The sequence below is a fragment of the Lemur catta genome, chromosome 10, assembly GCF_020740605.2.
Source record: "Lemur catta isolate mLemCat1 chromosome 10, mLemCat1.pri, whole genome shotgun sequence".
Taxonomy (NCBI): domain Eukaryota; kingdom Metazoa; phylum Chordata; class Mammalia; order Primates; family Lemuridae; genus Lemur; species Lemur catta.
The window spans coordinates 67,298,325-67,441,735 of NC_059137.1; the positions used below are offsets into that span (position 1 = coordinate 67,298,325).

At 39.4% G+C, this 143,411-nt stretch overlaps 1 protein-coding gene across 4 annotated transcripts; it reads right to left on the reverse strand.

The window, feature by feature from the left end:
- Positions 1–23,992: 23,992 nt before the first annotated feature.
- CEMIP2 (cell migration inducing hyaluronidase 2) lies at positions 23,993–92,102 on the reverse strand. Of its 4 annotated transcripts, none has more exons than XM_045563442.1 (24): positions 92,022–92,102; positions 74,881–75,223; positions 71,795–71,935; positions 70,621–71,182; positions 66,890–67,059; positions 63,801–63,989; positions 61,877–62,046; positions 60,366–60,575; positions 59,762–59,967; positions 59,571–59,640; positions 56,345–56,473; positions 53,809–53,897; positions 50,052–50,183; positions 48,896–48,931; positions 47,961–48,116; positions 45,390–45,567; positions 42,637–42,852; positions 39,157–39,362; positions 36,007–36,189; positions 33,523–33,742; positions 31,973–32,071; positions 28,758–28,912; positions 26,298–26,401; positions 23,993–26,009 (listed from the first exon to the last, which is right to left on the reverse strand). In XM_045563442.1, exons 2-24 carry the CDS (start codon positions 75,209–75,211, stop codon positions 25,813–25,815), a joined length of 4,149 nt encoding a protein of 1,382 aa, XP_045419398.1. In that variant the 5' UTR covers positions 75,212–75,223; positions 92,022–92,102; the 3' UTR covers positions 23,993–25,812. The 4 variants fall into 4 exon arrangements, with proteins under 4 accessions (XP_045419398.1, XP_045419397.1, XP_045419399.1 ...); XM_045563441.1 differs by lacking the exon at positions 92,022–92,102 and adding an exon at positions 90,972–91,486; XM_045563443.1 differs by lacking the exon at positions 92,022–92,102 and adding an exon at positions 90,169–90,655.
- Between the last annotated feature and the right edge of the window lie 51,309 nt (positions 92,103–143,411).

A 143,411-nucleotide genomic window follows, 5' to 3' on the forward strand; every position in this document is an offset into this window, starting at 1 on the left:
TGCATTTGTTGAACTATCCTTGCATCCCTGGGATGAAACTCAGTTGATTATCTTTTTGATGTACTACTGAACTCGGTTTGTTAGTATTACTATTTTGTTGAGGATTTTTGCATCTATGTTCATAAGGGATATTGGTCTGTAGTTTTGGTTTTTTTTTTGTTGTTGTTATTGTGTTCTTTCCTGGCTTTAATATCAGGGTGATACTGGCTTTATGGAATGAGTTACACAGTCTCCAAGCAGTTCCATGATCAGCACGGAGTCCTATGGTGGTGGAGGGGGAGCCCCTCACAGCTCACATCGCAGTGTCCACATGGGGAGCATGGGGCCCTGAGGCTCTCTCCTTTATAAATTCCCCATGCATAGGGAACTCCCCCAGGTATCTTCCAGTCTTGGCAAATGGAACTCCCTGTCCCCATCTCCTTCATGCTGAGTGTCTCCCATCAGTTCTCTGATTATTTACAATGCAGTCTCCAAGAGGGTCCATCTGTAGGTGAGTATCTGCTCACAGTTTTCGATCCTCTCCTAGAGAGCAGCATGTGCAGGCTGCTTCTAGTCCATCATCTAGGTGAAGAACTCCTGCCTAAATTTTTGATTGTGAGCTCGTGAAGTTTCTTTCTTCCCTGGGTACAAAACTTCATAGAAGTGATAGCCCTAAGGAACTTTCCAGAGTCTTTTTTTAACCAAAGGAACCTCACTCAATCCCCTAGTTTCAAGGAGCTCCTGCCTTTCAGACCAACAAGGCCCCAGAATCAACCCCCAATCATAGCTTTGTGGTTTTGTTATGTTCCTGATACATGGAGATGTTATTTTTTTATTGATATACCTAGTACTTTTATCTTCTCTTTTTATGCTGCTATGTTCGGACCAAAGGTGGCACCTCAAAGAATAAATTTATAATGTCTCCCTGATGCACAGGTCTGACAAGAAATCTGCTTTGTTTTTAGGGCTCAGGAGGGTATACAGAATGATGAAGACTTCCAGTCTCCAGTCTGACATGTAAGGAGCTTGGAAGATATCAATCCATCCTAACAACAAATAAAAAGCTGAACAAATCAAAAATCATTACTAGACTGGGCACAGCTCAGAAATTCTTTCATTAGCTGTGCCCAGTCTAGTAATGAGCCCATCAAAGGCATTCTTCATTTCTGTTACAATGCTCTCCATGTCTAGCATTTTTTTGATTCTTAGAATAACCATCTCTCTGCTTACATTACACATCTGTCTTTGCATGATTTCTACTTTTTTAATTAAAGCCCTTACAATATTAGAATATGTCAATGGATACTTCCAAATCTGAAGAGTAAAGAAAAAAAATACTGAAAAAAAAGGAAAAGAATGTCCAAGAACTATGAGACAACTACAAAAGATTTAATATACATGTAATGAGAATACCAGAAGCAAAATGATGTATAGAATCAAGTTTGCATATATAACCAATTAAATCTCATCTTCTAAGCAGTTGTCTTGGAAGATAAAACAGTTACCTTCACTGTAATTCTTTGTGAAGTTTCTTTATAAGCCACCAAGGAAAGCATCCTTGAAGTCACCCTTCCTATTCAGCAATAGATAGCCCATATAGACTATCATTCTAAAGTACTTTGAGTAAGGTCTAAACAAGTGGTTGGCAAATTCTTGGCACATATGCCATGGTTGATCTAGGTAATTAATTTCTGTATTCTTTTCCACTGTACCTGGCAGTATCTCATGACTCTTCTCAACACTATCCACTAGGTAGTCACTTTTAATTTTCTGGAGTTAGAGTACAAAATAAATCCTGTTTACCAACATTTCCTAAGGTGTTTTCTGTGGCAACTTCCTTCTATAAAACATCAGAAGGAAAAAAAAAAAGAATAATAATGGGGTCAAATGAATTTGAAAACACTAATTCAAAATTATACAATTTTTTTAACTGTCAGACTTCATAATATACATTATAAATCTCTATTTTCTAAACTAGCTTATACAGCAAGAATTCCCTGGAATATACTCTGACAAATATCATTTTAGAAATATTCATGGATACCTTGCTTACAGGAAAGTAGAAAAGTTTGGCAGAGTGCACATAATGTTTTTAGGTTAATGCTGTAGAACAGGGGTCTGCAAATTTTCTCCATCAAAGCCAGATGGCAAGTATTTGGGGCTTTGCAAGCCATAAAGTCTCTCTCACAACTACTCATCTCTGTTATTGTTGCACAAAAGTAGCCATCATAAATACTGGGTGTGGCTGTGTTCCAATAAAACTTTATTTACAAAAAGAGGCCTATGGGCTGTAGTTTGCCAACCCTACTAAAAGAATATAAAGAATAATGATAATGCTTTGCCATAAAACACATTTTCATTCACCAAACACTAATGGAGTAGCTACTATGTATTTTTTGGTTCCATAAATATTATTGAATGCATGAATTCAGTAGTCCTCGTTTACCCTTGGGGGATACATTCCAAGACCCCCAATGAATGCCTGAAACTGTGGATAGTATTGAGCCCTAAATATACTATGTATTTTCCATCTGATAACCAAGATGGCTATTAAATGACTAATGGGCAGGTAGCATATATAGCATGGACATACTGCACAAAGGGATGATTCACAGCCCTTGCAGGATGGAGGACATCCTCTACGGGATGGAGTGGGTTGATGTGAGATTTTATCATGCTACTCAAAAGGACGTGCAATTTAAAACTTATGAATTGTTTATTTTTGGAATTTTCCATTTAATATTTTTAAACCAAGGGTGATCACGGGTAGTTGAAACCCCAGAAAGTGAAACCAAAGATAAAGGAGGACTACTGTAGATAAATCCATGTGTGGAGGAGGCCATGGTGTTTAAGGCATAGACACTGTGCAAAGTCCTAGAACCTTTACAGTTCACATTTACTCTTGGTTTTTCCCTTGATTTTTGTAAAATTGGTATATTTTGTATCACCATTCCGCAGGGGAGGAAACTGAGGCTCGAACTTGCTTTGGTGGCTGTGCCAGAGATGGCATCTAAGAATGGAGGATGCACAGGCACACTTCCGGTATGGCATTGCTAAGTCACTATTGTTCTGTGTATCAACTTGACATTACCCCAATGTATGGTGCAGGTCCTACAAATATTAAACCACAATGAAAACATCAGGAAAAATTAACTAATTAGCTGTAGCTAATGCAATTCTGCAATGCTTATGTGTTCCAGGATGGGATAGATCCTTGAGTTGTTCCAAGAGACTGATTGCATCTTTTTCCACATCCAGCTCACTAGTCCTTTCACTGAACTTAAAACCTGGCCAGTAGCAAGGAAAGATAGAGACACCCTCTGTTTTTTTTTTTTTTCTTTTTTCAGTGTTTTGTTTTGAAATCCTAATGGAAAAGCTTTATTTAGATCTGGCTAGCCTTTATCCTGAGAAACTTTCCAAACAAAAGCTTCACGCCTTGGGGTTTTTCCAGGTCCTGTTGATTCCTGTAAATTGAGTTGACCCCAGGCATGTTCGGGCTTTGTTCAAATCCCCACCAGCCTCCACTTGGTGCCTATTTCCCATGTCAGCTGTTTACACTACAGCATTCTGATATCTGCTACCCATGGATAGGCTGTGCTCTTTCCTAGGAGAAGAGAACCCCAAGAAGATGACAAGCATTTAGCATATGACAACTGCAGAAGCAGGGCAGAGAAGCTATTTAGAATGAAAGGGAGATCGGTGCCTCAGTTTACTTTCTCAAGATCTGTTCCATCATCCTTTCTAACGGTAACCTTTTTCAATAAGCACTAGGAGTTAGCCTGTTTCTGACAAAAGAAACCACTGAAGCCCCCCATAGCACAATACACCAAGCTGCTGATGTGAAACAATTAGCATTGTAGCCAGACATGAGGCTCTGATTCACAAAAAGGGCTGTGTTCCTTGGAATTCCTTGGGCTTGGCTGCCCTGCTGGCCACAGACCCAACCACCGGAATGTTTAATAGAGCAAATGTTGCTCTCTGCCTAAACCATTTGTTTTTCTTCCTAGAATTCCTATGGAAATTTTCCTATGAAACACATCTGAGAGCCAGTATGAACAAAGAGACTCCTTTTAAACAATTGTCTCCCACTCCCCGACTCCTAACCATCTCAGATGAAAGCAAAATAGTTCTGGGATTGCACTGGCAAAAGTTGGGCCTCATAAGGGCTTAAAAGTGGGGGCCATTCTTCCATTGGTTCAAATGTCTGATCTAAATGAAAGCAAATTGCTGGGCTACCCCTTCAGCTGGCGTCATCCAGTAAAGCCGGTTCTCCAGCAAAAGTAGCGCTACAACACCCCCCAACAGGGCTTGTTATTACTCATAAACATCTGGAGATTGAACTCACCCCAGAGCTCTGAAGAATGGGAAGTCCAAACATTCGTTACTTCTACAAAACACACCAACCTTGACCTAACAAGGGACAAAAACAAAACAAAGCAAAATGAAATGAAAAGAGATAGGTGTGACTGACAGAAGACAGAATGCAGAGACAAGGAGAAGGTTTGTTCTTGGGAACGTGTAACATCTAATAAAGAACACCTGACTGGCATTTAAAACCATGTCTTCTTCTAAGCACAATTTTTTACTTCATAAAAACTCCAGTTTGTGGCTGAACCTGGGTTTGTTTTTTCCTACCACATCAAAGAATAATACGCCGAAGCATAGCTCATTTGCCACCTGTGACTTGCATGAACTAGTTGTTCAATCTGTGAACGCAGCATTCTGGAACGAGACATTTTCTGAGATCCTCTGGCATTACAGTTTTACGAATGACTTTGAACTTCAGAATCTCAGAAAGTGATATCTTTTCCCTTTCCTAAGAATTAAGGAAAAGAACTCACAGAAATTAAAGCAGACCCAGTTCCACCTATAAACAAAACATACCTACTATTGTCTGATGATGATACATACACCAGTTTGAGTTATTTGCAGGCAAAATAGACAAGACTTTATCTTTCCCCCTCCCCAGAGTACTGGTGTCTTGGGCATTCCACACTTCCTTCAGGGCATAGCAAAGAATATAAGGAATGTTAAAACTCACATCAATACTAATACAGTATCTGTTAACAACGCTAATTAGAAGTTAGGTAGCAAATAGCTTGGTTATAATTAAGGTTGAAATTTATCTGTGAATCTCTGTTACTACATTTCTATAAAATTTAATTTCCATATTTCAGCAACAGCAAGACACTTTTTTTTTCACATTTAACATCTCTGAAATTGGAATGCCAATTTTATGAGCCAGGGGGTTGCATTTTCAATGCCTGTCATGGAGGCAGCATCGTGATAGAGTTGCCATTGCTGATGTATGCACTGCATTGGTCATGGCTGTTCAAAGGAATGTCGTCATCTCTGCTGGATTATGTACAACCCAGTTGCTATGGTTTGAATGTCCTCCAAAACTCAAGCTGAAACTTAATCCCCAATGTAGCTGTATTGACAGGTGGGGCCTTTAAGAGGTGACTGGACCCTGAGGGCTCTGCCCCCATGAATGGATTAATCCAGGGGTGGGGAACCTGCAGCCTTAAGGTCACATGTGGCCTTCTGGGTCCTTAAGTGTGGCCTATTGACTGAATCGAAATTTTACAGAATAAATCCTTTTATTTTTATTAATACATTTTTGTTCATCTTTTATATTTTTATCTAATTTTTAAAAATGAAATTATTTAAAACACCAAAGAATATTGAGTACATGTGATGTTTGTTTTTCCATTCTTGAGATACAGAGGGAAGTAAAACTCAGTGGAAATCAACCAGGCAGGAGGGAGGAAGAGGACAGGGGCAAAAACCTACCTAATGGATACAATGAACAACTATTTGAATGATGGGCACATCTATAGCCGGGACTTAAGCATTACAAAAGTGACCATGTAACCTAAAACATTTGTACCCCCTTAATATTTTAAAATAAAAAAAAATCAAAGAATAAAATAAGTTTCAAGGAAATAATCCTCCCAGATTAACTGGCACAATTAGAACATTAGTAACCCATAAGGGCTAAATTGTCAGCTGCTATGCTCCCTGGCCTGACTGGCACCACTACTGCACTAGGCTGGTTGTCGAGAGTTTGTGGGGGTCAAGTACACCAGTCTATTATCAGCTTTTGACAACAGTGCACTGTGTTTCTGTTTGAAGTGGCACAGCTCAACAGTATTTTTTAATTCTGTCTGCTTAACAGCTCATCATGTGAAAGAAGACCAAGAGAACACTGAAGGAAGAAAACATTTTTTAATGAGGTTGGGAATTGCAATATTATCTCGTTTCTGCTAAAGATAAGATGATTTGCTTGCTTTGTGATACTGCAGTATCAACGTTAAAGAAATTCAATGCTCATCAGCATCATAACACCCATAAGGACCATAAATATTTTAAATTAGAGGGAGACGCACAAACGGTTGTATTGCAGAAATTAAAATGTGAAAAGCAAAAGCAAAGACAATTTTTTTAAGCAACAATAAGACCTGGAAAATGCCACTGAAGCAACTTATAAAGTAGCTTATATACTTAGGGAAAAAGGGAAGCCATTCAGTGATGCAGAAATTGTGGAAGAATGTGTTGTCGAAGTTGTAGGATGTTTAGACCCCAATAACGTTTCAAAGTACAAACAACTGCCTCTTTCAAATAGAACCATAACTAAACGGCAGCGTGAATTAGCCTTCAACTTAACAGAACAGCTTCATGTACCACTTCAAAAGGAAAATATATATTATTCAATCACTTTGGATGAATCAACTGATACTACTGACTCAGTGCAGAGTTTATACTTCATTCAGGTCATTACAGAAGATTTTCTTTGCCAAGAAGAGTTACTTGCTTTGAGCACTCTTGTGAACAGAACATGGGAATAGATATCTTCAACAACTTTCAAGATAAATGTCATGAAGTTCGACTGAATTTACTGAGTATATGTATAGACAGTGCACCTTCCATGACAGGAAAATGTGATGGGTTTATTGCACAGATAAAAAATAGTATTAACAGATCCAGATGCTCTAATTTATTTTCATTGTCTCTTATATCAGCAAAATCTCTGTGCTAAAGCTACTATTTTAAGTGGCACTTTGCAGTAAGTTTTAAGTATTGTTAACTATATTCATGCAAATGCAACATGGTATCGTCAGTTTTGTAACGTGCTAAAAGTAAACTATGAGGTATTCAGTGTGGATTTGCTGTATCATTGGAAAGTGCTTTGGCTACTGTAGGGACAGGGGTTAGTCAAAATTTTCTCTCTGTGAGAACAGATCGTTAAATTTTATGAAGAACAGAATCAGCAATGTGAATTATTGAAAGATTTCTATAGGAATGCAGCATTTCTGTGTGATATCATGTCAAATCAAAATGACTTGAATATTTCTTTGCAAGATAAAACTAAGTCTATATGTGATATGTGGCAAAACATCCAAGCATTTCAGAAAAGCTATCTTTTTTCAAAACACTTCTTCAAAAGGAAATTTCAGATGAACACTTTCCTCAGTTAGCAAAGGTCATTGATGAGCAGGATGATATATGTGAATTATTTGAAAAATGCACAGCCATTATAGACCTATTAACTGGAGAATACAATGAAAGTTTCACTGACTTTGAGAATCATAATATCACATTCAAATTAGCATTTCGGCCTCACCTAGTTGATATCACCAAGGTACCTAAAGAACTACAGATGAAATTGATTGAGCTCTCAGTAGATGGCATTTTAAAGTCATTGTTTGATGCTAAGAAAGATCAAATTGAAACATGGAAAAATGCAGTAGAATACCCACACCTTAAGCAACATGCCTGAAAAATGCTTTCTTGCTTTTCAACCACTTATTGCTGCGAATCTACATTCTCCTACCTAACCCAAATCAAGATGCCCTTAAGGTCACAAATGACTGATACCCATCTAGAGGATCACCTGAAACTGTGGATCTCCATGCTGCAACCAAATATTCAAATGCTTTCCAACAAAAAGCAGACAAAACAAAGTCATTAAAAGTTTAGTTAACTACAAAATTAATAGTTTTCATTTTTTGAAATTATTAAGTACATAGTGGTTAAGTTTCTACAAAATAATGTACATTTTTAAGTATATCCAATTGAACTTTCTTGAATGCAGCCTTATTTGATTACAGGTAAATTAATGTGTCCTTTCAACATGAAAGTGTTCCCCACCCCTGGATTAATCCATTCATGGATTCATGGATTCATGGATTTCATGGGAGTAGAACTGGTTGCTTTATAAGAAGAGGAAGAGAGAACTGAGATAGCATGTTAGCACACTCAGCACCCCCACCATGTGATACCCTGCACCACCACAAGACTCTTCAGACAGCCCCCACCAGATATAGCCCATCCACCTTGGACTTCTCAGCCTTCGGAACTGCAAGAAATAAATTCCTTTTTTTTACACATTACCCAGTTTCAGGCATTCTGTTAGACTCAATAGAAAACAGATTAGTACACTGGTACTACAGAGTTTAATTTAACTGCTATTTAAATGTTTTCAAAAATATTTCACTATGATTTGACATTTACATAAAAAGCTTTGAGAATGTAGAAAGGTGCAGAACAAAGCATAGGAGTATAAATTTGATATGCATGAAACAGTCTATTGTGTATGTAGAAAGACACAGAACCTGAGCAGAAAATACTTATTGTAGGAGGGGAAGAATGACTATGCTTCCATATTTTCTTATAAAAAAAGAGCCTCTACTTTATAGGAACTAAGAAATAAGATGTTCACAAGTAGATGATGTCATACTTTGTTACTGAGGTGTGTGCACAATGATTGCCTACGATAAGGCAAGGAATGCAACTGAAGGTGGGATCAATTTCCAAACCACTTGCAATAGCTGGGGGACATTTCAAAGCAGTAAGAGGCTGCTGTGACCAACTCATATGGAGTTGGCTTTTTTTTTTTCCTTCTCTTTCTTAGTAGTACATAAAATAATGGTGAGTCTTGAAATTGATGGAATCTTAAGGTTGATGGACTATATCTTCATCATGATTAACTGAATATCAAGTAGACCTTGAAAAGAATTTGAAGCAGGCTCATGCCTATAATCCAAGCACTCTAGGGGGCCAAGTTGGGAAGATCACTTGAGCTCAGGAGTTCAAGACCAGCCAGAGCAAAAGTGAGACCTGGTCTTAACAAAAAATAGAAAAATTAGCCAGGCATGGTGGCACACGCCTGTAGTCCCAGCTACTCAGGAGGCTGAGGCAAGAGGATCGCTTGAGTCTAGGAGTTCAAGGTTGCAGTGAGCTGTGATGACACCACTGCATTCTACCCAGGGCAACAGAGTGAGACCCCGTCTCAACAAAATAAAAAATAAAAAAGAGTTTGAAGCAATATGTGGTGTTTTACTCAAGACTCATACACAGAAACTCACCCTCTTCATGACTTCTAGTCCTTCAAACTTTCCAGGTCAAAAAGACCACTTACTGCTCCTCCCAGCTAACTTCACATCCATTCCTGCTCAGCCTAGGCCCCCAAAGTTAGTCATTTCACCGTGTTCTTACCAATACCTTAAAGACTAGTTCTTTTGCCATGATTTCCTGTCTTGGTAAATGGCTTCTGCATGTACCTAGTTACCCAACCTCAAAAAGAAAACCTTCTGGTTCATATTAGATGCTCAATAAATGCCTGGTTTTTTTTTTAAATCATATTCTTCCTCCCTGATTCCCCAGTTCCCTCCTCTGCACCTACCCACCCTCAGTTTTTCCACAGAGCTCAAATATTCAGCTCTCGCCAGCATCAATTACATTCCCACTCAAAGTTCCCTGTTTTCAAAACCTTTGCTTCCACCCTGATTTCCTCTCTGGCAATTTGGTAACAACTTCTAGAAGATATAATTTATATACTGCTTCTGTTCTCAACTGTTTACTCAAGCTGCCTTTTCTGTGAATAAATCACAGAGGGGAAAATCCATAATGAAATCTGAGTACCTCTCTTTAGTCCTAATTCTGCTGAATGTCTCAGCAACATTCAATACCAGTTAAAACTTCTTCCTTCCTGAAATTCTCTCCTTTTTGTCTTCTGAAATGCCATTTTTTCTTGGCTTTCTTCTAATAGGTCTGAAAATTTTCTTAACTGGCCTTTCTGGAATCTTTGCCTCTATTCAGTCCTTTAAAGTAAAGTGTTCCACTCCGTATTCATTTCTGTATTATTTCATCCCAAATCTATAATTCCAGCTCTAGCCTGGGCTTCAAACAACATTTTGAATAGTCTCCTAGAAATCCCCATCTAGGCAACTTACAAAGACCTCAGTCTACTATATTGCAAACTAAAATAAACTCCTCTCTATTCTGACTGTTCTTCCATTCTGATACTTAGTTAAGAATGCAATTGTCTACATACCAATATAAGTGAGAAATCTCAGCATCATCTTCCACTCTTCCCTCTTCTTCAACTCCAACAGTAACTGTCACCCAGTCCTATCACATCTAACCTTATAGAGTCTCTTAATCTGAATCCTTCTTATTCTTTTTTATTTTCATCCATTTCTAAAAATGTTTAACGAACCCATTCTCTTGGGGATGGTTCTCTAAGGGGCCAATTGTATACTTTCCCTCCTTCTAAATTTAAAACTGAAAGGTATACCCATTCTTTGGATATATAGAAATAAGAGAATGTCACTTAGGTCTGCAAACCAAAGGAGGCTCCCCACCACTATACACACAAACACAGCCCCACACATACACACACAGCCCAACTCTGTCAATGATAAATCAGAACGTGTCTCAAAGTTTCTGCCCAGACATGGTGCACATCACTTTCACTTATTAGCACTGGTTAAAGTCAGTCATGTGTAATGGGTACAATGCACATTATCTGGGTGATGGACACACTTATTACTTTGACTCAAACTGTACAGAACTAATTCATGTAACCAAAATGTTTGTACCCCTGTAATATTCTGAAATCTAAAAAAAGTCATGTGGCCATACTTAATTTCAAAGGCAAACAGAGAAGTACAATCCCAATATGGGCTTAGATGTGTGAAGAACAGGAAATATTCAGTGGATAGCTCTAATAACTACCCCTATCATTCTAACATTTCAATGTCTCCAGTGGGTATACCTTGCTCACAGATTAAAACATACACTTCTCAGCATAGAGTTCCGGGCTCTATATGGTGATCCTAGTGTCTATTTTCAGCTTAATTTCTCCTTCTTTGTGGTCACCAATGCTCCGGCTACACTAAATTTGACTACTTAAAATTCTCTGCCCTGCCATTCCCTCTCTAGCCTCCAGGAATTTGTTCACACTGTTCCCTCCACTAGGAACAACGTTTGCCCTCACTCATTTTCCATGTTTTTTCTTAAAAGTCGTTCCCTCCCTGAAGTCTTTTTCTTAGGCAGGATTAATCCCTCCATCCGTGATCACATTTTGTTTTTACGTGACTCCTTCCTTCGCTAATTTATCTTCTCAAGAAGCAAACCGTGTGCCAGCCACTGTGCTGCAGTAAAGAAAAGGGCATAGCCACAGTCCTTGGAGGTTTATTGCCTAGTGGGGGAGAGAGAAACATAACAGGCAATTAGAGTACAGAAGTTCACGTGCCACTAGGAGAGAAGCGCGGGGTGCTATTGGAGCCCAGCAGCCAAGAAGAGGTGCGGGAAGGAGAAAGATCCAGGTGGAGAAAAACATGTATGAAGGCACAGAGGAGAGAACTTGTAATGAGTTCAGGGAACTGAAAATACGTACTTAAATGCAGGGGAAATATGTGGCATATGCTATAAAGCAAATTGAAGACTGAACCACATATCTTGAATTGGAGAACAAGACAATCCTATTTCCTACTTGCATGATTCATCAGAATAACTGGTTCCTTAATTTGGCCTCATTGATGTGTTAGTTTCTGAGAGGGACATTCCTCTTGGCCTTGGAAGGCTGCCTCCTATTACTGTGTTGTCCTTTTTTCCCCTCTGTATTTTGTTGCTTAATATTCTATTAGCATTCTACTAATATTAGTATTTTTTGACATTGTCATATTAACTTTGATTAATATACCATTTTGTCTGCTTTTATTTTTAATCATTCCATCATTTTAAGGTATGTTTATAAACAGCACATAATTATATTTTACTTTCTAATCCAAACAGAAATTATGAGAGTCAATATTAGAAAAATGAGTTTAACCTGTACTTTTTGTAATTAATGATACGTGTGCATTGATTTCGACCATCTTACTTTATATTTTATTTTTGGCTATTCTTTCTTATTGTTTCTCTTTTTTTCTTTTTGCTGTCTTTCATTAAATAAATCAATTTCTTAAGCTTCTTTCTTTTCACTTCCCACTTTAGAAGTTATGCATTTTGTGTTTAGTTTTAGCATACATCCTTACATTTATAATATGCTGACAAAGTAAAAGTTAATCAGTATGTCTTTTCTCTGCTGAAAAAGACAAAGACCTTAGCACACAGTAATTTCCTCCAAACTTCCTCTGCCTCATGACTTCCAAGTTATTGTGGAGTATTTTATTTCCAGCTTCATTTGAAATGCAAAACACAAAGACAATTATCCTTGTCATTTTATAGGAATTACTTTTTAAAATTTTGTTCTGTATTTTACTGCTTCCTTTGTTTGTCATTGCTTCTTGTACTTTATACCTTCACTCTGCAATCATTTTTCTTCTTACTGAAGTGTAGTCTCCATAGCTGTTTAGCATACCATCGTCAGACTTGGGTATCTGGAGTCCCTGACTTGTAACCCAGGACTTTAGAGGGAGGGTCCTTCTGGCTCTCCATCCACAATGTCCATTGCCAAGAGCCAAGGAATCCACACATCCACCAACCCCAAGAGCCAAGAAGACACACCCACCTGGGCATGCACCTTTTGTCCTCTTCTGGACCATGTTCCAAAGATCCAGGGCCCTGCGACTTCCTGCCCAAATGACAAATCTACACTGCAGTCTTTCAGTGTAGATTTCTGGTCCACATGGAACTTGATTTCCTGCTCACTGACACTAGTTCCTTTCTAGTTTGCAACATGTACACATTTTCTTTTATTCATTTTGAGATCAGTTTTGTGTGGTAATATAAAAATATGGTATCTAATAATTCTTTATGTTTTGATCAGAAGTGTTGGTAGGAAGAGAGGGAAGTAGATTTTGTATGTGCAAAATTGACTGCCTTAATCTTAATTTTACATGTAAGTTAAAATTTAAGTGAAATAAAATTAATGAATTACATTAATTTTAAAATTTAAATTAAATTAGAATTATTTAATTATACATTAAATAAATCCTCTAACTGTGGCTCAATCACACGGTGGACTAGGTATGATTAGCTCTATGATCTGGGTCAAATCACTTTATTTTTTTTGTGCTCCAATTTCTCCTTTTAAAAAGGCAATTGGCATGGGTTGCACATAGCGACTTCCTTCCAAAGGGTACAGCATGGAAAAGTGGAGAGAGGGCAAAAGAGCAACTTTACAGTTGAGAAACCTCACAAATACTATCGCAAACAGGTGATCAAGTTTAACAACAAAAATGACAAGCCATGTTAATAACATGTGCACTTGATACAATGTGATGAGAATGGTACTTTTTGCAATCTTCCTCACCAGAACCCAGTCTAAACATGAGAAAAATATCAGACAGACTCCCAGAAGGAATATTCTGTAAGATACCTGACTGGTCTCTTCAACACTGTCAAGGTCCATCAAAAACAGAGAAAAGTCTGAGAAACTGCTGCCATTTAGAAGAGCCTGAGAACACATGACTAATAAATTCAGTGTGATATTCCAGATAAGATCATAGAACAGATAAAGGATGCTTTTTTAAGAACAGAAAATCTGAATGATATATAAAGTTTAATTATTATATCAGCATTAGTTCATTAATTATTACAAATGAACCATACTAATGTAAGATGTTAATAATAGAAACTAGGTATGGGGTATTTGGGAACTCTCTGTAGTATCTTCACAATTTTTCTATGAATCTAAAACTTTTCTAAATAAAAGTCCATTAAAAGTTTTGTTTAAAGGAAGCAATTGGAGGAGATAATTTCTAGAAGCATTTTTAGTTCCAATGTTCTGAGATCTAAAAATAATGAATCTATACGTATAGTAAATACAGAAACAAAATCTCTTCTTAGAAATAGGAATTTGGATCATGCAACGTCAAGAGTGTGTATCCATAAATATCATGTTATCATTTCATATATATTAGTATTCATTTATAACTTGTCTACACAGCATATTTTCCAAATGTATTCATATTGATAGACAGAGACATAATTCATTTATTGTAGCTGGATTATAATAGTCTAATGTATGAGTATACTATGATGTATTTATGCAGTCCTGCAATGACAGGTATTCATGCTGTTTCCAATTTTTCACCAATATAAACATAGCAATGAATATCTCTGAACACGTTTACTGTACACATAAGAATTTTACAGGTATATGTATAATTAGTGTAGCACATATACAAAGCTTTTAGATACTGCCAACTTCACCAACTTACTTTCCAGCCAACAATGTTTCCCACAGTTTCATTTTTCCTACATATTCACTAACCCTTTGAATGGTATCTCATTTTTTAAATGCATTTCCCTTGACTGCTAACAAAGCTGAACATCTTTTCATATGTGTATTTGCCATTCAGATTTTCTATCCTGTAAGTTGAATATGATTATCATTTGCCCATTTTTCCCTTAGTTTGCTTTTATTTTCCTTAATGATTTACAGAACTTCTTTATATATTCTTGATACTAATCCTTTATTGGTTATACTTGTTACAAATATCTTATCCAAGTTTGTGGTGTGATTCTTGGCTTTGCTTATTGTATCTTTTATCATACAAAAGTATGCAACTGTGCTATGGTCTGAATGTTTGTGTTTCCCCAAAATTCATAGGGTGAAATGTAAACATCAATGTGATGGTGTTAGGAGGAGAGACCTTTGGGAGTTGAGGACGCAGCAAGAAGTCTCCATCTCTGAATCAGGAAACAGGCCCTCACCTGACAACAAATCTACAGCACCTTGGACTTCCCAGTCTCCAGAACTATGAGAAATAAAATTTTGTTTACAAGCTACCCAGTCAATGGTAATTTTTTATAGCAGCCTAAACATACTAAGACAAAAATGGGTACCAAGAAGTGGGGGTGTTGCTGTAACAAATACCTAAAATTGGGGGCCGGGCGCGGTGGCTCACGCCTGTAATCCTAGCACTCTGGGAGGCCGAGGCGGGTGGATTGCCCGAGGTCAGGAGTTCGAGACCAGCCTGAACAAGAGCGAGACCCCGTCTCTACTAAAAATAGAAAGAAATTATCTGGCCAACTAAAAATCTATATAGAAAAAATTAGCCGGGCATAGTGGTGCATGCCTGTAGTCCCAGCTACTCGGGAGGCTGAGGCAGTAGGATCGCGTAAGCCGAGAAGTCTGAGGTTGCTGTGAGCTAGGCTGATGCCACGGCACACTCATTCTAGCCTGGGCAACAAAGTGAGACTGTCTCAAAAAAAAGAAAACAAAAAAAAATACCTAAAATTGGGGAAGTGGCTTTGGAACTGAGTAATGGGTAGAGGCTGGAAGAGTTTTGAGGTGCACGCTAGAAAAAACACCTACATTGCCATGAATGGACCATAATAGGTAATTCTGATGGTGGCTCAGAAAACAAGGAGAGCTGTAGAGAAAGCCTGAAACTTCTTAGAGAATACCTATGGACAGAATGTTGGTAGAAATATGGATAGTAAAGGCTATTCAGATGAGGTATCAGATGGAAATGAGGAACATGTTATTGGAAACTGGAGGAAAGGTGACCCTTGTCATGGAGTGGCAAAGAACTTGGCTGAACTGTGTTTATGGCCTAGTGTTTTTGTGGAAGGTAGAATTTGTAAATGATGTGAAATGGTATATTTGGCAGAAGAAATTTCTAAGCAAAGTGTTGAAGATGCAGCTTGAATTGTTTTGAATGCTTATAGCAAAATGTGAGGAGAAGTGATTTGAAGACAAAATTTTTAATCAATAGGAAAGCAAAACTTAAAAATTCTCTGCCTGTGCATATTATAAAAACTGAGAAAGTATGTTTGAGAGACAACACCAAGGGTGTGGCCAAGTGATCCTTTGATAAGGAAATTGGTGTAGATTGGCCAGGTACTCTTCATCAAGACTATAGAAGGAATGAATGACCCTGAAGGCACTTTGGGGATCAAGGCTGACACTCCCATCACAGGCCCAAAGTGCAAGGGCCTGGATGACATAGCAGTTTCAAAGGAGTCACTGGTACCCAGGGGACCTTGGCACTCTCTGCCTGGCACTGCTGCAAGGTTCTGCTTCCTGTACTCTGTCACCACACTCCCTGGCTACTCCAGGTGTGGCTCTGGTGGCCCTGGTTCAATGCGCACAGCCCCCAGTAGGGCTGTAAGGGTGTGGCTCCCTCTACCTAAATTTCAAAAGATGCCCTGGAAAACCTGCAGCCCAGGCAGAAAACAGCCATGGAGCAAGGTCACTACAGAGAGCCTGCACTAGCACAATGCCTAGTAGAGCCATGAGGGCGTGGCCATGCCAGGACCAACAGTTAGAGCCACTGGCAGGCAATCCCAGCTGGGGAGAGCTGCAGGCTCAAGACACAGGCACAGAGCCACCATGCAGGTAGGGTCACCAGAGAAATGCCATGGGGGTAAGGCTGCTCAAAGCCATGAGAACAGGGCCACCACCCCAGTGGGTCTGGAAAGTAGAAAGTCCACCCCACTGGGGTGGTTTTGCTCAGGATCCATTACCCCTTTCTTCTTTCCTATTTCTCCCCATTGGAATGGGAATGTCTATCCTATTCCTGTCCCACCATTGTATTTTGGAAGCACATAACGTGTTTGCTATCACAGGCTCACAGCTGGAGAGTCTTTTGTCCTAGAATGAGTCATACTTTCAGCCTCATTCATATCTGATTGAGACTTTGGATTTAACTCTAAAGTTCATGCTGGAACACGTTAAGACTTTGGGGCTATTCAGATGAAATGAATGTATTTTTTAAGTGAGGACTCGAATTTTGGTGGGCCAGGGGAGGCATGATATGGTCTGGATGTTTGTGTCCCCCAAAATTCATATATTGAAACCCAATGTGATGGTGTTAGGAGGTGGGGTCTTTGGGGGTGATTAGGTTATAAGGGTGGAGTCCTCATGAGTGGGATTAGTGCCCTTATAAAAGAGGCCCCAGAGAGCTGCTTTGTCCCTTCCATAATGTGAGGACACAGTGAGAAGGACCCATTTATGAACCAGAAAACAGGCCCCCACCAGAATCTTTCAGAGCCTTTATTTTAGGCTTTCCAATCTCTATTTTTTTTTAATGGAATTGTTGTTGCTAGGACTTCCCAATCTCTAAAACTGTGAGAAATAAATTTCTATTGTTTATAAATGACCCAATCTATTGTATTTTGTTATGGTAGCCAGAATGGACTAAGACAAATTATAATCTAGTAGAATTTTTCTATTTTCTTTATGATTTGTGTTTTTTAATGTATTGGCAATAACCTTCTCTATTTCAATGTCAAAATGGTATTTTCCTATACTTTTTCCTAATAGTTTTATAGTTCTACTTTTCACACTTAAATATTTAATTGATATAAATTTTATTCTTCTTAATGATGTGGAGGTAGGGATCTAGTCATATTTTTTTTTCCATGTGGAAAACCAGTTATTCTCAATTTATTTATTGAATAATTTATCCTTTACTCACTGATTTGTAATGCCATCTTTGTTACAAGTCTATTTCCGGGTTTTGTGATTCGTTCTACTGATTAGGTTGCTTATTTAAATGCAGATTTATGGGTTTCAACCTGAGATTCTAATGTAATTCATCTAGAATGGAGTCCATGAAACTGCAATTTCAACAGTAAACCCATGAAACTGATGGAAATGGCCCATAAACCTCAGTTTAAGAAACATAGTCCTGGGCTTTGGTAGACAAGAGAGAATGCCAGAGTCCATAAGACAATAGTGTTTAACACAGGGATTCCTCCCCTTTATAACCTATTCTCTTTCCATGTGGTATCTGAAACTTTCACATCCACTATTAAACAGCCCATCTTACCCCAGCTAGACTGGCAAAAGTCTAACCACAGAGGCTAAACCCTCACTCCCTTTAAACTTATAAACCCACACTAAGCAGATGAGTATATCTAAGTAGCCAGCTTCCCCCTGGTAATTAATAGTAGACTTTACCCTTGAAGCAGGACTCTTTCTACCACACACAACAGTGTAACATTATTTTTGTAGCCCTCAACAAGATAGTATTAGTACCACAAATAAACTCTCTCTCTCACACACACACACAAAATAACAAGGAGGGCAAAATTTGTTTAGAAAAGTATTCTCTCACTAAAGCAAACTCAGAAATTCAATGATCAGATACACTCCACTGGCTCTGACGTGCTAATTTAAGGGTAGAAATAGTTAATAGCAAAAGTAAAAGAAAACAAGGGTAGAGCCATTCTTCTTTCTCCTTATTACTTCCCATGTCATTATCTGTAAGTCTCTAATTGGCTACCTTTAGGCTTCTTATTAATCACTTGTCTTCTGTAAGCAGACAAAGTTAAAGACCAAATAAAATTAAGAGCTTCTTGTGTTATTTCAGTCAACTAAATAGCCATAATATAGGTGCTGAATTGATAATTTAGAAGTTGACTATCCAAAATATCCAACAATTAACCTTGTTAATGGACTTTAAATCCAATTATTTTAGATAATATTACAGTAAAAAAAAACCCTGAAATCAATAAATTAACTCATTTCAAGGAATTTGAAACAAAAAATCAGAAAATATAGATCATCAATATGACAAAAATCACCCCTTCCCCCCACCAAAATAATTTTGTGCTTGTAATTGACCCTCTTCCTGTGACTAAACCTCCACAGGAAGCCCCTAATCCTTATGATTCCTAACCTTGTTTCTGTATCATCTATCCACTTGGGTCCTTGCTTAACCCTGCTGGCATGTGTTTTCAATATAGGGCTACAACAAAGAAAAGCTGTAATTACCAAATCTCTTTCTTTCAGCTATTGAAATAGGTGATTTACAGAAATGCAAGACGCTACAAACAAAGAACTTTCCAGCGCATACAGAGCACAGGTTCCAGGAAGATGTTGGGATAAATACGCTTTCTTGTGGCCAAGACCCTGGGCCTGGAATCCGAGTGGATTTTGTTTCAGAGCCCGGTATTGTTACTCATTCAGTCTCTGTGTTCTGTGAACACTGTTTAAGTGAGAGGAAAACCACAGTATTATCCACAGTATTCCTGAAGATGATCAGAAGAGATTCCATTCAAATATCAGTACTTATATCCTGTAGATGGTATTGACTCCATTATCCAGGAACTGGTTCTCCAGCATGTGAATTTTCCAGATTTGTAACTTCCTCTACACCTAAATGACATCAGCCTTATAGGTCAGTGTACTGGAGGGCAAAAGTGCTTTGAAAACCAACCAGATCTGCTAAATAAACAAAAATTCCAGGTACACATTACTTTGAGCACTACAGGTACCATGGGCAGAACTTAAAGTGGTATTGCTGCCCAAGAGTAAATTTGCTTTAGACATAAGGACTTTGAATTAGTTTAGCAAGAGCTAAGGATCCTGAGGGTTGGACAGAGAACATGCAAGCAAAGGTGGTAAGTTACAAAGGAGATCTGGAATGTGGTCTTCCCAGTATGACAAGGGCCCCAACAGTGGATCTGGGGGGCGGGTGGCGGGAGGTGTCACTAGAAAGAAACGGGACAGAGAAACATGGGAAGCCTTGTTGCCAAAGGCACTCATTTTCTAAGTCCTTTAACTCAGCTTCAGCTTGTTATATAAACCTTAGCTTTGAAACATTTCACTCCATGTTAGCATTTTTTCCTACTTGATAGGAAGGAAGAGAGACAATGTGGGTGGTTAAAAAACTGAGAGATAGTTAGAAATGAGCTGTTTCTATTCCCTGTTAGTTTATGGTTAAAAGGGATTGGAAGAGACACACTATTCGTTGAACTGAAGTTTCCCCTTACAAGAATGAAGAGCAGAAAACTACACAGAACAGCTGCAGAACAGGGTGCAGCCACATGTTTTCATTCCAGAGGGGTTTTTTTGCGTTTCGTAGCTCTAGTCCACACACAGCTGGGTTTGCTGCGTTACAGTGCTGGTGCAATGAGGGCATAAATGCAAACCTCCTGCGGATGCTCCAACCAATTCACCAAACAACTTTTGCCTGGCCTGAGGTCCTCTTTTCCAGATACAAAAAAACTGAGTACGAGAGTTGTGTTGAAACTAAGGCAGGGGTTTTGCATAGGCTATTATCAATGGTTGCCAAACCTGGAATTATCTCAGAATCTTATTTGAAAATATACAGATTCCCTAATCCTTAACCCTTAAAAAACTACTAAATTTGAATTCACATGTCTGGAAACGTAGGTTACTTTTTTTTTAAATAAACCATCAGGTGTTTGTGATAACCAGCTGTGTTTGGGAGTCATGACTGTTCTCATTTAATGCCGCCTATAATTTCACAAAAGTATTAACAGTCCCATTTTATAGATGACAAAGCTGAGGATCAAAAGGAGTAGGAAGCTGCTCCAGCAAGCCCACTAGTACAGAGCCTAAGCTGGCATCAAACCTAGGTGGGTCGCCAAAACATCTACTGTACCTACAACAAATGACTGTATCAGGTGCTTCTCCCAGACTCCAATCCACTAACTGCTCCATAAGAACTGTGTTCCTTAGAAAGCTGACAACAAGCATACTTTTGAAGGAGGCAACAAGTTTTGTCATGACCCTTCCCGTCAGAACCCTCTCCTCCTCCCACCCATATTGGGAGCTAATGATGCTCCGGCTCCTTGCCTCCTGAAACTTGCAAATCCTTCATTCTCCCACGTTAGAAACCTACCTTCCCTCAGAAACCGGGTGTTGGTGATCAATGTGGGCTGGTGGAAGAACGTGAACCTCCCTTGCTCAACTTCTCTAGCAAGGCTCAATTTCATTATCCCCCAAGTCCACTCAACCACCTCCAACCCTCCATAAAGTTCATGTATTAAAAAGGCTTTTGCTTACAAAGCAAACAACTTGTATGAAATAATTCATTCTACCTTTTAAAAAATATGCATCTACAATTACCAGAGCTTGAACGAATGTGAAATAACTACAGTGGATACAGTGTCATCAAAAAGCAAAGAAACCTACGTTTTTGTTAGTCTGTGCAGCCTGTGGCCAAACGCACATTTTTCCTTAAAGTCCTTAAAATAATAATACTAATAAAGAACTTGTAGAAAACAAAGGATGGCTGGGATTTCAGAGTAGGAATGATTGTAGCCAAAGGAATGACTGTAACAGTGAGAATTTTAAATATGATGCAGAGAGAACTTAATCATGGGCTCAAACCTCTGTGCCAGTAACAGCCACACCCTCTGCTGTGCATTAAATCTGCCCTCCATTAGTTTTTTAAAGTTCTGGGGAAGACAACGTAGCTGGAATCATCAGGGTTAAAAAAAAAACAACACAACACTGTGAATTTGTTCAGATGTGTTCTCTACTGAAGGGAGAGGGGGAGAAGGGGCTCGCTGCATGTTACGGGGTTTTCAAACTTTAGCGTTCATAAGAAACACCTGGAGAGCCTGTTCTACAATGATATTCCCAGCTCCAACTCCCAGAGATGCCCATTCTCTGGTCTGAGCTGGGGCTTGGGCTTATGCATTTTCACCAAGCACCTTAGGTGATTCTGATGCAGATTTTTTTCCTTAACTTGCTATTTTAAAAATTCTCAAAATGCAAAGAAGCTCCAAGAACAGGACAATGAACACTGGTATACCCATCACCGAGATCAAGGGTTGGTAAACTTTTTCAGTCAAGGGCCAAACAGTAAATAATTTCGGCTCTGCAGGCCTTATAGCCCCAGTGGCAATTACCCAACCCTGCCACTGCAGCACGCGAACACCCATAGTTAATGCACGTGAGCAAGTGAGCTTGGCTGGGTTCCAACGAGATTTTTTTATGGACACTGAAATTTAAATTTCATAGACTTTTCACCTCATAAAATTATTCTTCTTTTAGCTTTTTCCAACATGTTATATTCAAAAACATAAAAACCATCGTTAGCTCCAAATTGTAGGCAGAGAGCCTATAGGTCATAGGTTGTCAACCAGGATTAATCAGTTGTGACCATGAAGCCAAAGCTTTTCTGAGGATGAACTTTAAACTTACCGCTTTTCATATGTCGATTCATCATTTTGTGCATCTTAGAAAAATTAAAAACACATTTACGAAGATGTTTTCTGACCCACCTTTTGTTGTATTTTCAGATAAAACATTTTCCCGGCTCGCTATGGCTGGTATTTTTGGATGCCTGTGAGGCACGGTTGCTCATTTAGAAACCACAGTTCAGCCAGTCATTCTCTAATTGTACTACATAAAAAGCGTGTGTGCCCTCATCCCCATCACCAGAACCTAATTAAACATCCTTTTATCAGCTTCTCCTACTGAGGATAAATAAGGGTAAAAAAACCCTCTCTCTTCCAAATGACTCAAGTAGTCCTGCAAGAATTGAACAGCATTTTGTCATTTGTGAGCGAGGAAGCAGGAATGGCTTCGCTTACATTTTTTTTTCTCCCTGACCTTTTGTTGAAAATTAGCTCCAACCCAGACTGGCTGCTCACATTTCCAGCAGATGGGGTTAGAACCAAGTAAGACTAACAACAGTAATAATACAAATCTGTTACCCTATTAAAAGTCTTCACCTCCAGGGGAATTTCTCAAGTTATTAAACATTGTTTAATAAAGTATCTGAAAGCCAAACAAGAATTCTGGAGGTCAACGCCAACTCTGCATCACAAAAATCCACAAACATTGTCATGATGGAATCTATGTACTGTACTCACCTACTAGGAGCAACTGAAAAAAAAAAAAAAAAAACCATTTGCATTAACTAAGTGCATTCCTTCCTATTGAAATGCCTTTCCACTGGACTCATCCAAACATTATCTCATCTCTGAAGGAATGAAAACCTACAGTCCTTATCTGAAGCATTCAGCCTTTATCCATCTCCTCAATGCCCTCCCTTCCTTAAGACAAAGGAACCCACTTAATGGCAGGAGGATGCATTCTCTCCTGTTGAAGTTAGACAACAGGAGTCATAAATTCCCCCTTCCCAACCTCGCAGTCTAAACATCAGCTTAGTGGCTGCTTTGCAGTCACAGTTCATGAGACGGTGCGTCTGCCTTTCATCTTCTCGCAAGCACTCTCTTCCAGCTTCTGGACATGATATATGGCACGCTGACTCAGGTGCGGACGCGGGGGTCCCTCAGCAAAGACCTGAACCCCAGTCTGCCGACATAGGAGAGACCCTCTGGGTTTCTCATCAGCTGACTGATTTGTGGACGGCCACGTTTCTGGAGCCCAACCAATCGCCTCACCTGATGGAAAATGCTTATGAACTTGTAAATCACCTTTGAATATATTTTCTTGGTAGAAACAGAACAGATTGCTAGCTCCCAATTGCCTGAACTGTGTATACCGGCTTATGGGACCAGCTGAATGATTTGAGAGGATTAAAGACTAAGAACGTTAGTTAAAAAGTTCTACTAAAAAGAGACAGTATTGACATGCTTTGTTTAGGGCTGGGAGTTCTGTGAGCAATCTAGGGATCTCAAATAAAAATAAATGCAATTTTGTTTTAGTCACAAAAAATTATAGACTGAAGTTGAACAGTAGGCCTATTATACTAGCACAGTGGTTCTGAAACCTGGCGGCATGTTAGAATCACCCAGGGAGCTTTAAAAAAAATTCCAATGCCCAGGCTGCACCCCACACCAATTAAATCGGAATCTGGGGGGAAGGGAGTGGGGTCCAGGCCTCCATATTTTTTAAAGCTCCCAGGTGATTCCAACGTGCAGCCAAGGTTGAGAACGTCTGCATTAGAGAATATGGTCCCTGCCCTTTTGAAGCTTGGTCTTACAAAATCTACTTGGTGGACAGTTTCTCTTCCTCATTTCTGCCAATAACTTCTTTACAGCTGGAACCTGCAATTTAAAAATTTATACATAGAGCTATAAATTCACATCCACACATATATAAAATCCATGCACACATATTTTTATTTATTTAACTTAGGCCCTGATAATTAGTATATAAAACAGAAAAACCAAGCGCCTTGGTAACTTACATATCCTCTCCAAATCTTTAAACAATCAAACTCTAAAAAACACACATAAAAGATATTTAAGTCATAAAACACACACACAAACAAACTTTAATCACCTTCAGGAACCATGATCCAATAATATATTTCATAGGTCAGATCTCATTCGTCAATATACAAAAAAAAAAAATAACCAAAAAACCAAACTTTGATTAAGACACGTGCCCTGAGCAAGAGCACTTACAGTTAGAAAGGTTTACCGGTAGCACTTTGAGGTAGCATATTTGTAAAGTAAAAGAAGTCACAGAGCTGCTCTGCAGTTTCTCCCAGACACAAAGGTACAGGCCATCATCAGCCTCTGCCCTTAGCAGAGCAAAGTGGATTTGTCTACACTCATTGCCAATGCCAGCCCAAACACACCCTACCACCTCCCGTAGGCCATCCCTCCGCTATACTTCATGCACTGTGGGTTTAGAAAAACGTAAAGATAGTTTGATGTTTCTTTCCTCTTGGTGTGGCAGCATTCCAGGATATGGAGGCCAATCTCCTTTTGCCATGTGCAATTTTCACCGGCAGGAGACACACGTGCCCAGAGGAAAAGGAAATTGGGCATCATGGCACCCTTCTCAATTAGTTTTAACAATTTAATTAAGAGTGATTCACTCCTTTAAAGCTACAAAGAGGTTCATGTTTGAACCTCAATGATTCTGGCCCTTAGAAGGCTCTCCTTTCTTCCTTCTCTGGGTACAATCCTTTTGGAGTATCATTAAGCTTTCTGGGATTTTCCTGGCAGGATGGTGAACAGAAAAGCTTAAAAAATATCCACACACACAAAAATGATAACAAAAACCCAGGTGCAAGAGCAACACCAAGAACAGACTTCCTTTGTGCAAGTTAAAACAACACAAGTTTACAGTTCAGGAAAATGGCCTGCTTCTTTTTTTAAAAAAAAAAAGTCAGTTTTCAGCTCAGCTCTGCATTTGAAACACAAATGTACAGTCAAAACAGGCTAAGGATTAAAGCTGCAAAAATGGTCCCAAAAGCCCCAGACCTTTGGTGCAGGTCAATTTTTTGCCCAATGATCACGGATTAAAGGAATTTCTAATCCCTTATGAGCACTTTTGTCCCAATATACTTCCTGTCTATAAGTTGAACCCTTAGAAGTAATCAATATACAAATGAATAAAAATAGCACATGTCCAGGCAAAAAAGGGCATGAGCTGGGCCTGAGATGCCACTTAAAATTCTTGTCATTCAGCATCATAAAAAATCCTCAAAGGCTGCCCAGAAACAGGGCCCCAGGCGTCGCTGAGCATGCCAGCCACCAAGTCAACTGCTGCACAACACAACTGCGCGTGAGACTTCAAGTATCCAAGGTGCTACAATAGCTGGTTCTCTAAAGGCTTCAGGCTGACTGTCAGAAACCCCCACCCCAACATGCCGCATTGTACAAACAGTAAAACACCACTTGTGGTCACTACAAAACACTGGGGTGGAAGGGGAGGAATAAGAGAACTGCTCTCTGAACAGGCCAGCCTTACAAATACAAATAATTTCTCTAACATTTTGTACAACTAGAAGGTGCATGAGCTGGTATTCAAGCAATGACTTTATACTCTTTCTTTTCTCCCCTTTCTGTATCAAACAGGAAAATGGTTCCATTGGGTTAACAGTGTCATCTTAAAATGCCATAAATTAAATAAGTTAGTTCACATTTTTTTTTTCTTCCCAGCACTTAAGTTACAGTTAGTCTCTAATGTGCTTTTGAAGCTAGCTTTAACAGTTCCAAGTCTCTTCTGCGAACAGTGCCTGCTCTGGGACAACCATATTCGTCCAGCTGCAAAGGTAGGAATTGTTCAAGCACCCCAAGGCCCTGTCCAGCAGGACTGGTAAATAGCTTAGTCCACGACAGCTTCAAGGTTCCGCTGAATCCCACAAATATGGTACTCCCTAAAAAAATAATGCAGAGGTGAGCAAAACAAAGGCAGCTATTTAAAAAACCCTACACTTCCTTACATCAGCAAATGAACTCTTACCCACCCACCTCTTGCCCCAAATAACAAACCACATCCCAACACACTTCCTCTAACCCTGTCTCCTTATTTAGAAATTGTCTTAATGATACCCACTCCAGAAACACAAGGCCATGAAAATGGTCTGGTAGCTAAATTCCACCAGAAAAAGTCATATGTTGTTGGCCCCCGAAGAACCTCATAGAATAATAATATAAATACAAACCTTTGTTATAAAGATGAGCTGGTTTGGCTAATCCCAGAGGTACTAATGAATCTGAAATGTTCAACTGTTTTATTTCTCCTCTTGTGCTCAACAGAACAATTGACCTGTGTATTAAAGTTAGAAAATCAGTGCCAATTTCAATCATTCAGTACATTTTTATCGAGTACCTTTCTGAACGGAATACAGAAGAGAATCACTAGATAAAAGCAGAACTCAGAAAAAAGCCCAGATGCTTTTTCATCTCTGCTATTACAAGGTCCCACTCTTCTGCCCCACATGGAACTTCTCATGTTGTTATTACAAGGGAAACCAAGTCATTTGGGTAAGTTCACCTAGTGGACAGCTTGGGACACTGCTCTTTTGGAGAACAATCTAGTATAACATTGGAAGATAGTTTAACATTGGGAGATATAATATTGGAAGATAGTTTTATTTTGTTTCAGATGCTCTATTTATGTTCTATTTATTACATGAATGGATAAACACAACTCTAAGACAAAATAAAATCTGTTCTCCATGGTTTGGTTTAAATTGTCATCTTTACCACGCAGTACATTAACACACATACTCAGATCTGTTTGTGGATTCTCTATTCTCTTTTTCTGATCCCTCTCCTCTGCCAATACTATGCTGGCTTAATTACTATGACTTCATGGTTTATTTTAATATCTGATAAAACAAGCCTCTTGTGTTACTGTGATTTGTTTAAAAATGTTTTACTGCTCTCTAACATTTGTTCTTCCAGATAAACTTCAGTGTCCACTGCCAAGTACAACAGAAAAGTAACCTATTGGTTATGTTAATGGAAATGTGTTAAATGTACAATTTAGGTAGAGCGACATCTTTACAATATCAATTTTTCCATCCAGAAACAGAGAGAATCTCTCCTTTTATTCCACTCTTGTTGCATATCCTTCAGTAATGTATTTGTTTGATTAATGTGGGTCTTGACATTTCTTACGGTTAAGAGCCTTAAGTTTTATATCGGTATGGGTTCTTTGTTGCGGTCTTTCTAAAGCACTGGTGACTTAATTCAGAATCAGTGCAGAGGACTGATGACAGCCACCCTGCAGACCGGACCTTCTTCAACAGGTCGGAATTAGCCATGAGATCACTTACAGCTCACCCCGCCCCAACCCACCCAGCCCCTCCATACACGCATGTGCTCAGTCGCCCTAGAAGTCACTGCCAGTTGCCGCAGAACTTCTTAACACTTTATTAAAATACAACATACACAGTTGAATTTTTACAAACTAAACATATTTGTATAACCAGCATCCAGATCACGAAACAGCATTATCAGTATCTCAAAAGCCTTTCTTGTGTCCCCTTTCTAGAAACTACCTCATGACTTTTTAATGAGTTGGTTTTAACTCTTAAATCTCTAAGGTACTTTGCAGGACTATGATGTTGCCCTAAATACTTGTGGTGAGATTTATGTCCTGGATGGTTTTAGGGGAAGTGAGTAAGTGCATATGTTTTCAACATTAAGAAAAAAATCTTTAAATCCTCAAAGAATATTGAAGCCCCACAAGTGTTCTATCTTAAACCAGAAGATAGAACTAGACATACATATTGAATAATATACCCAAATAATCTAATGATTTCCTGGGACTTATGAGGATCTGGTTCTGTAATCTATAAAGAGCATAAGTGATCAGAAAATGATTCTAAAGCTAGACAGGCTTTTAATTTCTGGGAAGCTTATGTTCTTCCCTAATGGCTTCACTAAATGAAGGCCTGTGTATAAATCAACATCTGGGGCAAAGCCAAGGGGCAGAAAGGACTCTGAATTCATCTCCTCGCCTCCAGACAGAGTCTGGCCAGCCCAGAAAAAGGAAGGTTTCTCTCCTGTACACCTTTCTTCAGAGACCAACAAAGAAAAGCAATCAGGCTAGCACTCTTAAAAGAGAGACCAGACACTCAACCACTTAAAAATCAATTTACTCTTTTCTAGCCATTTCCAAATGACCCAGGTGATGACTTCCTCTTTCACAGTCATGGTACAGTGCTGTCCGAGAGCCCATCAGTGGGACAGTTGGCTGCAAAGGTAAACTGCCTGGAAAATTACTTCAAAATGGAAAATAAGCCTCTGAGCAAGTTGGGTGCAAAGTAGATTAATTTAATATTAAAAAGTGGGATAGAAATTTTCCAAACAATGAGATTTTCTCCTTCTAGGAACCCTCCCTATCATTTGCAAAATCTTCGAGTATCCAAGTTCTGCCATTGATAAAGCAACAGCTTGTCAATGACAAGCAACTTAGACCACACGGGCATCAATCCGAGGTAGGAAAGGAATGAAATACCTTTCACAGAGCCCTGAATGCCCACCGAGTAAAAGATCTGGTAAACAAAATATAAAATATAAACCAAAGCTCAGAGTTAACTAAATATTATCTGTTTGGAGCACTCCACGTCCTTAAGGTAGCTTGTTCCCATTACAGAACATGTTTGACCTACCTTGGAGGGATGCCTGTTTTTAAATACTCTTCCAAGCGACTGACATCAACAAGAGGGAAAAACTTTTTTTCTGTCAACCGGAATGGAACGCTGCAGGCATCAACAACGAGCAGGAGGGCACCTGCGCTTCGGAAGGCAAAGTCGGTGCCGTTGACCTGAGAATACAAAAATGTCTTCTGCTGTCATCACCATTTCAAGAACATTTCCAGGCTGACTCATCTTTCCGGCTCCTTGCCTCTGTTTTCTGAACCCATAATTCAATTTCTATTTCCAGGATTCAAACTGCATATTTCACTCACTCTTTCCCCACCAATGTTTGAAATTGTGCCTGTGTTCTATAGACTCTGCCGTAACTGATCTTTGCTGCCTGGAGAAGACGCTCTGAGCAAGGCACGGTGGCCCCCACCCAGCAAAGCTGGCTGACTCGCTCTGCAGTGCTCAAGGCCTTCATTCTTACACATACTCTCTCATCGGGGTCAAAGCTTTGGAAGTCAGTCACCAAGTGGTAGTCTCTATACTGCAGCTCAGATAGCTCACTTATTGTCACCTTAGTTCGGGGAAAAATATATATATGTATTTCATGCCTTGACCCACAGAAATTCCTTATTAGAGTTTAGGTTTAGAATATCATAGAAGTCCAGTTGCTTTATCTCCTTCACTATAAATATAGCTCTCCCCTGAAATCAAAATGGCAAAGTGGTCATTTCACTGGGATTTAAGCTACAAGGTCCTACTATATTTGGTCTCACAATTATTGTGAGCTGAATTTCCATAGTCATCCTCTTTAAAGAATGAATAGTCTGCGACCTTTTCAAGAAAAAGGAACTCCAGACATTTCCAAATATCATGAATTACTCAGCCAAAAAGGAAAAAAACAAAGAGTAGAACTAAACACTAATTAAACCCATAGGCACTGTTTCTGTTTATAAGGTATAGAATTATAAACTATGCTAAAGGCTAACAAAGAATAAATGTTCTCACCACTGCACCCATCCTTGCCTGGGGAAATTAAGATATTTAAATTTTACTTCTAATCACTACTGATCTCATTGGAATTCAAAATGGCCTTTTAGCTATGTTTAAATTGTGCTAATCCAGTGAATCATTCTGGAAGTGCTTGAGGTAAGCTTTATATGCAGAAAGACTAGATGGTATTCTTTTTATTTTTTAAAGTCTCGATACTTAAAAATTGAGATCCATTTAAGAAAAAATTATGTGACAATCCTCAACGCACTCAAACTGTCCTCATGAAAAGCAACCCCCAAAATTGTGGCTTAAAAGAAACAGAAAACTTTCCATAAAAATTAGAGCAAAGCCTGACACGGTGGCATGGACCTGTAGTCCCAGCTACCTGGGAGGATCACTTGGGCCCAGGAGCTCAAGGACAGCTTGGGCAACATAGCAAGACCCCATCTCAAAAAAACAAAAACAAAAACCACAAAAATACCCACTAAAGCAATGCCAGGTCCTAGGAAAGAATTTTCAGGTAACACGTGAAAAATATTAGAGCTATATATGACAAAACACAGTACTCTATGATTTTCTAGAGTCCCAGGGACACGATGTGCAGCAATGGAGTCAAACAATGTCTTTGGACCCTGGGGCGTAGCCTGCTTGAAATTTTTTTTTTTTTTTTTTTGGCAAAACAATCTATGTATCAATCTATCTATCTATCTACCTATCTATTATCTGGTGATCTATCTATCTATCTGGTATCTAGTGAGCTACCAGAGCAGCAAGATCCAGCATCCACCTGCTTCTCCCATGCAACCCCCACCAGACACCAGACTAGCAGGGTGAGATCAGGATCGTCGTGTAGCCAACTACATTCACATGCTGAGCTAACAAATTTCATGCCAATAAAATTACATCATAAGCATATTACAAAATGCAGGACTGCTGACAGAGGGGAATAGGTATAAACACAGACTTCAGGAATCTTTGAGTGACATTTAAGCAGAGATAGTCTTAACTCAAGGGTAGAACATTCTGGAGCCAGGTGGTGGTGATGGTTACACAACCATACGAATGTACTTCATACCACTCAACTGCACACTTAAGAATGGTTAAAATGGCAAATTTTATGTTGTATTTTACTACAATAAAAAAATCGATAAAGTAAAATTTAATTTTGTCCACATATATTTGGATTTATGATTTATGTTGCCCATCACTCAAAAAAACTAAGTTCCTAAAGAGACCACGTGAGACTGGGCACGGGCCCTGGCTGGGTCCTAGTCGGAAGGCTAGACACCTGTCACTCAAAGAGCTCTTCATATGATGGCACCCAGATCAACCGGATTTTGGACAGGCCATGTATGATGAGACCTGTTCCCAGTGGCTAACTTGGCTCTAAATTCCAGTGTTGACACCGAGACTCAAATCTATTCTTTCATTAACCCACTAAAAAACAACTAACACTTTGCATCTTCACTTTCCTCATCTGAAAAAATCGGGGAGAGGGAAACTTAAAATAAAAGGCCAGAGATTTTAAAATCGTTATTTCCCATATCTTAAACAAATTATGGTTTTCTATATCTCGATTGTCTATAGCAACTATTTTTTAGCCAAAGATGCCTTTTCTCTTATAGAAATGAAACCTGAGTCACTTGTAACGCTCTTAGTGAGTTAAAGTACTGTGAACAAATTTTAATATCAGCTTCAAAGTAATCAGTAAACACAATGTACTCAGAAAAAAAAAACTTTAATAAAAACATTTATTTGAAAACACAAATGTTTAGGAAGTATTTATAGCTCTATTGTATTGCTTGTCACCAATAATCAAAATGTGATTACAAACCAGTGACTATCATGTCAGTAGGATGAAAGATAAAAGCAAGAAGCCACAGCAGTGTACACACCTACTATGGTCTGAAGGTTTGTGTCCCCCCCAAATGCATATGTTGAAATCCTAATCTCCAAGGTGACAGTATTAGAAGGTGGGGTACTTGGGAGGTGATTAGGACATGAGGGTGAAGCCCTCATGAACAGGATAAAAGAGACCTCTTGACCCTCCTGCCATGTGAGGATGCAGCAAGAAGGCGACATCCAACCAGGGGGCGGGCCCTCACCAGACAATGCACCTGCTGGAATCTTGACCTTACACTGTCCAATCTCCAGAACTGTGAGAAATAAATTTCTGTTGTTTATAAGCTACCTAATTTATAGTATTTTGTTATAGCAGCCAAAACAGACTAAGACCAAATGGTACTTACAGAAATAACAGACGGGTCTCCACGCTGAGTTTCTGCTTTACTGGGTGACTGGAATTGCACAGGGAGGTAGCTTTTATGAGGATCACTAGTAAACACCACCTAGACAGGGAAGAAGTTCCATATTTATGTCAACTGTATTTTCCCCCTAAAGGTTCCCTCAATATAAAAACTCAGTTATAATCAAAGCCGGTGGCTGTATTTCTTTTTCTGAACTTTTTGTACATATCTCATGACCTAGAATTCCATCTTAACACAGTAAATATGTGTTCCCCATTTGCTGGAACAATCCCAGTTTCAAATAAGTGTAATCTTGTTAATCGAATCAATTCAATAAATGACTAAATAGGCTGGGGATGGTGGCTCACGTCTATAATCCCAGTATTTTGGGAGGCCAATGTGGGAGGATTGCTTGAGGCCAGGAGTTTTCAGATCTGCTTGAGCAAGAACAAGACCTTTTCTCTACAAAAAACACAAAAAATTAGCCGGGCTTGGTGGTACACACCTATAGTCCCAGCTATTTGGGAGGCTGAGGCAGGAGGATCGCTTGAGCCCAGGAGTCTGAGGTTGCAGTGAGCTATGATGATGCCACTGCACTCTACCTGGGTGGAGGGAGACCTTTTCTCAAAAATAAATAAATAAACAGATAGACAGATAAATGTGCTTTCCATTTAAATCTTTGGAAAAACTTCATGCAAAAACAGGCACAAATCTTTTTAAAAGTCCTTTTCAGAGCATTTACCCCACATTGGGGCTCAGTCATTCTAGAATTGAGAAAAGAAGGTAACAAGGACTACCCTGTTTAGAAACTTCTAGTGGCTTTGCACATGACCAAGTCTCAGCTCCTCTCCGTGACCTGCGAAGTGTTCCATGAATGGTGCCACACACACAGGCCCCATGTCTCTCTATTACACTCAACAAGGCCATCTCCTCGCTTTCCCACAAGCACTGCACCTTCCTTGCTGCCACTCTGCCTTTGCCTATGCTGTTCCCTCCCCAAGAATGCCCTTCCCTTTCCCCTCTATTCCTCCAAATTACTTCTGGTCTCCAAAACTCACCTCCTCCCCCCTCCCTCCAGGCTCTCTTCTCATTCAAACATGTTTAACTCTCACACAATTTAGCACTTAAAAGTACATTGTCCTTATAACTCAATTTTAGCAACTTCATTGCAAGAACAAATCATCATAATGATACTAAGCAGCATTCAGAAGCTGGACATTTCTTTGGTATCTCAAGTTTGGGGTCAAAAATTCATGGAATTTTCTCACTAACTCCTCACAGACATGTGTTTGGTTTCGAAATTCAAGATAAAAATTCCCCTTGAATTTCCAAGCCATCCAGGGTAAATTGATGTATCGTGGGGGAAAGTAGTTTTGTTATAAATTTGAACTAGTTTGCTTCTTGTGGGCATCACATTCTAGCATGGGCCAAAATTCAGGAGGCACCACGGAGTGTTTCTAAATCAGCAAAACAGATGTGTCAAAGAAAAGTGCTCCTATTGCAAAGAAACCCTTTGCCTTTTTCTCCCAGGCCCACTTTTCTTCCTTGTTTACCTGCCGGGTCCCACAGCCTTTACAGAGGCCAGTGAGCATGGACGGCATCCGCTTGACCGCTGCGGGCTTTCTGTAATACTGTGGGTACGCTTTGGCCATGCAGTTACTGATGTCTTTTGAGTCTGTTGCTGCCTGGATCTTGACTCTTTCGCATCCCTGAGATGAGCAGTAACTATGGCCATCCCTGTGGCTTTTGGCTTTGAGATACAAAAACAATAACCTGCACAAAACAGAAACCAATCCATTAGTTAGACTTACTGTCCAAAGCTTATAAAATTCCTCAAATCAACTCATGGCCAAAAGGGATATTTGTCCAATAAAGTAAATTTTCCTTAAAAGAAAAACAAATTACAAAACTAATAAATTTGTTTCTGTTTTCTTCCTATCCTCCCAGGGTCCTGAGTCAAATACAGTACCACTTTAGAAAATATTTTGATACCCTGATGCAGTCATTCTGGAAGACACCAAATTTGATTTCTGGTTTGAATTAGTTCAATAGGTATTTTGGGAGGATGGAATTTGGTCTGGCTCAAAAATTCCTTGGAAAACTTTATACTTGAGTTTAAGATTCGGTAAATTGATGTGGTTCATTTTGTTGTTGTTCATAAACCGTTTTGGTTTAAGGCACTAAACTGGAATGATAAAAACAGCAACTCTGACTTGTTTGGCTAAGGCCAAGCTATGTGGTCTCAAATCAATTCCTGTGATGCTTACCAAGAGCAGATGGGTCTGGGGTCCTTCTGTCTCTATTTAGGCCAAAATCAGGCAAAATGAACAGTTCCACCCATTTCTGAATAATCTTCCCACTGCTAAGATGAAAAGTCTAACTTCTAGGCAGCACTTCAACGTCTGTCAGAAAACCCAGTCCTTCTAAACCAAAGGAAGTCAAGATTCTAAACGACTTGATCAAATGTCACCGATTACTAGAGATGAAGAATTCACATTTTATAATGAGATCAGTGAACAATGCAAAGTTGCAATTATGAGGTAAAAATCAGCCATTGTCACAACATCCAGTAATTTCAACACATATACATAAGAAATGACAGGGACTTAATTAGGCATGGGCCTTTTGATATATAATTAAAATCATCAAAATGAATAGAATTAAAAAGAATTAGAACCTCACAGGCTGAGGGATTCTTGAAATACCCAGACCAGAAAATATTCCCTAATCTTTTTTACACATTTAATCATTAATTTTTGGCCACCAGACTGTCTTTATAAATTTGGCTATTCTGTGTATTTTTGGAGAAAGTCATCTGGGAATGTAGAAGTTCTGACATCTACAGACTAAAAGTCCAGGTAGGTTAAGTCTAATTAGAAATTGAAAATCAGAGACAATTAGGATAAAAAAACTTTTAGGCTGATCACACTGGCCACTGGGGACCTGCAGAGCAAGTGAGTTGCATCTGAGTCAAAGGATACAGGCACTCAAGGACTGAGTCCCAGCTTCCTTCCCCCAGCCAATCTCACCACCCTTCTCCCCACTTTGAATTTTCTGCCTTTCTCCAAAAGTGCCATGCCACATTCTTCCATGCCTCCATGCATTTGTGCACACCACCCTTTCTGCCTGGGACAGCTCACCCATCTCTTTTTCCATCTCCTCCTAATTGTTCCTCAAGAGTTAGCTCCAGGGTCACCCTCTTGGGATGTCACTGGTTACTCTCAGCTGAACTTCTGAGTTACCCCAAAAGGCACATTGAACATCCCACTATAGGACTTAAAGCATTTAAACCTTTCGCTCTCTGATTACTTGCTCTGCATGTCCACATCCTTCAATGGACTGTGAATTTGCAGGAGAAATGTGTCTTCTTCACATTGGTATCTTTACAGTGCCTAGACAATGGCATATAGTGGGAAGGATGGCACAAGGAGGGAGGCTGATGGAACATGCTACTTGCTGGAAGAGGACAGGAGAGAAGGCCTACCATAGCCCACAGGCTGACAGATGTAACGGGATAAAAGCAGACAAAGCCAACAGGACCCCCGGAGAACAGGATTACATAAAAAATGCAAAGATGCAGCCTAGAGAAAGTTGAAAGCAAACATGCCACAGTTACACAGGGATTTTTTTTTTTTTAAACTCAAGGTCAACTTGAAAGATAGCCTTAAGTCAGTAGGAAGAGAAAAATGAGCTTTTCACTGAAATATGAACTATATAGCACATGTAAATAATCATCTATAGAGTTGTTATAGAAAAAAGTTATTTTAATTTTCAATTGGGCCTACCGGTTCTTCCATGGACAAGGACAATTTCTCTCTATAATTGCCTTAATAAGTATATGGCAAACATCTTCACCCGCTTCCCACTGCCAACTATAATTATCAGTCATTCCAGTTTCCCTCTCAACCTCTAACAGCAATATGCAGGGAATTACCCACATCGGCTGCTTTCCTAAACAGCCACTATGCTGAAGACTAGCAATTTTACCATTAAAGAAAAGTAGCAATAATTCTCATTCCCTGGTTCCACTGAATTACCCTGTGCCGGAGTCAAAATAGAATTTCCTCTCAGACTGCTTCCTCTGCAGTTCTTCCAGTGAATGCACAGGCTCATACTCGTCGATTTTGGATAATGAACCATTATGCCGCTGCAAAAAGCCAAAGGTAACCTGAAAACTTGTGTTGGATGGATAGCAGAGGCCAACCCGAATCCAGTCATTCCTTTAAAGGAGAGACAATAAAAAAATTAATTCACACTTGAGCCACTCTCTTTTGAGTATTATAGCATATGGAAATTTTAGCCACGGTTTTGTCCTCCTTAAATTTCTGCTATGTATTACACCACTAACAATGGAAGTCTTGAACCCCAGCATACTAACGAATCATCCACCTTTATCTGTTATGTTTTTAACCATTTCTATTTTAAGGAGTTCTCATATCAAGTATTTCACACTAATGTATTTACAATAATACTACGGCCCACAAAAACTCTTGATTTCAACAATTTCAGGGAATATGAATAAAAGTTAGATAAAATGTAACATTCCAAATTGTTAACAAATTAAGTGACATGGTTGGGTATGGACATACTAAGATAGAAATACTATTAAGAATAGCCTGAGAGTCAAAGTGTCACTGGTACCCTTCTAAAGAAAACATTCTAAAGAATCTTTTTGTTCATAAATATATTTATCTCTCATAATTACATTAGAATAAATTCCTAGTAGCAAAATTGCTGGATATAAAGGTATATGACTTTTTAAAGCTTTTGAGGCATATCTTCAAATTGCCATAGTATTTTTACTTAATGTCCTTAAATATAAAATAAATCCTTTTTAAAAACCATTAAAAATATTTTCCCCTTTCTAGCATTTTCTCTTTTTTTGACCTTTTTTTATTGTGGTAAAATATACGTACCATAAAATTTACCATTTTAACCATTTTTAGCTAAATAGTCAGTGGTATTAAGCACATTCTCAAGGTCATGCAACCATCATCACTATCCATTTCCAGAACTTTTCATCATTCTACAAAATTTTTAAACAATACATAACGGGGCCTTAAAATTATTCACACAGGTTTTACCCAGTAATCCTACTAAAGAATAATTAGAAATTCAGAAAAACGATATAAAAGAAAATATGGTCTATAAGGTATTGTTTATAATAACAACAAAAAAACGCAAGACAAAAACAACTTAAATGTTTATAGAAGAAATGGGTAATTAAAAAAATTATGGTATATCCATATGCTCAGAAAACATTGAGGGGAAAGAGAGAAGAATACTAAAAATGTTTATAATGCCTCACTCTAATTAGGAAGATTATAGATTATTTCAATTTTCTATATGTTTTTCTGTATTTTCCCTATTTTGTTTAATGAATAAGTATAGCTTTTATAACTTTTAAAGTGTTATTTTCAGACATGGCACTCTGACAAAATCTATGACCTCCCTATAATTATACTAAATTCAAGGGAAAATATTGTCCATCTCTTCATCTTGCCTCTGCCCATTATGTAATTTTTATACACTTTTAGCTAATTAAACAAGTATGACTGAATTTCAAGTCCATGTGGATTTTTGAAATTTCTAGGCTCAGCCTTTTTCACTTTCAAATGTTTTGACTTGCTTAGTATTTGATGAAAAGTTATGCATGGCACTTTTACAGAACCCTGCATATCATTTCATTGTAATATCTCATCTCAAACACATAACCCTGCCCAATGTAACTTTGAGTACTGATCACCCCTGGACATTTCTTCTTCTCAGCCTGACGGTCGTTTGTTTCTTTAAGTGACTTGTTTGCAACTCACTGATATCAGACTGGGCTTTCAGAAACTTCACCCTGGACACAATGTGGATTGAAGATGTGGAGGCTGCTGCTGGGATCCAGGAAAGAGCTGAAGGTGGCCTGAGCTCAGCCACCAGCCGCGGGATGGAAAGAAGCAGGAGGTTTGAACGATATTAAGGAGCTAGAACCAACAGGGCTCAGCTACTGACACGATAGAGAGATGGGGAAAGGCAGTGTTAGGAGTGAGTACTGGCTTTTTGTCTTGGTTGACCGTGTAGGAGGGAGGCACAGAGAACAGCAGCAAGCGGTAGAGGAAAACAGTAGTGGTTCAGCTGAGAACATGTGCTGGAGCCTAACTATCTCAGAATAAGGGCATCTGCCACGATGTCCACCCACCCTTGGAAGTGACCTGCTGATGGCTACATTCCCATATGGTCTAGTCCTTCTCTGTCCATTTCAACTGGGTGTTTACGAGTCAGAGCTTAATGACCAGTCAGGTACACAGCCATTTCAATCTTTCAGTTTCATGGAGTCACATCCCTCCTTTGTAGTTCCACCTTCTGTCACCTCCCCTGATGCACCCTATGTCCGCATCACACTGAATCCATCATTCCCCAAGGAGAATGGGCCCTTTCCCAGATCTGTGCTTTTGTAACAAGACTGATCACTTCATCAGTATCACTTCCTCACTGTAGCCTGGTCCAACTCCCTTAGAATCAGTTGCTTTATCCTTTGTTCACTAAAAAATAGCTTTGGTTTATTCATTTACTTGAGTTTTTTTCCTCCCTGTCTACTGTGAGATCCAAGAGAGCAAATACTTTTCTCATTCATCTTTATACCAACTGGTGCACAGGGAACACTTGAATGAATTAATGCAAAAACAGTGGCTTGCATTCAAAGTGATATTATTAGGACAAACAGCTAAAAAATGAAGAAGGGACAAAACAATGCTTTCAGGCAGGGGTGGCAGATAGCTGGCCTTTATTCCCTAACTTTTCCACCTCTTGCCCATAGCAGATGTTACTAATCAATCACACCACAATCTTTTAATTTTCCAGGGACCCAAGTGCTCAGTTGGAACACCATATAAAACCCCTTCCCATCCCAGCTATAGGGAATTAAAGCATTCAACAGACTGTGTTAAAACCTATTGTTGAATGGCTTTCTGTACACAATAACTTGACCATAGAGAAAAAGAAATGCTTTTGAAATGACAAGGTTCCATTGGTACAATCACTTAATTCCATCCACACAAAATATACAGCCTCCCCACAAGAGAAGCTAAGTACAGGACACTGACGTTCTTTACTTGCTACCACGGAAACATACGTGATTCTTTTTCTCCGCTAAATGACTATTTGCTCAACTGTTGGAAATGACAGTAACAAATACACACTTGTTGAAGTTGACGAGGTATAGAAAAGTGGTGCGCGGCGCCGGCCCGTTCCAGTGGATGGTATAGCCCTTCTCCAGCATGACCACGGGCTGGTACTGCGGGAAGGCAGCCTTCTGGTTAATCCCCCGCAGCACCATAGGGTGGGAAGGGTACTCATCTCGAGTGATGGTCATAGAAAGATTCTGGGTGCTCGTCTGTACGTAGACCTTAAAAAAATAAAATTAAATTAAAGAATTAAAGGGAAGTAAATGAAAAGTTGAAGTCGCTAAACAGACATTTCCAGCACCAAGTCCAGCATCTCTACTCTGAAAAGAGAGATTCTGTGATCTGTGCCAGATTGAATGAGCAGCAGCCAACTGTATCCTGAGCCACGCTCGCAGCGCGGCCTGCTTAAACCAGAAATGGTAAAAACAGATCACACGTCCTGCTAGCCAAGAGCTTCATCATCTCTTCCAGGACCACAGGCCAGCTTATTCATCAGAATATAAAACTTCTGGGGCTTATATAGCTTGTCAAAGTAATCTCTCAATCTGAAGAACGCACAGACAAAAAAATTAGCAAACTAATATCCTCTGGTCAAATCTAAGAGATTTTCCTCTAAACCAACAGACGGAAAATTTATATATGTTAGAGCTTTGGCTTTCAATTTTCCATGACCTACATCAGCCCAAGAAGTCATTTTTCATCCATTCAAAAATAAAAAAAAAAAAAGTTATAAAGCGCTCTGCAGCAACTGGAAAAACACATTAAACTGGGACAAATTGAAAGCCCTGAATTTATTCCAGTGGCATCTGAGCCACTTTCCATGCCAAAACAAAACCATCTCCAAATGCATCCTCCAAAGGACAAACCTCAGAATAATTTCTTAAAACAAATCAGTATCCATAATCAAATTCTCCAGGAGTATTAAAACATTTACAGGATATTGGCATTTAATCTACAAGACTTTGGTATTTTTCTCTGTCATTTCTACAATCTTGTCTATATTGCTTCCTCAATTTTATGTCCCTTGGCCCAGAAAGTCATCTTAATTCTCATTCATGTTTAATTCCTTCAATTTAATACTCTTCTCTACTGATACCACTTAAAGATTTAAAATAAACAGGAAACATGTTTTTAAGACCACTGATTATCTTCACTTAAATATATATTTAATCATACATATAAACATACACACACATATATAAAAGGACATACATACACCATATATCCATCCCCCACCTTCTTCCCAAGGACAATTTAAGGTGCCACATGTAACCCTAATTCTCCCTACATTACTGTCTTTCTGAGTACCTTCATCCCTCAGGTCAGCAAAGTACAGATATTCCACTAAAAAATATTTACAAAGAGTTAAATAATGATTATTCTATCTTGAGATCCAGTTGCTTCTATTTTTTGTCTACAACTATATACCACATGATTTCTAAGTAACCACAAATGGCTGCAGATCTGGGCTTCTGGTCCAAATTTCAGATTCTCAGGAGAGAACTTCTGACCTGTGGTCCTACCATTCCCAGAGCCTCCTGGAAGTATTAAATGACTGATTTCTCTCTTTATCTCCAAATAGAATTACTACTCTGCTTTGTAAGGTAGAAGGATAAGATTCATATTCTCAAATACATTAGAAATCCAAAAAGTTGAATACTGAGTGAATGTTGAATAAAAATATGTAACATTGATAGTAATAACTGTAATGTATAAAACACTAAGAGCTACCATGACCATGTATTTTATAGATATATTTATAATCATTTTTAAAATATAAGACAGACAGACAGACACACACACACACACACACAAATCAATACACATGGCTAGTAAGAAATTTAACCAAAACTATAGCTACAAAAAGACTAAAAGCTTTTTGTTTTTGTTTTAATTCTAGAATTTCTATAGATTGCTAGATATTGATGGGTAAACTTAATTGGGGGAAGGTGATTCTGATTAAGAATAAAACAAATAGAAAAAAGAAATCACATTTTAAAACAAGTTCTTCTCTTCTTTGTTCTTTATTCTTCTCCATCCCTTCCTTGTCCCTTAGGCAAGTATTACATTTTATTTTATTTTATTTTATTTATTTTATTTTATTTTTTGTTCATGGGAATGAGGAATCCCACAACAAAGAAGCTAATACCCCCATTAAACAAACCAGAAACTCTCTCCAGTCTTTATCCCTCTTAAGCCCTTTGTCTAATCTATAGATAAGAATCTGAACTTTATTAAAAAAAGTTTTTAAATTTCATAGTAATGTTCTTTAATAGTCATAATTCAACATCAGAAAGAAGGGCAATGGAGAATTCTGATCTAAGAAGCTCCACCTACACAAAGCTAAGGTAGTAGAAAGAAGAACACATGCATCTAGCACCAAATCACCAAGAGGGGCTTCTTTCTTGCCTTTGGGGCTATCAGAACCCAATGCTATTTGGCAAATCCCTTGCTCTTCCTCTAATTCTCCTCTCCATGTTCTTATCATCCCCTTCCTGTACTCTTTTATCTCCCTTGACAGTCTATTATTAAATCCTACCCTTTAATTGTCTAAAACATGGGGAAAAAACCTACTCCCTTCAAAATTCTGGGGAACTGGTACCTCCTCCGTTCTGCAATCTCTCCCACCCATTCAAATATCACTACTAAAATTACCTTTGCAATTTAGAGCCCTGCTCCTCAAATAATACTAATAGCGACAGGCACCGTGCTACGTGCCAGGCCATATGCTAAATGCTTTCCATATATTCATGCATTCTATCCTCACAACAGCCTCACAGGAGAGCAACTACTATTATTCTCACTGTGCACAGGCACAGAGTAGTTAATTAACTTGCTCAGCACATATTTTAGGAAATAACAGAGCCAGGATTCAAACCCAGGCAATCTGGCTCCAAGGACTATATATATACTACCTTGCAAATTAGTTCTTTAAACACACATTAGCTTAATGTTGTCAAAGAGGTGTGTTTCCCAAACTATATCATCTTCTTCATATTTTCATGGACATTATCATGATATAATTAGAAGAATGTCCTTGGATTCTTTCCTTGTCCACTGATTCCTAATTCCCAGCTCTGTCCTTGGGAACATCTTACTCTCCATGTGACCTACTGATATTCTGTCTTCAAAGTCAGATTCCCTAATTAAGTAGAAATGATGACCCTGAAAGGAAAGGATAAAACTCCCTCTTAGGGGACACAGCGGTAGCACGGCAAGAAAACCTGAATCAGTGGGTTCTCACCCCAGCAACATCGCAACCAAGGGTAAATCATCTCACTTCCCTGGGACTCACTTTTTAACTTGTTAAATTGTTTGGGGTAGGGGAGCTTTAAGTATAATTCTATGAGTCCATGAATTTTATTTTTCTTTTTAATGAAATAATCATGCTTTGGGAAGCATCAACCACACTAAAAAGCTGAGGGGTACTCCTCCCCAAAGCAGTGCTGTCAGGCACTAGTAGGGACTCAGGCACAAGATGCTTTCTGGGCCTACCTGGGCATAGGACCCACTGCAGACCACGGCATTCCACTTGGTAACATTTACACAGCTTGGATGGCGGATCAGGTAGTTGTCCATTCTTCCCACATAGGTGTCCTTGTATCCTGTCACAGAGCCATCAACGTCATGGAATATGGAGTTCTTATCACCATCCAGCTCGCAATCTTCAAACCAGGGGCCAGGCTTTCCAAAGAAGACGTTCAGAGAGACCTGACCACAGCAAGAAACAAGGACATTACAAAATGAGGACTCTAACCATCTTAGCGCCCCCTGCAATGACCCCACTGCATATCCTCACAACCACTTCAAGGTGAAAGCAGTTCTAAGCTACAGTCCGTAGTTATTAACTACGGCACCCAGTCAATCAGAGTTGTCAACTCAATTAATGACATGGAAAGGGAAAAAAATTCCCAAACCCTTATGGAGTCTAATTGGCAAATGTTAAACTTCATCTTAATTTTTATTCTTTTTTTCACTTAAAAACTATTACCTGCCCCCAGACAAAACAAATATGTGGTAAGAGAAACCAGAAGAGCGGGCAGGGTGAGGTGGCTCATGCCTGTAATCCTAGCACTCTAGGAGGCCAAGGCGGGTGGATTGTTTCAGCTCAGGAGTTTGAGACCAGCATGAGCAAGAGGGAGATCCCATCTCTACTAAAAATAGAAAGAAATTAGCTGGACAACTAAAAGTATATATAGAAAAAATTAGCCAGGCATGGTGGCGCATGCCTGTAGTCCCAGCTACTCGGGAGGCTGAGGCAGAAGGATTGCTTGAGCCCAGGAGTTCGAGGTTGCTGTGAGCTAGGCTGACGCCATGGCACTCTAGCCCGTGCAACAGAGTGAGACTCTGTCTCAAACAAAAAAAAAAAGAGAGAAACCAGAAGAGTTGTGGGAAGAGGACTATGCAGCCAGATACATTTGCCAAAAATTATAAACTTCACACATAAGATCTGTGCATCTCCGTATGTAAATTATACCTCAATTAAATAAAAATTGTAAGTTTAGCCTCAGAGCTAGTTAATGATTTTATTTCATTCCAAATGCTTTTGTTACTTGTTCATGATTCCCCCCACCACAAGTCAAAACTGAAAGACAATTTAAGGATTGGCTTAGTATGGCTAGGTTATTGTTGAACTCACTAGAATCTGCTGAAAAGTATATGTTACTAACTCTTTCCTCAACATAGACCAAGCCTAGCTCAATTTTCATGTCAGGTAAAGTTATAGTCTTTACCAAACACATAATGTACAACTGCAAAGTTGGCTCCAGGTGACATATTTTACAGTCTTTAGCTATTTCTTATTAGCGGTAAATTACTAACACTGTTTAAGCCACACAGATACATCTCTAAAATGCTTTTCTGCACTTACCACCCAGGGATGTTTTAAAATCAACAGAACATCTAAATGATAAGCAACCCGATGGAAAACAGTGATGTGTGGGACAAGTGGCTGCAGGTTTAGTTCTATGCTTTTTCTCTTTCCTGTTTTGCCTCCTATGGTTAAATCTGAGAAAAGTTTAGAGTATATTTTCACTATATTTAGGCAGAATAAATTTTGCAAACTCTTCTCTTTATAAACTTTCCAGAGCATCCCCACCATAGAAAACTCCAGGCTAGATGAACTGCTGGACTTAAACAGCATGGATTTTCTTATGCTGTTATAACTTTAGGACTTTTGCAAGAACTGTTTTTCAGTATTAGGCCATGTCAGTGGTCACTAAACCCAATGCAGGGAGGACTGTGAGAAGGTCCATTTGGGCAGTAAGTGACCAGCCAGCCTCCACACTGCACAGGTGGTCCAAGACCCCCACTATTGATGTAGGCGGGAGCCATCTACTAGTCTGGTCCTACCCCTGCTCTGGAGCCACATGGCCTGAAAGAGAAGCAGCCAACCAAGCTGACATCCCAATTTGCATCTGTGCCTCTCTGTTCCATGCCTTGGCTGTTCTACAAAACCAGATACAGACTTCAGTAAACCTATCTCAAGCTCTATTTTTAACTGGGCAACCATAAACTTCGTGGACATGAATGAGACAACTATGAGCTATTTTCTAGGGGCGGCTGCCTGCGGGAATAGGGAGCTAGATAGTCTGACACTAATCCCTCTTGTGCCATTGCCATCCTGAAACTGGAAAGATGATCAAAGCCTGAGGGCATGTAATCAGACCGTCCTGTGCATTTCGGGCAAAGGCGATACTCGTGAAACTGCCAAGACTATTTCTGTCAGCTACTGTATTGTAAACAGTAATTTCTAAGTCTTCTTTGCAATCTTCTTAAAAACCTTCTAACAGTTTATACCAGATATAACTCAATTTGCATCATGCTGCCCCCAAATTCCTCTTTGTTCCCAACCTTTTATCATCTAGTTCCCCGTAAGAACAAGTAAAATACCAGACAAGTAAAATACCAGGCAGGACCCAAATCTCTTAGCAGAGAAACCCCACCAGCATATTATACTGAACTTTCCAAAATCATATGTCCTCTTGCTCCTGTGAAACTGTACAACTCCTGTGTTATCACTTGAAGTCATTTTCCCTTTCAAGACATGTGGTGAATGTCAGAAATACCCCAAGTCACACGGGACTTCTGTTCTTATCTCGAACTCAACAGGACAGAGTACATGGAACTAGGAGTTCCTTCTGTCTGTATTTCTCTTTCTAGTCAAAAAGAGCCAATATTTTTGAGAATGAGTCATCCCTCCTTCTCTCACCATAGTCACTACATAGGAGCTGTAAGAACACACTTACCTGTGGACCAAACTTTACGAGGGAGATGTTATTCCTGGGGGTTATCTGCCAGGAATTCTTCATGAGGAAGCCAACTGCACTGCTGTACCTATCTGGAGTCGGCACATATTTTTTGAAAGTGCTCCTGGTGAGATGAATGGGCCCATCATAAATCTGAAAGCCTCTAATTGGAAACGTCCTGTTGAAAGACAAGATTTTGTTTAATGCACATGGGCCTGTCCCCTTAATAGCACTTTACTTACTTCTTTTATAAATACTGCTGAATAGCTCATAGGCACAGAGCAAAATTCTAGGATACAGGATTCTAAGATCCGCAATTGAATAAAACATATACTGTAGTGGGAAAGACAAACAGAAAAACAAAGGCTAATTTCAGATAATAAGTGCTATGGAGACAATAAAACACAGTAATGTAATAGTTTGGGTGGGGAGAGAGATGCTATTTTGGATAGAATGAGGCCTCTCTGTAGAGGTGATTCTGTTTTCCTTGAATCAACTCAGTTCAGATCTTTTAAGTAGTAACTCATATGCTTTAGTTTTAGTTCTAAAACCCCTAGCCATAAGAACAAAAGATAAATCTGTGATTAAGCAGAGAAAACCTCCTCTCAAGCCACTAAACAATAGTAAAAAGGTGAAACAATATACTTAAAAGTACGAAAGCAATAAAAAAAAAAAGTACGAAAGCATAAGTCCTCAAGGTTTACTATGTCAAAAGGGTTAGCTAGATTGAGAATATTCATTTTCCTTTCTGTGCGAACACAAACTCCTTAGCCTACTAATCCTAAATCATTAACCATACTGAATGTACAAAACCTATAATATTCTCAATTCCTTAGGTTTCTCTCCTATTAAATTATTTCATGGCATTGCAGGGGATTTCTATAGCAACTAATTAGTTTACAATTTGACAGTACTTTGTAGCGAAAGCATATATGCTAGTGAGAAAAACAAATAAACTGCTTAAAAATCTATGCATCATGACATATTTCTAAGCATATATCTCAAAATGGTTCTGCCCCATAGAAAAGATTGTAAAGATATAATAAAACAAAAAGTGGTTCCATTCATCCATGAAAAATTTTGCTTTTGGACAACCCTCCTTAACAAAGCAATAAGCATTTTGAAATAAAACTGGAGGTCAACATGAAATAAAAAGAGTGGAATTGATTTGGCCATCATCATACTGAGCTCATACTCCAACCAATACAGCTTTTTTTTTTTTAAATCCACACATCAGGAGAGGCAATTACATCTTGATTGTGAAGAGCACAGCACTGAAGCCAACCTAACTGGGTTTGACCCCACCTCTGCTATCTTTAGTAAAATACTCATTTGGAAAACCGGTTGATGACAGCAGCTACTTCATTGGGATTTGGAGGACTAAGTGAATAGAAAGTGTTTAGCACAGGGACTAATACATCATAAGCATTTTTTTTAATTTTAATTATTATGGGTACATAATAGTTATACATCTTTGTAGTATATGTGTGATATTTTGATAAGGGCATACAATGTGAATGAATCAAATCAGGGTATTGGGGTATGTTAACTATTAAAAAAAAAACCCATAAAGTTCTTCTCCCAGTGGCTTCCCTGATCTAACGAGGAATTCTACAAAGAGTGTAGAATATAATGGTGCTAAATATTCCACTATGATAAGCACAGAGGGAGAGAAGCCAGGCATAGGTAATCCTTTGCCAAAAACTAGGAAAGCTCTGTCCCCAGCCCTCACTCTCCACATCCCCCCTTAAAAACCAACAGTCTGTTTGCCCCATTCCCCTGCCTAACCAGCTCGATGCCCAGAGACAGCATTTCCATAAGGGAGTTAATTCTTGATGAATTCTGGCTCAGGCTCAGAGGTGAGGCCTTTAGAACACTATTTGGTTTTCCTCTACCTGATTTCCTCACAAGCAAAATGAGGACAACTCCAAAATGTGTCTCGGAACTGAGGTATAGATTAATTAGTTAATAGTTCCCTCACAACTTTGAAGAAGTGCTCAGTACTATTTTAATGACTCTGTGATTACTACGACAGAAAACATGCCAATAGCCCACCCCTATCCCCCTCCAGCACCTAAAACACTGTTGATTATATGGCCGAGGTTAGGTTTCGAGTCAACGTTGCCATCAATCAACTCTCATTTCCTAGGGCTCTTTTCAGTAGGTAATTTCCTTTTTCCAGTGGCTATTTCTGAAAACCAACATCACAAATTGAGGAAAGACTGACCTAATGTCATAGTTTATGGTTTGGCAACTTTCTATAGCTCAAGAAAGAACCAACAAAAATTCACCAGCTTATATAAGGTCTTATGTAAGGAATGAGAAACAAAATAGGTTTCTTTGTTATAAAACTGGTAATGAAATCGATGAAATAATTAATAATTAATGTTCCAAAATTCTAGGAGGAAAATACACACAATAATAGTAACAGTGGTAGTAGTGGCAGTAATAAAACAGGAAAAGAGTCACAGTAGGAACCAGTCCATCCAAGATTATTACATAAATTTCCTTGAGAGTTAGATCTTCCTTTATTGCTTAAGTTTAACACTCTACTTTTAAAGTAATGCTTACCTGTTCCTAGGTAATGTCCGAGGCTTCTGATCTATTCCTCCAGTGCCTACATACTTGTTCTGACCACCCTGAAAGCCATAATTCCTGCTCTCCCCAACAAAGAGAGATTCCGATACCTCCTGGCTGGACCCTTCATCGCTTGGGAAGCTTCCATCACTGTTAAAATAAGAACAATCATTAGCCACACTTCTCTAGAAAATTTAAACTTATTCCCAAATGAAGGCAAGCTATAACATACAAGCTAAAAATTTTAAAAGCAGCCCATAGCTCTTTCGAATACATATTATCAAGTCTTCAGAAATTGCTTTTAAACCGTGAAAATACTTCATGTAAATTAATAAATGGTTTGCAAATTATATATAGACAAATGAAATGTAATTTTGCAATACCAACTTATTGCTGCAGTCTCAAACAGTATTGAAAACAAACTTGCTCTGAATACAACTAAATTACCAGCACACTTAACAATGACAACTTGAATGACTATTATCTAGAGAAAAATACATAACACAAAAAGTTTAGTTTTTGAAGACCATTGCCAAGTTAGAGCAGCTTGTAAGAAAGAAAAGATTAGTTTTTAATCTTCTTCCTTCTTTTACTCCCTTCTTTTTCCCCTACTTCTTAAGAACTTTAGTCTAAATCTCAAGTCTTTTCTTCTAAGCAAAATTTATGATGGGCACCCTTCTGTGGAATACCAGCCAAATTAACCTACTACTTGGGTATAAATTCAATTCATCAAGAAAAATGTATTTTTGGCCCTCTAGTGGTATCAGGAAGAGGATGCTAACTTTTTTTTAAATGCTAATAAATGATAAAACATTCCTGTGACTTATCCCTCCCATCAAAAAAAAAAAAAAAAGAAAGAAAATCAAGGGTTATTTTAACATCACACAGCTTTAAAATAGTCAAATAAGTATTTTTAAGCAATTACAAACCTTGCAAAGGTCAGTCCTATTCCATTATCTGCAAATCTGAAAGAGAAAAGAGAATGCGGGAAGATTTTAATTTACCATATCATGTAAGAAGAAGTAATTCTCTCAATATTTAATTATCATGAAATCCAAGGGTCTCAAGATTCACTCTCTCCAAGGCCACACAAAAGTTGCACTTCACAAGAACTGAGAGCACAGAATCCACAGTGAGGGTTCCTGGTTCAAATCTTGGCTTTGCCAATTCTTAGCTGTGTCACTTTGGGCAAGTTACTCAACCTCTCTCTCCCTCAAGTTTTCCCATCTATAAGTTGAAATAATAATAAAACCTTCTTCCTAGGATTCTTGAGCGTATTAGACATACTAAAAAATTTCAAGGGTCCGAAACCAGTGCCTGGCACATAGTAAGCAGCATATAAGTGTTAGCTAGAATTATTATTTTTATAATTATTTTTTAAAGAACTATTAGATTGTGCTATTCTTTTCACAACCTTTCAACAAGACACCCAAGTCATTTCTACAGATTCAATATATCAGTCTTTCTGGATGATAAACGTCAGAGATGATGGTGAAATGCCAAGAAGCTAATGTCAGTGCCAGGGGGGAAAAAAACACATTTTTCTAAACTACTAAAATATTGAACACCAAATCTTAACTCAACATGCATCAGACCTCTTCTAAAATTACACAAATGGAAAAAAAAAAGTGAGACGCTTACTGCCTCAAATCATGTTAAGATGTAGTAAGTCAACAGACTTATTAAGGTGGAATTATACAGCTTTTGTTTTGAATGGCAATGGAAAGAAAACTTTAAGGAGTTTCCAAGAGGAAGGAAAAAAAATCCAGGTAGTTTGGAAATCTTTATTTAGCTCTCTGACATAGACCATGCTTGTTATATAAAGTTAAATTCCCAGTTTCTGTTCAATCTCATCAAAAACTCTCATGTCACCAGACAGATTCAGTTCCAATAAAAGCACCCAAATGAGACGATTCCAAACATTTGCAGTCTGTTAACTCTAGCATACTTCTTCAGAGCATGTCCTGTCTGTTAGTAATAATAATATGATTCCAGAAACCACCACTGAACTTTCATTCTACTGGCCTTTTAAAAAAATATCCCTAAAAATAAATACAGCAGTGTCAATATATAATGAATACCCACGCTGAATTCTGAACAATAATGTCTCCTCCTCTGACCCAAGCTCCATGATCATTATTTTTAAAAGCAATGAGCCTGTCAATTACAGCAGCAACACGTGGCTTTTCAGGGTCTGCATCCTGATGAGGCCGAAATCTGGGGTTTAAATAAAAAAAGAACAAATTATTTTTAAGTAATGAAAAGGCAATGGAAATTTGCTATTTATAATTATAAGCTTAAATGTCAAGAAGTAGGATTTAAATTTGACCAAAACAAATAAAAAAAAAATCTTAAGATATAACTTAGTTATATTTCAAATATTTTTTAAATTACATTTATTTACACATTAAGTTTCCAGAGAACTGCTGTCATATCTTATTTATTTTTTTAATCAATGTATAGAATGGACACTGTAGAACATTATAAGCATGAAAATCATTTCCAAACAAAAAAAACTCAGATCAGACAATCTAGCATGTCTTCAGAAATTCTTAAGCTACATGTTACTAATAAACTTATTGAATAAATTAATCATGTATTTCAAAATACATATATGTGAACTCAAGAACAATTTGAGTTGTGTGCTGGTTAAATGTTTTAGACACAGACAAGACTCAGTTCAATATCTTAAAATTGCCTACATTTAAAATAGATTGTATTTAATTGACCCATTTATTATAAAGATTGAACTTTACCTTTTCTTTCTCTTCTCTCTAAAACACTTTTAAGGACCTTAATGAAAAGGTCAAAAAAATTGGTATCAAAAACTATCCACTATAACAACTCAAATAACCCCATAAGGCCACCTATTAAAAAAAAGAAAAGATCATGTCTATCTTAATCTTACAAAGCTGGGGAAGAAAAGACAAAAACTACACAGCATTTCTACTACCACACTTGTAGGCATGCAGTAGGTGCTCACTAAATGTATATGATGGGAGAAGTAGCTATGCACAAAGACTAGCAAGTGCAAATGTCCTTAGGCAGGAGTGAGCTCAGCATGTTCAGCAACAACAAGCAAGTTGGCTGGAGAGTAAGGAGCAAGGGAGATGGGATAGAGAGAGGTGGGCAAGTGCCAGGTAAGGATGTGGGTCTTCATTGGAAATGTGACAGACAGTCGATGGAAGCGTGGAATCAAGGACGTGATGTGATCAAATCTCTTTTTTTCTCCTTTTAACAAATCACTGGCTGCTATCTGGAGAATAGATTCTAGAAAATGGACTATAAGGAGACCAATCTAGAGGTTCTTCATGTATTTCAGACAGATGGTGGAGGTGTAGACTGGTGCAGTAGCAGTGGAGATAAAGAGTGTCATATCCATCCTTAGATTATATGACCCAAGTCACCTTACTGTAACTAGCTCTGACCTAAGGTAAAAAGTCTGACTCTAAGCCAACATCTATCCTTCTGGCATTGTAGTTACTGCCAAGTAGCTTTGCAGTCCTTACATAACATCAAGCAGATGGAAGAGTTCTGGAAAGGAGATGACACAATGCTCTAAAAGAAAGCCAAAAAAAAAAAAAAGTACTACGAAGCAACCTCTGATTCTCTGCAATAGCCCTCTCAACTTTTCTGAACTTCCTGTCCATATAAATCAATCATTGACCACTTGCTTTGATACCCTTTATTTTCATTTTCTTTCCCACTTGGTATATATAGAAAATACACTTAATTTTCCCAATTTTTTATCATCATCAATGAGCTTTCAGCACACTTCCCAACCCTTCCCTTAATCGTTCTTCTTTTTAAATGTACTAATTGGTTCTAATCTTTCACTTCTCTAGATGAAATTTTCCAATTTCAAACCAAGGGCTTTCTTGTTAAAATTTCCCATCTTTGGATTCCTGTAATTTCACATCTTGAAGAAACAAAGAAAGACTCATCTGATTAACTGTTGAGTCAACTTCCTCTTTGAAGAACAGACTAAATATCTTCTGGATCCCCCGAGCCTGATGTTAAATTCATGGGCTGGTTTATTACTCATTTATATTGGTTCTATCATTTATGTTAGTTTTATCATTTTTACTAAGGTCTGAATTGGATGAATACATGTGGGCATATTCTACACACTAGTTTATACAAAATCAAATGTATAAACAAACTGCCAAATGTCTTGCTACTTTTCTTCTGTAATCAGTTCTTTTCAATAACAACTTAGAAATGGAGTCTAGTTTCTTATCAATTTATGTATTTATAAACTGTTAGAGAAATAAATAATAGAGAGGGGAGGAAACATTACCATTTTCTTTTTTTCCTCTTCCCGCGCCCCCACCCTAGATTATCATTTTCATCATATCCCATAGACATGTCTGGTAAAGAACTTCTTAAGCCATTATGGGTAAATTGTTTTATTGTCAAGTCCAATTAAAATATCAATGGACTCAAATATGTTTACTCCTTCATTCATATATATATACACACACACACACATACACACATACCCATGGTTATACTTATATACACATATATACATACATAAATAATTTTTCAAGTCAGAGAAGAGAGCAGGTTGTTTATGTTTAAGGACTTTCCTGGCAATACTATGCAAAGTACACATTACTAGTTGTACCAATTATAATAAACTCTTTAAAACTACAAAAGCAGCCGTGACATTTTAACATATACTTCTTTACCTTGCCAGCTAATATTCTCTTCTTGGTTCATAATTTGTTGTCATCTATATATTCCTTTTTCTTCTTAAGTTTATCTCCTCTATTTTTCCATTTCATATGCTGGTCAGCTATAAGGTACCCAGTACCTTGTATTTTATTTAAATAATGTCCACAGTTTCTGGGTTTTTAAATGCTATCTGATCATTGCTTTAAATATTTCAGGCTCAACTTGACCTTTGAGGAATCCTGATGAGCAATTTTACCCACTGCACTATTCCCAGATTTCTCCTGACCTCAAGCCTTATTAATGTGTCTCAAGAATCCTGCCTTGCATTTAAGTCAGAGTCACCAACCTACAGTGTGGTACCTACTTTATTCCCTTATGAACCACTGGGTCTGGTATTCTTTTCTTAAGTATCTATCGACAAAGCCTATTAAATCTAGCACCTTAGTAGCTCCATAAACTGGCCAGTCAACTTCAAGTATAGAAAAATAATATGTACAGTTTCTACTGAATGTGACTTTAAGTTGCCTTCTTTTCCAGAAAATGTTATTTTCATTTGAGACATTTTATTTATTTTGGCTCACATACAGCATGTAGGAGAGCTTTGCTGAAATGCTGATCCAATCCCAACCACATTTTATGGTTATGAAACAGTAGCCTAGAGCCTGGCTATGAACTGAATCTGAGGCTATGAACCACTGAACCAGAACCAGCTTGATCATCACATTGGGATCTTTCCCTTTGAAATAGGCTAAACGCAATGTTCCATTTTGACCACTAAGAATAAATTTTATAGGGTTTGGGTTTCAGAGATTAGACTAAACATCTTAGTTCAACTTGTTTTTCAATGAATCATACTCCATGCCAAATTTGGCACCTTTTTCAACATATCTCTCTACTTTGTCTTTCCCTTTCTACAACTCTAATATCAATTTACAGCCGTAAAAAAGGAGAAAAGCATCAACTTCTTTGGTATTTCAAAGAGAAAAAACACAGCCGTAGTACAGGGAACTACAGAACAAATGTTTGTCCCAAGACCCTTCTACAAACTTTTAAAACTTCATTTTAAATGTGTTGCCAGAGAAAAGAACACAATGTGCTTGAGTTAGAGAGTTTTGCTTTGGCAAGATATGGTTTGAATGTGATTGTAAAGAACCAGGTCTACCTTGCACTGTTATCCAAACAGAGGTATTCCCTTGGGTCAGAAGCACTAGAGTTGGTTGTTTTGACGCCTTTGTCAATGAATAAGCCAGCCTGAAAAATACAACAATGAACTCGAATGAATATGAATCCCAAGTTACAATTACATATATAATGATTCCTAAAAATAAGTTTCAGCTTATCACTTTTACCAAAAAGGGGGAGGGAAGGAATAAACAGCTTTGGTATTATGAAAAACAGCTCCTTTCCTGGGTTTCTTTTTTGTCATTTTATTCAGTTATTCAGAAAACACTTATTCAGTGCCTACATTGTGGAAGGCACCAAACATTACATATCAATTAACAAGAAAAATACGATCCTTGCTGTTATTGGCACAAAAAACTAGTGGGAAGACACGGAATTAAATTTAAAAATTACAGTCCTGGCCGGGCACGGTGGCTCACGCCTGTAATCCTAGCACTCTGGGAGGCCGAGGTGGGTGGATCGCTCAAGGTCAGGAGTTTGAGACCAGCCTGAGCAAGAGCGAGACCCCGTCTCTACTAAAAATAGAAAGAAATTATCTGGCCAACTAAAATATATATAGAAAAAAATTAGCCGGGCGTGGTGGCGCATGCCTGTAGTCCCAACTACCCAGGAGGCTGAGGCAGTAGGATCACTTAAACCCAGGAGTTTGAGGTTGCTGTGAGCTAGGCTGATGCCACAGCACTCACTCTAGCCTGGGCAACAAAGCGAGACTCTGTCTCAAAATTAAATAAATAAATAAACAAACAAATAAATATAAAAATTACAGTCCTGTTTGATAAGCACACGATAAAGGAAGTAGACGATGCTTTGGCAGAAAAGAAGGGCACCTGAATAAGGTCTTTTCCCAGGAGAACGTAAGAAGATTCAGGGAATGTCTACTGAAAGAAGTGACCTCCTAACGCTGCACCTGGAAGGATGGAGGGGAGTCACCCAAGCAGAAGAATCGGTGGGGGGCACAGGGCAGGGGGAGGGTGGAAGCAGCTGATGAGCCAGAGAAAAGTGCTCAAGGGAATAGTTTGTACAGAAGTCTGGAGATGACGGAAAGTGTGGAACATCCCAGGGAAAAAAAAACCCTGGGTGGACTAACCAGCACATATGGCGGGAGGAAAGGTAAGGAAGGAGGCTGAAGAGGAGCCAATGTCAGATTATACAGAGATAATATGCTCTAAGGATACCAGAAATTTAACAATGGCATCATAACCAACTGCATTTTAAGAAGAAAAACACCGTTAGCTATAAGATGGGTAATGGATTGAAAGGGAGCAGTGAGCCACAAAAAAAGAGGGAGAGAGAGACAAGAAAGGAGATAGGAGATGATTTCAGTAATCTGGAAGAAAAAGATGACCTAGACTAGCAGTAACAGAAGAAAATAGAGCGAGAATTCTTTAGCAGGTAGAACTGATATCATTTAATAATTGATAAAATGTTCAGGGATGAGGAAAAGAGCAATAAAAACATACATTTTGGTTTGGGCAACTAGGTGACTGACTAGTGGTTTCCTTTGCTGAAACAAACATACAGGAATAAGTCTGGGCCTAAAAATAAAGATTTTAGTTTTGAACATGTTTTATGTATGTGTCCCTGAGACATTCAAAGGGTGGTCAGTAAAAAGCAGGATAAATGTGAACAGCCTGGACTAGATGCAGATTCAGGAATTGAAGCCACAGGGGCCAGGGAGTGTGTGTGTGTGTGTGTGTGTTTGTATTTATGAGTGATCCCAAGACAGCAGGTTTCTTTTTGAAAACTCCCAGGGTTTGATTTCCTTTGGCTATAAAGTACTCTCCTGGACAGTCATCCCCAAATTCAATAAATTAAAACCTAATTATCTACTTATATTATTTAGACTGAATATTCTTATATAGAATTGATTACTACATATCATCATGGTATATGACATCAAAAAATTAGAATGAGGTGCTTTTTATACACTTACAATTAAGAAAATTGGAGAATTTATACCTTGAAATGCTACTTTCGATAATTACTAGCCTTAATCAACTATTCAGCTCATAAAAATCATAGTTCTGTATAGGGTTTTTCCTCACATCTTCATCAAATGATTCTAATCTCTTCAAATTATAACACACTCAGGTTTTTAAAGGATCTTCTGAGTATCACAAATGGGAAGTATTGATTGAACTTTGGTGTGGGTCACCTCAGGATAAAGGATCTGGGCATTATATGCCTAAAATAAAAATAATAAAGTGTCTTGTGAGCACAAATGAACCAAATGCATTTCTCAACGGGAGTGGAGGGTAAGTGCCCAATTTCACGGAAACTAGAGCTCCCAGATGGCCTTTCAGTTACCTGATCTGTGTCATCTTAATCAAATATTTTTAAGCAATATCTCACTATTTACGTAGTTAGTATTAAATGCCTAGTAGGACACTCAGTCAGACACTGTGAATGAAGAGTAGACAATTATACTTATTAACCCCAGAAGTATATTATCTAATGTGTACATCCCTAGAAACACGTAATGATGTTAAAGATTGGAAAGAAGGTGAGGAACCTACCTTAAAATTTGAATGGACCCTGTTGTTATAAAATATACCTAATGGAGTGAGTTCTGGTTTTGCTAACAACTGCAATCCACTGGATTCCCCAGTAGGTTCCTTGTGGAATAAATACCATATTCCAGCATCCTATAAATGAAAGGGCAAGATCATTAAAAGCCTTATTTTATAAAGCCACTCTAAGAGACAGCCTCGTAAACTGCTTTGCAAGAAAGTTTAACCTTTTTCACACAAATTTTTCATTGTTTCAGGTTCAGAACTGGCTATTAAAAATGTGTACATAGTTCATGATGGGTAGCTTAAAAAAAAAATTGTGCACACATCTAGCACCCTGAAAGCAGTTACATCATTTTTTCTTTTAAAGAAAATTTAATTTTGCTTGCAGGCTTAGACAAAAGGTAGAAATAATTGGCTAACACCAAAATTTACATTCAAAACAACTTTCCCATCATTATCTACTTTAAAAAGTTATGCAGCATTAAAACCAAATAAGCTTTCTATGTGCCCAGGACAGCACGGCCATTAAGCAATATGGTTTTCTTCTGTTTACCTCCAAACCTGATCAATAGATGAGTCACTCCTATTAAACAACTGTCCGCCAACTTGCAGGGCTCACTGACTTCTTTCAAACAACTCCAATGCCCTTCCTGTCCCGAGGCAAATTTTTGCCAAAGGAAAAAAAAAAAAGAAAAAAACCACCACATGTATGAATCGGGATGCTGTCTCCGTCTGGACCCTGTCTGTTCAATTTCAGTCTTACTGACCAAAACAGGAACAGAACAGTTTCAAATTTTTTGACACTCAAAATGAGACATGAAAATGGAAATAAATGTTCGTAATTCTCATGGCAATTTTTTTAGTTTACAGTTGAATTAAAAATCAGCCCAATGTGAAGGACAACTTCACATTGTGGAACTTGGGATTAAACAGGTTGTTAAAACTTAAACGGTGTAAAAGGAGATATACAGTAAGACTATTCTCAAACATTCCGAGTCTAATGGGAACTACAGAGATAACTAAAATATAATATATGTAATAAGTACTATATTAGTTGAGACAAAGCATTGGGAGCATAGAGGAGAGACATGAATTATGGAAAGCTTATAGAGCTACACACCAAAATGAATGCAATATTTAACATTTTCCCATGATAAAAGTTTACAAAGGGGTCTTAATAAAAACAAACTACTCTTCAAAATGTTTGCTACCTCAACTCTTTTGGGAACAAAACAGACAACTCAATGGAATAAGACTTGGAGTGTCAGGAAGAAAACTCGATACCATAACCTGCAAGCCGAGGGCAGAGCGGGCCCTCCTAGGATGCAGCGGAGTTTAGGGATGTGGGGTTTGGGGAAGGTGCCAATAAGAGGGTAGCAGTTGCTTCCTGTTAAACACTGTGGTGTCCAAACAGGTAAAAGGACCTTTGTAAAAGGCAGTGGAAAGGTACAATGAAAAAAAAAACGGTTTGATTTACTTTGGGAGGAAAAACCCTGCCAAAATTCACTTTACTGGAACAGTTCTTCTAGAAAGAAAAGAAATAGCTCACAGAATGAAAACAAAGAAGAACATGCATGAAATGCTTTCTTCTTTTCTTACATGAGCCGCAGTGAGGGTATCTGGTAACCTCATCTTACATTTTTCAGACTCTGCAATTGCTTTAATCTTCAACCCCTGACTTTTAAAAAGAGCTGAAAGGAATCTTTGCCCTGCCTGTTGACTTATAACGTAACATAGATCAGACAGTGACAATGGGTAAGGCTGCAGAGCAACCTCTTGGTCATCTTTACTCAAAAACTCATTTTCTGGCCGGGCACGGTGGCTCACGCCTGTAATCCTAGCACTCTGGGAGGCCGAGGCGGGTGGATCGCTCGAGGTCAGGAGTTCGAGACCAGCCTCAGCAAGAGCGAGACCCCCATCTCTACTAAAAATAGCAAGAAATTATCTGGCCAACTAAAATATATAGAGAGAAAAAAATTAGCCGGGCATGGTGGTGCATGCCTGTAGTCCCAGCTACTCGGGAGGCTGAGGCAGTAGGATCGCTTGAGCCCAGGAGTTTGAGGTTGCTGTGAGCTAGGCTGACGCCACAGCACTCACTCTAGCCCGGGCAACAGAGCGAGACTCTGTCTCAAAAAAAATAAAAAAATAAAAAATAAAAAAAAACCTCACTTTGTAATTAGACACTCTCAGCACAAACCCCACACAGGCTCAACACATATTTTGTGGAAAAGGAATAAATGAAAACCTGAAATGATCAAATGCCCAGGTCTCTGCCCTGTCAAATAAGATCTTCAACTGACAGGGACCCCCAGGTTATGTTTTATGTTTTTAAGGAAAATAACACATGTGAGTTCAACCATCACCCAATGATGCCTAGATTCGTGTTATCTCAAAGAAATACTCTCTCCAATTAATCTTTTACTTCATCCTAGGGAAACAATGCTAGGAATTTCTTTCCCTTTTAAAATTCTAAATGCCACATTGTACAAATATGAATATTATTTCTGTAGTTTTCAGCACAGTTACAATCTTAATAGCATAATGTCTTGAAAGATTCTTTTTTAAATTATAAATTAGTTTTAAGTCACAATTATAAATGTCAATTTCTCCAAGCTTCTCTGGGAGACATTTCTACCATCCAAAAAGAGTTCATTTATCTCTCAAAAATTATTCTTGTGTGTGTCTTAAACAATTCACAGCACATATGTGAGTTCAGCTGCTTTTCCAAGGAGATGAAATTCCCAAGTGTATATAAATCTTTGCATTTAACGAAAGGATGTGCCCCTTGACCAAAGTGACAACTGTCACAGTATTCTACAAAATGATCCATTCCCATAGAGAAAAGCTAAGGCTTTCTTTGTTCATCAACACTAGAAACAAACGATCAGTTATTCAGCCACATGTGACTTAAATATGAGAAGCCAGAAAGATTATACATAATACACCAAAAATGCGCTCTGGAGATGACAGAACTCAACAGATTAGCCCACCTCTTTTCCTCCCTTTGGCACCTGTCTTATTATACTCATAGACACTAACTGGCACAAAGGATTCAAAGAAATAGAATAACAATCTCAACCATATCCTGCTGTCAACTAAGCAAGCAGTAGCAGAAAACAATGTCATGCTTGGGTTACACTGGCACACATGACGTTACATCCATAGAAATCCAGAGGATTTATAAACAAGAATAATAGAAAAGATCTGAAAACACTTTAATATTATTTACCTGTGAGCCTGCAGCTGCATTATTAATCAGATTATTATTGGGATGAGCAATCCAGAAAGTTGAAACAGCCCTGCAAGGCATTTTTGAAAGTGATTTAAACATTCTTCAGGAAAAATCCTGCCCACTAAAAACTTCCCCCAGAATATCTTCCCCAAAAGACGCATGAGTCTTTCTCTCTGCCAGTTACTCACATACAGTCGGTGGCAGGCACAGGGATGTAATTTCCAAACACTTTGTCACGGATGCTGATACACATGGAGTTGTTCCTATCAGTGGGGAGGAGAGTGCCCGGCTTGGTGAGGAGTCCCAGATTGTGGAACAAAGTATTTCTCTGTTCAACACCATCTTCCAAAAAGAAACAATGCCCTAGTGTGTCAAATCCAATGGTGTCTTTTATCTGCAGAAATACAAGTGTATAATGTCATTGGTAACAAGATTGATCGTGATTTAAGTAACAAGTGCTATTCACTGTAGCATGTTCAGTACCAAGGCAAAAAGAAGATTTAATCTTAGCAGAAGTGGCAAAATTAAATGCCAGGCTTTATTTATCTCTAAAGAGGATAATTTGCTTAGATCCCACAGGGACTAAATAAAATGAAATTTAGAAAGAGAAGAATCTGGATGTTAAAAAAGTAGGCCTCCTTCAGACAGAACAATCACAGAATTCTCAGTAAGAACAGGACAGAATAAAGCATGTGGCTAAACAGTTTACTTACATTAGAGTGAGAAGTCATGAGAATTAAGGAGCGTTAACTGTTTCATTAGCGTGCGTCGACACAACGTAAGGCCACTTACTAGCAAGCCGTTTGTCCCATGCACAGTGATGCACCTTGAGAAGCTGTGATGGATAGACAGGCCGTCCACAAATGTTGCATGTCTGTACCCTCCTCTGTAATCCACGTCTCCACACAGATGAAAATGAAGAGGATACCGCCCCAGCTGCTGCTGACCCATGTGCCTCAATTCCACATGAGAAAGATGAACTGAAGTAAAATTTTTCGTTATCTACAAGACAAGGAACCAAAACCAAACTGATACTTTTCAGACTAGGAAAGTGGCAAAAAAATATTGTTTTAATAGACAACATCTGAAGGAGAATATATATCAAAACATGTATTTCCTTTTGCAACCTATTTTCCTGAATTGCCAGGTAATAATTTAGCAAATAGTTCTTTACATAAGCAAATGCTTTAAAGAGCCATTTAAAATAGCCTTTAATTAGGAATAAAGGCAAATGTAATCAGGAAAACTGCAAAAATGATCTCTGCATAAGTGTTCTGATTTGTTCGAATATTTTAGGGCCAGGCATGGTGGCTCACACCTGTAGTGCCATCACTTTAGGAGGCCAAGGCAGGAAGACCATTTGAAGCCAGGAGTTCAAGACCAGCCTGGGCAACATAGCAAGACCCCGTCTCTACATAAAATGAAAAAAATCAGCCAGGTGCCTATTCCCAGCTACTTGAGAGGCTGAGGTAGGAGGGTCGCTTGAGCTCAGGAATTTGAATAAAAATAATAAAAAATAAAATACATAAAAATTTTTTAAAATTAAGTTAAAACATATGTAACCTTTCTTTCCAGAAATACTAGGCAATTCAAAATAAATAAAATAAACATACATAACCAAAATGCAGCCTAGAAGTCCAATAGATTAGTATATAGAATACGGCTTACCATATATAGGTGCTCAATATTTTTACAAAATAAAAATCAAGAAACATTATTACAGAAACATATTTTGTATGTGCATGCTACTGCTGTTTATCCTTTAGTAATATCATGTTTTTAAAAAAATCAATTGATTCTTTAAGAAATAACATGCATGGATACCAAAACCCTTCATTTTTGTCTCTATGTAATTCATTCTTCCTAATATTTTGATTTAACTCTTTTTTTTTTTTTTTTTTTGAGAGAGAGAGAGAGAGAGAGTCTCACTCTGTTGCCCGGGCTAGAGTGAGTGCTGTGGCGTCAGCCTAGCTCACAGCAACCTCAAACTTCTGGGCTCAAGCAATCCTCCTGCCTCAGCCTCCTGGGTACCTGGGACTACAGGCATGTGCCACCATGCCCGGGTAATGATTTAACTCTTCATGGAATAATTCTTGACTGGTTTAACTACAGGTCCAGGTCAACTAAATGAAGGTATAACTTTCTCTTTTAATTATCTAAAACCTGCTCATTGTCATTTGAGAGAAGTGAAATATGATTTCTTTTTAATATCTATATATATCTCATTCTAAAATTTGAAAGCTTTTTTAAACATGCATTTAGCAACCAAGATTTCAAATAAATCATCAAATCCTTTTGCCTACCGTAACATGTCCTCCAAAGGTATCATAATCAAAAAATTGGCACTGATTTTCTGCGTAGCAAGAGTCTTCCATTTCTCCTTGGATCACAACATTCCGGGTGAGAATTCCAACCTCAGCTCTCATGTCTACACCATCTATGATCTCACCCATGTGCAGGAACTGAGGGGTTTCTGGTTGATGTGGGCAAGGAAAAAAAGAATTTTAGAACAAAGAAAACATAAAATTTACTTTGAAAAGACATTCTGCAGTCTCTAACCCCAAGATATCATCAATAACTTACTGTCTGCTTTTATTCTCTAAATCTCAGAACCACAGAATCCCAGGATGCAGGGATTTTAAAGATTATGTAGTCCATCCCCCCACCCAATGCCTGAACCCTCACTACCAACTGTTCTGTCAATCTCGAACTGGTGCGTTGCCAGACAGCTTGCTCCTTCATGAAGTAGCTCAATCCTCCCTTGAACGGCACTAATAACCTGCCATCTGCCTAATGATCCATAATCTTTCTCTCTGGTTCCTGCCCATATGCTCTTGGCCCATTCCCCTGAGGGCATACGAAGAACTAAATGCATAGTGAGTCCATAAAACAAATAGTTTTGTATATGTTAACATCAGGGTATCAAGTGTCCATGCTTCTACTCGAAAGCTAAAGTAATCTGCATTTGGACATTAACAATACAGAAATTACCATCCTTTCTTTCCCATTTTTTACTTTAACATTACTAAGCATTCTTATAAATTCCCTCCTTTACTGGAAGTTTAGATGCACTTTAATAATGAGCTTTTCTCTGATGCTTATATAAACTCAGGAAGGAAAAATACACATAAATCATGGGAGATGAGTTCATGAAGACTCATCATGTAGACTTGTTGACAAGAGTGGGAATTTCCAAAAAGATGAATGCCAGGACAGATGGTATCATAGTTATGGGGGTTTTTTGGTTGTTGTTTTTGTTTTGCTTATGCCCTGTGTTATCAACAAGGAAAAGTACAACACTGAATACAGCACAGGGAAAGAGTGCCAAGTGAGCCAATCACTTTTTCTTTTTAAGCAGAAAATTTTTCCTTCAACTTGCAAAACCCTAACTTACCTATTACTCTAAATGACTGAAAAACCGAATGAGCACTTATTGAACAGTTACTGTAAACTCTTTTGTTTTATACTATAAATGTATAATCTTGAGTACAGAAGCAAAGAAAGCAATATGATAAGTGAAATGCATAATGAATTCCATAAGTGAAGCAATGTGCACAGGGGCTTTGCCTAGTGTCAGGCTCAAAATAAGTACCTGGTAAATGTCAGGCATTCTTCCTATACACAACCTACAATGAGAATCTTTTTGTGTGTTCTCCTTTCAAAACGTATTATTCAAGATTATGATGGGACATACAGTCTTATGAAAATAACTATTTAGTTTCATTTTAAATATTAGTGAGATTTACTTTTTGCCAAGCAAGTAAGCAGGCACTCAAAAGCCATAGGATTTTTTTTTTTTTAATTAAGAAAGACTTCTTGGCTCTTGGTAAAATGAGTAATTACCAATTATAATATACAATTAACAAAAAAATCAAGAAAGACTTCTATTAAAAAATGGATCTAGTTGATAGCTGGGTTTACTATTATCTGATAGTAGAAAAATAAGGAAAAAACTGGAAAAGACTTTGGAAAATCAAGCCATCTAGTCCACATCTTTTTTTTTAACAAAGAAACTGAAGCAAAGAAACACTGATGTGGCCTGCCACGTATCATTAACAGCAAAATATTGCTCAATAACTCTGGAATCTAGTGTTCAATGCAGTCCACCGCTACAACTTTCAATATTAATGATGATGGTGGTGGTGGTGGTGGTAACTGGGAAGAAAAAAAATTCCAGGAATCAAATCCCAATGTGTTTCCCAAGAAGTACTCTGAGCAATCTGATACCTTTGACTTTGACCTGAAAATGGCTGCACTCGGGACATGGAAGAAGAGTGAACTCCTCTGCTTGGTACATAGAATAGTCTGTGCTTGCGACCACAATTTGGTCTCCGGGTTTCCAGCTACTAACATCATCCAGCAAATGAAGCTTCACTCCATCCACAACCTCTACCCGGAAACCTGAAAGAGAAACGCCTAAAGCAAAAAAAAAAAAAAAAAAAAAAAAGTGATGCATTAACGGTAATTTTCCCTTCTAAATTCAACCCTCTCACTGATTCACAAATCAAAAGATAAGGTAACCACAATTCAGCAAACTGTTACTAATGCTAACTGTGTGTCAGCCACTCTGCAGATACAAATGATAAAAATATGAAAATATAGATCCCTGTCCTGAAAGGGAAGAATGCCCCATACATCTCTAGCCTAGCCATGATGGGACACACCATGTTACTTTAGGAAACTGTTCTTTTATCATTTTGAAGAAAGCTCTCAATCCCCAGATCTCTTGCTGTATTTCAACTCAGTGCTAAAACTGTATTACTGCCCCCAAACTATCTTAATTTGTAACAAGAACATATACTCAGGTAGAAGTTGCCAAGCACAGAACAGGACTGTAATAAATATCAATGCTTCCATTTGATCCAAGCACAGAACAAGAGACAGGATATTAGTGCACAATCTTAATATTAAGAATAAAAGTCTATCTCAGAAAATCCCTCATTTCTGTGCCTTTGCTCATGCTTTATGCTTTACCTAGAATGTCCCTCCTTTCTTCTTTACCAACCAAGATACCTTTTTATAAAGTTCAGGTGAATCTTCAAAGACATCCCAAATTTCCTTGCTGGAAACAACCTCTCTCTCTCTGGTATTCTCATGGTATTCTCTCTGGTGCTGTTCATACCTTCCTGAAGGGAGACTAGCTCACTTCCTTAGAAGTTGCAGCAGGGAAGGCAGCATAGTGCATCCATTTATGTACCCACTACTCTGTTTGTAGTACAGTTCCATGGATATCTGCTGACTAGGAGAGTATGGCCAGTATGCTCTGCTGTGTCACCTAAGGTCACATGACAGTGCCCCTGTCCAACTCAGCTCCTTTCCTGGGATGATGTAAATTATGCAATCTAGGAACTACTAATTACTGATTTCTCCTAATATCTCCTTTGCAACTCAAAGTTGGTTCCCAATTAGGCAGACAAGAACTGAAAGGAAAGCTGATCTAACTTCTCCATAACTTATATTTCTTTTACTAATACATGCAACCCAGTGTAGAAATATTTCCTGCTTCTCTAACATCCATGATATAATGTCACAAGCCAAGAGCTGATTTAATGGAAACATGTGCAGAAGAGACGGAAGCTACTTCATAACATCGATGCGGGAGGAAAAACACCACATTTCAAAGATAACTGTTTAATGAGTATCTGTAACTTCTTAACCATCCTTCTAATTATTGGCATGCTACTTTGGGGCCACTTCAAGATGCTGGCTCTAAAGGATGATGATATGACTGAAAGAACACATTTACTTAGGAGAATCAAAAGGAGGGAAATTCAGGCAAGGAACAAGGAATAGTATAAATATTCTTACAGTCTTGAGCCCACTATCCAGATAAAACCTAACATGGGCAAGTCTTGGATTCTGTTTGTTTAGACTCTGATCTACTCTGCTTTACTATTTCTACAAAGCACAAAAATAAGTACCTAAAAAATTTTCAAGTATTTTTATGTTTCTTCTATCCAGATACTACAGCCTATAATGAGAGTTTACCCAAATAATATTAATTATCAACAATAACAATAGCTAACAGTCCTTGGGGCTTCACGTGCATAACCTTTCATCAAAACAACTGTGAGAGATACCAACTTTATATTCATTAGAGATGAAGAAACCACAGGTCTCTGACTTAAACAGCTAAAAATTGGTAGAGCCCAGCACTGAATGCCAGTCTAATTCCAGAGACCAGTTTCTTAACCTCTACATATACTGCCTTCCTAAGAAGCAAAAGAAGTAGGTTAAGAACAAAGATAATAAAAAATTCATGGTGGCAACGACAATCACTAACCAAAATTTCAGATTTTTACCAAAAATGAAAAATACTTCCCCAAAAAAGGGTGGCTAAGAAACATTCATTTTCTTCCATATAAAATTTCAGTAATGCTTTTTTAAAAAGATGACTACTAGATAAATGTTTTGACTTGAAAGATCATTAGAATTTGTTTCTTTCTGTTTAAAAAAAAAGCCAGAAGATTAGAAGGGGAAGATTTGTACTGTTAAATAATTCCTCTCTTTTTCTGGTTTTAAAAGAAAATCTTTCCACTCGCTGCTGACCTGTGAGTCCCTGCCCCTTGAGGGGGCCAGGCTGTGGGGCCTGGGGGAGGGGAGTAAAAAAGAAAAGAAAAGAAAAAGGAAAATCCTGCCAAAGATTATCTCCGATTAGCACTACTGAATTGGAAGCATGAAAGGAAGTAAGTTCATTCTCCCTGCTTCCTGGAGAGAAGTTCCACCTCTTCCAGAAAGTAAGAGTCACTGAGAACAGGGGACACAAACAATATCCTATGATAGATGGCTAGAATGTACCCTCTTCCAGAAATGAGTGGTTGTCAGTAATGTGGAAATGAAGACAACATTTCCTACAAAGGAAATATTGACTCGAGGTCTGTCAGCAATTATCCTCTATCTAGAATCTTACTGAAGGCATTACCACTAATCTCCACTTACAGGACCAAATTCCGGATAAGAAATGCTTCTCACCCGCCTGTGCGTGGTGTTTTGGCAGAGGCAGGGAAGCAGCAGTCATCTTGGAGGCAGAAAGCTGGGGCTAGATTCCAGCTTCCTCATCCCTAATAGATACCACCTCCTCAGCACAAACCTAGAAGGTTGCTTTCCAGACTAGAATGATCTATCCTAGTTTGGAGACCACCCCCAATTCAACTTTGGTCTAAAAGACTAAGCACAGTAGGGAAACTATAAGTTTCAGTTTCAACTAGTTGAGAAATCTAACCAGATAGGCTGTCATTTGAACACAATACTACTTTTTTAAAATCTGTCACAATACTTACCAGTGTCTCACAAGAATATAAACTTTACTTGCCTACCTTCAATCCACTCACTATAAGCTGTCACAGAGAACTTCTGCCCATCCACGGTGTAAAATTCTCTTTGGGCAAGAGCCTTCCCGCCACTACTGTGATTTTCATAGTTTCTCACAGATTCATTGCAAGAAGTGCTTCCACCGTCAATGACACCAACTAAAGCCCAAGCTTGCCTAGAAAGAGAAAGAGCATATGCTTTCGATTATTTGTCATGGTATTGACCCAAAGCCCTGACACAGATGTTATGACAGGGTGCTCTTTGATTCTCGTATTTCATTTTTACCAATCTCTAAGCCTTTTTCCACAAGGTCACAATTCCAAACCTTGACTGAAGCAAGCAACATCATAGAAGGAAATACACCTGGTTTTTAAGTACTTGTTTGTCTAGCTCTGTAACAGGTGAAACACTGAAGACTGTGACTTCGATTAATCACTGACTTCCTTCCTCAATACACACCCATCTTACTCATTCTGGCCACAAATCCATTTATTGGCTATCTGTTAAAAGAATTTATCACCTGCTTTCTTTTAAACTATCCTCTCTACAATGTTCTCAAAAATCTAGCTGCATAATACAATTAACCTGGGAAGCTTGAGCAATCTGTCAGTGCTCAGACACCATCCCAAATGAAAGCAATTGTAATGGCTAAAGATTGGGCCCAGTATTTGCATGGTCTTAAAGTTCCCAGGTAATTTGAATGTACACCTGGCCTTGAGAACCACTGAGTTTGTTGACCAGTGGTTCCCAACCTTTAGCAAACATCAGAATCACCTGGAAATGAGATTGCTGGGCCCCACCCTCTGAGTGTCTGAGGTAGGACTAGAGAATTTGCATTTCTAACAGGTTCCCACTTGATGTTAATGCTGCTGGTCAGGGCACCACACTTTGAGAACTCCTAAATTAGAGATTAGAGGTTAGAGTAGTAATTATCAACCTTCAGTCTCCTAGGGGGTCCCATCCTTCTCCCTGATATAGTGATCTAATGGGGGCCCCAGGCCAGGATTTTTTTAAAGTCTCCAGGTGTACAAATAAGGTCGCGAACCACTGAGTTAGAGATTTCTTAACATTCTTAGAGCAAAGCTGCAGAATCACTATCCAACACATTTTAAACTTTACATACTCTATGTCTATTTGTTGAAAGCAATGTATTTGAAAATGCCATTCTTTCTGACACTAAATATCCTAAAGACTTGCTCAAGCTTGTGGCCAAAAGCAATCAAAGAAAAAGGACAATTTTTTAAAAAGCCAGAAAATTGGCCTTAAGACTCCTGGTGCAAAACATGAAAAGAAAAATGTCAACTTCCTACTCTAGAAAAAAATGCCAAATGTAATCTGTGCCAGACAGATGGCTGGATAGTCACAGATAAAAATTAACTAAAGCAAGCCTACACCCTGATAAATTCCACAGCTGCCCGTGTGCATTAGCTACTCTTTGGATGACAATGCTTTGTAGCTCTATTTATATCCCTGGATACAGCAGAAAGAATCAAATAAAGAATGTCTCAATTTATTATCTCCTATTTGAGAGGGAAGGAGAGGAAGAATATCAGAGGCTTCCTTTATTTACCAGAACTGCCTCAGCAATTAGAAAACAATGTTCTCTTTTATCGGCATTATCTCCAAAACACTCCTACTTCCCTCCTCCACTTGAGGAAAATTTCAGCACTAGAACATTATCTTCAAAGGCCTATGTGTTTATGTACATTGGAGATAATGCGGATGCAATGGAATGGTTGGCAGAGGATCACAACTCTCCTTCCTCTGTCAACTAAGAGCAATATTTAAAGGGAATTTAGAAACTGGTGGGGAGTGAAACCAAAGAAAGTCAAAATATTCACAGCCAATGATCACACAAATCTAGAAACAACAATGGCATGAAGAAAGAGAAATTGTAATCCCTGGCATTACTGGATAATGAAACAAAGCAGGTCTCTAACTTTAAAAAGACCATGCTTCTACTCCTAAGTCTATAAATTACAGAAATATATGCACATGTACATCAAGAGATGGGTAAAGGCACATTTTAGAGAAGCATTTTTTTTTTACAATAGGTCCTAACTAGAAAGCCATTCAGACGTCTACCAGCAAATAAACTGTGGTATATTGATCCAAAAGAAAATAAACAGCATTGAAAATGAACCGATACTACATGCAATGTGAATAACATTTAATAATACAGCATTGCACAAAGAAGCCAGAAACAAAGCATGATATATTGTGTGCTTCCATTTATATGAAGTTCAGAAACAGGCAAACCTAAACTTTAGTGGATCCCACAAATTCAGGAGCCTGATTACCTTTGGTGGCGAAGGAGTGATTAGGGCATAGCAGGGAGTTAGGAAGGGGCTTCTGGGCTGCTGGCAATGTCCTACTTCTTGACCTGGGTGATATTTACACAGGTATCATGCTGTGACAGATCATTAACATTCTTGTTTTCAACACTTTTTTGTGTGTACTAATTAAAAAAAAAAAGCCCTCTGAGGTTTTGCACATGGTATTCCCTCTGTCTAGAAAGCCTTCCTTCTCCACTGTCTACACAGCACACTCCTAAACTTCCTTCACACGTCTTGGTTTAGGAAAGCCTGCACCAGTTCCAGAAGCCAATTAATTTAGGGGTTCTTTCTACTTAGGCTCTCATTACATCCTGTAACTGCAGCAAGTGTTTCATTGTATGATCATGTATTTAGGTCTCTGTTTATCCACTAGATTATGCGAAAGCTCTAAGACAGTGTCCTTTCCCCTAACCATCTATGGGTATCGAGCATTTAGCATCTCCTGAATATTCCCCAGGTGAATAAAAAGCATTTCTAAAATGTTACAGACCCTTTTTCTTCACTAGTTTTTGTCTTTTTAACCTTCTCTAGACTTGTAAATAACATTCCATTCCAACAACCTACTATCAAAGGAAATAAATAATAACTAGATCAATTATTTCAGCATGTGGGTTTTGAGGTCTTCTTTCTTTTTTCACTGCAGATATTCCCCAACTTTTCTAAGAACACTCAGCAGAATTAAAACTTCTGTTTTTTTTGAATTAAATGTTGAACCAGCTACTTCTCCCCAACTCAGAACTGCATTAGGAAATCATGGTTAATTAGACTATGGCACAAGAACCGTAAATAGTAGAAATGAATTCTACCACCCAGATGAATTTCCCAGCCCTGTAACTTTTTCCTTCCTCACATATGCCAGGGCTCCACAGACCTGCGCCGATCAATTAAGCAGATTCAAATTAGCATGCAAAGGAGTCCAAAAACAGAGAGGAAAAGAAAACTCTGCATGCTCTATCCCCTTGGGCTTTTAAGATAGATTTTATACCTTAGCATGAAATTGTGCCCTAACCTTTCAACTCGTAAATTGGTGCAATTAGCCTGAGTTTCATATTATGTTCAGAAGGTAGTGAAAGGAGGCAGTAGCCTCAGAGGCAAATTGCCCTTCAACTGCCTGATTGGTTTTTAGCACCACATTTCTGTTCTGAACTTTTCACAAGCCTGACACTGCAGTTCGCAAAGGCCTTCTTAAACCAAAGCCAAGCGAAGAGCTTTCGTACCCCATGTTCTGTCCCCCAGTCCCACGTTTCAGAGCTGCCTTTGCTCCAGACAGTGGCAGCCATTCTGACACCTGAGTTCAGGCTGTGGTGTGTTGTGTTGTTCCTTTCCCCACCCTCACTCTGCTCTCATCCAGACACACACTCGAACACAGAACCGAGAAGAAAAGAACAAAGTTTGCCTACCTGTAGCCCAGCCCTTGGATCAGTTTACTTCCCAACCGGTCCTGGATCATCTCGACCGTTCCCTGCAAGAGGCTTTTGGCTGCTGAATCTCCGACAGCGATGGCAACAATCCGGCCTGGGTCCTGCAATCTCAGAAAGTCCTGAAGCCGCCGACTCTCATTGTGGTATTCGTGGGTATCAAACCTGTCACTTTCCAAAATTTTGGCCGTGTCTTGGTCAATGACCCTCACATTGAGGCCCCGGGAAAAGTTCTTTTCAAAGGTGTAGGACCCAAAGGGCAAGCCTGAGGAATGCAGGGTCCTCGCCAGCAACGTCCACGATGTCATCCGTGCCCCGTGTAACTCCAGTGTCCCGCCAGCTTCCACACCGATAAACTTTTTGCCAAATGTTGGCATACTTTCACCTTCATCTGACTTGCCATACAAGGCAATCGTCGCTTTGGATTTATAGCGGCATTTTTCTGCTCCAATATGAAGCGCCCCACCATCCTGGATAAGGATGTAACGAGTCCTTAAAGTGATATTTCTGGATCCATCTTTATCATCCCCAAATACAAGCAGTCCTGCAGGGAACAACAGCACTGTAAGCCAAGCTCTAAAACATCTTTCTGATATACAAAGAAATAGATTTTACCTTAAAGGTGGAAAAATTCACTTCTGCAATTAAATTGGAAATAAGAATTTATTAAGAGTCTGCTTAGAAAATTAAACTGGGTTTCAAAACATACTAAAGGGAAAAATGAAATGTTTGTATCTTAACACACTAAATATGCCCATGAGTATGAATTTTAATATGTTCACTTTAGAGGTAAATGATTTCTAGAAAAATAATGAAGAGTCTACAGATCTGAATCTCACTTTTGTATCTACAACGAAAGTTACCTCTCTCTTTACTCTCCATCACTTGTAACAAGGATTTAGCTCCGAGAGATCACTTCTCTAGAACTACTTCCTTGTCTATAAATCAAGGGTCTTGATGTGAGCAATACCTAAGATCCGTATAGCTCTTGCTTTCTATGGTTCTACCTTAGGAACTTTTCACAACTCCATGGCTAGAGTGACAACACATCCTAAAGGCTATTGTGTGTAAGAATAGTTGTCTACCCAAGGAACATTAAATCCACCCCACATTATAGAGCAACCTTGCAGTTCCCATAGGCAGAAACTATTACTACCTCCATCCTGAATGATTATAGAATTCACTGTGACATCTGAGGTCAGACGGAACTTATCTCCCTCCTTGATAACAACTTGTTTTGCAGAATCTTGTCCTGGATCCCAGTTCCTGAGACGGGGATTTTGATCTGGGCAATTCTCTACAAAAAAGAAAAACACAACATGGGTATCCCAACCAACCCAACAAAATGCAAGAATACCATTAGCCAAATCTAAGCGCTACCATGCAGATCTGCAAGAAATGTGCCAAAATATTTTGATTTCTTGCCATTAAGATAGAAATCCCACTTCCTCTCAACAAGCAGAGAATGTCATATCCTTTAATTTTTCAATGCATTAAAAAAAAAAAGTCACCACAAAACTAAGTTGCTAGCATCTGCTTTAGGTGAAACTTCACAAGGTAAAAATCGAGTTCATCTGAATCAACTACTCTGTAAATAAACCAACAGTAAGAGAAAAAAAATTTAAATTGTCCTGGTACTCACACTAGAGAGCTGTTTTAGGAAATAAAATATGTTCACACATACTAGTAAATCAAAAATGGAAATCTGATAAATAATGTCTTCTTGGTCTTTGTAAGTTCCTTCCTGTGCACAGTGAATCACAAAGTAGGTGATAATAGCACCTCTTTGCAGGGCAGATGCTGAGAAATATCACTGTCTTCAGCCATGTACACCTTCCTGATGAAACTGCAAGAGGCAAGTGACCAAAGACATGACTTCTCATTTTCAGAGATGAGGAAATTACAGGTTAGAGAAGCCAAAAATCACTTAGCAAACCAAGTGATATGGAAGTTCCCCCTTTCAGAAATGAGTTTTGGTGGTTTTTTTTTTAACTTTACTAGAATTAGAACTTGCCTCTTGAATAGGTGATAATGAAAACATAAAAGTATTCTGCTTTGCCACAGCTATTCAATGCATGAAACCTTTAGTATCTGCCATAATTTGGAAGTGGCGGGGAAAAACAAAAATCACACCTTCCATTTTGATCAACTAAGATCAAGTCTTTGTTGAGCATCAGTTTGTTCACTCTGTACCAGATACTATAATATTTATAAAGCATAGAATGAATGCACATTTCCTAAGAGCTTATAATTGAGCTAGGGAGGAAAAGCTACCAAGTACGAAACAATAAAATGCTGAACAATGCGGTAGTAATTCAGGTACAAACAACCTCAGGCAAAGGAGAAATGGGCTGGAATAACTGAGGCAGCTTCATGGAACAGGTGACACTAGACCTGGACCCCAAATTATGGAGAATATTTATATAAGAGGAGCATGAGGGAGAGAAAACACTAGCAATGCAAGTATCCAATGCTATCCAAGTCCATTTGGTTGCTTAGTTAGAAAAGCAAGGTGTCCGTCACCTACATTTAAGCAAAGGTAGGAACAGACAAGATATGCCTGGGAACCACATGAAGAAATTCTTGGTACACAATATGAGAAAAAGCAGAAACTGGATGCAGAACAAAGACATCATTTTATGTAGAAAAAAATTCTGATTCATCATTGTGAACTTGCATAATACTAATGCAAACATCTTCCTGTTTCTATACTCCTATATTGCCCTAGGCGTATGCTTTCTCTTTGAGATGACAGTAAGAACAGTTAAAATTAGTCTGGCTGGTTAAGTCCTTGACAATTATTTCATGGAATTAAATTTTCTCACAGCATTTTCATAATCGTTGATATTTAATTCTTCTGATAAACTAAAGATCATAACTATTATACTAAAAACAATCTTTAAACTTTCCTGGCCATCAAAAAACAAGAAATCTCTTAGATTGATTCTGACTTAATACTGAGGATTTCTTGAACTTTTTTTCCACCTCCCTCTCCCCATAAAACATCTAGCTGGAATTCTCTATAGTGTTTTAACAAAGATTGTACCCAGCTACAGAGAAGGAAATCCAATCTTTTGAGATCTGGAACCTACTTCAATAGTTATATAATTCCTCTTAATTGTTTATAATTATTCCCCAGGACAGCATGCTTCATTAGAACCTTCACCAAAAATTCCAGTCTGTTTGCTCCCAGTAAAATACACTTAATGAGAAAATGTGTGGTCTGCACAAAGCACTGAAAAACAGCTCAGCCAGCCACAACTTCCCAGTTACCCACTTCTAGAGCAGTGAGTGCATTATCAAAGTTATGTAACAGCAACAACTGCAGTGAGGCTGACCCTGAAATATTTCAGCATACCAGATCTTTCCACTGATGATCTGCACTTATACTGCCAAAATGTAAAACTAAAGAATGTTGATTCAAGGAACCACATCAGCAATTCAATGGAATACAAAAACACCAATGAAAGCCACAGATTCGCAGCTCTGATTTCCCACTAGTCTAGCCTTCCTTTACTGTAGATTAGTTGGGAAGTATGAATCAGCAGCAATAAACTTGGTTACTCCGCTGGGAAAAGGAAAGAGGAAGTCAATACTGCATACAATAAAAATCAATGTTATAAGTTTATACTGCGGTCTATTAGCTTGGTCAATAAAGATACTGATATGAATATCTCTCTTACTTCAGGTCTGTTCTCTTAGAAGTATTAAAATTACTTTCCCAGGACCTTAAAATCTATAAAATCCCTAAAACACCCATAAAAACTAAATAAAATAATATTTGTAAGTCTTACAAATGGTAATATGCTTCTTAACTGTTACATTCATCTAAGGAGGTGTCTAAATGTCATTTGAGAGAGAAATGAAATACAATTTCTTTTTAATATCTATATATATCTCATTCTAAAATGTGAAAGTTTTTTTAAACATGTATTTAGCAACCCAGATTTCAAACAAATCATCAAATCCTTTTGCCTACCATAGGCATTTCCAAAAGAGACGCTCCAAGAACTCCTTAAGCACTGGGACAAAGTGGCAAAACGGATAGAAACAGCAATCATTTAATTTTATAATTTCCAATGCAGTCCTTGAACAATTGCTCTTGTTCATAAGTTACACATCATATTACCTGTGTATTAGTTAACTAGAGCCAACTTAAGATAATGAAAGTTTTTAAAAAATTATTCTACTATTTCCTCTTCTCCTAGAATATGTTCTGTGTGTGCATACAGACACACTTACCATCTGGAGCATATTTTGAAGATATTCCTAAAATGACTGCAAGTGCAACAAAAAATGAGAAACTAGTAATAGCAAAGCAAATGAAAGTATTTTTGTGTCTCTTCTGCTTTCGGCTTTCTCTCTGGGTTTGCTGTTCTTCGGGTGAGAAGGCAAAGGTTGCCCGGGCTTCTTGTTGGATGGAGGTAAATTTGGCTGAAGCTTGGCTCTTTGGAGGAGGAGGGGGACGCAGTGGGACAACCTTCCCTGGAACATAACCAGATGAGCGATGGCTGTTTCCATTCTGAGGCTGGAGGAAAGCAGGGGAGTGTCCCCTGGAATCAGTGGCATACATGATACACTGTCACTGTGAAAAGAAAAAAAATTAAGGTTGAGAATATGTGAATTGTAAATGGCTTTTTTTTAAGTACTTTTTTTCGTGCGGTAAATCTATAACATACAACTTACCATTTTAACTCTTGTAAGGATACAGTTCAGTGGCATTAAATATTTTCACAAAATTGTGCAACCATCACCACTGCCAATTTCCAGAACTTTTTCACCATCTCAAACAGAAACTCTATAACCATTAAGTAATTCCCCATTTTCCCCCAGCCCCTGGAAACCACCAGAATGACTTTTTGAAAATATCAAGTCAACTTACATCCCTGATACAATAAACTAAGTCAACAATCACCCTCATTAATTGTGTTCGAATGCCACTGCTTCTCAATCCTGGATACAAATTATAATCACCTACTAATTCAAATGCCCAGTGCTGCACCCCGAAACAATTAAGTTAGGATTGCTGCGCCCGGGATCCAACTATCTGTATCTTTTAAATGCTTCCCAAGAGATTCTAATAAGCATCTAGGATGAGAGCCAGTGTTCTATACCAACTGTTCTCAATTCTCAGTGTGTGTAAGAATCATCAGGTGGGCTTATTAAAAATGTAGATTCCCAGGCTCTTTGCCCCTGTAATTCTGACTCAGTTGGTGCAAGGAGGACCCTGAAGTTTACATTTTTAAAAATATATATATTGATGACCCTGAAGCAGGTGATCACACTTTGAATATCATTATTCTAAGCTCTTCAAATGGAAGTTAAAAGTCTATGTGTCATATGAGGACCACAAGGTAGCCCTAAAAAGTTCCAACAGATAGGCATTCATGTTTGGGTGTTTAACTCCCCCACTAGATTCATCTCGTGGTTAAGCAATTAAGTAATTCTATCTGTGTTATCACGTAACTATAGACTCTGAATTCCTTTAGTGAGAAAGTCTTACGTCTATTTTACCTCTTTAAATCCTCAAATTTTGTTTAAAAAACAGCAGACATTCCAATATTATGGAAAAGATGATAAAAAAGATAGCTAACACACTTAGTGCCAGGCACTGTTATAACCATCTTACGTGTATTAACTCATTTAACATATTTAATAAAACAAATCTATGAGTAAGTGGCATGACCCCAATTTTAAACACTAGAAAAACTAGAAAGGTTAATTACCTTCCCCAAAGGTCACACAGTTAACAAAGAGGAGAACCAGAACTTAAACTCAGGTATTTTGACTCTAAAGTTCAGGCTTTTAACATACGCTGCTGTGTCTTTTCAAACAATGGAGAGGCAACAACTTCAAAGGGTATGACTAGAACTGTGCTGAGTCTGAAAGGGCAGATTCATCTTCTCAGGAATTCTTCATGCAGAAGTTTGCTAGAATATACATGATTCCTTTTTATCTAACAAGAAGTGGACACATAAAAAAGGGAAGTCCTTTTTCATTTTTTATGTTCTTTATAGAGAGCACTTACAAGTTTTTGAGTTAAAGAATAAGATTTGAATGAAACTGTTAATTTGGCAAGAGAAAGGAAGGAAGGAAGGAAGGAAGGAAGGAAGGAAGTGGGGAGGGAGGGAGGAAAGAAAGGAAGGACGAGGGGAAGGAAAATAGCTATACCATATGTTCTTATTGCAATGACTGTGGATAAGTAAGACGTGCTCAATGGCTTCAGAAACATGGTGTTTAACCTCTTCCATTACATCCCTTCCTTAACAACTAGAGCATCTCAGGGTCACCTGACTCCATTCAATACCCTTACAATTAATCCCCTTCATCTTCTGCCAAACGATACGATCCTAGTCACAAGGGTACCTCTAAATTGCTCTAAACTATCAGTAAACCCATTGAACACAAAATGGTCATTAGAGAAGCCACAAATAAGCATTCCCAGGACCCAAACGACCTGGAAATTAATGGGAACAGAAAGGAAATCTAATCAGGAATTGACGCTGATTTTACACGGAGCAAAGAAAGTTCTCAGAGTCAGTGTGTCTGTCAAAACCACTTGGTTTGAGGGGTTTGATTTCTAAACAAAAGTAATTATTTAGATGAAGCTTAAGCTTCATAACAAAGGAAAAACAACACCATTCAAGGTGCTATTGATGGAATTGCTGCATGTGCCTAGCAGCAGACCAAAATAATAGTGACATCCCGCTGGAACAAATGAAAGAGTATAACAAAGACCCTTTTATGATCCTGTATTAACAAAGAGAGGCCTAAAGTAGATATTCTGGAGTGCTGGCTCACCAGGGAGGGTGGGGAATCAGACCCTAATCTGCTCTGAAAGGGAGTGGGAATCTTTTGTTTCCGAGGCTGCAATCATCTGATACTTGATTGTTTCAGGGTGAGAAAGGTTGTTATTACTTAACAGACTGAGGGGGCTGGGGGGTGTTGGTGGGAGATAATGGGTCTCCAGATGTACCAACAATAAGACGAAAGCCACCAGAGGCTAATGAAGTCACCAGCCCACTGGGAATAATTTGTGTCTTCACAGTCACAAAATGGTATCCTCACATGAAAATTCAGATGGTAGCCACCACAAACTAAAGTGGTCAATAAATCAAAAATAATCACAGCTGTGTTTTTTTCTATAATTATTCGGCAAAACATATATGTGTGTGTGTGTGTGTGTGTGTGTATACATTGAGTCCATTAGCTCTATTTTATTGAAACACATGTAAATGCATAAGCAACAAATATCATTCTTTTCCTAATCAATGCATTGTTGCAACCATATCTTAGAATGAAATAACACACGAAAAAATCATATTTTAAACAGATTTCCCCCTCAATGTATTAAAATTTTTAACATTATAAGATATAAATATATTGCTTTAGGATTTCATTTTACTTTAGAAATAATATTATATATCAATTACTTAAAAAATATAATGATTGCTAGTTATAGATCTAAACTACTCATGGGGGGAAAACGTCATTGCAATCACTCAGTAAGCATTTGTGAGATCTTGCTGTCATTAGCTGGGGGGGGAGGGGATAGGAACTATAAACAAAAGATTTAGTGTCCCCAAGAAATGCAATTCATAAATTCAAATTTAAATCAGTTGTTTGGAAGGCAGAGAGAAATTGGCCAAGGAAATACTATTAAAATGGTGGTTGGGTTCCCAGGCTATCTCAATATTGGCTGTTTAATCCATAAGGTTGTTAGAACTTGTAGCATTTGTTGAGTTTGGAGTCCTGAGAACAAAGGAGGGACCTACCAGAGGAAAGACAAAGAGTTTCCTCTGGCTTTCAAAGCTTCAAGGCAAGCATTAGGTAAAATTTTGATGATTTTACTACACACCACTATTTCACTTTAATACACTGTTTGTATTACCTGTCATTTTGTAAGGGTTGTATTTCTGGTGAAAAGCACATACTATGTAGAAGGTGCATATCTGTGTTTTATGATACATTTTAAGGACTACTACAGCCTGTGATAGCCCCTAAAATAAAACAGGTAATCCAAAATGGGGTATATTCTAAGCCATTACTCCACAAAGTTTTTAAAACATAATTTCTGGCATTTAGATGTTCCTTGAGAGAATTATTTTATATTTATTTACTGGCTGATAAAAAGTGATAGCCCAAAAGGCTTGGTTAGAAACCAAGCAAGTAAGCATGCAATGAAAACTCTGCACAGGCAATTTAGGCAGATATTTAAAGTGGATAATTTTAAAAATTACTAAGACTATGAAAACATCATATCAACTCAAAAGATACAAATGCTGGGAAAAAAAGCATTAAGAAAGTACCTAGTGCATTTGTCTAGTTCTCAGTTGCCCCTACAAAAAGATACTTTAAAAACTCACTGTTCTTTTAAATAAAATTCTTTTTTTGGAAAAAAAAGAGTATGTTGCCTCAAACAGTAGCTCAAGGTTGGAGGGACTTATACAGTTGGTAAGTGCATTCCAGTAATTTATTTGGTAATAAATTACAGTAGGTAATAAATTACAGTAAGTAATCATAGAAAGCAATTATTTTGAAATTTCAATAACATTAAAGGAAATCATGCTTTTCTTTTTTTAACTATAAAGAGACATGATTTTAAGAAAATTGAGTTATTCTCATTTAAAGTTTCAAACACTGCCCTATGTCATCAATGAACCCTTCTCAAGATTCTGTAAGTTCCCATTCTGTTTTTCTCTGTACTTTGTTTAACACTCTTACAGGATCATCTTGGTTAACTTATATACTTGTCCATCTCTAGCAGTAGACTATAAGCCTCTCAAGACCGAAGGTGACAACCTACTCATCTTGGTGTTCTCAGAAAACCTTATAAACAGTAGGTACTCAATAAGTGATTGTTGAACTTAGATCACAAATTCTTGCAGAGGAATTCAGCATAAATGCTAGGTCATATATATTGGAAGAAAACAAACAGATGGTTAAAAAAATTAATTCCACTTTCATTCAGAGATCTGTTCAATTTTGTGTAATCATACTTTCAAAGAATCTGTAGAACTACAGATTCCTTTCTCTCTCTCCCTCTCTCTCACTCACACACACACATACACACACACACTAACACACACAGAATTGGGATTTCCCATTTACTTTTTCTTTGACATCCTTGAGGCTGTGGGAAATTCGACTAATATGTTTTTCCAATTTGGGAGAAATTGAGAACGTTAACTACTTAAGCAAAAAAAAAAAAAAAATCAACGCATTAATTTTTCCAAAATGCAATCCTAGTATGAAATTGAATGAATGACTAAAAGGTATTATTAACAACTGCAGATAGGCATTCTAAAGATAAAAAGCAGCACACTACCTAGAAAAACTCAACCGTTCACAATATTTTGTAATAGTTTTAACCACACACTATGAAATGCTGTAGGCATATAGGAAAAAAGGAAAAAGTTCCACTCCACTTGATATTATTATGCTGACAGCCAATAAATGCTGCAATCAAAGAGAAAGTCTTCTCAATACAGAGATATGAGAAACTAGTAAGAGCTCTTTAAAAGGCTGTCTTTTAATGTTCTTTCTACTGCTGAGATGCTAATATTCAAGACAAAGTCACTACTACACAATGGTTATCACATACAGGGTGGCTGAGGACACTTGCACCATAGGCCATAGCATTAGTCCCCAAAATCATCCAGCCCTTGCAACTCAATGCAGGGGAGGATCCCACAGCTAAGTGTCAAGACATTCATATTGGCCCCATCATGTTGAACACCCAATGAAAATGTAACAATGCTGACTCACTTAACACATTACTGCCATGTGCGTTGTATTTAACTCATGCTAGTGTTGAGCCCAGGGCTTCATAAAGCATATGTAACTCACACGTCTCTTCACCTTGGAAGCCATGTGGTGTGCAGTCAACTCACGCTGCCATGTTGTAGTGTACATGTTTCAGCAGTCCTCAACATTTTTGGCACCAGGGACTGTTTCATGGAAGACAATTTTTCCACAGCTGGGGGGACAGTCCCCTAACAGGTCGCTGAAGGTTGGGAGTATTACAGTGATGGGTGGCACCCTGGGCAAAACCCTGCAGTTGGTTAGTGAAAATCTTACTTGTTGATGTTCTTTTTACAATTAATATCGACAATTTAATTCTCAAAATGTGGATTTAAATGAACAGAAGTAAATAAATTTTGTTTTTCTACTTATGTTTATCTTTAAATCATACTTAAGCCTGACAAGAAAAACACTTTACCCTTATGAACTATTTTTCAAGTTTTCACATTACTTTTTATATTACTAATTTTTAAGTTTTATATTACTTTTTTATTAAAAAAGCACAAAGAATAAAAAACAAATTTTTCATTAAATTAGAAAGGATCATTTTGTTTTCAAAGTTTTTATTCTATTTTTATAATAAAACACCATGGCCTCAAGGAAAAAAAAAATTTTTCTAGTGTGGCAGTCAATGTGTTAAATGCTTTCAAATCCTGCCTATACTTTTTATGAGAACGTATTTTTGAATGGAAAATTCAGGCTTGTAAGAACAGCCAAGAAGCTGGCATGATCTATTCAAGTTTGTTCTTTTTTTGATTGAGGATATAATTTCTGAAACAATATCCAACCTAAGACTCAATTCCACAAATTATAATCTTTGCTTTCCAAGAGGTTCAGTACAACTGGCCAAAATTCGGCTAAGAAAATTTTTCCTTCTATTAAGATCTTGGAAGAGCTTTATAATATATTGACTGGTATGCCCAAAAAGTAAAAACATGCAACAAAAAGTAAAACATGTCAGGAAAGGGAGGTGTGCAAGAATTATCATGAAAACAAATCATACATTTTACTATAATTATTAGTACTTCTGACCTAACAAGTACTTCTTTAACCAGTTCCTAACTGCCTTGAATTTTCAATTATTGGTTCCATATTCCCAACCTCTTACTTTTAAAAGAAAGATAGAACAAAGAATAACAAAGCTGATTTTCAGATTTTTGTCTTGTTTTGTTTGAGGAGGGTGGAGTGTTTCATTTAGTTTTGTTTTAGAGTCAGGTTATGCCTGTTGAGAAACAGTGAGCTTGATCATACAAAACTGTTCAGTAAAAAATAAACTTAGCAAAGTTGACTTTTTAGGCTAATTTCCCCTAATTGTCAAGTAAACATTTAAATGTGATCAATATTCTCATGAAGATTGTGTACGTAAATACATATTATAAAGATTTTCAAAAACAAAATTTCAGTGGGGAGAAATCTTTTTATATATAGTTCAGAGGAATATAATGTATTCTATATTCTACTACCAGAGCACAGGATAAAGTACATTTTTCTAAAACAACCACTGCAAGGAATTCAGTATAAATGCTAGGTCTATACATATATCTATTTAGGAGAAAATAGACAGATGGTTTAAAAAATTAAGTCCACTTTCATTCAGAAATGGGCTTGATTGTGTTATCGGCATACTCCCAAAGAACTGAACACCTTGAAATCTCTAACCAGGATAGCACCTTCACACTATTGCACAAGGCACCTTCTCCACGAATTACTTTGTACTTATCATAGTCCTTTTGTGTTTTTCCTTTAACTCTCAAAATCAGTATGAGTCACAATCACCTGCAATTGTCTGGCATGTTCCCAAGAAATAAGACATTTTGCATAGTTAGTTTACTTACACGGACCCTTTTTCCTTTTCTTAAGCTGATAGCACTCAAGCCAATGTTCAGAAGTAGGAGGGGAATGCACCAATTCTTAATTACAAACCTTCCCCTAGAAGTGAAAGGATAAGGGACTGAGAAACTTTATTATATTTCCCTAACTGCTTTCTCCACTTGATCAATCTAGACACATATGATGAATGATATTCCCAAAAGTTAAGCTACTATTGTAATGAACATCTGTATACACCAGACTTCTGATTTGATACCATGTATCATTCAGATTATCTCCTTCCTCAAAAGGCAAAACTCCCCCTCCAAAACATACTAATGCTATTAAAATATAATACAGAGAAATTATAAGGACAATTTCAAACATATAGTCCTAAAAAGACTAAATTTACTAAAAAAAAAAAAAATTACCAGGCCGGGTGCACGCCTGTAATCCTAGCACTCTGGGAGGCCGAGGCAGGTGGATCATTTGAGCTCAGGAGTTTGAGACCAGCCTGAGCGAGAGCGAGACCCAGTCTGTACTAAAAATAGAAAGAAATTATCTGGCCAACTAAAATATACATAGAAAAAATTAGCCGGGCATGGTGGCGCATGCCTGTAGTCCCAGCTACCAGGGAGGCTGAGGCAGTAGGGTCGCTTAAGCCCAGGAGTTTGAGGTTGCTGTGAGCTAGGCTGACACCACGGCACTCACTCTAGCCTGGGCAACACAGAGAGACTCTGTCTCAAAAAAAAAAAAAAAAAAAAATTACCACTAAGCATTTGAACTGGAATAAATATTATTTAAAGTTGAAAGATATTTGTTTTTCCTGCTTAGAAATTCACTTTTCTGTTAAGTTATACACTTTTTGCTAGAAAACTACTAAAATACTATCATCAGGATAATAGAAAATCCCTTGAAAACAAAAATTAAATAAAAATACTAAGAGTTTGTTTACTCTGAAAATAGCAAAACAATAAATTCTTATGGTCTATATTTAAGGAATTTAGATCAGCAAATTAGCTACAATTTCACTAAAGTGGATATCTCTTTGGCAAGTTATACTGGAATCTCCTATTAAAATATGGATCCCTCAAAACAGAGCTTCTTATTTATAATGTCTAATGCCAAATACTTTTGTATTGACAATCAAGTAAGCACTTTACAATTTTAAATAAGTGACTTTTTATTCATTCTTATATTTCTGTCATATATGCAAGGTAAAGGAGGCAGATGTCTGATTTTTCTGACACCAAATATACTAATTAATCACATCTTTTTCCAACAATGTTAAGCATGTCAAGAGAAGCAAGGGTTGACCCTATGGCCAATGTGGCTGATAGGATCAAAAGGCAAAAACACATTATTATGGCCAACAAAAGAGAAGCATAAAAGGAAAAAATACAGATCTACTACAGACCAAGGCAGGAGAAAGGGTAACAATGAATAATGTTTTACACCTCTTGACCAATCAAAAATAAAAGTAAAAGAAACGAGCCAAGTACATAGGCCTCTGGGTGGAAGTAAAGAACTAAGAAACTGCAGGAAGATTGTTCTTCAACCTGGAAAATTAGAGAGAAGGGAAGAGAGTCATTTTACCTACCAGTCCTTCTCTGCTCTTCATTTTTGTTCCTTTTTTCCTATTATTATTTCTCAGATTTCTTTCTTTCCTGGATTCTTTCTGTTGAAAAGCTGTTCTCTTTTCTCCCCTCCCTCCCCATGTTCCGGAGACCCTCTCCCTTTGCCCTTGTTCTCAGCTGGCTGAGAAGACACAAGAGAGGCTTCCAACCTGCTGGCAGTGATGGATGGCTGTGCAAAGGCACACAATGGCCAGTGCAGGCATGTCACCAGCCTCGCAGCCGACCTTCCAAAGAAAGAACCCAGGCGAAGTCTGACCTGAGGGAGGCTGATTTAATTAAGGTTACAGCAAAGGGTGGAACTGCCTGTGGGCTGCATTCTCTGCAAAGGGACAGTGACAAAACTTTAAAATACTCGTCAAGAAGAAAGAGCCAAGAAACGTATGTTACTACAATGTTCAAAGGCGGGGGGGAAAAAGAAAAGGCAATAGAGATGTGTTTGATAAACAAGCATAGACACACCAAAAGTTCATGATCCAGTCATACACCAACATCAAAATGCAATGACTATAGGAAACATATAATGAGCATGTTTTGACATGTCTTTCATGTCAAAACTAAGAAATACACTAGGTGAATAATGAGATACCCAGACTGAAATGATCCAGGGCTACTCAATCCAGCATCAAAGCAAAGTTTCCACCAATGGTAGGGCCTGGACCAGAACCCATGTAATATTTCTTTTAACTATAATACATAGCCTATTTTTAATATAACTGTAACCATTGAGAACAAAGCCTTGCCAAACAGGGAACAATTTTAGTTTTGAGTATCTCTTATGAGATAAGGACTCTGCTAGACAATGAAGACCTAGCAGTGTAAAAAAATAAACATGCTTCCCATCTTCGAGAAGCTCAAAGCCCAGCATTTGGTGGGTGGGAGGGGTAGGGAAATGACACAGTAAACAAACTGCATGTTGAAGCAAAGAAACTGGGCTGTTGGGTCTGAAGAGGGGATTGCTTGAATTTATTAGATCCTATGAATGAAATAGAGTTTAAATTTTCTAAAAGCCCTGGCAAATTTACTTACCCAAATGTGCACCAAGAGACCACTACTGATAACTTCCTTACTTTGTGTATCTAAACTAAAATCTACCACTGAACGCTGCCACTAAAGGCATACACACTTGTCCAACAATAACCAGTATAGAGGTGCGGGTGGGTTACAACAGACTGAAGAAATCTTTCATGTTCTTTGGAAGGCTGGTAGGCAAAGTGTCACCTGCAGATGAGTTCAAGGCCAAAATACAAAACAGTCATAGTCCCTCCCCTACAATGGAATGTGAAACCTAGGACAAATACTCATCAACCATGGGTTCAAGGGAATCAAAAAGCAGGACCTCCAATGAACAAGCAATTACTCAACATTAGCATGGTGGCTGGACTTTGCATAGCCAAATAGGGATAGTAGTCCCAGCTATTTGGGAGGCTGAGGCAGGAGGATCACTTGAGGCCAGGAGTTCCAGGCAAGGCCTGGGAATAACCAATGCACTCCAGCCTTGGCAACATAGTAAAACTGTCTCTAAAAATACACACATACACATACATACATACACACACACACACACGGCTAGCAGCACCAGAACAGGGACTGTGTGACAAGCTCAAGTGCCACAAGTACAAAGAGGAAGAAATGACTGAAGGTTAAAGCCAAGCCCAGACAACATCATAACCAGACTGCCAGGAAGTTACCTATTAGCTGACCCCGCATGGGAAAGGGTAGCCATATGGTAAGGACAAGCAGTGACTAAATCACCACATGCACCTGGGAAAGCAGCAATTGTCATTAGCCAAAAGATGCCATTATGCTGAAAAGTCTATTCTTCCCTCCTTTGGCCTTTTGAGCTATCCCTTCACACACATCGTATTTCCGTCACATTGCCAACTTCTTAGCATTAGCAGCACTTTATGTTTGGACAAGCCATAGGGTGGCTGGGGAACAGCTATCAAAAAGTACCTCCTGAGCAATTAAAGCCATGTCTTTTTCATTAATGAAGTATAGTATTTTTTAAAGCCTCATATAAAGTTAATTTTATAGTGGTGGCACTGGTAGTATAAAAAAACAATGAGTTTTTTTAACCACAATCTTTTAAAAACCCAATAATTCATTTTTCTCATTCCTTCTGAAACAGGAATCAGGCATTTGTCCTTGTGTTAAACTAAATCTTTCCAATCACTAAAATGTTAATTAATTTTCCAACTTCACTGTATGTGAAAAAACTATTCATTCTTCAGGGAAGTGAGTCACCATATTAGCAGAAACCATTATGACAATGGAGGGCTTGCAGTCTCCAAAGTGCATGCCAATAATTCGGTAAGAACCCCTACATAGATAACAATTGCACTGTGGAGACAATAATCAAACCTGGCCAGCACATCAAGTTTGTGGTGGATATTCTATGTTTTAAGATACTTACATGAAACTCAGAGTCAATGAGGTCAATGGTTTTCTCACCAGCTCAATATGGATTGCCTTAAATGTCAACTCTTTCAGGCAACAATGTACCAATCCTACTTCTATCCAGTGGTAAAGCCATTTTTTAATATATTAAAGCTAAGAAGGCCACAATCTCTCATAGGCAATCTTTTCATAATATAAAATTATTATCAAATACTGCTGAACTTTTACTTATTTCTCAAAATATGATGGACCCCCCCCCCAATACCACAAATGTAAAAGATTTTTATCACTAATCACCATATAACAAAAATAAATGTCTGGTTACAAATCAGGTTACAAGGTTAATCTAATAATAACAATTTCAAAGCAGATTTGCCTGATAGATCAAAGGACTGATTTGTTGGGAGACAGTGATTCTGTGTTTTAAGACATACTCAGCTTCTGAGTCTGTTTCACTTTTTTAAAAAGATATTTTAATAAAGACCCTATGCTTCATTTATCTTTTATTGCTCACAGCAACCAGCGCAATGCCTTGCACATCCTAGGAATGCAATAAAATATTTGCTGAACATAGTTTCTGACAACGGACATTAAAGGCTTCCCAAAATGAGTACTGGGAAAACAAAAGAACATACATATTTCTCATATGTTTTTATCCTGTGATTCACAACACAAATCTATTTGCAACACAAATTTGAATAGTGTTTCCAGGAACTTGCCTCTTTTAAAAAATGCAGACTTCTACAGTACTTGAAATTTGCATCCTGGTTATAGAAAATGCAAGTAAAGCTAACATTATTTTTACACTTAGTTCCTTATTGGACAGAAATTCATTACAAGTAACATCACCCCACTCTCAAGTATAAGTACTAGGAAATGAAAAAGAAGATACGGTGTCTGCCTCAAATTAAGTGTAATAAGTTTTGAAGCCCAAATGCAAATTACTTGACCATTAAAATAACCAGATTGTTAACAAAGCCAAATAGGAATAAATAAGAATATATTGGAGAGTAAAAAAGCACTGACTGGAGATAGGGACAAAAGAGTTCTTGTCCCTGCTTGGTCATTAATGTACTATGTGATCTTACCTGATTATTTAGCCTCTCTGGGCCCCAACTTCCTTGTTTTACTATTATTTTTAAGGTCCCTTCAAACTGCAGGCTAAGATTCAACATATGTAGCACTGTCTAGAAAACTGATTTATATTCAGATCCCCTCCCCCACAAAATAGGCACATTGAACTTGATAGTTTTAAATATCTGAGTTTGGATTCCTATCAGGGGAAATTTATTAAAATGTCACATGAGCTTAAGTCCACTTCAAGTGGAGAACTAAAGGGTATTGCTTACAGATTCAAGTTTCACCTAGACAGCAGCTGCTGCTATTGAGAATAGATTTTCTTTAACATTCTAGTTGAAAATTACACCTCTTTACAAATGCTGAAAACTAGTAAGGGTGATTTTCATGGTCTCAAGAATGCAGATGCATAGCTTTTCTTTTTTTCCTTTTCCATATTCATCATGTTGGGAGAAAGGAATGTAGAAGGGCCAGTTTGGCTTGGGAAGCAGAGTATAGATGCTACAGTACAAACCCAGACAAGCCCCTCTCAATTGACGTACTGTACTAGACAGCCCATTCTTCTAATTAATGCTCACGACTCAACTGAAATGAAAAGATTTCTTGTGGCTGGGATGGGAAGAAGCCTGGACAAGTGAGGAATACCATCTGACAATAGCTCGCCTAAAGTCTAAAGACTCATTCTCAAGATGGGATTCAGATCATTCTGGAAAAAGCCAATAAAATGAAAATCTGTGGTTGAGACCAGTTTGATTAAGCTGTGGTTTATATCTAACTACTTACAGCTTTTTAAAAAACACACATTTTGAAAGTAGCTTTTGATACACACACACTACTTACATGTATCGTACATTATATAGATAGCAAATTTAATCAAATTTAAGCCTCAAAACATTCCAGAAAGTATTTTAAACTCATTTTACAGATGAAGAAACAATGTGACAGGGATTAGAGATTTGCCCAAAAGCAAATGTTTAGCAATTGTCAGAGCCTTGTCTTAAACCCCAGTCTGACTTCAAGTCCTCCACTCTTTGTATTTTAAAATGGTACCTCTGACCAGTTTTCAGTCCCTACTATTTTGTCTGATTTAATAAATTTTATTTCTCACAAAATTGCCCACCCCCATCTGTTCCTCCTCTGGCTTCTTAAAGCATCCTATGCACAATTCCCCCAAATACTAAACACACTTATTTGGACTTTCTAATTGTTAATTTCCTGTGTCCCTGGTTAAACTCATTTCTTCAATAGCAGAAACTGTCTTACTCTTTATAGATGAAAACCACCACACAGTATCTTCATTCCCTGTGGTCTCCCCAGCTGCACTCACTCATTCCATCCAACTCCCTCTTCCTACCAACATGAACCCTCCACAAAGCAGGGTGTTCCAGGGGGTCTAGAACACAATAAGTGATTAATAAGTGTTAGCTGAATGGCTAGTGGGTGGGTGGATGATACAATACTCAACTATTTTACAGCACTTTACAATGCACACATTTACATACTTCATTCCATGCCAGTCTAAAACTGTGAATTTGATAGTGATTATTAAGTTTTCTCTTTCTGAAATGTGGTTTATCTTTCTCAATTTCAGAAACTTGCCCAGAGGAATGTAGCTTAACTAGCTTTACCCTCCCTTTCAACCTCAGATAGAAATGGCTCTCTCTGTCTTGTTTTCGCTTCATTTTCTAGGTTGCTGTTTGAGTACAAACTAGATTAGGTCTATTAGAACACGACTGAGGTGTTGTCCCATTCTGATTTTCTGATGTGAATCTGACACTTCTGAAAATTCACAGATGGCAGGCTAGATCAAGGAAGGAGATTACTCAATTAACCATGACACATAATATCCAGACAAGCACCATGTAAGAATTAGATTCTACTTCCCTGTCTGCTCAAGGGCCAGTCCTAGGCTTACTCATTCACAAGATGACAAAGTACAACAGGTGATGACCCAGAATTCACTTCTGACCTAAGTTTTCTGAGTCTTTAAGGACACAATCATCAGATGAAAACAGCATCAGATGAACTGAACTTATTAAAGCCAGTCAACAGGCCTCCAGCTCCACTCACCCAGACTGATCCTCTAGTGCAGGTACACAGAAAGCTGGGGGGAGTCATTTCAACGGAAAGAACAAAGCACCCTAAAGTGCTACCCAATATTTACTAAGCAAAGGACATGCCTATTGCACGTTCTTCTGCTTTGCTCAGAGAACAAACTGAGGTAATTCCAGCACGTTGGGAGGCTAAGGCAGGAGGATCGCTTGAGGCCAGGAGTTCAAGACCAGCCTGGGCAACACAGAGAGACCCCCATCTCTACAAAAAATAAGAATAATTTTTTTAAAGAAATGCAAATGAAAAAGAACCCTCTGATTAGGTAACCAAAGATATACAACCAGAGTATGATACCCAGACCAATTCTGAAAAGAGCAAGCTTCCTTCTAGAGTCAAATAAACATTAAATAGCTCCAATTCTAGAGAATCATAAGACTATTTTAAGTGTGTTTGTCTTTAACATAGAGGCATTTCCAACAGATGTGCCTGGCTGCCCTGTCAGGCCTCCTTCAGCTCAGGTGAAGCCTCTTCCTCTCTCCCCCTTTGTCTAAACTGCCACTTTTTACTAGGAAGAGCTCACAGGAGGACATCTGCACACCCCTGATATGTGTAACTGCGCATCATGGTGTCACAACTGAACAAGGGGAGTGAGGGGCTCATGTGGGTAATGAAAGTTCTTAAAATTATTAGGCGCTCTGTCCTTAACCCCAGCTGCTGATGAAAGGAGACATATATCAAAGTCTGTTTTCCTAACCTTATGAGGAGAATTTAAGTGAGCTGTTTCCGCTCCAGGGGGAGGTCTGATGACACACATCAACCCTCAGCAACAAGCATCCAGGGAAGTCAGGACCTTGGTTTTATTGCTAAGGGTGCAGTAACCAGCATTAACTGCAGCACTTTGGGTCTTCACGGAGTGGGCACCCCCTCCTCGGCCAGGACCTCCGAACTCTGCAGAGAAAAGCTGGGAGTGGGGTCCAGTACTACGGCTATCCCCCAGCTTTAAAGAAAGCTGCACGTGATTTTAAGACCTCGCCTCACCCTAACTAACAGAAAGAGGGGTGGGGGGCGGAGGGCTCACCAACTCGCAGGGAGAGTCGGCAGACAAAGATTCCCCCAAATGCGTGAGCAATGCACGTTCCATCGACCTTTCCCTGTAGCCGGCTTCCTGTGGGGTGTATTCCCCCACCGCAGCCCTCTCCAGAAAGTTTAAGGCTGCTCACTTCGTCTTTGAAAGGTCCATTGTTCCCTTCCCCGCACACGTAAAGAAAAGAGAGGGGGAGAGAAAGAAACCAAGACACGGCTCCCAAGGACCCTTTCTTGCGGAGAGGACCGACTCCGGAAGAGTCCGGTTACTGCTAATCCAGGAGAGCCCGGGGAAGGAGGCGCACCGGGGAAGGGCGGGAGGTCGTTTGCCATTTCAGCAGAAATGCCCCACGCTGGAGCGGGCCGGGCCGTCGGGAGCAGGGAAGGTGCGGGGACCCGGGTCCGAGCCCTCGCTGCGGCCCCCGGGGCAGCAAAGGAGGTGGGCGGGGGGCGAGTGGCTCCGTCGCTCCTTACCTTCCCGTCCCCCGCTTCGCGTCAGTTAACTCAGGTGCCTACACTGCGGTCCAGGGAGACGGAGCGGGGCTCCTGGTGTCCTCGGGTCCAGATCTCCTCTCCATGGCCAGGGAGGCCCTGGAACCCGCCGCCGCCGCCGCCGCCGCTGCTCGTTCGCAAGTGGCAGCCGCAGCCTCCGCCTGGAGGTGAAATACTCTCCTCCGGGGAGTGACGCGCACTTCCCTCCGCCTCTGCCTCCTCCTCCAGCCGCCAGCCTCCGGGGCAGGGACCTCGGCTCGCTCTCTCCCGGAGCAGCCGCTCTCCTTTCTCCACTCCTTCCCCCCCGGGAGGAAGAGGAGGAGAATCGCGGCCCGGGCGGCGCGGGCCCAAGCGTTCCCGCGACAATAAGGGAGGAGGCGGGGGCGCAGGGCAGAGCTGGGTCCCAGGAGTCGCGCTTGTCCCTGGTCGGCGGGCGCCGCGGCTCGATAGGGTCGCGCTCAGCCTCCGCCGGCCAGACAAGCGGCCCGGCTCTGCTGGGCCGGGGACTGCGGATTGGGTGGGCGGGCGGACGACAGCGAGGGAGGAGGAGACGGAGGAGGAGCCTGCGGTCAGAGGAGGCGGTGGCCTGGGCCGGCTCCTCCCACCGCCCCGGCTCGCGGCGAGCTGTGGACGCCGGGGCTCAGCGCGGCTCGCTGCAAGCGCGCAGGAAAGGCGCCCGCGCTCACGGCCGGCGGGACGAGGTCCCCGGCCAGTGCCCCGGGCTGCGACTGCAGGCTCCTGCCCGTGCCGGGCGCGCACCTGGCCCGGCAGAACCCGAGCCCCGGCCTTCATCGCCCCCAGCCAAGCCTGGTACTGAGCCACTGTCACGCCCTGGCTGAACCCAACGCTACGCCCCCATCGTGCCCCAGCCGAGCGTGACCCGGTGCCCCTGTCACTCCACGGCAGAGCGTGACCCTGCGCCCCCAACACGCCACGGCTGAGCCGGACTCTGAGCTCCACCATCCCCAAAGGAACTTGCACACTCCCCCAAATTTTCTGAGCGTCTGGTCACCGCACCACGGCCGCCCCCACCTGGCCAGCCACGGGCACTGGGTTCTCAGCTCTGCGAAGAACCAGCCGCTCGCGGACTCAGGACAGCTCCTCCGCAGCCTGGAGCAGCCCCAGCACCCGGCTGTGAGGCCAGAATATGTACACCCACGTCTCCCCACGCCCCCTGCCCGCGCCACTCGGGAGTGGCTGCCGCCGGCCGGGGTGGCGCTGAAAGCCACTCCCCGGCCCACCCCAGTGCCTAAGTACCTCTCTGTGGACACTCGCACTGTGGCTGGAGGAGCCCGGCCGCCACCACCCCGCCCCCCTCACTGGAGCTGCTCCCGCAGAGGAAAAGCCCGGCTCCCGCTGGGGGCGCGGCCCGGGCTAGACCAGTCGGACCCACGAGGTCGCGAGCTAGTGACAGCTGCAGGACTACCAAACGCGGGTCGTCGTCATCTTCTGTTTAATTCGGAATTGGAAGTTTTCCTGCTACGGAACGCTCAGTAAATACTCTACAGGTAGGATTGTTTAGTTTTCAGGGTTGCCCTTTTTCCTTGCCCCGCCACCCTCTTAATAAAAACTCAGTCGTATAACCATGACACGCTCAGCAGTTGGAGGCAGCGGGGCGACGGGGGGGAGTCCCCTATTTCGAGTGTTTTCTTTCAGGACTTTGTAGAAGGAATGAGTGTTTCCAAACACTTCTTATCTTTCTGGATGATGATAAGAATCCCCTGGGGCACTTTGAAAATACTGGTTTCCCAGACAGCACCCAATCTAGAGGTGAATCAGAGGTGTCTGGAATATGTAAGTTTGGGAAACAGTGCTAGAAGGCTCCCTCAAACTAATTAAAGCCTTGGAAAGATGCCTCCAAAACAGCAGCATGGTTTAGTATTGAGATCTTGCAGAAACCTTGCCCAGCTGCCTTTGGGAGCCACTGTCTCTTCCAGGACAGGGAGGGAGGAAAGGTTTTTAAAACAAGGCAGATGGTTTTGCATGACAAACTGGAAGGGTCAAAGGCTATTTTAGTGGTCCAAAGGTGAAAATGTTTAAGACCATGCCTTATGTAGACAGGATAGGAACTGTGTCACCCTGTAGTAGGCTGATGTCAGATTCTAATCCTTGGAACCAGTAAATATTTCCTTATATAAAAACAGGGTCTTTGCAGATGTGGTTAAATTTAAGGGTCTTAAGGTGGAGAGATTACTCTGGGTTATGGGGTGGACCCTAACTGCAATCACAGGGAGATTTAACAGAGTTGAGGGGAAGACAATGCGACCGTACAGGCAGAGATTGGAGTGATGCTGCCACCAACCACTAGAAACTGGAAGAGGCAAGAAAGGACTCTTTCCTAGAACCTCTGGCGGGGAGTGGGGATCTGCTCTGACACCTTGATTGTGGCCCAGTGAAATTGAGTGCAGTCTTCTGGCTTGCAGAAGTGCGAAAGAACGAACTTTTGTTGTTTAGGCCACCAAGTGTGTGGGAATGTGTTACAGCAGCCATAGGAAACTAATATGCCCTGAGTCCTGTGCTGTGCTGACTTTATATGAAAATGCCCATTTTCCAAATCCTCATTAAGTGCCAGCAGGCACTTTGCTTGGAGTTAAGATACATTATCTAATTAAATCCTCTCAATAATTATTATTTGAACTTTAAAGATAAGACACTCTTAGTCTGCCTAAGGCCACACAGCAAGAACCTGTTGAAAGCAAGTCTGCCAACCACTCAAATGTTAAAAACAGCAATTACAAATTTGTATAAACTATTTTAGTACAATGTTTGGTACTTCCACAGTCTATATTTATTGTCAAAACCAAGAGAAGTGGCTATTGATAGTGGTGGACACTAGGGGGAGGAATATAGGGGAAAGTCTATTAACAAGAAAAGGAGGATTGACTCTTTGTATGGCCTCTCTTCGAGAATTTTATAAACTTTTGTTTTTCAATATTTATCTGGAACATGAAAAACCGAAGGAAACTAATGTGGAAGGAGTTATGAAGGAGACCAACAAAGTGAGAGGACAAAGAACTGCTGTGATCAATGGAATTGAGGTCACTGCTCGGGTTCCCAGAGGAGCAGGCTCTGAGACAGAGTGGCAGGATGTTCACAAGGAGTGCCCACGGGATCCACACTTGTGTCGTGGGGGCAGGAAGCAGGATGGGCAGCGGGAGAAGCTGAGCTGCAGTGGGCACCCAGCAGCCACCACCAGCCCCACTGGGGGCTCTAAGTATGGTCCTTTGGAAGTGTTGGGCCTAAATGACTGAAGCTTTAGATACCCTCCTGAATCAGTCATTGGATGTGGTCCATCCTGGGGCGTGGCATGACCTTGGGCAAGGCGACCCCGTATCGGCCTCCTGCCTATGGACAGCACTCAAAGCTGGGCAGCAAGTCCTCACTTGCAGGCAGATCTGGGCCATGTATCTCCATGTCACCCGCTTACATGGTATGTGACATCCTCGACATTGTGCTGTTTTTTCCAAATGAGGAGACAAAGCCCCAGGGTGAATGGGATGCTTACCTTACACATTTTTTCCTGTTGGTGACAGTTCATTCACACAAGATAGCACACTGGCTAAGACTTGAGACCCTTCAGTCAGATTGCCTGTGTTAGAACCACGCTCGCTAGTGCAGCTCACTAGTATAGTAAGATGCTCAGCCTTTCTGTGTCTCAGGGGTTTTTTTGTTTTCTGTTTTTTCACTGTAAAGTAGGAATAATAGCCAGGCACAGTGGCTCATGCTTGTAATCTCAGCACTTTGGGAGGCCGAGGCGGGAGGATTGCTTGAGGCCAGGAGTGTGAGACCAGCCTGGGCAACATAGCAAGACTCTGTCTCTAAAAATAATAATAATTAAAAAAATTAGCTGGGCAATGCCTCTAGTCCCAGCTACTCGGGAGGCGGAGGCAGGAAGATAAATTGAGCACAGGAGTTTGAGGTTAGAGTGAGCTATGATGAGGCACTGCACTCCAGCCTGCGCAACACAGTGAGACACTGTCTCAAAAAAATTAATAAATAAAATGGGAATAATAATAGTACCTAGACTGTGGAGTCCTTCTGAGAATAAAATATGGCAATGCTGTAAGGGGCTTAGCTTAGCTGCATTTCTCGTAAGTGCTCAGTAAATTGTGTTACTGGTGCCTCTGATTGGCTAAATTAGACTTTTATAGCAGGTTATACTCACAGTGAGTTTTAGGTGGGAATAGGAAACTGAGTGCTCTTGGGACCCAGGTCATAGGTGAAGACCATGAGATAAATAGAATATGTATCCCCTAAAGGAAGCTGAAACTTTGTAACAGTGAGAAACAGCATCCACACTCCAGCATGCCTTGTTCTTTCAAGCCCCTCTGCCTCTGTATGTGCTACCTGCCATCTCTCTGAAATGCCAGTGCTCTCCTTTCTACCCTGGTGGGGGTCTACCCTTCACCACACTTGCCATTTTATCTCCTGAGGACTATAGCAAATGTCACCCTCTCTGTGGGCTCCCCTCAGCTCCAAGGGCTCTGTACACACACACCTGCTGCAACCCCGGCCACACTGCACTGCAGTTTGTGAACAGTCTTCCCCGCAGCCTCTCCTGTCCTCCCACTCCCACTGCCCACTCCCCACAGCCAGTAGGCCAGGCACTTGAAGATTTCCAGGTTCAAGATGGAACCTTATTCATTTTTAAATCCTCGGGGCTTGGCACAGTGTCTGCCGAGTGACACTGCTTGCTGAGTGGTTGACAAAAGAGTTGGCAGAAGCCTCTGGGCGAGGGGAAAAGGACCAAACACCACAATATGGAAAGACCTTGTGCGCCTCTATGTTCAGCACTTCCAGCCTCTGCTGGCCTTGCATTTTCCAGCTCCAAACGCTTTCAGGACAGAAAAGAGTTTGACTATCACCCACTCTTCCCCTTTCTGTTTTCCCCCAGGCTGTTAGAAATTAATTCCTTCAAACAGTGTTTCATTCATTGAGGGTCAGAACAGATCGTTTTTAAATCATGGTTTTCTGTCCATACTTGTTCCTCCTACACCTGGTGTATGGGTGTGGAAAGGATCCTCCAGGTGACTAATGCCTGGCTAGGAAGGTGCTGATGTGCTGTTTGCCATCCTCGCCTTAATTCAAAGTCTTAGAAGAATTTTCACCCCATTGGCCCCGTGTAATAACATTACAGAATGCTGTGGTCCAGCTGCGTGTATACAAAACCATCTTTTCTTTCTTGGTTTCCTTCCATCTAACCAACCTCATTCTCACACTTCATTAGCTCACCATGAAGGCTGCCTATTTCCTGTCAAACTCTCTGGACACTTGCTTTAAATTATGATGTAAGCAAGTCTGATACAGTACAGCTAAAACTCTGACACAATCTTTTCAGAGAAAGAAAAAACATTATTTTATTTTAAACCTCTAAATTCTATTCAATCCAGTAGGAATTAAACCTCTTTTTTTTTTTTTCCTCTCATTCAAAAACATGACTTTCAAGGCCGGGCGCCGTGGCTCACGCCTATAATCGAAGCACTCTGGGAGGCCGAGGCAGGTGGATTGCTCGAGGTCAGGAGTTCGAGACCAGCCTGAGCAAGAGCGAGACCCTGTCTCTACTAAAAATAGAAAGAAATGATCTGGCCAACTAAAAAATATATACATATATATATATATAGAAAAAAATTAGCTGGGCATGGTGGTGCATGCCTGTAATCCCAGCTACTCAGGAGGCTGAGGCAGTAGGATCGCTTAAGCCCAGGAGTTTGAGGTTGCTGTGAGCTAGGCTGACGCCACAGCACTCACTCTAGCCCAGTCTAAAAAGCAAGACTCTGTCTCAAAAAAAAAAAAGAAAAAAACATGACTTTCAGCCAGGCACAGTGGCTCACACCTGTAAACCCAGCACTTTGGGAGGTTGAGGTGGGAGGATTGCTTGAGGTCAGGAGTTCAAGACCAGCCTGGGCAACACAGTGAGACCCAGTCTCTGCAATAAATAGCAAAAAATTAGCAGGATGTGGTGGTGTGCACCTGCAGTTCTCGCTATTCCAGAGGCTGAGGCAGAGGATCTCTGAAGCCCAGGAGTTTGTGGTTGCAGTGAGCTGTGATGGTGCCACTGCACTCCAGTCTGGGTGACAGAGTGAGACCTTGTTTCAAAAACAAAAACCAATAATACCAACAAAACCCATGACTTTCTACTCTGAAAAAAAGGGCTATCCCATCCTGATTCCCATCTAACATCTTCAAAATTTCCACAGAACCCTTTTAAGTTATATACTCTTGGTATTTTTGTTTATGTAAGGGGTTTTGCTACCTTTATCTAAGTGGTTTTCCCTTGCTGCTGGCACCCACAACAAAGAACTAGAGGAAACATTTTCCCAGTTCTCATTTCACAGTTGAGGACCCTGTCCCTGAGAAGAGAAATGAGTTGCCTGAGGCCACTTGGCTAGAATGAAATTGCTTCTGTAACTTATTTTGGATTGGGATTTTCTTAAAGCCAAGATACATGCCATCTTGCCACTATTATCTTACAAATTTACTGTATGAGGATTATATAATCTATATAAACCGAAGTGGATGTGTACCAAAAGACTGTAAATAATGAATTTGCATAATAATTGAGAAAGCCGTTTATGTATATAGATTTTAATTTGAAAGAATATCAATATCCCAAAATCATGCATTATCTCCAGGGTTTTATCCCTTCCTTCCTGTTCCTCCCTTCCAGGCAACCAGCAAAGAAGTATAAACACACTGTACCTCGAAAGATTAAGAACTCTGTGAACTTTTCAAAGGGGCATAATTAGAAAGGAAAAGCAAGATTAGGAGTACCTTACTTGCATAAATGCATAGCTGTCAAAATTTCTCCAAAGTATATTATATAAAAACACTCTAAATTTTGCATGCTTATTATCAAAAGCTTACTAAAGTGCAAAAAATAAATAAATCCCTGCAAAGCCTCCAGGCCATCTGGGCAACAAAAGAGCTCTCCAGGAAACTTGAGCTTAGCATTGATTTGAAAATCCACAGTTAACAACTTGTCAGAAGTTATCATCAGTCCAGCTCAATTCCACAAATCTCTATTTTAACATTTCTATACTTTTCTCTAAAGAAATGAACATGAGGGCCAGGCAAGGTGGCTCACGCCTATAATCATAGCACTTTGGGAGGCTTGAGGCAGGAGGATAACCTGAGCAAAAGCAGGACCCTGTCTTTAATAAAAATAGAAAAATTACTGGGGCAGGGTGGTACATGCCTGTATTCCCAGCTACTTGGGAGACTGAGGCAAGAAGATTGCTCCAGCCAGTAGTTTAAGGTTGCAGTGAGCTATGATGATGCCACTGCACTGTAGCCTGGGAGACAGCAAGAGCTTGTCTTCAAAAAAACAAAAAACAAAAAGAAAAAAAAAGAAATGAATATGAGACTATTTTGAAAGATAAGATTACTGGATTACTATGTGTGGTAATATGTTGACTAATTTGATTATGGTAATCATTATACAATGTATATGTACATCAAGTCATCATGTTGCACTCCTTGAATATATACAACTTTTATTTGTCAGTTACACCTCAATAAAAGTGTAAAAAAGATTATTTGAAATAATATTAACAAACTAACAAAAAACATATTTTCTGTTTCTAAGAATACAATGAGAAAATGCCATTCATGACAAAAGTAGAAAAATCTGATTTCATAGTCCACCTGGATATAAGAATTTTCCACGTGATTAAACTGAGGCATTGTTTTCAGAAAACCACTATTAAAATATACAAGGTGCTTTAAAAGGGAGGAAGGAGTTTCAACCTTCTCCATGGTCATGTTAACACAGGGTCTTTTGTAGATGAGCTAAACACAGCTTAGAAAACTCAGAGCTCAGTTGTTTATTCAATAAATATTTGTTATTGGCCTACTTGCCAAACACTGCTAGACTCCTGAGGGTGAATAAGACAACAAAGCCCTTACACTTTAGTTGGGCTCCCTACAAAAAAAGGAAATTGACAAGTAAACCCATAAGCAAATGATAATATAGAGTATGATAAACTTTCTAAAGGAAAAAATTGTGAATATTGAGTGGGATAGAAGTTACATTGATGGCCTTCTATAAACCACACTTCCCAATATTCACATTCTTATGAGCTCCCTCCCACACTGACTCTGGACTTGGCCATGTGACTTGCTTTGGCTAATGCAACAATGGAAGAGAGATGGAAGCAGAGACTTCAAAAGCACTTGCCCTAGGAGTTGGGGGCAGGGGAGGGGGAGGGGTGTTTAAGATAATGTGATCAGGAAGACATTTCTAAGGAATTGATAGTTAAGCTAAGGTCTAAAGAATATTAACCCTGAGAACAGAAATTTGAGGAGAACGATAAGTTATAATGGTGAAACAGGAAGGATCAGAGCAGGTTAAGGCTGAAGGACCTTGTTCAATCCAGGCTTGAAACATTGTGGAGCCAGGAGAGGCCAATGGCAAATATTTTGCATAATTTCTGCTTGGATTGCCCTTATCCAGATGTCACAATAAATCAAAAGAAGTCATAAGGTCCAATAATTTTGTGAACATACTCTTCATATAGAAATGTAGAGTAATTGCTTAGTTGAAAATCAGCAGCGATTTTAAGAAGGCCAGGCAGCTTTCATTTTTGTGTCCTTGGAAGCCCTGGGTTGTCGTGTAAAAACCCAGCTAACCTGCTGGGAAGACCACAGGGAGAGAGTGTTGCTCCTTTACTTCTTCACTATTCTGAGAGGCCCTGTATGAAGAAAGGGGACCAGAGACAGAGAGAGAAGACCCAGTTATCTCAGTATTACAGCTGAGTCTAGCCCCACCTGGCCCACCAAGTGAATGCCGCCATTTGAGTGACCACTGGCAAGAACAGCAGAGGATATGCCCAGCTGAGCCCAATGCAGACTTCAGAATAGTGAACAAATAAAATAGTTGTTACTTTAAACCACTAAGTTTGGGGGTGGGGTTGTTAGGTAGCAATAAAAAGCCTCAACCAGTCTTCTTAAATGGAGGTGATTTTGTCCTCCAGAGGATATTTAGCAATGTCTGGAAGCAATTTTGGTTTTCACACTCAGGAGGAAGAGTGCTACTGGTATTTAGTGCACAGAGGCCAGGCATACTGCTAAACATCCTGCAATGCACAGGATGAAAAAATGCCTGGCCCAAAATATTAATAGTGCTAATGTTTAGAGACTCTGACCTAGCAAAGGATATAAGCACTTATGATTTCGATAGGTAATTGTCAAACAATTTTCCACAGAGGCTATGCCATGTGTGTTTGCCTAAGAACAACATTTGGGAATAGTTCTTTTCCTCCCTCACCAGCAGTATATATCACCAGGTATATAGACATATATAATATAAATAACTATAGACATACATATAGACCTATACCTATTTTTGCCATAGGAAAAAGTGATATCAGAACTTCAACATGTATTAATATTTCTCCAAAAATAATTTAGGGTGAGTACCTTTTCACATATATAAGAGCCATTTGTAGCACCTTTTCTGTGACCTATCTCTTCATATCCTTTGCTCATTTTTCTATATGGCTCTAGTTCTTTTTCTCATTGATTTGTAAAAGCCCTATATGTATTAAGGAAATTATCCCTTTGTTTATGGATTTGAGTTGAAACTATGCCTTCCCTGTTTAGCAGACAAATTTAGAGTGATAAATAGCTAGAAACAAAACTATACCAAGAAAACCACACTTAAGTGAAAAAGAAGTTTGTAAGCTGCCACTTGAACCAGTGAAAGAAACTAACAAATGATGCATTGAGAAAAATATACCAATATTCTGGGGTTGCCAACTGCCTGTGATGGCCAAGTACCACAGGGACTGTGGTTCCTAACAGGGAAAAAATAATTTCACAAGGTTACAACACACCATATGCAAAAGTCTACCATGGTACCCACTATATTTTTGGCACTACGTCTCCTTTCCTCCCCCCAATCATAAAATATAAGGAGCCACATATGATAGTTGGAATCAACCAAAGATTAAATGGCTTACTTCTTGAGCTAGGGAGTTCTCTATCCCTGGAGGTGTTTAAGAAAAGGCTAGAAGGCTACATGTAAACAGCAACACTTATATAATGCATACTGTGAGCCAGGCACTGCTGTGTGTGTTTTATAGATATTCATTCTACTGATCCATACAACAACCTATGAGGTAGGTGTTAATATTATCCACATTTTACAGGTGAGAGAACCAAGACAGAGCAGCTAAGTAACTGGTATAAGATAATACAGCCAGTAGGTACCAGAAATTTGAACCCAGGAAGTCTTGCTCTTAACCACTTCAGCAACTGCATGTAAGCAGTAGAGTGAAGGACATTTGACTATTGCTGGGTGGGTGCCCATGTCGATGACTTTGATGTTCCTTCCAGCACAGAGATCCCGTGGGCCCATCATCTCAGTAAGGTGCGAACAGCTAAAGGGATTCAACCATGACAGACTGAGAAACAAGTTTAAGATGGGAAGTAAGAGATGCCCACAGCTGGTGTGGCTAAAGGAGCAGAATCTTCCACGCCCGGATAGCACGTCACTCAGAGGTCAGGGTGCTCAGGCAGAGAGAAACGCTGGCAGGGCAGCCAACCAGAGATGTTTCCTAAAGCCAGGCCTAGGTGTCACCAGTGTGATAGGGCAACGAGTCATCCCTCCACGCTTGTGTACTTGCATTTACACATTTCATTTCATGACAGGAAATAACAGTCAGCAGCACCGTGGCTCACAGCGTGCACTGCAGAGGCGCTGACGCATGGAGGGAGGAAAGGGTGGAGGTGGGTGAGCAGGTGTTTGTGCCATCACATTACACACCGTCCTGCCTGCCGCTCTGCCTGCTCGGGCTCTTCCTTGCCACCCCCACCCCCTTCACCCCACCCCCGCCCCACCACCACATCTGGCAGCTGCTTACAGGTTGTTTGGGGGAGAGGGGTAGGCGACCCACGTTACATATTTACAGCTTTGGTTTTTAAAGTTATTACCATCAATTTAGGCTCGGGGCCGGGCGCGGTGGCTCACGCCTGTAATCCTAGCTCTGGGAGGCCGAGGCGGGTGGATCGCTCGAGGTCAGGAGTTCGAGACCAGCCTGAGCAAGAGTGAGACCCCGTCTCTACTAAAAATAGAAAGAAATTATCTGGCCAACTAAAAATATATATACAAAAAAATTAGCCGGGCATGGTGGCTCATGCCTGTAGTCCCAGCTACTCGGGAGGCTGAGGCAGTAGGATCGCTTAAGCCCAGGAGTCTGAGGTTGCTGTGAGCTAGGCTGATGCCACGGCACTCACTCTAGCCCGGGCAACAAAGTGAGACTCTGTCTCAAAAAAAAAAAAAAAAAAAAAATTTAGGCTCGGGGTTTGGATTTTGAGGGTAGCAAGACGATTAATCCCAGTTAAAACTGGTAAAGTTATTCTGCTGGAAAACATTATACAAATAATGCTGACTTGCATATGCATGTTGGTGAGCAGAAAGCTTTCACAAACTGTCTTGTTGGATCTCCATAACACACCCATGGAATAGACAGGACGAGGATTATCATCCCCACTACATAGATGAGAAAAGTGAGGTTCTAGGGGATGGTAAACACTATTCAAAACAGTATTTTATTTGTTTCTAAGAAAAAAAAATCCTAGGTTTTTGAATTAATTATTTTTGTATAATTAGCACATATTGAATATAAAGACTCAGCCTTATTTAAACTCCCTGTTGACACCCTCCCCACCTGCCCACCACCTCGCATTCTAGATTATTTGCTGATCACAAGAGGGAAAAGGTTGAAGGCCAGAGCAAGGAAGGGGACTGTTCTAGATTAACAAAAGATTTAAGACATGCAATAATCAAGTACAATGTGTGGCCTTTGACTTGATCCTGATTTGAACAGGTCAATGAAAGACTCATTTAGGATCAAATGGGAAAATTTGAATATGAACAAGGAATTAGATGACATTAAAAATTGGTAATCTCGTTGGGTATGATAATGATGTCATAATTATAAAGGAAACATTTTCTTATTTTTATAGCTTCCCACTGATGTACTAGGGATGAAATGTCAAGATATCTTTACTTTAAAATACGTTAACAAAAATAGCAAATAAGGTATATATGGCAATATACTGACAATTGTTAACTCTAGATTATATATATGGGTGTTCATTTTAGTATTCTATTTTTCTATGGGTTTGATTTTTCACAAAAAAAAATATTAGAAAACAGTCACTAATTCTTTCTTTTTCACTTGAACATCTGTGTGTGTGTGTGTGTGTGTGTGTGTGTGTATGTTTGTGTTTTTATCTCTTCCTCGACTCCCTTTCAGTGTGCAGAAAATTTGGTGTACATGAGACATAAATTGAAGAAAGGGTCTCATCTCACATTTGACTAAAATTTTGCAGCTGTGTCTTTGATCTCATCCCCTCTACACCACTTGGAAAAAATGCTCGAAAAAGATCTTTTTTTCCTTTTTGCTTTTCATTTTTAAATTGTTTCAAACTTACAGGAGTTGCAAGAAGAGTAGGAGAGTGAACTCCTGTGTACCCTTCACCCAGATTCAATCGATAACACTTTGCCACAATGGCTTATCTTTATCTATCTCTTTCTAATATAAATTTTTTTTTAATTTTTTCAGTAGTATTAAACTAGAGACAGATATCTTTCTCCCTGTCCTCACAGTTATATGTATTTCCGCTGAACCATTTGAAAATAACTGGCTGATGTCATTCCCTCAAAGGCCTAAATAACTTCGAAGTAGTGTATCTCTTGGAAAAAACAGGGACTTTTTTTTTTTTTTATGTAACCACAGCATAATTGTCAAATTCAGCAAATTTAGCACACAGTCCAAATTTCAAACTTCATAAATTGGCTCAACAATGTCCTTCATAGAATTTTCTCCCCATCCAGACCCAACCAAGGATCATGTATTGCATTTAGTTGTCATGTCTCTTCAGTACCTCTTTTTTTACATTTTTTAAAATTTTTTTTAAAGAGATGAGATCTCGCTGTCTTGCCCAAGCTGGAGTGCAGTGGCTATTCACAGGCACAAGCATAGCACACAACAACCTTGAGCTCCTGGGCTCCAGTGGTCCTCCTGCCTCAGCCTCCTATGTAGAGGAGTACGTCACTGTGCCTGGCTTCTTCAGTCCCTCTTAATCTGGAACGGTTCTTCAGCTTTTCTCTGTCTTTCATGACATGAACATCGAAGAGTACAGGCCAGTTGTTTTGTATAATGTCCCTTACTTTAGGCAGAAAACTTAATAAGTCTATAATTCCAAGGTTTTTGTTAATTCAACTTTTCATTTCTCCAAGAATAGCTAGAATTATTTTTACAGGAAAAGAGAAAAGTTGAACTATTAAATTTTGAAAGTATATATAAAAAGTGTTATTATCCAGAACAGCATTTAGACAGACTCCATTAATGACTGGAATTAGTTAAATAAATGTACATGACAATATCAGATTCAAACTAAGCAAAAACATAACTGACAGCTATAATAATTTCATATTAAGGCCAGGGCCAGTGGCTCATGCTTGTAATCCCAGCACTTTGGAAGGCTGAGACAGGAGCTTTAGGCCGGGAGTTTGAGACCAGCCTGGGCAACATAGTGAGATCCTATCTCTACAAAAAGTAAAAAAATTAGCTGAGTGTGCTGGTACACACCTGTAGTCCCAGCTGCTCAGGAGGCTGAGGCAGGATGTTCACCAGAGCCCAGGAGTTGGAGGTTGCAGTGAGCTATGGTCACACCACTGTACTCTGGCCTGGGTGACAGAGTGAGACCCTGTCTCAAAAAAAAAAAAAAAAAATTACCAAGAGAATGTCTAGCAATTTCTAAAATTTGGGTTCCTTTTCTTTCAATTTATTTTCAGTTTTTAAAATAACATAAATATTTACTTATCTAAGATGTGCAAGGTATATTTATATAGAACAAGGAAATCAAATTGTAACTTAAAGTATCTTCCAGAATTTGATTCTCAGCTAGACGGAACCTTAGAGATCATCTAATTCTACTCTGTTTTACAGAAAATGATACCAAGGCCCAGACTATATCCTACAAAAATATTCAGACAAGTGCACATCGATGTTTCGTACAAGGATGTTCACCCAGCATTGTTTACAATAATAAGGGAAAGGAAATGATCTCAATGTCCCTCCACAGAGGTTGTTTTTAAAAATTTTGTCTGTACAATAGATTCTCTGTAGCCATTAAATAATGATGCAAATGTCTATTTACTGAAAAGATACCCATCATATATGAAGTGGAAAAGTAAGTTCTAAAATAGTGTGTATAATATAATCTTATCTTTGCGCAAGTAAATATGTATGTCTCTGGGTGGGTATGGACAACATCTGGAGATAAATATGCCAAAATATCACTAGTGATGGCATCTAGGTAAGACTAGAATTGATTTTAGCTAATTTTTCAACCTTAGTAAAGTGTGAATTTTTGTATCAATTGTTCCTTCATTAAACAGGAAAAATAAAGTCATTTTCTTTTTTTTTTTTTTTTTTTTTTGAGACAGAGTCTCGCTTTGTTGCCCGGGCTAGAGTGAGTGCCGTGGCGTCAGCCTAGCTCACAGCAACCTCAGACTCCTGGGCTTAAGCGATCCTACTGCCTCAGCCTCCCGAGTAGCTGGGACTACAGGCATGCGCCACCATGCCCGGCTAATTTTTTCTATATATATTTTTAGTTGGCCAGATAATTTCTTTCTATTTTTGGTAGAGACGGGGTCTCGCTCTTGCTCAGGCTGGTCTCGAACTCCTGAGCTCAAGTGATCCACCCGCCTCGGCCTCCCAGAGTGCTAGGATTACAGGCATGAGCCACCACGCCCGGCCAATAAAGTCATTTTCATTTCAAGAAGAAGCAAAAATCTTTTCATTTTCACTGCACCGATGAATGTTAACCACTGTCGAAAGTGTATTTGGACAGTGTTTGAAATTGTTACTGGAGGCATTATTCTTTTTTCTTTTTGAGACAGAGTCTCACTCTCTTGCCCAGGCTAGAGTGCCGTGGCGTCAGCCTAGCTCACAGCAACCTCAAACTCCTGGGCTCAAGCGATCCTCCTGCCTCAGCCTCCAAGTAGCTGGGACTACAGGCATGCGCCACCATGCCCGGCTAATTTTTTCTATATGTATCTTTAGTTGTCCATATAATTTCTTTCTATTTTTTTTTAAGTAGAGACAGGGTCTCGCTCTTGCTCAGGCTGATCTCGAACTCCTGAGCTCAAACAATCCGCCCGCCTCGGCCTCCCAGAGTGTTAGGATTACAGGCGTGAGCCACCACGCCCGGCCATTATTCTTAATCTCCCAGATCAGAACTGCATTAAAGACAAAAAGGAAGAAAACTATCTCAACAGTGGTTTTGACAGTGGAATTATACCACTGGAATTCAAATCTGAAAAGAAAATAGAATATGTCTTACCCATTTGAGAAAGATTTGCTATGAGGAGCTTTTTTGTATGGACGTATGAATGTGGGTATGTATGGATGGATGGATGGAGAGGTGGATGAATGAACGGATGGGTGAATGGATAGGTAGATGTACTTAAATATGTATGAATGTGGTCACATATTGATCTCTCAAGCACTGGAGATAACCAGGAGGAGAGATGGGCTGTTAGATTAATCCTAGGTTTCCATTGTTTATTATTCACAGTGAACTTTCATAGTATCTATATTTCTTCATGTTTTTACACCCTCTTAGGGGAAAGAAGGGAGAACTTCAGGGCTCTGCTACTCTTTGAACCTTTTTCTAATCAATAATCTTATATCATAAAATGTTCTCACCCAACTTTGTGGCTTCAAAGAGTAGATAGAGGCATGGTGAATGGTGCCAGATTACAACTATTTGAGCAGTTCTTCATCTCTATAGAAGGTGCTGGGCTCTTTGAAATCTGAAGAAGGCTAGGGCCCATTCCTCCTGAAAAAAATGGGCATCCTATTGTGGCACAATTTCAGAAGATTCAGGAGACCCCAGAACCTCATCCTTTCCCTTGAGGTTCACCAGCTCCATAGTAAGAACTCCTGAAGCTAATTTATAGCAAGAGATGACTGGAGCTGGTAATGACGGGCAGAATTGACCACAGAAGCTTGGAGGTCAAGCCCATGTATTTCTATTTGACATACAGGACCCTGGCTACCTTGAATATGGCTGATGTAACCAGGCACTTGAAATTAGGAGGAAGAGACTGGAAGTTAATATATTTTTCTGGTTAATACTTTGAGTTAAAACAACGCTTTTCAGAATAAATAATTTACCATAGTCCCAAGTGGTGAATTAAGGACAAGAGTCCATGATTCCTTACAAAGAAAAGAAAGAAAACTGACGATGTATTCATTTATTCAACAAACCTATATTGAAATCCCACTATATACCAGGCCTTGTTCCAAGAGCTGAAGACAAAACAAAGAACAAAATAGACAAAGTGCCTCCCATGTGGAGCTCACTTTATTGTTGAGGTGGGGGAGGAAGACAATAAACAAATAAAGAAATAATTGTATGGTATAATGTCACATTGTAATAAGGGCCCAAAAGAAAAACACAACAGAGTGAAGGGAAAGAGAGCGATGGGGAGGCTGGGTGACAGGGGCAGTTAGGGAAGGCCTCACCCAGACAGACTTTTGAACAGATGCCAGAATAGAGGGAAGGAGTGAGCCCTGAAAGCATCTGGGAAAAGAGTTTTCCAGGCAAAAAGAACAGGAAATGTAAAGGCCCTGGAAAGGGATTGTGTCCTGTGTATTTGAGAAACAGCCAGGAGACCGCTGTGGTTGGAGGGAGGTAAATAAGGGAGTGGGGGGAAGTCCCAGAGGTATCCTTGGGTCAAACTGTGCAAAGACTGGAAGGGTCACGAGAAGGACCTTAAATTATCTTCCAGGCGTTGGGGGAAGCCACTGGAAGGGCTTCAGCAAGGCAGTATCATGACCTGACTTACATTTTATAAAGGCTCACTCCAGCTGCAATGTGGAGAGAAGGTAGTCAGAGGGTGAGAATGAAGACAGAAAAGATAAGAGAGAATGTTCATTCACCATGTCCACATGGTAACCAGTGATTTTTGGTGGCCCTAGGAAGAGAACAGAGATATTATCAGGATCAAGCTGCATTCTTTAGATCAGTTCTTTCTATTCAGTATGGTATCAACATCCAGCTGGTAGGTCCTAGAGACCAATCACCCACTCATCATCAACTCTTATCTTTTTATGCAAAGAATTGGTTGTCTTTTCCTCGGTCTTCCCAATGCAGGGTAGGAACAGTAGCTAGGATATAGCTGACAAAGCCCTGGGCTTGGATTCAGAAGACCTGGTTCAAGGCCTGGGTCTGACACCAAGAACCTAGATAGATTGGGTCACCTCTTCAGACCTCAGACTCTTCATCTGTAAGATTGTAAGATGATAAATAATAGATTCTCCACACAGCAGTTATGAGCAGTAAACTTCAAAAATGTATTTGAAAGAGCTTTGTGAAATGCAAAGGCCTATGCAAAAAAAAAAAAAAAAGGAATTAGTACTGAAGCCTGACTCAGCTCCAGTTAAATTCGACCTGGCAATCACTAAAAGAATGAAGGCGAAAAGAAAAAAAGGAAGAAATGTTTCTCCTATGACTTCCTTGCATTTAGCCCTGGAGATGGTTGTGTGAAGGGCAGGCTGGGATTTTGCAAAGGAGAAAAGAGAACATGAGTGAGAGGGAGAAAATGGGAACCTGGATCCTGCAGGGGAGTGGGCAAGAAGCGCATGAAGAAAGGTGATTCCGCATCGCAGACAGAGGTGCCCTGCCCAGATCCCCCTTTAGGCTTGCTGTAGGAAGACAGCCTTCAGCTCTCAGCTCTGTCAGGGTCTGTCTCAGCAGCAGAGCCACCTCAACCACGGTCCCAGCCCTCACTGGGCAGCTTGCATCTCGTGACGAACACAAGATGGATATAAAGGCCCAGCCATTTTGGCCCAGTGATGGACAAGTATGACAGGCAAATTCACTCTGACATTGCCACTCAGACTCTGTACCTGCTTCTGGAGAACCTGGACTATACGAGAGGGGTCTGAGAGAGCAGGATTTGAGACAGGGATTCTGAGCTGCTCTTTCACCCAGACTGGATGAGGATTTCATCACTGAAGCATAGACAATCCCTGTCATAAACTCTCACTGGTGGTGAATTGAGAAGGTGGGCCTATGAAACGGAATGCTCTAGCAGGTGTGATGGATCTGGCATTTGAGACATAAGGAGGAAATAACAGCTACAAGGATAGGTGTCGGATGGCTCTTGCTAAGCATCTTTGATACACTATAGAAAGATAATGAACAGCCGAAGGTAACTAACAGGCAATGGAAAGCCAGCTGCACACACAGTTCTCATCTCCTGCAGCTGGAGGGTGGAGAAAATCAAGGTCCAAGCCCAGGCCTTAATAGAATGGCTGAACTTCAAAAAGATAATTAAAAGTCTAACCAAGGAAGGTCTGTTATGCTAAGGTTGGGGACCTGTTAGAGGAACTAGGGACTATGATGCGTGGAATGGGACATCTGGGCAGACTGCCCCAGTGGTTTTGATTCCTCAGATTTCTCTGAACCTTTAGAGGCTGCAGAGGGGCCCATACATCCTTATTAAGAGCTAGTACTCTCTTGGCCACCACGCTCAGAAGACAACGGAGAGGACTTTCTTCTTCAAAGCAACCTGTGTCACCCTCAGGACCTGCCCCCGCCTCTCTTCCTATGTACTGGCCTCAGAGCTAAGGTTAAGTCATGGGAAACCTGTGACATAATGGGGACATGATGGATCAAGAAGGGAAGAAACGTACTATATCCCGGAAGAGCTGCGAGTCCTGGCCAGCATGTACCACCAAGAGCCAGGAAGTCAGCATGCAACTGAATTAGGAGGGTGCTGATCAAGGGTCCCAGAACACAATATTGGACAGGGAAGAGTGCTTTGGCCTGGGATCCCTCTCCTAAGATACAAATACCAGCAAGGACCATAAGAGATGGTACAAACTCGATACTAGGGGGGCTCCTAGAAGCTGAAAAAACAATGATCTTTGCTGAGCAAAGCTGAAATGCCAGAATTACACTGACAAATGAAGAGATTAAAAGGCTCAAGGACTTGGATGTGTTGAAGTAAACACATAGTGTGTACGACTAAGACTGAGGACCCAGCAGAAGATCATGATCCACAGGAAGGCCCGGAGGCATGCCATTCACCAAGGCCAAAAGAAGCACACTGGTAGGGGCAGGGGTGGGGGGGAGGTGCCAGTGCCATTGAAATGTTCAGCGGTGACTCTCCTCTGCAGGACAGGAATAACAGTAAGAGAAGCTGTTATGGAACTTTGCCCACTGATAGTGAGAGTGATTATAGGGCCTCAGAATAGAGTCAATTGGTGGCATTTAACTTCAAGAAGCCAGGGGGGTCTTAATCATTGAAATCACTGACAAGGTCAGAGTGACACCCAAGGGGGACTGACCTGAATCAGAATCATGGAGATGATTAATATAAAACAACATCCCTAGGGACAAATTAGATGGGCAGCCAACAAAAGGACAAAATCAAAGATGAGTGACCTGGAGGCTGAGAGCCATCACTCTAATAAGAAGTTGCAATCCCTTGCCCAATATTCTAACCCAGATTGAAGATGTGGGTTAGAATATTGGGCAAGGGCTTTCAAGTCACTGGGACAAACATCACAGCAAGGATTTACAATGGTCCTCCCAGTTCTTTCCCAAGGGGACCAATGGCCATTTACTCATATAACTGGGTGCTAGCTAAAGGGAGATAACCAGGTCTGAGTTGACATTGAAACCCAGAGACCTGAAGCATCATCATGGTCCCCCTGTTAGAATGGGGGCACGTGGGGGCCAGATAATAAATAAAGTTCTGGCCAGAGTTCAACTTATAGTGGAGTCACTGAATCTGTGAACACACCTGGTGGCCATTCCACAGTCCTCAAATGTGTAATTGGGATTGACATACTTTCCAATGGGCTCAACCTTCATATTGGGTCCTTAGTCTAATGAAAGACTAGACCAAGACTACCTAGACTATCACATGATGGAAAGCCCAGGGAAGCCTCCAAAACTACCAATCTAGTATTAGGTTGGTGCAAAAGTAATTGCGGTTTTGGATCTTGAATTTTAAATCATTATAACTAGATTCAAACACATCTTTATCAATCAAAATAGAAACCATCACAATCAACACATTTTTGCCAACAAGAAATAAGTTTGTTTATTCCTGTAGCATAAAAATCCACGTTTCTGGATTCAATGAACTCTTGGAAAGCATTTTCTGCATCCTGCTGGTTGTGGAAGTGTTTTCCTTGCAAAAAGTTGTTGAGATGCTTGAAGACGTGGTAGTCGGTTGGCGAGAGGTCAGGTGAATATGGAGGATGAGGCAAAAGTTGGTAGCCCAAATCTTTCAACTTTTGAAGTGTTGGTTGTGTGACATGCAGTAGGGTGTTGTGGAGAAGAATTAGGCCCTTTCTGGTGACCAATGCCGGCTTCAGGAGTTGCAGTTTTTGGTGCATCTCATTGACTTGCTGAGCAAACCTCAGGTGTGATGGTTTCACTGGGATTCAGAAAACAGTAGTGGATCAGACTGGCGGCAGACCACCAACAGTGACCATGACCTCTTTTTGGTGCACTTTTGGCTTTGGGAAGTGCTTTGGAGCTTCTTCTGGGTCTAGCCACTGACCTGGTCGTCACTGGTTGTCATACAAAGTCCACTTTTTGTCGCACATCACAGTCCAATCAAGAAATGGTTCGTTGTCGTTGTTGCGTACAAGAAGAAAAGACAACACCTCAAAACAATGATTTTTTTGATTTTTGGTCAGCTCATGAGGCACCCACTTATTGGGCTTTTTCACCTTTCCAATTTGCTCCAAAAGCTGAAGGACTGACCATAGAATGGATGACGTTGAGTTCTTCAGCAACTTCTCCTGTAGCTGTAAGAGGATCAACTTCAATGATTGCTTTTAGTTGGTCATTGTCATCTTTCGATGGCCAGCCACTGCACTCCTTATCTTCAAGGCTCTCGTATCCTTTGGACAACTTCTTGAACCACCACTGCACTGTACATTTGTTAGCAGTTCCTGGGCCAAATGTGTTGTTGATGTTGGCAAGCTGTCTCCGCTGCCTTATGACCCATTTTGAACTCGAATAAGAAAATTGCTCAAATTTGCTTTTTGTCTAGCATCATTTCCATAGTCAAAAATAAATATAAAATAAACAGCAAGTAATAAGTCATTAGCAAAAAACATAAAGTGACAAATGTGCCTTAAAATGCTGTATAACATAACCACATTTATTTAAGAATATATTCCAATAGCAAACAGCAAATTTCAACAATGCTAAAACTGCAATTACTTTTGTACTAACCTAATAAATCAATAACAGTATTTCATCTTAGGATGTAAAAGGATTTAGGAATGGTGGTCCCCATCATATCTCCATTAATTTGCCAGTCTGGCACCTGCACAATGGATCTGTGAGAATTACTGCAGATTAGCAAAAACTTAACCAAGTAGTAGATTAATCACAGCTGCCAGGCCAGATCTGATATTTTTGATAGAGGAGATTAATATGGCCTCAGGCACATAGCATGCAGTCATTGATTTTGCAAGTGCCTTCTTTTCTACCTCAATCAGGAAAGAAGGACCAAAAACAGTTGGAATTTGCATGTAATAGATAATAATACATATTTGCAGTTTTCCCCTATGGCTATATCAATTCGCAACCCTCTGCCATAATATAGTCCAAAGAGATCTGGACTATCTGGTCACCCCACAGAACATCACATCGATCCATTACATTGGTGACATTGTGTTGATTGGACTAGAAGAGCAAGAAGTGTCTGGCACACTGGGGGCCTTGGAAAGATATATGTGTTCCAGAGGGCAAGAGAAAAACCCTATGAAAATGCAGGACTTGCTATATCTATAAAATGTCAAGGGGCCCAGTAGTGAGGAGTATACTGGGATAGCCCTCCAAAGTAAAAGATCAATTATTGCATCTTGCATCTCTTACCTGGAAGAAGGAAGCACAATGCCTGCTAGGCCTCTTTGGGTTCTGAAGGCAGCACCTTCTACACCTAGAGGCATGGCTTTGGCCCATATACTAGACGTCACAAAAGGCTGCCAGCTTTGAATGAGGCCGGAGGAGGAAAAAGTTCTGCATCGAGCCCAAGCTGCAGTGCAAACAGCCCGGCCACCACGTGGTCTGTCAGAGCCTATGGTGCCAGAGATACACATGGAGGTTATAGCAAGCCACAGTGGAGAGTTCCAGCACAGACTCTCCTCTCAGAGTCTGCTGAGCTGGTCCTAGAGCTGTGCCTTCAGCGGGCTGTTCCAGCACTCCCTCATGGAGGCAGCTTCTGGTATATCATGTGATAGGATCATGGTCACCGGCCCACTCTCACACTTCCTTTGCTGTAAAGTGAGTCCCTGGTCTGATACAAAGTTACATGGGATTCCATGCCAGTGAACTAAACACCGTAAGTTCTTAGAGAGTGGTTCTGCCTGAGGCCCAGAATTCAGGAAAAGACAAACCCATACCCCAAATACATGTCTAATCCTGAGAAGGAACCACTGACCCTCCCATGGTGAACGGGGCCCACTGTAGGCAACTTCTTCCCTAGTCCCTGTTGCCGGCAGTTGGACATCCAGCAGTGGCAGTCTTGGCAAGTGGGAACCCACAGTGCTGTTCCCTGTGTCACCTCTATCCCTGCTACCACGGCCACTTGATTCATTCGAACATCACGCCAACACTGGGGTGGCCAGTGACAGGGACTGGCTGTCAGTCAACTGGCCAGGTCATTTTGTCTACGTAGTTTTCAGTGCCTCTTCTGTGTGTGCTCCCTGGTGGATGTTAATATTCGATGCACTGTGTGCTCGTTCCTGCCTCTCTATCTGCATGCCTCTTCCCCAGAACTCCAATCTTTTTCCTTCCACGTCCCTGACCAATGAGCAAGGCCATTTGTCATTGCTCATGAGTTTGTATATATTCTAATCTCAAGCTACTTTTCTTTCCACACAAGTTGATAGCCAAGTACACCACTCAAAGTTCTACCCATTGGAAGGATTTTCCCTGCCACTGTCTCTCAAGGCCACCTCTGAGTAGACTACAGGGAAACTACCATCCATTTCCGGCTTGTACTCCCATATAGGACAGACCCATCTGCAAAGCAAGCTCAGACGTTTTTCCCTCCTTGGGTTGGCCATGTAGAATCCCCCATATAGCCATGGGTGTGCGCTGGGGGAAGGGCACAGGGGCCACAGTGATAGGTGCCTTGGGATCTGGGCTACTGCTCATGCAGCTGACTCGTGCAGTCTGGTCCTGCTTATGCTTGATCCTGGAATATAGCACCTTCATTTTATGAGGAACTGATATTGGGGTCCCCTTATCTTGTGACTTAGGTAATCTGCCCAGTTCAGGATGAGAAGTTTCACTGCTGGTCACTTGGTGACCACTGACAGGCTTTCTGTCTCTTCCAGAGCCCTATAGCATAGCAGGAGTAGTGATTCTCCGCTGGAGATGGCATAGCTTTGCTCTCAATTCCCAAGGCCCTGAATTGTCATTCTCTCACTAGGGCTTGTATGAAATCCATATAGCATCCTACGACAGATACCTCCAACACTGGTGAATCAGCAGGATCATGTGACCCAAGTGACAGGGTGTGGACCTGCTGCACAGCCCTTCCCCTCACTAAGCCCCGTGGAAGCCTGGCAGTCTTTCATGTCACCAAGTACATGAGCCAGAGCAGTAATCAAGATATGCATATGCCTTCCAGTTTTCATCTATTTTTGGTAAACATAATGATGAAAGTGGTTGAAAGCTGAATGACCCAGCAGAAGCACATCAATTTTCATGTAGGGTCCTAGGCTGGGTGAGTAAAAACTAGAGAATACAACCCTCAAAACCACCCAGGACCACTGTTTCCTGAAGCATGCAAAAATCAAACTTTCTAGCTGATTAGCCAGGCATGAGACTTCTACCACGACGAGAGGAAAGTTCATCCTGTTGTCCTCATGTCTTGATCTCACATGGGCTCAGATATTAACACATTGACTTTCTTTAAACACAGGAAGTGGGTAAGACAAATTTTCTCAAAGGCTCAGAATGGTACTGTGCTCCTCCCCTCTCCCCACACACAGAAGACGTGTGAGAATACATCCCGCTGATAGGCATAAAGTTTTCATTGACTCAAACCAGCAGAAGGGTCCACACAATAATACAGTATTCTAATTGTTCTAGTGTCAATAAAAGCTCTGCACTTACTTGTGGTTATTTTAAGGGAATCCACTTAAAATAATGTTCAGAAAAGTTCAGGCTTCGCTAATGCTATTTTTCTGTCTCACGTCCTTACACATATGACTCAAATTTACCAAGTTGTCACAAGATAAATAATATTGCTACTTATCATTTATTACTGTTTATTATTATTTATTACTATAATATAATCACACTTAATATTAATACTTACAAAAATCGAGAAAAGGAGGCTGTGTCAGTGATCCACAGGACCAACCCCAGGTTCGGTGGTTTGTCGGGACTCACAGGACACAGGTGTAGTCATACTCATGGCTGTGATTCATTACAATCAATAGATACAAAGATAAATCAGCAAAGGGAAAAGATCCATGGGTGAAGTCCGTTAGTAACCAGGAACAAGCTTCCAAGAGTCCTCTCTTAGTAGAATCCCACAGGACATGCTTAATTCCTCTGGCAAAGAGTTGTGACAACACATATGGATTATTGTCTGCCAAGAAAGCCTATTAGGGCCTCAGTAAGCCTGGGATATTTACTGGGGCTGGTTACATAGGCATTCTCTGGCTGGCACATATTAAATTCTGGACTCCCAGAAAGAAAGCAGGTGTTCAGTATAAACCATATTGTTCGTTCAAACAGTTTAGACACAGTGAATGAGTCACCTTATCAGAGAATGGCAGGAACCTTCCTGAAATCCAAATTCCCAAGTGCTAGCCAAGGGACAACCTTGCAAGCAAAACTTCCAAGGATAATGATCCCAGGACTACTGTTTCTTTCTGTGGTCTGTCTTTTAATTTTTTCTTGCACACAGGCATCATTATCCTTCAAAAAATATTCCATATATTGTATAGTTTATATTTTTAGATTCTATTATATTTATATTTTATATATTTTTAAATATATATTATTTTTATATTTATATATTCTCTTTTTTTAATAGATGTAAAGCTGAAGCAAAAATAGGATAAATGTCTTGCTCATGACCATACAGGTTCTGTATGGCAAAGCCAGGACTTGAACCGAAGCATGTCTGCCTCCAAAGTTCACACAGCAGTCCACCACTGTGTTGTGATGTCTCAAGTCTTTCTATCAAGATTAATTTACATACTTCCAGATTTTTCTACAAATAAATTCTTTCACTGATAATTAACAGCTGCCACACATCTACAGATAGAAGAAAAGAATCAAGTTTTAATTTCAATATTTCTCATGTCTAAAAGATTTACAGAGGCCGGGCACGGTGGCTCACGCCTGTAATCCTAGCCCTCTGGGAGGCCGAGGCGGGTGGATCACTCGAGGTCAGGAGTTTGAGACCAGCCTGAGCGAGACCCCATCTCTACTAAAAATAGAAATAAATTATCTGGCCAAACTAAAAAAATATATATAGAAAAAATTAGCCAGGCATGGTGGCGCATGCCTGTAGTCCCAGCTACTCGGGAGGCTGAGGCAGTAGGATTGCTTAAGCCCAGGAGTTTGAGGTTGCTGTGAGCTAGGCTGACGCCACGGCACTCACTCTAGCCCGGGCAACAGAGTGAGACTCTGTCTCAAAAAAAAAAAAAAAAAAAAGATTTATGAAGGAAAAGTGAGGAACTTCAACTATGTAATTTTGCTTGTTAGTTTCTTTGTGTGATGGTTTGTTTTGATTTTGACCTGTGGTGTGAAGTAAGTCCTAAGAACAGACACCCAAAAGAACGTTCCCAAATTGGGTCTCCTGTACTATTTTTCAGAAAACTTTTCTTTGCTTCTTCTCAGCAGAGGAAACAAGAGAGGGATCATCTATCAAAGCTTCTGCATAAGATGCAACCCTTCTTCTTTCTAGTTCTTCATAGAAAAAAAGGGAAGATACTTCCTCTGAATCCCAGCCCACCAAGTGTCTACAGGACAAACAGCTATTTCTACTTCAGTAGCTTCACATGGCAAAAATCCCTGACATGGCTGTCGGGTCAAAATGAATGAAGAAATAACATAGATGTATTTGTGAGCCTTTTAGATGTAAAAACAAGGCCACCTGTGACAACCATCTACTGACCCCTTCACTGTATTAAAGCACAAACACAAAAAGATAAACATGTTGTCTAAAAAGAAATAAGTAAGTCACTCTACTCTTACCCACTTGTGGGGTGCAAAGGAACTACTGTGTAACACACCCTAACTGTGTTGTTTGTCCTGGCAAGTTCCTTGCATTTGATTTACGCAGCAGAAAACGATCCTCTCATGGGACATTATTCATGTATCAGCACAACAAATACTTTCATCAACTATCCAATACTAATAAAATTAAGGCCAGTTTATGATTCTTCTGTCTCAGTTGTTTTCTTTTTTTATTTTAATTTTTCAATTTTTAGATGACAATAATTATATATATTTATGGAGTACAATATGGTATTTTGACATATATGTGCAATGTGGAATGATTGAATCAAGCTAATTAACATATCCATCTCTTTACTTTTCATTTCAGGCTCCCTTGCTTTTTATCAAACCTTGGAAACTTTGTATAAATGAAATCAGGTTTAGGCTTAAGCAATAAAGTCGGTGTTATATTTCAACCACCTCTTGGCCCATGCACCCTTCCTTTTGTCTCCGTAAACAATGCTTTCATGACCAACATGCCTCTCTGAGCTTCGGTGAAAATTTCAGCCCCATAAGTTACAAGCGAAGTGAGCTCAGACAAGCTACCTAAACTTTCAGGCTCTCAGTTTTCCCATCTGTAAAATGGGAGTGATAATAATATTAATACTTATCTCATGAAGTGGCTGAAAGAATTAAATGTTACAATGCATGTAAAGCTCTTAGCACACTGCCTGGCATATAATAAAAGCTTAGTAAATTTTATTTATTTTTCATTATTATCATAAGGGCTATTCAGTGATAAATGGCAATCCATTTTGAAAATTCTATGCAATCTGTTAGAACAGAAATTCCTTTTCCTCTTTTCTTACTGGTAGCATTTATATAACGTTGCCATTGTTTTTATCTATAGGAACTGGTATTAGGAAAGCCATGCAAAAATTCAGGAGAGGACCTTTGTTGCCAAATGTTGAGAGTATTGGGGTCTATCTGGGACAGAACCAGAGCTGAATGTCACAAGATGCCAGGAAGCAGGAAGACAGCACTGGCTGAGACCCTGGAGATAACTTTGGAAATAGAATGGAGGCTGCCTTTGCTGGCACTTTACTGTAATCTTTCCTGATAAACTTTTGCTTATTTGGCAAGTGAGTTGCTACAGTAATGGAATGATAGGAAGAAATTTTTCAACAGACACTTCTAATCCATTTAAACTTTACTAAAGTTTATTCCTTTGAGGTAAAACACATACCTACCTGCCACCACTTGGGCCAAGTGATATGGTTTGGTGAGGATTGGGAACTGCTGGCAGCAATACATTATACTCTAAATCTGTAAAATGAGCTGAGATTTGGAGTCACAAAAATTTAAGCTCAAACCTTGCCTCCACTGGTTAATAGTTCTGTGTTCTTGGATATGTTAGTTTACCTCTAGAATCTTATAAAACAGGACAATGGTGTCTCCTCTCACCATGTTAGGGTTGTTATGGGAATCAAATGGATTAATAAACATGGAAATGTTTTAGGAACTGTCACACATCATCCTTAAGATATTTCAGCACTACCTAAATGAGTACCTTACAGTGAGGCTCCATGCTGTCTTCTCAGAGAAGTTGCTTCTTGTCTCCCAGAATGACTTTAATGACCTGAATTAAATGACACTTCCCAACAATCCACCAATCTAATGGGCACCCCAAATAAGAACTTTGGAAAAGCACTACATTCTACATAATTTCTTTTAAACCTGTTCACCTTCTCTCAAATTTCTCAGTAGGAAATACTATACTTAAAGCAGAATTAAAGCCAGGTACAGTGGCATGAACCTGTAGTCCCAGCTACTTGGGAGATAAAGGGAGGAGGATCACTTGAGCCCAGGAGTTCAAGGCCAGCCTGGGCAATATAGCAAGATCCCCATTTCTTTAAAAAAGACAAAAACAAACTTTAAACTGTAGAATTAAAAATTCACCTGATGTTTACAGTGACTCACAATCTGGTCTTTTTTTTTTTTTTTTTTTTGAGACAGAGTCTCACTTTGTTGCCCAGGCTAGAGTGAGTGCCATGGCGTCAGCCTAGCTCACAGCAACCTCAAACTCCTGGGCTGAAGCGATCCTCCTGCCTCAGCCTCCCGAGTAGCTGGGACTACAGGCATGCGCCACCATGCCCGGCTAATTTTTTCTATATATATTTTTAGTTGTCCAGATAATTTATTTCTATTTTTAGTAGAGACGGGGTCTCGCTCAGGCTGGCCTCGAACTCCTGACCTTGAGTGATCCACCCGCCTTGGCCTCCCAGAGGGCTAGGATTACAGACGTGAGCCACTGCGCCCTGCCGGCAATCTGGTCATTTTTTTAAAAAAAAAAAGCTAAAGTAGAGATTGAAATTAGCTTAGGTCCCTTCAGATCTTACCTAAACAGAAAGAACCAAGCTGTCAAATTTGGTGACAGTGAGAAAATATGATCTATTGGAATATGGTATGATCTGTAAGCTGTTGAGGCTTATCTCTATAAAAGATATTGTCACAAGTATGGGTAAGGTTGCTAAGTGTTTTTCAAGCTGATATTTAAACCTAATAAAAGGTTTGATAGGTTAGATCTCAGTTTCCTTGCAGTTGGTATTCTGAGTGATTTCTAGCCAAAGGTTGATTGTACATAGTTATGATTTTGATTTTTGTAGGTATTTTGTATGTATTTACTACAGTGTGGTTGTCAGTTTCATAAATGAGCTATTGCCCCATCCTCTAGCTTTGATGAGATTTTTTTAAATGAGGAAACTAGAGACAGAAAAGCTTCTTATTTTTATTAACATTAATTTTGTAAAGTGCAGGGCATATAATTTGCTTAGGCTCTTTATAAATAGCAGAGCAAGCCAAATTTCAGCATATGTGATAGTCATAATTATATAAGATCATTTTTTAAACAGATGCTTCCATTTTCTATCTGTTCTGTCTTCCAAGATGTCACATCTTTTGTAAAGAAAATGAATAAAATATAAAGTGTGATCTATTTCTATCTCTGCAGAATATTTTTCACTTCACTGAAATGTAATACTTAGATTCAACATAGAGTATTAGTTCTAAAATTATTAGAATTTCTATATTGAGCTTTAAGCATCTTTTCCCATGGAAAAGAAAACTAAATTTTTTTCATAATATGCTGTATTTTACAAGGTTTGCAACATTTTAAGAAGAATTTTCCTCTCAACATGAATAGTCTTTTTTCTTCTTAATTACGCAATAAATAGAAGTATGCAAAAGAAGCCATTGGTTTAAAAACACATGCCGATATAAAAGGCTTTTGTTTTCCCTTGCTTTGAGGAAACTCAATATAGTGTTTTAGGAAGGTTGGCAGAGGAACCAATAGAGAGAAAAGGAGGCCCCTCGCCCCAGTTTCAAGTCTTTTAAACCAAACTTGCATTCTAGGCCATCTACTCTGTGTGGTGGTGAGGCTCCTGGCTTAGAATATTTTACATAGAGAGACTTTTTGGAAAGAAGGGTTTCATAATATGTGCTGGAAATAAAAATCAGATGGAAGCCCCAAAGAAGATAAGCAACTCATTCCACACTGTGACATTAGACCTCCTGTGCCAATTCTTCATGTCCCCAAAAACAGTAGTGCTCAGCAGTTGGTTGCAGGATAATTTCAGGCCTTTATTGGCAATGACACCATGAAAGAAAAATACAAAGTGAAGATCGTTATTCTTCTACATTCTCTATTAATAAACGACATGCAGATTGCAGCTCCAAAACTGGTTCCTTGTCAAATGCAACTTTGGCTATTATGCTAATATATGTCCACACTAGCACAAAAGAACCAGGAAATCATAATGATTAAGAAAAACAGAACAGTTTAACTTGTAAAAATAGACAGTGGCATCTATATCTTTATAAAGAATGGAGTTTGGGTCACTGCAACTAAAATTATAGCATCACCTAAGTTACTCTCTGTAAATAGCTGCAAGTTCAGAAGCGAGTGTTGTGTAGGTGGTCACTCAAGTTTTCTTTTCAAAGGAGAAGAATAGAAACTTGCAAGTTAAGTCTTTAATACCACAGTGTAAATCAGGTGACTTTTCTCTCTGAAAAAGCTATCATGCTTCCTGCTGCTCTAACGTCAGAAGAGTCAGTCAGTCCACCAGGAGTACACCTTTAGGATGGGATTAAAAACTAAAAGACTATCACAAGAACGGAGGCCTTTCTTTTAAATATGTGAAGGCATTTAAAGTGGATCGACATGTGGGACTGCCCAGAAATCATCCTGAAAGCTATCATTCTTATGCATTAACTTTTCTAATTATATATTTTTCTTTCTTTTTTTTTTTAAGACAAGATCTCACTCTGTCACCCAGGCTGGAGTGCAGTGGCACAATCATAGCTCACTGTAACCTCCAACTCCTGTGCTCAAGCAATCCTCCTGCTTCAGCCTCCTGAGTAGCAGGGACTATAGGCACATGCCATCACGCCTGGCAATTATACTGATAGAGAGCTTAATCATGCTCATATCCCTGATAAGAATGCTGCAAGTTTACAAGCAAAATGTGATGCATTTGAAAAGAAAATAAAAGAAGCTAGATGAATAGATCTTTTTGTTGGTGCAATGATCCTCATAACAAGCACACAAGGCATTTGCCCTGTACGCAGCAATACAGAAAGGTGCCAATTACGTGTAGACTACTTCAGCTTTCTAGCACATTCCTGAACTGTTTTTGTATGTGATAAAGATGCTACTTTAGAACTAAGAGTTGGCTGGGCACGGTGGCTCACGCCTGTCATCCAAGCACCTTGGGAGGCCGAGAAGAGTGGATCACTTTAGGCCAGGAGTTCAAGATCAGCCTGGGCAACATGGTGAGAACGCTTTCTCTACGAAAAATTAATAAGAAAGCTGGGCATGGTGGCACACATCTGTAGTCTCAGCTCTACTTGGGGAAACAGAGTAAGAACCTATTTCAAAAAAAAAAAAATTAAGAGTCAAAGTTGTAAAATACTTTAAGGTTTAAACTTGTGGGACTACTATAGAGTATGACAGAAGGAAATTGAAGGAGATTGGAACAAAATTCTGCTTGAAGAAACAATATTTTTTATAAGTTGTAGATGCATTTTCAGCTATGCAATATGATAAAACATGGGGAATTTTAGAAATCGTAATTTTTAAAAATAATCTAACAACTCTATGCTAAACATTCTATATTTAGAATGTGCCTATTTTATACTAGGGCTTAAGAGAAGTAGTTGGCTGTGACAACTGAATAGCTGTTTATTATGAATAAACATCTTATTTACAAGTAATCTTTGTTATACATAACCAGTCTATAACACAGCACAGAAATAAAATATCTGCCTGTTTAAAAAATTGTAAGCCTGACATAGTGGCTCTCGTCTGTAATTCTAGCACTTTGGGAGGCTAAGGCAGGAGGATGGCTTGAGGCCAGGAGTTTGAAACTAGACTGGGCAACAAGTGAGACTCTGTCTCTACAAAAAAAATTTGAAAATTAGCTAGGCATGATAGTCCACATTGGTAGTCCTAGCTACCCAGGAAGCTGAGGCAGGAGGACCCAGGAGTTCAATGTTACAGTGAGCTATGATCATGCCACTGCATTCCAGCCTGGGAGACAGAATGAACTCCCATCTCTATTTATCTCTAATAAATAAATAAGTTATGATGTCATTTATTTATGTATTTTTAAAATTATTTATTTTTAAAGTGTTTTTAGTGGCAGGGTCTCACTCTGTTGCCCACGCTGGAGTGCAGTGGCATGATCATAGCTCACTGCAGCCTCCAACTCTTGGGCTCAAGGGACCCTCCTGACTCAGCCTTCTGAGCCTCTGGGATGAGCCACCACAAGGCTATAAAAGTTGTTTTAAAGGTGAAGATTTTGCACACCAAGTACCATTCAAGATTTTGACGCCAGTGGCATAACATAACATAGATTTTTATTTTTAATTACATGAAGAGACACCAAGCCTTTCAAGTATCAAACAACTATGTTTGCAAACTTTTATTTTGAAATGCTACCTTTGTATTTTCTGTTCATTATGCACAAACTTTTCTGCACATAGCTGACTTAATCATCTTCCTGTGTTAGCATCTATAAGAAGGCAGGCTTGGTGGCTTGCTCCTGCAATCCCAGAAACTCTGGACGCTGAGTCGGTAGGATTGCTAGACACCAATGCAAGACACCGTCTCTACAAAAATTTTTAAAAATTAACCGGGCACGGTGGTGTGCTCCTGTAACCCCAAATACAGATACTCAGAGGCTGAGGCAGGAGGATGGCTTGAGCCTAAAAGTCTAGGGCTGCAGAAGCCAGCCTGGGTGACAGACTGAGATCTCATCTCTTTAAAAAAAAAAAAGTCCCATTATATATTGTTGGTTAAAGAAATTTGAAGAGAAACAGTGCCTAAAAGTGAAGTTTATGTCCTTTTGAAAAGATTTTGTGCATGTTCTCGTATACCTTCTTCTACAGCACTTTTTTTGAAAGACCTTTTTTTATTTCAAAATATTAAGGGGATATAAATGTTTTTGTTACATGGGTTGAGTCAGGGCTATAAATGTGCCCATCACCCTGTGGACTTTTTAACACATGTATTTTTTTTTTTTTGAGACAGAGTCTCACTCTGTTGCCTGGGCTAGAGTGAGTGCCCTGGCGTCAGCCTAGCTCAAAGCAACCTCAAACTCCTGGGCTCAAGCGATTCTTCTGCCTCAGCCTTTGGAGTAGCTGGGACTACAGGCATGCACCACCATGCCCGGCTAATTTTTTCTGTATATATTTTTAGTTGTCCATATAATTTCTTTCTATTTTTAGTAGAGACAGGGTCTCGTTCTTCCTCAGGCTGGTCTCGAACTCCTGAGCTCAAATGATCCACCCGTCTTGGCCTCCCAGAGTGCTAGGATTATAGGCGTGAGCCACCATGCCCAGCAAACAGATGTATTTTTATTTAATGACTTGGGTTCATTCCCTTAATTTAAGTACCTTGGCAATTATGAGCTTTATACCAACACCATATTAAGAAAATTCTTTTGAAGAAAATTTTCTGATTATTGTCAAACTTCATAAATGATTAAACTTAATTTTTCATATAAAAATGTCTACAAGGATAATATGATGAAGAGCATATAAATTACTATAAATTTTACATTGCCATAGGAACTTGCATGATTAAATTACACATAAAAGCATATTGTTTGCCAGGTGTGGTGGCTCATGTCTGTAATCCCAGCACTTTGGGAGGCTGAGGTGGGAGGATTGCTTGAGGCCAGGAGTTTAAGACTAGCCCAAGCAATATAGCGAGACCCCCATTTCTACAAAAAAAAAGCATATTATTTTCTAGTTTTAACTCAAATAAACCTTATAAGAAACACACAAACAAACAAAAGCTATTAGAAGACTTTAGCTCGTACCATGGTCTGACTGAGTCAAATACCCAAAGCCCTCAGCAACCTGATTTTCCATCCCCTTTCTGCAAATGGCTCTGCTCTGCCAGTAGAGGGCACCATGTGCATACTGGGCAGACAGGGCCAAAGGCTTATTATTGAGTACAAAACCCCACAGAAACCAGTTTGCACGTGATTTCTTTCTCTTGGAAGGAATAGCCCAGCAGTGTGGGTGGGAGTGAAGACTGGAACTGGAGGGTAGGTTGCTACAGCAATCATGCAGAACTTCAAGCTTTTTTATGCCACCCCTGGGCAGTTCAGCATCCAGAAGAGCCTGAGTTCAGACTTGGCCCAAAGGGGTCACAAAGTGTAATTATAATCAAATGGTTGTTTTTAGGTGTTGGTTACTGGCAAAATGACGAAGAGTGAGAGCTTGAGGAGGGTCTTTTGTGTTTTTTGTTTTGTTTGTTTGTTTGTTTGTTTGTTTTTGAAACAGAGTCTCACTCTGCTGCCCTGGGTAGAGTGCAGTGGTGTCATCATAGTTCACTGCAACCTCCAGCTCCTGGGCTCAGGTGATCCTCCTGCTTCAGCCTCCTTCCCTATAGGCACCTCTACTGCACCCGGCTACTTTTTTTATTTGTTTAATTTTTTTATTTTTTTAGTAGAGATGGGGTCTCGCTCTTGCTCAGGCTGGTCTGGAACTCCTGAGCTCCGGCCATTCTCACCCCGGCCTCCCAGAGTGCTAGGACTACAGGCGTGAGCCACCCCGCCCAGCCGAAGGTCTTTTGTGTTTGAGGCAGTCCTTGTAGCAAAAATCAGACCAAGCTTACAATTGAGAGACCTGGTTCTATCCTTAGTTAAACCAATTCCTGAGTTACTTTATACAAGCTATTAATAATAGGGAAAACCAAGTTCGATTGGTTCAATACATCAGAAGCTTTGCTTTGGCTTTTATTACACATGCTTAAATAAGAATTACTCATAGTTTTAAACTTTCCTGTCATAATTATGGAAATTTATACTTCTACTCAAGTAGTCATTAAATATTTGATTTGGAAAAATACATTCGCACTCTTCTGCATAGTGTGTTTAAAGATTTAACCCCAGTTAACATTTATTTTAACTATGTAATGTTAACATCATTCAGATTAACCTAATTTTTAATCTAGCAAAGAACAGATAGCAATGGCCGAGTTTATTGCAGAAACTTGAAAAATCGTGCGTATTTCATTTAAGATTTATTTGAGACTCTCCTAAGAGCAAGTAAAATACCTAGCTTTCCAGGGGCAGAATTTTATATGGAAAAAAAAAGACATACAATGTAGAATTGTTCAAAATGTTAGAAACAATATGCATGAAGTGGCTCCTGTATACTCAATAAATGGTCTCTTATTCTGCTTTTTAATAACATTATTTTGGAGCGATGACTGCAGTTGAAGTAACTCTGTGGCTCAGAAGTCTAACCTGAAAACAACAGAGCCATCTCATGTTTAGGTTCCCTGCAATGTCCTATCTGTAAGGAACCAAATCTTGCCACAAAGGACAACAAAGAGGTTAAAAACACAGTTTTTAACTCTGGGTCTCTCTGAGGCAGCAACAAAGGAATTTCATTGCACGACACAGAGTAAGTCTTCATAAACATCCTCCTTAGAGAATACCCACCTCTCCTTTTCTGCACAAGTCAGGTAGTTGCCTTAAAACCATCACCATTCCAGCCTTCCTTCTCAGTTTTCTGGCTCCCCATTCTTTTCTTTCCTTGGGTTGTTCCTTGTCCTTGCTTCTATAGATCAGTAATTCAGCTCTCTGAAAAGAGATACTTTTCAAAACGATGTTTGCTTTTATTGGATTAGATACCAACCAAATTATTGACTGAATTTGTCATTATCTGGCTAAACTACATTATCAAAATCACAAATAGATTCAGAAACTTCTTTGACCTAGAAAGAGATCGACAAGTCCAAATCTCATATTTTACAGATCAGAAGGCTGAACCCCAGAGAGGGTAATTGGATTGTCTTAAGTTTCCTTGATTAGTTACAAAGCTGGGATCAGAATCTAGATCCATTGATCCCAACCTGCTTTGGCCTTTAGTGCACGCAGGCTTGAGCTAAGTTTTTAGCTATAGCATTTGCATTATAATGAGGTCTTCCTTAATACAAGAAAAGCTGGCATCCTAAAACAAAAATAAAATGACCTTTCATAGGATTTTCTTTTCCCATTACAGTTATGGAACAACTTTTCTGCCCATGTAGAGAATAAATAATCAATATTAAATAAAGCATTTATTAATTGTGAACATTTTTCATCTAAATAATACACTGTAAATATAGTGTATATATTTTTATAGAAGGTAATTTTGAAAATATCTTGAGAAAATCATATGTAGGTAACACTAGTTGACTCAAAATATAAATATAGATCTTTTTTAAAATTGAGATTTATCTAACATCTCCATTTCTTTGACAGAGACATAAAGAACTTTTTATCTTCTTTACCATCTCTAGTTTTGCATGCAGACGAAGCACAAGTCTTTACGAGAAATACTAACTTCTGAGTAGAACATATTTTTCAGCACTATTACGGGCAATAACAGTACAAAGATGAATAAGTCATTCTCCTAAGTACCTCAGTGTAGTAGAATAACCTTACCATACTCCTAATTATTGAAACCATCACATCAACCAAAATGTCATCCTCCTCCCTAGAATCTTCTAAGTAATTCCACCAGAAATGGTTCAAGTTTTTTTTTTCCCAGAGGGTGAAGAAAAATCTACTCTAATAACACCTCTACTTTATGAAACACAGCAATATGACACATGTCCATCTTATCAAAGTATTACTGCACAGAATCACTTATCTTGACTTTCCTGACAGCATACCTAAGATACCCACAGAAATAAACTGTTGTTGAAAATATTCTTTATCATCACTGCAAAAGGCCGAATGGCCACTTTCCTTCACTGGAAAAAAAAAGTGTGTGTGTATGTGTGTGTGTGCGTGTGTGTGTATCTCCATGAGTTCTGTGGATTGAAAATATTTAGGGAAAAAAAATCAGTAAAAAACAACAATACAAAAATAAAAAATAATGCAAATTTAAAAATACGGTATAACTATTTATATAGCATTTGCATTGTTTTAAGTATTATAAGTAATCTAGAGATGATTTAAAGTATAAGGGAGGATATATGTAGGTTATATGAAAATACTGGGCCATTTTATATCGGAGACATAGGCATCTGCAAATTTTGGTATCTGTGGGGGGTCCTGAAACCAATCCCTTGCAGATAGCAAAAAATGACTGGTTGTCTGCTCCAGGTAAGTATTATCATCTGCAAACTGAGTCTAGGATGGTATCATGGTTTTTGGTGTGATTAACAAGGAAAAAAAGATATTTGCAAAAATAGCTCAAGTGTGGTTGTCTTTATCTGCAGACAATCGAGACTAGTCATGAATCTTTGCAACCTAAGTTTGGTTTAAATTAAGAAAATGTGTAGTGGTAAACCACATACATTTAAGTGTAGAGGTTGAATATTAATATTTTTTACTTATCACATTGGCAAAGATTTTAAAAGCTAACTCCCCATGTTAGTGAGGACGCTGGGAAATTTGCCCTCTGACACCCACTGGTGGGAATGTATATTGGCATAACCTTGCTGGAAGGCTATTTGGCAGTGGATATCAAAAGCTTTGACACTGGAAAATAGCCATGACCTTTGAGTTAACAATTTTGCTTTTAAGAATTTGCTTGTGACAACAATCAGAGTTAGGGAAAAAGGAGGTTAATACTACATGACTTATAATAACAAAAAAACTGAAGAACACTTAAGTACCCAAGAACAGGGGGTTGGTTAACTAAATCATGGTATACCCAAGAGTTGGAATACTATGCAGCTGCTAAAAATATTATTAACTAAGATTTAGTGGTATAAGAAAATGTGATGTATTTTAAGAAAAAAATACACACACACACACACACACACACACACACACACACATAGAATCTATATAAACATATTTTTTTTTTTTTTTTGGAGACAGAGTCTCATTCTGTTGCCCAGGCTAGAGTGCCGTGGCATCAGCCTAGCTCACAGCAACCTCAAACTCCTGGGCTTAAGCAATCCTACTGCCTCAGCCTCCTGGGTAGCTGGGACTACAGGCATGTACCACCATGCCTGGCTAATTTTTTCTATATATATTTTAGTTGTCCAGATAATTTCTTTCTATTTTTAGTAGAGACAGGGTCTCGCTCTTGCTCAGGCTGGTCTCGAACTCCTGACCTTGAGCGATCCACCCGCCTCGGCCTCCCAGAGTGCTAGGATTACAGGCATGAGCCACCACGCCTGGCTATATAAACATATTTTAAAAGCTATAAAGAATATATAACAAAAACTTCACAGTAATTCCCCCTGAATATATATATAATAAATAGTATCTATTTTCTTCTCTGTATTTTTCTGGACTTTCTAAATTTGCTATAATAAACATGTAGTACCTTTGTAATTAATAAAAATATGAATGTATTTCTTTTCTTCTAAAACCAGGCCTTTCTCAGTTGATTGCGCAGATGTGATAAAGACATACATTTAGGAGAAAATAGGCAACAGTGCTTCAATGTGTTCATATCCCACTTGCATACAAATAATTGTGTGCAAACTATTCTGTCAAGCCGCAAGTACACCTCTGGCCTTGGAGCTCAGCACAGTTTCCTTGCCTTTGGCAGCATGCAATCCAAAAAGGAGCGCCTCAGTGGGCTGTCTCTGAGCCATGAAACCTTCCAGAATCCTGTTAGCATAGCAGAAAGGCCAGTTCCCCACTGAACAGGCAGATGGTGAAACATCCCCTTGGCTCTTGTACATCTAGCCATGTTGGTGCAGACACAGCTGAAAAAAGGCAAGCAAGCGCTCTCTCCAAGGCCAGGCAAAATTAGTCCTCTCTCAAGGAACTGCTGTGCCATGCCAGCTGGTATTTCCTGCGATGCCCCCAGGCCATTTATGGGTGGGTAATGGACAAAAAACAATAGGGCTTAACCTGAAGGCCTGAGTATCCCAACCAGTGAGGAGCTAGCTGGGCTTTGAATACTGTGAATAAATACACTGTCAGCAAGTAACAAGTCTTTCAGGAAGCAAAGAATTCCATATGACAGCAAAGTGGAAGAGGCCTTGACCATGAATCAGGAGCGCTGGGTTATGGTTACTTCTCACATGCCGCCCCCTTTGAATTTCAGTTCCTTCTTCTATAAAATACTGGGGGTAGGACAGGGAGTAGGAGGATGAAATGAGCCATAAAGTTGCTTCTAGCCTTCAAAATCTTTATAATGATTTATAATGAAGTTATACAATATATATTTCAGTCACTAAAAATTTACTCAGTACCTGTTGTACCTGGCCAGGAGGAGCCAGGGAAACAAAACACTGTGCCTTACCCACAAGACTCACAGTCCAAAGCATCGAAAAACTTCCTGGTTCTGATATGTATAATTATCCACTCTACCATTTATTTAGGAGAATGTTTTTTATCAAAATCGAATTTTCTCTGTTGCCAGTAAAGCTAATTCCACTATTAGTGAGCAATGTGTATACTGTATACTGGGAGATAGTACAGGTTTGGGTTAAAAATATGAGTTATAGAATCAGAGAGTCCCAGTTAAATCTTAGCCCCACCATTTTCTAACTGAGTGACCTTGAAAAAATTACTTGAATTCTCTGAGCTTCAGTTTCCTCATCTGTAAAAGCGGAATAATAATAGTACCTCACGTCCTGGAACTATAGTAGGGAGTAAATGACCTGAGTTATTTACAATAAGCTCTCAGTAAATCATTGTTATCTGTTGTTAATATAGAAAGTGTAAAAATAATTTTAATATCAGTTTTAAAAAAAGCACAAAATCTTGGAATGTCAGATTGAAAAAAAAAAGACCTCAGAAATAATTTCATTTCAATCCTCTCGTTTTACATAAGGAAATCATTACTTAGAAAGGATGAGTAGGGCCCAGAGATCCCTAAGAGCTATTTTATTTTTTATACCCTATTAATTAATTAAGAAATATAATGTGCTTTTCTGAGAAACTAAAAAAATACATTTTATAAATCATGTGGCAATTATTTCAATCATTACTATTATTTTGAATTGTCTATTTCCTGCTTACTGAGATTTGACTACCATTTCCGAAAGTCTTTCCAAGAAGAATCTAGCACTTTGGCTAAATAGGCCAATTGACCTTGCCCCAGCTTCACAAAACTCAAATTGTGATTGATCCAAATAGGCTTAGAATTGCCCTCGCAGTGCATATATGCCACTCATATGTTTTCCCCTCTTCCTTTTTCTAGCCACTTTTGGCTAGTCAGAAAAAATAATTTCAAGTGTAGACAAGCCAAGTTTGTTTCATTGACTCCAATCAGATAAAAATATTGTTTCTAGAAATCAAGACTGTGGATATACACAGTGTCTGGAGAGCAATAAGAAAGGAGAAGGACATGGAACTCATAGAGGTTACAGAGAAAGGGAACTAACATTTATCCCATGCTTTCTACGTGCCCAGAGACTCATTCAATGCTCACAACAACCCTGTGAGTTAGAGATGACTCTCTGCATTTCAGGTAAGAAAAACAGAGGGTCAGAGAGCAACTTGCCTGAAGTTGCACAGCCAGGAAATGATAGAGTTGGAATTTGAACCCAAGCCAGTCGGTTTCCAAACTCTTTCCATTAAGTCGGCCGTGCTCCAACCCACAGTCTTAATGACAACTGAATTGACAGAGAACCTCTTGGAGCAAAAAATATATTTTAAAAAATGGTTCCTATAAAACGATTTAGTCACATATTTGGAGAGAAGAGATCCATTATGCAATTCACTAAAATGTGTTGAATGTCTAGTGAGTGTTACTAAAGCACTGAATTTCAATCGTCAAGACTCATCCCAAGTATCATAAGTAATGCTCTAGTCCTTCCTCACATGGTTTTCTTATATTATGTGTTATGATTCTTGTATTGTCGGAAAAGAGAGTGAAACTTAACAGATGAAGATGAAGACAGAATTATATGCATTTCATTTCTGTAAGAACTTTTCTCTACATCCAATCTCTTCGTAATCAATTGATTCATTTTTCATGGCCTTTTGGAGAGTGAAGGTTTTGTGTTCTCCTTCACCTCCCTCCCCTGGCTTTTTTTCAAAGCATTTTTCCAGTCCACTTACAGTTCAGAACAGATGTAGATTCTGGCCTGCTCCCAGAATCTTGCTGCTAAATCATGACTCCACCATTCCCCATGGACTGAGTAGTGCCGAAGTAGAAAATGACTTCAATCCACAGCAGAATCTGTGTTGCTGCCAATCCAATTTAAGCCCAAAGGAGTCAATCTTATTTGCAGCACTTTTTTCATTTCCAGTTCAAGCTGAGAATATATAGTACATCATATTTTGATGATTTATAAAGTATATCTTAAGGCTTCTCTCCCCCTCACTGCCCAACATTGTCATTTGTCAATTCCCCAGACTTGAAGAGCAGCAAAGGAGCAAAGTCTTCAGCAAATCTGAGACACAATAGATAAACAATATCTAGACGTGGCTGCCATGCAAAAAAAAAACCATGAACTCAAAGAGAAAATAAAATGAGTCTTTGAAAAAAAACTGCAAATCATTTAAAATGTGAATAAAGTTTTGAGCATATGACCGAGAAGATTAATGCAACATAACTTTGGGTTACTCACGTATACTAATGTCAGCTGGATCATTTCCCCATCACTGATGAGTACAGGAAACTGTATTGTGTTGATAAAGAGCAGATGAGAGAAGTGATGGCTGTGGGTACTCAGCCCTTTATTACAGTAAAAACTACTCCAGAAAACCCCAGGCTCAAAATACTGCAACATGGCAATAGCAGGAACACAAAAGGGAACAGAACATACTGTTACAAACTTCAATTCCAGGAACATTTAAAGAATATCCACCATGAAATGGCCTTGACTGGGTGCAGCTGAATGTCTTCATTATAGATAAAGCAGCAGCACCAAGTATCCTCATGACAAATTTTGGGGCTCACAGAACCTGTCTATTCAGGGTACTCTTTTTCACTTGCTTAAGTATACTTAGGTTCTTTGAGCTATGACATTCACCCAAACAAGCTTACTGACTTCATTCATTTATTCATTCACCAAATATGTGCTGAGCTCTTACTATGGGTCAGGCATTGTCCATGGCATTGGACGTAGAGTGTTGAACAAGGAAGACAAGGTCCTTGCTATTATGGAGCAATTAATCCAGAATCATACTTATATCCCCAACAAGCAAATTTTAAACATGTGATGTATTTCGTTGGTGTAGAAAATGCTCAGTACTTACAAAAGGTATTTCAGAGTGAATGTGTTTTACTACCAATTTCAAGATTTTTCTTCTCCAAAGGATCCTTTCATTTTTTCAGCCGCAAAACAAATAGTCTTGGATGATATTAAAAGCAAGCAATGAAAACTTGGAACTTTTAGAAGAGCCATTTATTGCTATAAAACTGTGCAAAGCTTACCCTACACTAAAGTCTCTATAGAACAAAAATGTAACAATCCAAAAGGACACATATTCACCAAGGGTGCAGTCCATTGGTCTTTGACGTACATAAGTCTAAAGAAATAACTTGTTAGTTTCTATTAATGTTTGATGAACTTTGACAAATTAGCACAAAGGATCAGATCAAGTGAATTATCTGAACAGGAGGTCTAAGCAAATAAAAAAATAAAACATAACAAAAGATACTGGACTAAAGTATATCCTCTTTAGAGAGGAGGAAATAGACTTTCAAGAGGTAAAGCATCTAACTGGCTCTAAAACGCAGAATTAGGGTAAAGGGCAGGAGGTCATGAGGAAGGCAAAGGTGGGAGTGAGATCTATAACTAACAATGGTGACCACCAGATTTCAGCACTTCATCAGTACAGGCTCACTTCCTCCACATGGGGAAAAAGTTAAAAAGAAAAAAAATACATAGGGAAAGTAGCTAGGAGCCAAGCCTCAGCTGGGAACAACAGGAAGCAGCAGCACGTTGAGTGTCATTGTGGCCACTTCAAATGGCAGAAGGTGAGGAACCAGCAGAGTCGGCAAATATAAATGGATGCGTGTACACAAGAGGACAGAAATCAGGACATCAGGCTCTGAAGCTGCGGTAATGAATAAGACACAGGGAACTCTATTCTAGCAAACTGAATTTAGAAGAGGATACAGACTAATTACGCTACCTGAGAAAAGGGTATAAGAGTCATGATGAACACAGTGAGCCCAGGGGAGGTAGGTGATTAATTCAGTTGAAAGAACTCAGGAATTTCATCCCAAAATATGACTCCTTGGTATAAAGATTATTTTGAATTAAAGGCCCTTAGAGATCAAATGGCCCTTGGAAGGGGCTTTACTTCTATCTGCATAACCAGACCAACCCATCAAAAGAACAATGGACTTCCTTTCCCTGTTATCTTTCTATATTGCAGGCAAGAAAATCAAGAATGCAAACAGACCTGGCCCAAATCATTTTAAACATAATCCCTGTCTCTCAGGTTAATTTACAAGTCAATCTGTTTCCTCCCATTCATTTATTCTCCCAAGTATCTATTCATCCTCCCTAGCAACCATTTATTGTCCTTAAACAGAATTACCTGTATTCCTCATTTCCCCCTCCCCTCTGAAAGGATGGTATAAAAATATCTGGATCCTACTGGGATATTAAGTAACACTTTGTGATTCTCCCCATGGGCAAGTTAAAAAACCTCTTTCTTTTATTATCTTAACCGTGAGTTGATCTTTCGGCAAACTTTCGCTGGAAAAGGAAACTTTCCCCTTACCGATACACAGTCAAATAACATAGGTATCATAAAGGAGGGATTTTGCTCTGTGTACTCAAGTATACAAACAGGAGTTTCCCAGGTAAACAAGTGGGGAAAGATTATAGCATGCCAACTTGGAAAACAGCAAGTCCCAAGGTAATGAACTAAAATCATGTATTATGGCTGAAGCTTAAATATCAAGGAGGAAAATCAGTAGATGAGTCTAGATGTAACAGAGGGAACAGCCTGCTTTACAAGTTGTCTCTTTAAAACTCCCTCCGCTCTTTTTGGGAATTAAAACCTACATCCCTACCTGAGGCCAGTAATCAGAGGGGCAGGGGAGTGTCCTTTGTTCTTTGTACCAGGCTCAAGGAATCATCTGGGCAGGGGGCACGAGATTGTCTTTGCTGGAGATGGCATGGATCAGAACCATCAACTATGCTTAAACAGCAATAGCAATAGCGTGAAGCTAAAAACCCTTCCTTTAGAAGCTCTGTATTTCTGCTTATATTTAGAAAAATGGTACTTTAAGACTCAAGTCTGCCATGTCCCTCATTTGCTGGTAAATTAATAAACCTCCCTTTCCTTCTCCTCAAACACTTGTCCTCGTTCTTCTGATGAGGCCTCGGGGACAAGTGCCAACCTTTTGGTAACATGGAGAAGTAGGTAAGGGTTTGGGACATTATTCTGAGAAAAACCAGTGAAGCATTTTGTTTTGTTGGTTTAACTTCGTCTCAAAAATCATTTTAAGCTTACAGGAAAGTTACAACAATAAAAAGGATTACATAGAACACCCACATGCCATTTACCTATTGTTTACATTGTCTTCCATTTGATTCGCATTCATTCTCTCTCTCTCTCCCCCATATACATGTATATATAAAATTTTTTTAACTTTTTGAGAGTAAATCACATACAACCACTGAAGTGATTTCATTAGTGGGAGAACGTTATTAGACTTGTATTTTAGAAGAATCACCCTCATGGAAGTAGGAAGATCCTGAGGAATATATATCAGAGGTGTGGAAGTAAAATAATGAAGCCTGGCCAGCTGGCTCATGCCTGGAGTCCCAGCCACTTGGGAGGCTGAGGCAGGAGGATAGTTTTAGCCCAGGAGTTCGAGGCTGCAGTAATCGAGGATCGTGTCGTGCACTGTACTCTATCCTGGGTGACAGAGCAAGACCCCATTTAAAAAAAAAAAAAAAAGACAGTAAAATAATGAGAGATCAAATGAAAATTGCCTCTGTGGGGATAAGGAGAAGATAGTACACTGAAAAGAGAAATAAGCATTGCCAATTGGACGTGGTATCTGTGGAACAGTGGAGAAAAAGAGTGGAACCTGGGTTTTGGGACTGGGTAACAGAGTGGCTGGAGGCTCTGCCACGACAGACAATAATGATAACAATGCAACAAGAATATGAATAGTTTGTATATAGAGAATGCTAATTACATGCTAGGCACTGTTCCAAATGCTCTATATGTATTCATATAACCCTCAAATAAATCCCAGGAGGTTAGTTCTTTTATTAACTTCATTTTACAGATAAGAAAAAAAGATATTTTGAGGGAAAAGAGGATGGAGTCAGTTTTTGAGATGGTAAACATAACCTCCTCTTTCTAGAAGCTCCCCCCAAAAAAGCAAGAAAAATGTAGGACTGTGGGTCAAGGGATTGTCTTAGAAAATCTGGAACATTTAACTTTTATCACATCAGGAGATAGCTTGACATTTTATATATAATTTTATATGCCTGTAATGCTGGAGATGATGTGCATAATATATTAATTAATACAGCTTTAGCTCACTCAGCAGAAAACTAAACCTAAAAAACCAAAGATCAAGAGCTACTTTCAATCACAGATTTCTCCTAAATGATGCAAGGCAAAATTAGGTATGGAAATGGCAAATCAATTTTATTTCTATTTTAATTTTCAAAATAGTTAAAAAAAAAAAAAAAAATCACTGAGATGAAAATCAGCGTCTCCCAAGCGCCCCCTTGTGGCTTGGATTAATGATTCCCAAGTTTATCTGATGGACAGAATTTACCTGGAGAACTTTACGAAAATAGTTGCCAAGGCTGCAGGCACATATTATCAGAGCAGGGTGGGAAGAGATCTATATAGGGTTGAAAGCTCTCCGAAGTGATTTTGATGACCAGCCACTCTGAAAATCTGCAGCTTAGAAATTCTTTTTTTTTTCTGAAACAACTCCGGAAACAAAGTTTTTAGAACCATAAAAAAAACTTAGAGATCATTTTGTCCCGTTGATACATTTTACATGTGAAAAACCTGAAATCAAAGACATGAAATGGCATGCCCAAGTCACAGAGAATGTAAATGTCAAAACCGAGAGCAGAACCTAATGTCTCCTGGTCCTCAATTCAGCATGATTAATTGGAACAGTGCTGTCTATTCCAATCTATCTCCACATGTTTGTCCCTGAACTCACTGAAAGTTCTACAATGTCCCCTACCCCCTACCTCACCTCTGACTGAGGAGAGCACAGACAATGTTGCCAACAGATATTCTTTGGAGGTACGTACTGTCCTTTCTAATATTTGGCATACCTTAAAGATTGATTTTAAGGAAGCACAAGGAAATAAGCAGGAGAAAGTGCATCATATAGGACAAACCTCTTGAATACGTTGTATCTCTTCTCTTCTCTTCTCCAAGATTTGCCCATAACCAATCTTGGGGGAGTGCTGAGCAGGGATGCCTCCCTACAAATATCAAAGTATTGATAAGGAAAACCCCCATCTATTACTTAGCACAGCAGCCACCTGAGACCCCCAGCCCTCACGGAAGACCCACATTAGCATAATACTAACACCTGGCACATCAGCATAACACTAAACCTATTACCTGGTGCAGCAACTAACCTAACCTATTACCTGGCGGGCATTAGTCACCTGAGACCCCACCCTTTGGATCACCCCAACTTAATAAAAGTGGGAAAAAATTGGGTGGATGGGGCTCAGAATTTGGTGGCGAGACCCCTCTGAGCCCGCCAGCGAATAAACCTTGATTCTCCAACTCTCCGTGTGCCGCTGGGTTTGTCCTCGGGACCACGCACTGTAACACTTGCTGTAACAGTATTGCCTGTCATTCCACATTAAACTTTCATTCATTTGGGACTTGAAGTTTGAAAGGGCGTCTGAAAACACAGCTCCCCAGGGAGGGGATGAGGAAGGTATAACAGGAAAAACCACCTTCCAGTCTGCCCGTAGGCAAGGATTAGTTGACAATCTGCAGAAAGATGGACTTAAGGCCTGAGTTAGGTTCTGAATGATGAAAGGAATTTGGAAAGTAAGGAAATAGGGCTGACAACATTTGTCTACATCATCATTTTGCAAGTTCTAGTTCCATTTATCCCCAACATAATTACATTTCTGAGATTCCTTTGAGTTCTTGGCCTCTGATCTCTTTTAGTACCCACATCTACTATGAGAAATTCAGAGTTCACCTAAACTTTGCTTTCTTAAAAGTTAGACCAGCAGCATGGATGTCCCCTGGGAGCATGTTTAAAAAGCAGAAACTTGGGGCCCCACCCCAGATCTACTGAAGTAGAGTTCGCATTTTAGCAACATCCCCAAGTGATTCATGTGCCCATTGGGGTTTGAGAATTACCACTCTAAAAACTAAATTTCAGAATCTTGTGGCTGAGTAAGATACAAAAGGTTACCTAGGCCAATTCAGAGTTTTGTCAACTGTATTGAAATCAAGAGTTTCATGGAATGTTTCCGTGATTCCAAGAAGCACCATTATGTTTTGCCAAAGCTGCTGAATGTGTAAATGTTTTAAGTTGGGAGATTATATCAGAACCCAGTTTCTTCTTCTCTTTCTTTAAATCACATGCTTAACTTCACCTATGGTGGTACATTTGTTTCCAAATGAAACCAGAGAACTAGATAGAAAACAGTGCAAGCATTGTCATTTGAAGTAGAAAATAAATGGCAGTAGCTCTCAGAATGTAACGAGATATGTGGACTTCAGCAAATTACTTGGTTTTCTCAAGTATTAATCACTACATCGATAAGATGGAGACGATACTGTCTGCCCTGTATATCTTCCAAGAATGTTAAAGGAGCGACAGAGTTCCCAGTCTCTGCAGATGGCACTGCTGGCTATCAAGTGGCTCAGATCAGAAATGCGGGGGCCATCCCGGCTTCCCACATCAAGTCCATCCCCAGTTATTACCAAGGTGATCACTTCTCCCAAAGCCTTTTTTCTAACTAAAGGAAGAAGCCAAGGCACAAAATATAATTTTAAAGAGTTTTCTGGAGCCCAGGTGAGGAGAGCTGCCCAGGACACACTTCCCAGTTGCCTTGGGGAGTGCTCTGGTGGCCTTTGTTACAAGCACGTTTTTTAAAACGAAGGGGAACTAAGATTGCACTGATTCAAAGTTGTTTGACAGGAATTCTTGTTGGCTTACAGAAGTAACACGGGTTAGTGTTTGGCTATCCACTGTTGAATTACAGGGTCTGAGTTACGGTGTGTCCAGCGTATGGCATTTTATGGCTACTGTCCTCGGTTAGTCGAGGCCCCACACGGCAAGTGGCTTCAAGAGGTAATTATTTAGCTCAAGGTGATGGTGAGATATGATTGCTGTCACATTTTAAATGCCTCTCTGGGCCCGATAATTTAAAGGAACTCACATTCCCCAGATAAAAAGTTTCTTCTCTTTCTCACCTGCCAGTTTATTCTCTTCCTCACCTTCCATTTCTTTTATCCTCACTGCCCCTACTCTGGACCAAGCCACCAACATATTTCACCTAAACCATGGCCTCCTTTGTTGACTCCTGCCTCTATTACCCTTCAAATTATCATTTAGCTTGAAATCAGGGGATTTTTTGAAAAAAAAAAAAAATACTAATTTTGGTCACAAAATTCCCCTACCTCAAATTCTTCAATGGCTTTCCACGAAATGCCCTTAGGTAAAAGACCCAAATCATGGTTTGACTCTGACTCCTTCTGCCTCCAGATCTGGCCCTTAACACCTTCTCTCTGATCTCGTCTCTCCCCACCTTCTAGTTATATCGTTGTTGAAAATCAGGACTCATAGAACATAATCAGGAAACAACTGAAGGAAACCAAAGTATGCTACCCCCAAATATACTTCTTTGTCATGTTTTGATATGGTTATTCAGAGAGGTTGCAGACAGAGGAATCGCTCTGAAAAGCTGTTCTTTTGTGGGAGAGATTTGCATCTGGAGAGGAAATCTACATTAGTGATGCAAACAGGCTTTCTCTGAGGTCCCCCATTATCTGCTTTATCCAGGTGTAGGAAAGATTAACTCACAGGAAAAGCAGACTAAAAGTCTGACATTTTAAAAGGCTGATAGAGAAATTTACCACAGGCTGCCCCTCTGATCTTTCTGAGGGCGGCTGCCTGTGATGCTTCATTTGCATAAGCCTGCTTTTGCTCACTGACTTTCCTCTCCTTCCGTCCCCTAACCTGCACCTGGGCTCCAAGCCTCTATTCGTTTCTGTACAACACAAAAACTTTCGTCATCTGGCTCTTCTTTGAGTCTTATGTTTCGAGGACACCTGAGTCCATGTGCACATTAATGAATGGATTTTGAATGTATTAATGAATGTAGTTTTTTCCCATTAATTTGTCTATTGTCAATTTGCTTTATAGACTCAAATTATCGAACCTTGAGAAAGGGAAGGGAAGAAAATTCCCTTCATTTCTACATAACCTAATATCTGTCTTCCACTGTCTCTTTAACCCTTCATGTGACAGTTTCTTCTCTGATGCTTGGATGAAGATGCCAGCAGTTTCAATAACTTTTTGGTTCCTTTTTGGGTAATAGAAAATATTATAGTCACTTCCAGTGGCGAGCATATTTCCAGTTAAATATTTTTAAATATCTAATCCCCATAGCAAAAGAAATAATCAAAAGATTAAATAGACAGACTACAGAATGGGAGAAAATATTCACAAACTATGTATTCCACAAAGGACTAATATCCGGAATCTAAAAGGAGCTCAAACAATTCAGCAAGAAAGAAAAATTAAAAAGTGGGCAAATAATATGAATAGGCATTTTTCAGAAGAAGATATGCAAGTGGCCAATAAGCATGAAAAAAATGGTCAAATCATTAATCATCAGGGAAATGCAAATTCAAACCACAATGAGATACCGTCTCATTCCAATTTGAATGACCAGTATAAAAAAGTCAAAAAAACAATAGATGTTGGTGTAGATGTGGTGAAAAGGGAAAACTTATACATTGTTGGTAGAAATATAAATCAATACAACCTCTTTGGAGATCAGTATGGAGATTCCTCAAACAACTAAAAGTAGACCTACCATTTGATCCTGCAATCCCACTACTGGGTATTTATCCAGAGGAAAAGAAATCATTATATATGAAAAAGATACCTGCACTTGTATGTTTATCTTGCAAAATTCACAATTCATAATCGCAAAGATATGGAATCAAACTAAATGCTCATCAACTGATGAATTGATAAAGAAAATGTTATATATATACATATATATATATACACACACATACCATGGATATATATATACTACACACACACACACACACTACTCAGCAATAAGAAAGAATGAAATAACATCTTTGGCAGCAACTTGGATGGAACTGGAGGCCATTATCCTAAGTGAAGTAACTCAGGAACAGAAAAATAAATGCTGCATATTCAAGTGGGAGGTAATCTGTGGCTACCCAGGGACACACAGAGTAGTATATTGACACTGGAGATTCACAGACAAGAGGTAGGCAGGGAGTGACGGACAAAAAATTACCTATGGGGTACAATGTGTACTACTCAGGTGATGTGTACACCAAAAGCCCAGACTCCACCATTATACAATATATATGTAATGAAATTTAACTTGTACCCCCTAAATCTATTAAAATAAAAAAAATGCCTAGTTCCATATAACCATCAAAACACAAAACTTGATTTCAAGTTAAATTGTGCCCCCAAGGGATGGGTATGGCCCCATTCTTGCACTTGGTGCCCCCACCTTCCTCAACCCCCTCCATACCTCCATCATGCCAAATCTGGCTTCTGACTTCACCAGGGATTGAAGCAGAGGAAGAGAGGGGAGGTAACGAAAGGATTAAAGTTCTCTTTTGGCTGATATACCCATAAGATGCCATGCCAAATGTAAATGTCAAGCCACCCCTACTGCTGGCTTCTCTCCTGACTCTTCAGATGCAGATGATTCCAACCATTTTGCCTGTAGTCTTTTAATGCATGAGTTGACATCAATGCACCATGTCCCCAAACTCCTCAGGATACATATCAAATTATCCTACTGGTCCCATTGAAGTCTTTTGCTCTTGTTTTGAGAAAAGTGTAGGACCCCATCCCTTTCTCCCTTGGAGGCATTGGAGGAAACAGCTCTCCCTCCCAAAAATCATCCCTACAAATCTTTCTTACATTTCCATTCTCTCAGCCTTTTTATATCCTTATGTGCCTGAGGGATTCACAAGTTGTGTAACATAACAACTTGCTAAACACCTACCTACCTTGAAATTATTATAGGATAGTCTGTCTTGGAACTCATTTCCATTTCTGATCTCTTGCTCCTGTTTAGGTCAATGCTTGTATTTTTACATTGTGTTGCATGGGATGTTTGTTGATTTCTCAAACACACCACATTCTCACTGACTCCTGGGCTTTCAAACATGGTGTCTCCTCTTCTTGGAACACTTATCCCACCCCATTTCCCTTCATTTGGCTTGTGGATACTCAGGCATCTCCAACGCCTCATCCACATTGCAGATACAAAAGAGTTGAGAGAGTGAAAATAAAGAAAGGATTTGTAGGCCAAAAATATGAACTGGTATTTACTTCATAGCTGTGGAAATAAGAAAAACCAATCAACACATGAAAATCTAATTAATTATGTAGAAACTGCAAATAAAAACTATGAGAGACCATTTCCACCCACCGTACTGGCAAACATGAGAAAATGTGACAATATCAAATGTTGGGAGGATATATAAATGCTTAACTATTGCTGATAGCAGTATAAATTGGGCTCAAACTCTTTAGAAAACAGTTTGCCATTACCTCGTCAAAGTGAATATGTGCATATTCTATTATTTAGCAATATACCTAGAGAAACATTTATACATGTGTGTCAGGAGACATGTACAAGAATGTTCATGGTATCACTGTGATAGTCAAAAACTAGAAAGAATCAAAGTGGCCATTGGCAGAGTGGGCAATACATCATGGTACATTCATACAGTGGGATACTATACTGCAGCAAAAAACAAATGAACCACAGTTCTATGAAACAAAATGGATAAATCTCAGGAACTTAATGTTAAATAGAAGAATATTTGCAATATAATATCTTATGTATAAAGTTCAAAAGCAAAGTGAATATATTTTGGATATATATATATATACACACACACACAGATGTAATAAAACCACAACTAGAAGCAGGGGAAAGACAAACAAAAAATTTAGGATAGTGTTTTTTTCTGGGTCAAGAGGTATAGTGAAGAAATGATACACATACTCATATGACAGACGTATATATTCTTTATAATGTATCTATAATTTATACATATTTTATATATAAATGACATTCATAAGTGGTTTTATATGTATAAAATATTTGGTAAAATTTTAAAAGTAGGGGTTTAGTTATTTCTCTTTTTTTATTTTTTTATTTCAGCTTATTATGGGGGTACAAAAGTTTAGGTTATGTATATTTCCCATGCCCCCCCATTTCTCCTTTTATTATCGAATGTTTCCACCATAATCAATCTCCTCTATTATCTCAAGATACCAACGGGGCCTGTGATTCTTGAATGTCAACCCCTTTTCAGGGCCACCATCTGAGCCTCAGTTCAGAGGAGCCATTCTGCCCATGTACCGAGTCCAGCAGTAGACAGTGCAGGAAGTTGGGAGGACAAGAACCAGGTTCTAATCCTGGCTTTGCCATTTACCAGCTGTAAGATCCTAAGAATCTTGGCCTCAGTTTTCTCACCTACAAAATGAGAGTAACAACTCCAGCTTCACAGGGTT

Bases quoted from the DNA above. Each gene is read 5' to 3' on its own strand.
- CEMIP2 (XM_045563442.1), bottom strand. From the start codon at position 75,211: ATGTATGCCACTGATTCCAGGGGACACTCCCCTGCTTTCCTCCAGCCT. The intron at 62,047-63,800 runs GTATCAGATTGC...CACATCAACCAG, and splicing joins TTTTCAGGTCAAAGTCAAAG to AAACCCCTCAGTTCCTGCAC. The intron at 56,474-59,570 runs GTAAATAATATT...TTTCATTTATAG, and splicing joins ATGCAGCTGCAGGCTCACAG to GATGCTGGAATATGGTATTT.